At 45.0% G+C, this 130,618-nt stretch overlaps 1 protein-coding gene and 1 pseudogene across 1 annotated transcript; both read right to left on the bottom strand.

Moving 5' to 3' along the window:
* Window positions 1-16,893: 16,893 nt before the first annotated feature.
* On the bottom strand, window positions 16,894-115,449 carry LOC147448087 (DHHA1 domain protein). Its single transcript, XM_086523951.1, has 7 exons — window positions 115,131-115,449; window positions 97,731-97,829; window positions 60,050-60,422; window positions 59,843-59,977; window positions 43,337-43,419; window positions 18,019-18,121; window positions 16,894-17,197 (listed from the first exon to the last, which is right to left on the bottom strand). Exons 1-7 carry the CDS (start codon window positions 115,265-115,267, stop codon window positions 17,114-17,116), a joined length of 1,014 nt encoding a protein of 337 aa, XP_086380077.1. The 5' UTR covers window positions 115,268-115,449; the 3' UTR covers window positions 16,894-17,113.
* On the bottom strand, window positions 41,117-41,752 carry LOC147448088 (uncharacterized; annotated as a pseudogene).
* Window positions 115,450-130,618: the final 15,169 nt, after the last annotated feature.

Here is a 130,618-nt window from a genome sequence, read left to right as displayed (position 1 = left end):
ATTGATTATGGTTTTCTTCAACACTTGAATGGGATGTGAAGACTAAGCTTCAATGATCAACAATATTGGAGTCTCTCTAGCAAACGACAACCACAATCAAGAAATGGCTAAGTGAGGACATTGTTGCAATACCACATTCAAAGGTAAGCACCTCTCTCTCTCTCTCTCTCTCTCTCTCTCTCTCTCTCTCTCTCGTCGGATAGATATTTGAGGTCTCTTGGGATAGTTTCCCACGACGTTAAAAATTCTTCTTCTTCTTCTTCTTCTTCTTCTTTCTCTCTCTCTCTCTCTCTCTCTCTCTCTCTCTCTCTCTCTCTCTCTCTCCCCCCCCCCACCCCCAAAACACACACACACACATAAAGCCTTCTTGAATAATTATCTAATAGTTTTTTTGAGTGCATAAAGTTTTGAGGGAAAAAAGAAGAATAAGGAATCAATCACTCGATAAATGTTTTAAATGAAAGAGATTCTCTGTTGTTGATTGTGACTTTGTATATATTGCTAAGTATATACATTGCACTAGATTAGAGTAGATTATCTTTCTATATAGCTTTGAGATCAAGGATTTTGAGAAGAGGAGAATGTCAGTGGTCATTTATTGCCCATTATAAAAGCTTTATCATTTTTCCTTGGGCTTCAAAAATAGGGGCTTCATTAAGGTTATGGGTAGGACTCTTGATTCTATTATTAAGTTTGACCCGCTTAAAAACATTAAAATGCTTTGAGAGATTTGTTGCAAATACTTTGTGCCATGCTTATGTTACTTTTTAAATGGTTTACAAAAGATTTCAAGGCTTTTAGTTTAAGTGAACCGAAAATTTATTGTTTACAACTATTCTTTGATCATACGATCTTTAAAAGTTCAAATTTGTCAAAACTCGCAAAATAGTGACACTTTGATTGCAACAAAAACGGTTTGCATTAAGATACTCATTGTGCTCAAATTATTTGAGATTTAGAGTTGCGAGCACTTTTGAGTCTTAATTTTGCTAATGCTACTTTCCAAAATTCTTTAGAAAGACGGGCAAAAAGAATGTGTGGTTAAGAATCCAAAAAGAGAGCTCCTAAAGTTATGATTATGATTGTGATTGAGATTGAGATTGAAATTCTGGTTAAGAGTATGTTTGAGATTATTAACGAGTTTATAATTGTTATTGCAACCATAATTGAAACTTGCTACATGAGTGGGGTCGTTTGGTTTGAGCTCGTTAAGATAGATTGTGCCCTCATGCTACTGTTGTGACTACAAATCATAAAATACAAGGAGCTTTATATCTTTTATCAACAAAACCTCCATCACACCACTTCAATTGTATGTGAGGACAATGATTAGAAGTACATCATCCACAAGCTTGACATACAAAGTGCTCTCACTTTGGACTGTTCTAAAACTCATGTTTACTAAAATGAGCATGTATCTTCTCATACCAAGTATAAGGAGCTTGATTTCAACCATACAAAGCCTTTTACAACCTACACTTTTTTTTTCCACACAAAACCATGAGACTTCAGTACATAGACTTTGTCAATTACAATAGAAATAATTATGTCCAATTGACATAATTCTAGCCATTATGGTCTACCAATGTGTGATTGGTTTGAATGGTAGTCATGGAACAAGTGGAAGTAAAAGTCTCATTAGCATAATTGCCCTTCTTTTGAGCATAGGCTTTTGCCGCAAGCCTCACCCTATACTGATCCAAACTACCATTGTCTTATGTTGCAGCTAAAATTTCACTTAGTACTAATGGACCTTTTGTTAAAGGAAAATCCACAAAAAGTTTCTCCTTGATAGCATCATACTTTATGCAACCAACCAATTTTTTGAATTTTGTGCTTTATCAAATGATATAAATTCCTCCTCATACACATATAAACCTATCCAAAGCATAACAACCTTGTACATAAGAAGATTAAAAACTATATCATGCTTGAAATTCAATTTGAATGACTCTGATGCAAAGGTTAGGCTATTTCAACATACATGTAGACAAAACTCAGATAGTCGCCATAATGACCCATGAGGACATAAACATTTTGCAGGCTATTGGGCATGGGAAAATTTATAATCACGAATAATTTTGTGAGATTTGGGGTGAAGAAATCATCTAGTGACATACATGTTCATATGCAATCCGCAAATGTTGTGAAAACTACCCTAATCTAATTGCAAATGTAAAAGTATTCACAACGGGTTCTTTCATATAAGCCAAGAAATACAAGCATCATCAAATAAAGAAAATTTTCCTTGTAAAAGTGTCTTGTAGCATAATCAAATACCCAATCCAAATCTCTAAAAGTAGTCAAATGAAGAGGTCCTACTCCCGTGGAGATCGCACATGACCATCTTGTGTGTTATTTTTTCAATGTCATTCTTTTGAGGTCTTAAGACATGGGGAGAACTTAGATGTATGGGTGTGCACCAAAGGAAGTACACTATGCTTTGACATGCACAGGCTTTTCATAACAACGATGCCATTATTTGATCGTGCTTGGAAGCTTCACTTTGACTGCAACATTTCTAGACCGACATAGAAGCTAATCTTAATGAGTAACACTCATGTTGTTGTCGGGTACAAGTGGAGGTTGAAATCAATGATAAAAAAATATCATCATGAAAATTGCAAGGATTTGTTAATGGGGAAACAAAGCATCCACAAGGCTGAAAAATCTACGTAGTTAGAAAATGAATGTCAATTGTCCTAATAAGAACATTTTTCCAAATTTTTATCATGTTGGGAACCCAAATGGGTACAAGTAGACAAAAATGCACCCAATTTACTATTACATAAATCCTTCATCAACCATTTTGGCATATCTCTAGCATGCTCATTGTCAATCCTATCCTCCTCAAGTACATCTTGTACATTAGAAATGAGTTGATCCTTAGCATCATTTGAACTGGCATGGGTTGTACATGTGTCTCATTAGTTTTCAAATGCACTTCCACCATCGATTAGAGGCAACTTTCTATACACTTTATGAGCTCTTATTCTATTTCTGTGATACATGTTAACAAAGGTTGAACTACATCTTCCGAAGAAATCATATCTTGATTAATCAAGGTATACTTGGCTTGCAGATGATATAAACTGTGACATTCTCTTTTTTGAACATAATCAACAAAATTATATAATGTAGTGACTAACAGATGTCTCCTTCTAGCTTTTGATCATACATTGTGTCATCTCCATAAGTGACCCCTTTTTCTTCTTACACCAACACCATTTTGCTAAGGCGTATGAGAGAGAGAGAGAGAGAGAGAGAGAGAGAGAGAGAGAGAATCCACATGATAGACACAAAGTGGCAGACTTCCACTCCCACATGCGGCACTTGTCCCAAAACCCTAGAGGCCCTTTCTCAATTTCTTTTATACAGTTCTTAAACAAGGTACAATTTTTGAGGAGCACCTTCTTTACAATCATCACATGCTGCATGCGAGAAAGGCCTCCCAACGCTCGCATTTGAAGGCCCCAAAAAGAAAAGCATTCAAAAATAGTTTTTTTTTAATTTTTAGGGATTTCCTAGAGTTTGGTGATTGCGACAAGATTTTTAAATTGTTTGTACAACATGCCACATCATCAAATTTTGGTTAAAAATTGGTCCCCACTCAATTTGGTCACTTTCGAGCACTTGAAACATGTCCAAAGTCTTTAGTTGGTTAGCCCATGTCATCACTTTGTGACATAATCCTCTTGCTAAGGAAGAGTAACCGCCCGAGATTACACTTAAAAAATTCTATCCATATTCTTTAGCAGACACTACCTTTATGCATGCATAACAATGACCATCACTACAAGACAACACATTCTCTAGAATGCATTACACCATACAATTCCAAAATCGTATTTTCATCCAATCATCTCCGCACCAGAACTCTTGATATTTTGGCGTAGCAATATTAGCTAGCACACCCATATTGCATCGATGTTTCAAGGGGTTTCTTGATGCTCTAAGATTACATACCCAAGACATCTCATCTAAACTAGAACGATTGATGCACCAAATTCATATGCTTCACAAAATGCTCTACAGACGGCACAACTTCACATGTGCAGACACAGAACATAAAGAATTCAAAACAACCAAACGTCCCTAGACTCAATTCTATGGTGTTAAGAGGGTTCCATATACAACCAAACATTCCCCACGTCACAACCTACATCGTTTAGAGGTTTCCATCTTCAACTGAACACTTCGCAAACCACATCTTGTGTCATTTAAAGGTTCCAAGTATAACTAAACGCTCCCCAGATCATAGTCTGTCTCATTTAGAGCTTATCAACAATAGTAAGACCAACATTGCAACTAGAATCAAATAGTTTCAATTGGCACTAAGACACGTTCAAAATAGATATAGTCTATTGCAAACATTTTGCAAATAGTGTTCTCAAAGAGTATTCAAAACATCAATGAGCATTCAAGCAAGTGATTCTTCTAGTTTCTTTTCCATTGTCCTTGCTTATAACTTCGTTTCTCTCCATCTTGTTTGCAGAAAGCACCCAAAATATAATTTACAAAAACCCTAATTTGCTACTAAAAACCCTAATTTTGAAATTTTCGGAATCAAAATTCATTAGCGTAAATCTGTAGGGCTCCTTAAGAGGATCAAATTTGACTTTTGTTGCATATTCAAATTCTCATCTATTGAAGATATTTTTATAGGTCTTTGAAACATAAAAAAGTGTTAAAAACATGTTTTTAGAGCTTTTCAGGCAAAAAAAAAATCTCATGTTTCTTCATCACCTCTTTTTTTTTTTGTCGTTTCTTCTTCCTTCAACACCATAGTTTCCCATTCGAGGTTTCTGTAGGACCGGTTTTCTTGTCAGAAACAACGAAGGACTAACGCTCTAGTACCATTGTCATTCATGGGCACCACGTATTAGCTAGAAAAATAGAATTGAAATAGACTTTAGTACTTTCTACATAACTAAAGCAAAGCGGGGGGGGGGGGGGGGGGGGGGGAGAGAGAGAGAGAGAGAGAGAGAGAGAGAGAGAGAGAGAGAGAGAGAGAGAGAGAATTCACACGAGTCACGAAGTGGGGGACTTCCACTACGAGATCCACTGGCCCCAAAACACTGGCGTCCCTTTTGGTATTTCTTGTATATTGCTCTTGAACAAGGTATAACTATCAGGGAGCACCATCTCTCCAATTAGCAAACATTGCAATGCTAGAGAAGCCTCCCAAAGCTCACATTCAAAGGTCCCCAGAAAAAAATCATCAAATATGAAAAGTTAGCATCCAAAATAGATTTTTGGATGTTTAGGATTTTATATAGTTTCGTAATATGAAGCACAATTTTGGGATGTCCATACAACATGCCATGTCATCACTTTTTGGTTAAAAATCGGTCTCCTTTTGATTTCGCCAATTTTGGGCTCTTGAAATAGGTCCTCTTTAGTTGGTTAGGCCATATCATCACTTTGTGTCACATTGCAGAAACCCTTGAATTTACTACTAAAAACTCTAATTTTTAGAAATTATCAGAATCAAAGTCCGTTCACGTCAATGCATTGAGAGGGTCAAGTTTCTTGTTTAAGATATTGTCACTGCAAGGTATGTCCAACATGAGCATGGATTTTTGACAATGCTATCTGAACTCAGTTTTATGTGATTCAAGGATCTATCTCATGGTTTTGGAACGTTCCGGACACGTCGATGCAATCAAATCTTTCACGCTCATATATTTTTGTCAACATATTGATTTTTTGTTTTTAGTTCTGAAACATAGTTTTTGGCATATCTCTCTCATATGGACTTGGATTGAAATGATTCAAGAGTTTGTTTGGGTTTTGACATGAATCAATCGCTCCATTGGTATCATAATTTTGAAATTCTTCACACAATTTTTTTTGTATCAAACCACATCAAATATGGCACCTGAGAGTTGTATCGGATTGATGCCAACACTATAGAGCAGTGCATATTGTAAGTGTTTGGACATGTATGCCACTGGGAAATGCTCATTGAGAGTTATTTGAATTTGTATTTGTGGATATAAGTACACATTTTGATACAAATTTTTCATCGATACAAATCAGAGTTGCATTGGAGAGACATGTCTATGCTTATAGTTGTTATTCATAATTAATGTGTATACTTTGCACATGCTTTGGCTGGATGATTTAGTGAATTAAGCATTGTGGGTTTATGCATTTCGTATACTTTGTTATTGCTCTAGATATTGAGCACGCTCTTATGCGCTTATGGATACACATATTGGTTAATGCAATTCCTTATAGTATATAGAGTTTATGATATTCTTGATGTGGACATGTCATTGGATGCCAGATAGTTTGATGCCTCTCATATGTGATTTAGGTCATTATCATCATTCACGTTTTTTTATAGGTTATGATATACTATGCTTGCATATATTTTGGCACTTATTTATGCACATATCTTGATCAGGCTAGCACTGAGTACTTTACGATGTATGTATGGTCTGAAGGATACTATTTAGTATGTGCATTGTGGTGCTTATTTGGTATTTATATGGCAATTTGAATTTTAAGACGTATTCAACCCATGGTGAGGTTTTATAAAGTTGAGTACTATGAGGTGGGATTACCTCGTGTGTGGTGGATTAGGTATGCTCGAGATTCCCTTCGTGAAATCGCCATAGGATATATAGAGAGAGGACTAGGTCCATCGTAGACCGTGTTAGCGAATCATTTTTTATCAATGACTTGGTTAGATAGGCACTCTCTATGCGCATGTTCATTGTATGATAGTTTTTTTCCTCTCTATTGGTTGAGATTTTATAGCACTTATAGAAAATACTATGCAATTTTTTTTTACTCTTCTTGTCATGAAATTTGCTCTTGGTTAAAGCTATAGCATTGTCTTCATAGAAGGATATTTATAATATCCAAAAGTTAGATGGTAAAAAATTTTCTATATGAAAGGACCAAATCCAGGATGTTTTGGTTTAAAAGAACTAGTCAGCACCATTTTTTGAACGCCAAGAGGGTAATGGCATGTCTGAGATAAAGTTAAGATCACTTGATGCAAAGGCAAGGTCTACCATACACTTGCATCTTGTTGAGTCACTATTCTCTGAAAAGAGGCAACAAAGTGTCATAAATGTCATGTGAGCTTACATTACTGTCTCTAGTACATGACAGCAAAGGCTGAACAGAATCTTCCACAAACACAACATCCCGTGAAACCAGAATACACTTTTTTTGTGGATGTTACAACCTGTAACCTTTTCTTTCAGCACTATAACCAACAAAAATACATTTGACAACCTTTTCATCCAACTTTTTGGGTTGTGTTTGTGGCACAAAAGCATATGTCAAACAAACAAAAACATGCATGTGCTCAATAGTAGGCTTTCTATCATGCCATGCTTCATATGGAGTCATAGACTACAAAGCTTTTGTAGAACACCTGTTTAAGTACATAAGTGGCACACATGATGGCCTCAAGCCAAAACGAATGCGGCAAAGTTTGACTTTTGATCGTACATCGTGCCATTTTCGTAAGTGTCCTGTTTTTCCTCTTAGTAACACCATCTTGCTGAGGCATATAAGGCACTGTACATTGGTGTTTTATCCCATGACTAGCCAGAAATGCATTAAATTCATGAGACATATACTCCCCCCCTTGATCGGAACGGAGGGTGCCCATAGTACAATTCGAGACATTTTCAACCATAGCCAGAAATTGTTTAAAGTACATAAAAACTTCGGTCTTCGCTTTAAGTGGATACACCCATGCATGCCTGGAGTAATCATCAATGAAAATCATGAAGTAAAGGTAATTGCCCAAGGATGGAGTTTGCATGGGCCCACAAACATCACTATGCACAAGCTACAACCTGCATGTGGCCCTAACTAAACCATCCTTTGGAAACTTCGAATGCTGCATCTTACCCAAAGTACAACCTTCACAAACATGTTTGGCTGGTGCTTCAAGAGGCGGCAAAGAAGCAACTACATCAGATTTTTGCAAACGCAGCAAACTGGAAAAATTCAAATGTCCAAAATGTGCATTCCAACGTTTTTCATCTGAAATAGCCTTTGAGTCCGCAACTGCATTTGCAAAATTATACCCATACTTGTCATACAAAGTGAGCTTATACAGCCCACGGCATAAAATGCCAGATGCAACAATTTCATCATCGAAACTGAGATCATGTATTGTATATATGTCATCCACAAATTTGACTACAAGTCCAAGTCTAGCAAGTGCAGATACAAACAAAAGATTCTTCTTGATCCCAGGTACATAAAGTGCATCAACAAGTGTGAAAGAACTGCAATTTCCAGTAGTAAGCACATTCTTCTTGATCCTAGGTACATAAAGTGCATCAACAGGTGTGAAAGAACTGCAATTTCCAGTAGTAAGCACAATCTTTCCAACTCCCTAAACCGGATAAGAGGCATTGTTGGCACAAGTAACTGAATTCCCATGAGGACAGACACAAGAGAGGTGAACAAATCATGATGTGAGGTAATGTGCTATGTAACACCATTGTCATATACCACACATGTGAATCTGTAACAACTGACATGCATGCATCATGGACAACAGGATTATTGGTAGGTTTTGTACTAAAAGCCCATCCTGCATCAACATCAGAATCATAGTCTCCTTTCACAGAAGACTCGACAATAGCTGCATTTGTAGTGGAACCAACGATTGCAGTGAAAGCACCCTCTTTCTTCTTAGCCTCTTTGGCCTTCAACTTTGGACACTACGTGATCACCAGCTTTACAATAATGGTGGCAATGCATCTTCTTTTTACCCCTATCACCAAAATTTCCATACGAATTGCTTCCAGCAGAAGCATTAGGAACATGTGATTTTCCACTCACATAAGAACTATAAGAAGTGGTTGCATTGATGTTACCACCTTTTCTTTCAGCAGCAATAAAGGCTTGTTCACCTGCACGCTGTCTAGTCCTGTTTTTTCTTAAAAGTGACTCTTGCAATAGCAATGTGTATAATGCATCAAGCTTGACAACTTCAAGATTTCCTTGCGTCATAAGTCTCCGAGTACTAGCAAATGTCTGGTAAGAATCTGGCAAGGATCTAGAACAGTCTGTACAAGGGAATCGTCTAAAATGACTTCACTTGCACAAATAAGTTACTCGTTGATATCCTTGACAGCAGTAAGGAAAGTGTCCATATCATCTTCCTCATGCATAATCTTCGACTCCAGCTCTTTACACAGCAATGCAATTTTTGCCTCATTGCAACTTGCATAAAGACGAGCCATAATATCCTAAGCCTGTTTTGCAGATTTCATTAATAAACGAATGTGAGGAGTAATAGTGCGCTTCACAGACTACGCAATCAATGCATAAGCCTGCGTATATTTTACATCCCAATGAGGTTGTTCTATCGTAGGCAAAACAACTCTAACAGCAGCAATCCTTGCAGCAAGACCTAATACATCCTCAACATTGCCTACATCCTCAAAACTAGGACGTACATCAATGCCCTGCACAATATTCAAGATACCCTTTGACACAAGAACATGTTGCATCATGTAAGCCCACATAGGGTAATTGTCCCCATCCAATCTGTCCTTAGCGGCAAACATCTTGAACACATCTGTGTTGTTGTCGGCAATGACGAATGTCTGCACCTAATGTAAAAACTGCCCGAAAAGAGGAGAAACGAAGCGGGAACAACACGTGCTATGTAGCACAAAGCGTAGAATACTATAAGAGACCTGTTATGCAAAAAACAACATTGATAAAAATTCTGCACAGAATGAAGAAATAGCATGTGCAGCACTGCCTGTAGTGGAAACGGAGGCCGAAATGAGCCCGAATCAGAAATTTGAGTAGACTGAGCTCTTTGACCTCTCCCAAAATTTTTGGCGACCTGCGAGCGCTCGCTAAAGCTCACAAAAATTGGAGAAAGTGAGCAGGCGTATGCTAGAGCTATTGGAGACTAAGCCCGAGAAGACACAACCTACTCTGATACCAATTTTTGGAGTTAGGGTTGCAAGAAAACACACACCTTGGAGAAAATGAAGGAAGCTCAATGGAAACAACAGAGAGTGTGTTACTTAGTAATAAGCAAAGGAAAGTTAAGTTAGCCCTAGAGTGATGGACGTATATACAATGCACGAGGGGGAAAACCTCCTAGTGAGGGAAAAATGCCCCGGGGGTCCTAAGTGTGTTCACACACATCACTACCACATGTATATCATAATAACAACCACTTCTCATGGTTCTTCTTGAGTGGTAAATCACATGTTCCTAATGCTTTTGCTGACAGGATTTTGTATGGGAATTTGGGTGAAAAGGGCAAAAAGAAGATGTGTTGCCATTATTGCAAAGCTAATGATCACTTGATCAAGCAGTGTCCAAAACTGAAGGCAAAAGAGGCTTAGGAGAAAGAGGTTGGTTCCACTACAAATACTGGTTCCACTACAAATGCAGCTATTATTGAATCTTCTATGAAAGGAGATTTTGATGCTGATGTTGATGCAGAATGGGCTTTTAGTGTAGAGTGCACTTATGATCCTGATGTCCATGATGCATGTTTATCAGTTGTTGCACATGCTCAAGTGTGGTACTTTGACAGTGGTGCTACAAAAGCACATTACCTCTCACCGTGACTTGTTTACCCTTCTCGAGGATGTCCCTCATGGGAATTTAGTCACTTGTGCCAATAATGCCTCTTATCCGGTCAAGGGAGTTGGAAAGATTGTGCTTACTGCTACAGATGGCAGTTCTTTCACACTTGTAGATGCATTCTATGTACCTGGGATCAAGAAGAATCTTTTGTCTGTATCTACACTTGTTAGACTTAGACTTGTAGTCAAATTTGTGGATGACAGACATACAATACATGATCTCAGTTTCGATGATAAAATTGTTGCATCTGGCATTTTATGCCGTGGACTCTATAAGCTCACTTTGTATGACAAGTGTGGGCAAAATTTTGCAAATGCTGTTGTGGATTCAAAGGCTGTTACAGATGCAAAGCTTTGGCATACACGTTCTGGATATCTGAATTTTGCGACTTTGTTGCATTTGCAAAAATATGATATGGTTGCTTCTTTGCCACCTCTTGAAGCACCTGTCAAACATGTTTGTGAAGGCTATATTTTGGGTAAGATGCAGCGTTCAAAGTTTCCAATGGATGGTTCAGTTATAGGGTCAAATGCACGTTACAACTTGTGCATAATGATGTTTGTGGGCCCATGCAAACTCCGTCCTTGGAAAATTATCTTTACTTTGTGACTTTCATTGATGATTACTCCAAGCATACATGGGTGTATCTGCTTAAAGCAAAGTCCGAAGTATTTATGTGCTTCAAACACTTTCTGGCTATGGCTGAAATGTCTCAAAATGTACTATGGACACCCTCCGTTCCAATCGAGGGGGGGGGGGGGGGGGGGGAAGTATATGTCTCATCATTTTGTCTAGTCCTGGGATAAAACACCAATGTACAGCGTCTTATACGCCTCTGTAAAATGGTATTGCTGAGAGGAAAAACATGTCACTTATAGAAATGGCACGATGTATGGTCAAAAGTCAAGCTTTGCTGCATTCGTTTTGGCTTGAGGCCATCATGCGTGACACTTATGTGCTTAACAGGTGTCCTACAAAAGCTTTGCAATCTATGACTCCTTATGATGCATAGTATGATGGAAATCCTTCTATTGAGCACATGCGTGTTTTTTGATGTTTGGCATATGCTTTGATGCCACAAACACAACGTAAAAAATTGGATGATAAGGCTGTCAAATTCAATTTTGTTGGCTATAGTGTTGAAAGCAAAGGTTATAGGTTGTATCATCCGCAAAAGTGTATTGTATCTTGGTCTCACGGGATGTTGTGTTTGTGGAAGATTCTGTTCAGCCCTTGCTGTCATGTACTAGAGACAATAATGTAAGCTCACAAGACATTTATGACACTTTGTTGCCTCTTTTCAGTGGTGGAAGGTCAAATGTAAATTCCAATGAGGCAAATGTACAACCTATGGGGGTTTTTGAAAATGTTACAGATCAACCTATTATTGATGCAGATGTACATGATGTACTTGATGACTGAGAATGAGCAGGCTAGAGGTATGTCTAAATTGCTGGTGCATACTTTGCGTGACAATAAATTGGATGCACCTTTGTCTGTTCGTACTCGTTCAGGTTCTTGCCATGCATCTTATGCTTATGCTTTGGCTGTGTCTAGCTTACATGATGTTGAGGTTCTTGCTGAAGCACAGAATTCTAAAAATTGGATGGCTACCATGTAATAAAAAATATGATGCGCTTATAGAAACTGACACATGGACTTTATGTGATTTGCCTCCTGGCAAAAATCCCATTAGTATGAAGTGGATTTACAAGTTGAAATGCAAGCGGGATGGTGAGATTGATCTCTATAAGGCTCGACTTTCTGTAAAGGGTTATGCACAGCAAAAAGGCATAGATTATGAAGAGATTTTTTCTCCCACTTGTTGTATGACTATTGTGCATTTTCTATGTGCATTGGCACCTCATTTTGGTTGGGATCTACATCAGTCAGACATTGTTACCTCTTTCTTGAATGGTTACATATTTAAAGAAGTTTATGTAACGCAGCCTTGCGATTTTGTAATTGAAGGGTAGGAAGATAAAGTGTGCAAGTGTAAGAAAGCTTTGTATGGGTTGAAGAAATCTCCTTGTGCTTGATATGAGAAGGCTGACACTCATTTGGTCAAAGGAGGCTTTTGTAATAGTCCAACAGAAAGCACATTGTATGTAAAGCATGAGAGTGATGTACTTCTCATTGTCGTTCTCTATGTGGATGATTTGTTGATCACTAGACCAAATGAGAGACATATTGTTGAATACAAAGGTTAATTTGAATGCTACTTTCAAGATGAAATATTTGGGGTTGTTGCATCATTACTTGGGTATGCAATTTAAGCAGTGTGATGGTGGTATTGCCTTGTGTCAGACAAGTTACATAGAGACATTGCTATGTAAGTTTGGACTTGAGGATTGCAAACCTATTTTCACTCCCATGAAACAAGTTTGAAATTGAGTCTTTATGATGTTGGTGATCCTGTCGATGTCACTCTTTACCAAACTGTTGTTGCCTGCCTCATTTATGTATGCAACACGAGGCCTAATATTCAGTTTGCAGTCTCACAGGTTAGCAGATTCATGCATAGCCAAGGGCTTAAGCATTGGCAGGCTGTTAAGAGGTTTTTTCGCTACTTGAGTGGCACTTTATATCTTGGCTTGTTTTATCCCAAGGAGGAATCATTGCCACCCAATTTACATGCTTTTTCGGACTCAAAATGGGCTGGTTGTTTTGACACACGAGTGTCCACAGTTGGATTTTGTTTCATGCTTGGCAGCTCATGCATATCATGGTTGAGCAAGAAGAAATCTATGGTGGCCACTTCCAGTTGTGAGGTTGAGTATACAGGGCATTGTGTATGGCTCAGACGCCTTATGGGGCTGATTTGGGTGTTGGACAGGACACTGCCAACACTATCTACATTGACAGTCAGAGCGCATTGACAGTTATGAGAAACCCAGTTTTTCATGCTCGCACAAAGCACATTGAGGTGCATTACCACTATGTTAGGGAGAGGTTATCAACAGAAGAGATCGTCTTGGCTTATGTGCCAACACAGGACAACCTTGCAGATCTTTTCACAAAGGCACTGTCTCGTGACAAGTTCAAAGCTTTCCGTAAAGCTTTGGGCTTACTCCCCTTTGTGGACTGATCATGTCCTCAAGGCATGGCACTTCCCTATACTCTATGTGCCATCTCGTGTTCATCGCATCACTACCAAGGAGGATTTGTTACCATATACTTGTGGTAATGCTGTGTGTGAACACACTTAGGACCACCGGCGCATTTTTTCTCTCACTAGGAGATGTTTTCCCGTGCATTGTACATACGCCCATCACTCTAGGGCTAACTTATCTTTCCATTGCGTACTAAGTAATACACTCTCTGTTCAGTTTGTAGTCTCACAGGTTAGCAGATTCATGCATAGCCAAGGGCCTAAGCATTGGCAGGCTGTTAAGAGGTTTTTTCGCTACTTGAGTGGCACTTTACATCTTGGCTTGTTTTATCCCAAGGGGGAATCATTGCCGCCCAATTAACATGCTTTTTCGGACTCAAAATGGGCTGGTTGTTTTGACACACGAGTGTCCACAGTTGGCTTTTGTTTCATGCTTGGCAGCTCATGCATATCATGGTTGAGCGAGAAGAAATCTATTGTGGCCACTTCTAGTTGTGAGGCTGAGTATACAGGGCACTGTGTATGGCTCAAACACCTTATGGGGCTGATTTGGGTGTTGGACAGGACACTGCCAACACTATCTACATTGACAGTCAGAGCGCATTGACAGTTATGAGAAACCCAGTTTTCATGCTCGCACAAAGCGCATTGATGTGCATTACCACTATGTGAGGGAGAGGTTATCAACAGAAGAGATCATCTTGGCTTATGTGCCAACATAAGACAACCTTGCAGATCTTTTCACAAAGGCATTGTCTCATGAGAAGTTCGAAGCTTTCCGCAAAGCCATTTGTGGACTGATCATGTCCTCAAGGCCTGGCACTTCCCTATACTCTATGTGCCATCTCTCGTTCATCGCATCACTACCAAGGAGGATTTGTTACCATATACTTGTGGTAATGATGTGTGTGAACACACTTAGGACCACTGGCGCATTTTTTCTCTCACTAGGAGATGTTTTCCCGTGCATTGTACATACGCCCATCACTCTAGGGCTAACTTATCTTTCCATTGCACACTAAGTAATACACTCTCTGTTCAGTTTTCAGTCTCACAGGTTAGCAGGTTCATGCATAGCCAAGGGCCTAAGCATTGGCAAGCTATTAAGAGGTTTTTTCCCTACTTGAGTGGCACTTTACATCTTAGCTTGTTTTATCCCAAGGGAGAATCATTGCCGCCCAATTTACATGCTTTTTCGAACTCAAAATGGGCTGGTTGTTTTGACACATGAGTGCCCACAGTTGGCTTTTGTTTCATGCTTGGCAGCTCATGCATATCATGGTTGAGCAAGAAGAAATCTATGGTGGCCACTTCCAGTTGTGAGGTTGAGTATACAGAGCATTGTGTATGGCTCAGACGTCTTATGGGGCTGAGTTGGGTGTTGGACAGGACACTGCCAACACTATCTACATTGACAGTCACAGCGCATTGACAGTTATGAGAAACCCAGTTTTTCATGCTCGCACAAAGCACATTGAGGTGCATTACCACTATGTTAGGGAGAGGTTATCAACAGAAGAGATCGTCTTGGCTTATGTGCCAACACAGGACAACCTTGCAGATCTTTTCACAAAGGCACTGTCTCGTGACAAGTTGAAAGCTTTCCGTCAAGCTTTGGGCTTACTCCCCTTTGTGGACTGATCATGTCCTCAAGGCATGGCACTTCCCTATACTCTATGTGCCATCTCGCGTTCATCGCATCACTACCAAGGAGGATTTGTTACCATATACGTGTGGTAATGATGTGTGTGAACACACTTAGGACCACCGGCGCATTTTTTCTCTCACTAGGAGATGTTTTCCCGTGCATTGTACATACGCCCATCACTCTAGGGCTAACTTATCTTTCCATTGCGTACTAAATAATACACTCTCTGTTGTATGCCTTGAGCTTCCTTCGTCTTCTCCAAGCTGTGTGTATTTTCTTGCAACCCTAATTCCAACATATGGCACTTGCTTAATTTCAAGGTCCTAGTTTGATTGAAGCCTTTGATTCCATCTCCCATTCTTATGTGCGATATAATTGTGAATGTGTGTGACCTTTTTTTTTTGGTACAACTTGTGTTGTGTGGTGGATTGACTTTGTACATGCATATGTGTGTTTGCTTATCTATGTGCATCTTTTGTATGCAAGTGTTTTTTTCCTTGTCTATGTGCACGATGGTCTGGATTGAGTGTATGTCTTTGACTATTGGTTTTTGCTTATTTTTGTGAGAAAAAATATGGATGTTTAATACGGATCTTATTAGAGAATGAGTCACTTTAGTGACTTTTGGAGACTTTCGTAAAAAAAAATCAACAAAATTAAAAATGAAGAACCTCTTCAAGGAAACACATCTCACACATGGTACGAGATGAATAAAAATTGGAGAACTTGCTAAGGTAGAAGTTTCCAATTTGTAACCACTTTCAAGGACTAATCGATCCAAACACAGAATTATGCTATTCCATCCCAAAAAGAAATAGATCAACTATTGTGATAAGTCTACAAACCTTCCATATTTTTGGGAAAAAACCTAACAACACTTGACAACCATCCAAACTAGGAGAAATGCAGTTTCACATGAAAAAGGTAAATTTTATATGTTAAGACTTTTAATTGAATTTTATATCACAAAGAAGTTGCCTATGCATCTAAAATGCATGCTCAAGAAGCTCTGTGAAGTTTTACGATCATTTGCAAAAGTTAACCTCAAATTACTAAAAATTGACATTAGCCACGATAGTGACACAAGCCACTTTTGTGGCTCACTGACAAGATTAGTGTTAAGTGAACTAAAAATAGTACAATGTGTTGAACTTTCAAAACTACACACCATAAAAATGTCATTATTTAATTCATTAAAAACCTGCTACTATGAGCTTATCCATAAAAACTTTCAAACACCAATAAATCACATGTATAAATTTAATTTCATAATAGCAAAGGATAATGTTTTATTTTCAAAAAAAAATGTAGAGATTTCACGATGGGCAGATGTTCTTGATGGTTATGGAAGATTAGAGCCCCGAAATTTATGTACTTTGTTGATTTTTACTTCTAAAATGACTAAATATAATAAATTTTTATTAGTACATGATAAATTTCTTCAGAAGAGTTTTAGAAGCCCTAGCATTGGAACTAAGACATTTTGTTTTCTTTGGCTAATATATATCAAATAGACTTTGAAACAAGAAAAATGCAACCGCTTCAAGAATTTTCAAGCAATTAACGTAATTTCTCGACAATCTCTTAATATAACATGTATTTTGACATATAGAATTTTTGTCTTCACCTCATAGCTTAACTAGACTATCAGCAAGACCTGCAAAATGTGTTTCTAGCCTAAGAAAATTAATGCAACAACGTGGTGATAAGAGAAAGGGGTGGTTGCATCTTGTAATTTAGCTATTCTATCAACTATTTAGCTTCCAGCTATCAAAAGTCTTCTGGCTTATCATAAAAGAGCTTGCACTAGCATGTCCTCCACCACCGTAAGCCTGCAATGCAAATTTGGAAAACAAATTACTGCAGCACAGTAGAATGAAATGCCCTCTTATTCTCAAAGAATGTAGAAAGTCAACAAATGACAAGCTTGTTTGAACAATCAACAGCTGAGGTCAAAAAAACCCAAGGGAAAAGTTCACACCACACCACACTGTCTTCAGACAATTCCTGCTATGTGATGTGCAAATCACCACCTTAAGTGTAGCATGGAAGCACTAAGGGGAATAATGCAAGGGCAGCTTCATTCTACTGAATTTTCGTCTCTTATCAAGCCACTCACATGGTTAGACAAGCAATAGCTTCTTCTCCTTCATAAATTTGCTCACCTCCTGTCTTCACTAAATAATTGATTCTTAACTATTATGTTTTTACCAATAAAATTTGGTTGTTATCCTTGTCTATTTCACAAACACAACTGTTTTCTTTATTTCAGATCCATAACATTGAAAGCAAAACTACTGAAAATGGTGAAGTGCAATTGTCATGATTGCCATGCACCGCTTCCTTTTTTTTTTAACTCCTCTTTAACTGTTTCACTTGGAGCAGTGTCACGATCTTATGTGACAGAACTACTGTCCCCCCACAGTATGCGCTGTATCTAGAGCATATCAAGAAGACCTCTTAAATAGAACATGGTCGACTATGGAGAAAAGACACAAATACAGGCACACTGAAACTGAGGTGACTTGAAATATCAAGCTGTTGGTGAAAATTGGCAAAACTATACAAGATCAGGTCATGAAGGAAAAAGCCTTGAGGAAATTTACACTCCAGACACACACCAAACCAGAAACTTAGAAGATACAAAAAACACCTGAGAAACTTTTGTGGTGTCTTCTCCTTCTATGCTCCTTAGGCTAACTTTCACCAGCTCTGGATCCACATCCTCAACTTTATAAGCAACAGCTCCTATAGGCCTGCATCATTTAGCACCAAATAGTCAAAAACCACGAATTTCATAGTTTCAATTAAGCCCCTGTTAGTTTCATTATCAGATAACCTTATTTTTCAAGTGAAAAAATGATCAGTTTGACCTTTTGAACATTGTCTTATTTTGTAGCACCTACATAGGCCAGTTGACATGATCCTTGACCCTAGAATGATGAAAGCTACTGGGCTATAACTTTCATCCTGCTCCTAGTCCTGTAGCCAGTACAAGGCAGCTTCCACACAGACAGTGGTCACTAGTATGCTCGACATCTGTTGGTGAATCCTGGCATCGAACTATTATATTTCATAAAAATGAAGCAACAACAAGTACCTTTCGAGCACCCAATACCAGCAGCAAAAAGGCAATAGATCCTATTAAAATTTGACACCAAATTTGAAAACTCTCAAAATAAAGGAATCCAGTAACATCCTAGATTAACTTTTAAAGGAAGGTGCAGTAGTCAATCATCCACAAGACAGTATAGATAACCATCATGTCCATCATGCGTCACAATCTTGCCTAAATACTACGGCATCCCCACTTGAATTTTATCTCAACCTGTTACTTCATGTCGGATTGTCTAATCATGGATTTCATAAAATGTCATTTGACCTTAATGCTTTGAAAGCAGAACAGATTGCTTAATTCGACTTTGCCAAAGGAATGCTTTAGAAAGAAAACAATAACAAACATACAATCTGCTTACTAACAACAGTCAAATGCACTTGTCATGCTCTCCTGAGCTTGACAATCATTCTCAAGTTCTGCACAAAAAGCAACCTATGACTCTAGATTTAAGAGCAACACGGCCTTTGTCTATTCTACTTGCAGCCATGTTTATTGTTATGTACTTAAGTTTTGTGTTAATTCTCACGTAAAGACGACCTTGAGTTACATTTTGTTGTGTTGCCATCGAAGATTTGAAATATGCTATTCACAATACAGCAGTTTCCAAAAAGAATATCATTATGTTTGGAGAGTCAATGTTGTTGCTAGTAGTTAGCATCATTAGTTGACAAAAAGCATGCCACTCTGTTTTGTTCCACAATCATGTGCACAAATACGACCTATGTCATAGATCTATGTGGAAGATATAATGTTGCCAGCTACAGTGATCACACAGAAACAATGATATCTCACACACACTGAAGAAAGAGTGCACTTTGAAGACAAGCGTAAAGTAAGGTAAGGTAAACAAAGGCAATGGAAACTGGTTCCGGGTGGGCACGCAGTATCCAGTTGAAAAGGTGTTCCAGCAGCTAGTCGCGGGCAAGGATATCTAGGAGGATCTGAGTGTACTAGAGTGCTGTATGGGCTAGAGTGTACCAATGAGACCGTGTGGATCAGAGTGCACCAGGACTACATATGGAACCAAGGTACTGGCTGTGGCGTGGTAGTGCTGGGATGGTTCAGCTGGCTAGACCACTTATCAGCAAAGATATTTTTCTAAAGGATATATGTAGAACTACCTAGTGATAGGGGCTATTCGTGTCACCCCATCATCAGCTACAGAAAGTCTTGAGAGTCCATGAGTCCCTCATGACTCTGGTGCCTACAACCTACAGCTCACTGCATAATCTCCTGACGCATTTGAGGCTCTGAACCCCCATGTATCTGCACCTTAGAGTGTTTTGCCAGCCAGTCACCTAGGCATGCTGTGTCCAGTTCTAGCTGGCCATGAGTATATTACCAGGTGGATCTGAGTGTACCACAGTGTCGTGTAGACTAGACCACTGAAAGTGTGGACCAGAGTACACCAGAGTACCTATGGGACCAAGGTACATATAGTTCAGCTGGCTAGAAGACAAGATTTTTTTGCTTTTAAGAGACATTTCTCCACGTTTCCCACTACTATGGAATTTCCAGCTGGTCATGAGTAAGGGTACCACGGATGTCAATGGACCAAAGTGCCTTGTGCCGGGGGACCTGGGCTACAGGGTACCAAAAACAGTGTGCACCTACTACCACAGTACACAAAACCACCTATGGGACCAAGATACCAACTATGGTGTGGTAGGGGAAGGTTCAGCTTGCTAGACCACCATCAACCAAGATATTATTGTATGTCTCTAGGCTACCCAGGGGCCAAGATGGGGACTGTCAGCATCACCTTATCAGCAACCCATCATTGTCTATATAGCGCTCTCAAGACTCTATATACTAGCAGTGTTCGGGAAAAGTGTGCTTCAACTTAGCCTTGAGCCAATTGCAAAATCAAACTAGCCGGTTGAGGGGAGGGCAAGAAGGAGAAAAGTCCGCTTAAAATACATGGAAAATAGAGTAATTTTGCAAAAATACCGGCTAGTATTGTAAAATTTCCGGTTCAGATTTGTCTTGGAGGGATTTTTGAATCTTTGTGAAAATAATTTTTCCCGAACACTCCTGTTGTTGTTCATGGGGATCTATGTTGATGCAACCTGTACTCTTGTGTGAGTGAGACTTTGCATATTGTTATGAGGCAACCCATTTAACCAAATAGTACCCTGTTTCACCCCTATAGTGGAGTGAACTGGTATAGATAAACCCTCAGAAATCATCACTCTACCAATCCTCAAAAGTCGGAGGCCAAGGCTCTGGCGGGTTGGAATGGAAGACTCTATTGGAACTGTGTAAAGATGAGCTGCATACTGACTCCATGTGTCAAAAGAGGTAATCGAGGATGGGGTAACGTGCTCTGGGGTTAGTCTCCAAGCCTCTCCAGAATCCTTGCTCATAAACAACTGGCAGAGGTCTTACCGCTACTGGCATTCTCATAGACCGAGCATTGGAGCTAGGGAGATCTAGACGCCCGCGATTGAGGAGAGGGGCTACACAACATCGACGGAGACTACAGCAGAGGATTCGAGCCATACTCTCTCGACGTCCAGAGTGCAGATGAGGATGGATCTCCACCATATCTTCCCCCCTTCTTTCATTGTACTACACATTGTATTTTGTTTCAGTTCTTTTTGATTCCGGACATGGTATCAGATTCACTATGTTGTAAAGGCTTGGTCTCCTAGATCATTTTAGCCTTTTGAAGACGTTAATATATCATTTCATTTCATTTCTCAAGCTGAGCTAAAAGAGGGTCGTTTCTTTTTCCTAGTAAGGCGCCAAAAATGAATCTGTGAGTGGCTATGAATAACGAGCCCAAATTCAATCTTCCTCTTTAGACTAGCTTTCATCTCTTTGCACTCATTATCATATCAATTGTTTTGAGGAAAAGTGTGGATCAATCTCCTATAATAGCTCCTCCGACGTATCATAAAAGGGCACCTGATGACAGTCCTTGCATTGAAGTCACCTAGGAGTATCACATCTCCATCTCTCAAGAACTTGCAAATATCCTCCTCCATAGCTGTATATGGTGAGAGCCGCATTTGAGACCACATATATCGTATGTGCTTATCTTTTTGTGCACCACTTGTACAATATGGTACAACTACTTCTTGTGTAAAAACTGCTACTCCTCCGGAGCCCCTACCTTCTCCAAGGCTGACTGTACCTCCTTCCTACAAAATGACTCCCATCTATAACCTGACACTCTAGGCAAGATTCCATTCGGTGGCTGATGTGTCTCAATATAGAAAATGATGTCTCTCTCTCTCTCTCTCTCTCTCTCTCTCTCTCTCTCTCTCTCTCTCTCTCTCTCTCTCTCTCTCTCTCTCTAAATGTGTCCTTGAAGATACCTGCATCTAGTCCAAGTGCTCCATTACAATTCCTACAGCTAGCTTTGTCGTGGTCTCATAGGTCTCATGGCATCAGTTGGACCTCGGCTCAACGATAATGACTTTCCCTCCCCTATAAAAAGCGACCTTCCCTTCCTTTCGGGCAGCCATAATCCTTGGCATACGTCCCCCCATCTGAGCCAATTGCTTAGGGGTGAGATCATCTCCCAAAAACATGCCCATACCCTTGAGTGTTCTTCTCAAGTTCACGAAATCCTTCCTAGCTTCCATTATTGAGAAACTAAGTATAAGGGCTCTATCTTTGGAAGTTTCTCTCACTTCATCGGGGTTGTTAGTTCTCTTCCTTACTCTCCAAGCGACTGTATGGGTTGAACTTTGGATCCCTGTTAGCTTGTATATCTCTTTAATCTCCTCCTCCACATTTTTCCTCATCATTAGACCAATTACCCTCATGTGAAAAGCCCTTGTTTTTCTCCTTTGTTCCTCTTCTAAAGTCTCATTGATGATAGAAGATGTTGGTTTGGGAGATGTAGATACTTGGACAGCCTTCCCATTTTTTGCCAGTTCATTAGATGTTCTCTTCATGTTTTATTACACCATCAGTCCATGCCTTTAATCCCTCTTCTACATGTGATTTTAGTGTCAAAATTTCTGTTCTGATTTGCCGCATCTTAATCACTTCTCACACTTCTTTGTTGACCCGTTCAATCTCTGATCTGCATACCAAAATAGTTGAGTTTTGAGTTGCTTGATCACACCTTCTGTCTCGGTCATCTTCTTTCCCCACTCCTCGTGCATCACTTTGTTCCGAAATATAATCTCATCATCCTTCTTCTGAAACATCATCTCCCATGTGTTCTGCATCTCTTTCTTGCAAGCTTCAAATTTCTCATCCATAATCCCCTGCATCTTGACTACAAACTTGGTAGAATTCTCACATGTACATACGTTTCTGGCATTTCCTGCATGTCGAGAATTCATTTCCATACCTCGATAAGCATGCAATTCTCCTTGCTGGGCTTATGAGGAGCCCCTCGTTATCCACACCACTCCTTGTTTCTTTTGAAGCTAGCCCTCTACTTTGAAGCACCCCCCTACTTGGCAATGAGCAACCCCCCTACTTGTAAGGGTAAGAGAGTTACAATTATACGGACAAACTGAAACTTGAAATGGATGTTGCAAGAGAGAGAAAAGTAAAGAGGAAGTAGGTGAGTCATGACTCGTGAGCCACCTTCCTTGTTCTAAGCAAGCAGCCCCCTTAATTAAGCGATACCTTACTTGGAGACCTTAGGACAGCCTATCACCTTTGGATAATGTGAGTGTGTGTGTGTGTGTGTGTGTGTGTGTGTGTGTGTGTGAGAGAGAGAGAGAGAGAGAGAGAGAGAGAGAGAGATGAAATGTTATATTAACGTCTCAAAAGGCCGAAGTGACCTATGAGACCAGAAAGTTACAATGTGGTGAATCTGATACAAGGTCTGAGTAACAAAAATAAAAAGGGTGCTGAAAAAGAGAGAGAGGGTACTACTATAGCATCCTGTCAAGACAACACCGTGTGGGTGTATCCTCAGAAAGGGCTAAATCACAAGAGATCCATCATCGATCGTTAGCAGATCTCATCAATCTCCTCCATGGTCAGTAGTCTGACCGGGCGTTGTGCATGTTGGGCCAAAGTGGTCCCCGGGCATGGCCCTCACAGAAATACATCTGTATACGAAACTAAAGTTTGTTTTTTCTTTCATCACATTCTTTTTACACATAGTGCATTGTTTCTCGACACTTATGGTTCATTAGGCATTTGGAGCAGCCAAGGAATGGAGCACTCACACTATCAAACAAAAGCAGTGTATTTTAAAAATACATCACATGGAGGTGGAAGAAAAAAGAGCAATGCCCTTCACGAGATGTTCAATTGGTTCTACAGAGTTTTAGCAGGGAGAGAGAGAAAGAAGACAAGAGAACAAAGAAGTTTAAAATGTAAAATAGAAAAAGTGGTTAGCTTTAGGCGATCACAATCATATCATGCTACGAGTGCATAAGATCAATTCTGACGCTGGTTGGAGACAAGGCGGCATGATGGCAGTGTTGGGTGGAAATTTAATTTCCTTTTGACATCAACCATTTCTATTGTAAACATGCATTGTCATGCAAAGTGATTTGTAAAGGCGACAATTATTAATCCCATGGCTCAAGTTTCGTTTATTTTGGAGTCTTTTTTAATTTTGAGTGATTTTATTGAGTTTTTAATTTTTTTTAAAAAAGTTTAAGTACTAAACAAGTCAAAACTCACAATTTAAAGTTCATTTTTTGTTTACACATTTTAGAAGATCCTCTCAAGCCCAAACGTACACGGACTCATATCTTGCACAACATGGACGATACACAAGAGCACACCACCACGCACAACGATGACAACACTGCCACTGACAACACTGAAAATCCACAACCAACACCTCATACAAAATCCACCGCTTCAAATCCACAGCCTCAACCACAAGACCAGCTCCAAACACCCAACTGCTCCTCCAACCTTCGACTACAGAGGATCAAAACTCCATGCGAAAGATTTTTGGTGATCTCCAGCCACTACAGCATGCGAATTGCACACCTCTGCTAGAGCTCGGACCATTTGCAACTCTTATCAGACCAATACAAGAAACAAGACCTGGATCTCAAGCAACAGCAGCAACTAGAGACGCAACCTCCGTCAATGCTGTGTAGTCCTCCGCAGTCGCAAGTGTCTCAATCTCCCTAGCTTGGTCGCTCGGTCGATCAACGTGCCTTTGGTGTGAGGAGAATGTGGACTCTGTTGTGATAGTAGCTCCTCCGGCTGTCTAGTGTTTGCTCTAAAGAAGTCTGTGATCTATCTCTGGGACTGGCCTCTCCTCTCATGAGGCTCTCTCTGTGTCTGAACTCGAGCAAAAACAATCCCAAGCATCTCTGGTCCTCATACCCCATGACTATAGAGAGTGGTCCAAAGCCCTCTCTCAACAAGCACTGGAAGCGGCCTCGTATCTCATAGTAGACTGGGCAGTGACATGTGTAGTGCAACTCTGTCTCAGGCTCCATGTGGCATAGGGGGCATGTCCTGGCCTTTGTTGGCACTCCGTTGTATCTCCCAGTCTCAACCTGAAGATGGTGTTAAGATGTGCATATTTGGCCGATAGCACGTTGCATCCATGAGACAAGTGGGTGTCCATGTATTTGGGTCTTGTCACAAAGCCGTCCTCCATAAGCTGGAGAAGATGCTCTCTGTAGAAAGCCATCTTCGTGCCCAGCTCCTGTGCCGGCTGTATCCAAGTCCTCCTTGTGTTTAGCTGAGTCAGGTCCTGGCGGATGAACCTAGTGATCTCGGACTGTGTAAGAGTCAGAGAGGGTGCATCCAATGAGTACTGGAAGGGGGGCAATCTGTCCATGCTGAACCCATGTGCCTGAAACCATGATGTCATCTCCCCGTACCAGTATGCTGTATCTCCCTACATAGCTAACTGTCGAGACGGCTCAAGTGCTAGGCAGGCATATCTGTCTCTGGGAAGGTCCCACATGCGGTGTATAAAGGAGACTCATATGGTGAGCGCCTCAACCACTAGTGCATGGGCAGCTAGCTCTGCTCGGATTATGTCACATAGTACTGAAGCCTTGGCTATAATAAGCCACGAGATCATAGAGACCAGAGGCTTCTCCATGTCCCCCCATCCATCAGTGTGACCCGACCTCCCATGATGGTCCAATGAAGGCCCCAATATCTGAGCTCCATAGAGCAATGTAGAAGCCACCAAAGTGTCAGAGAGCCAGAGCTTCGATTGAGGCTCCTGAAACTGAACCGGTGAGCACGTCCTCTCCAATCCACCCAATGCTGCATAGGCTTTGGTCAGTCTAGTCTCTGCTGCTCTCCTCAGTGAAAATGTTGGTCCGCTAAACATTACCCCAAGGTAAGTGTAAGCATTTGTATACTCCACTCCTGATCCACTGTGGGGTGGTATTAAACACCATAACCTTGGTTTTACCATGGTTGACAAACAAACCACTTTCATGGGCAAACCTATGCAAAGCATCCAAGTGATGTTGCATCCCCTCCGGAGAGTCGGAGATAAACACAATATCATCAGCATATAAAAATAGTGGAATCCATGTCCCTGCCAACTGTGCACCTCTATCACCATCTCTCTCAATATAGTCAGCAACCTCATCCACATACATACCAAATAGAGTAGGAGAGAGCGGGCAGCCCTGTTTCACCCCAATAGTGGAGTGAACTGATGTAGATAGCCCCTCTAGAGTGCCTACATGTCCCACCACTGACCTGTATAATGCCATGATCCTTCAAATCAGCTCTGTGGGTACTCCCATCTCCTGTAGTCTGCACATCAATCTAGCTCTGGGTATTGTGTCAAATGCTTTGCGGAAGTCCGCAAAGCTACAATAGATCCGTCTCCCATGTGATCCGCCCTCCTCAATATAATGGCTCTGAGTGTCAGGATGTGGTCAAGAGTAGAAAAACCTCTCTTGAACCCTACCTGCCCAGCTACACGTATACCCTCCTTTTCTCCCCATCTAGTCAGCTGCTGCTCAAGAATGGATGTGTACAACCTTGCCAATGTGTGTCTAATCCTGATAGTGCCATAATTCCCAAGCTCCATAGGGTATCCTGACTTGAAGATAGGTACAATAGTAGACAAGCTCCAAGCATTAGGCAGGCCCTCACATATGGCATGATTGAACATCACTGCTAGAAGCTCTGCGAGCAGATCCTTGGCATGTATAAAGTGCTCAGCCACTAGGCCATCATGATCATATGCTCTCTCTCAGTCCTCATCCTATCAATGGCCTTCTTCACCATCTCAGCGGTGAAAAAAGCACATGTATGTGGGCACAGTTCGGGGGGTCGGGAAGGGGCGGCTATCCAGGAATTGTGTACAAAGATGATGCATAGTGGCCTCATGCCTCTCTAGAAGTAATGGCAGGGGGGGTGAGTGCTCACGAAAAAGTCGCCATGCCTCACCTCAGTCCTGACTCAAGAATAGCTGGTATAGATCCTGCTCTAGTCGAGCCAAAAATGCCCTCTTCTTCTGCCGCATGAGGCATCTGAAGTCAATGCATGACTGTCTGTGAGTGATGCCCCCCAAAAGCACTTCCCTCTGAAGTCTGGCTCTGGTCTCGCGGCATTCCTCATCATACCAACTGTTCTGTGGCATGCTCCCAGAGCATCGTCTCTACCCAGGTTAGGTGTGTGGGTATGCCTCTACTACTGCATCATGCAATGTCTGTGTAGTAGTAAGCTCCTCCAAAGGTCGCCCTGGCTCCTCAGTGCAGAGCCGTCTGTAGATCTTGTCTGTGTATATTGAGTCCGTCTCCTGCGTGAAGGTGTAGCGAGTAGGAACTGCTACCCATGGCATATGTGCTACACTAAACTCGAAAGAGATGGTCATCGACACGAGGGCATGATCTACTGCCACACCAACAAGTCTGGGTCCAACTGTGAGATCCTAGATACTAGAGATGAAGCTCGGTTGTGCCATGGCATAATCCAATGTGCTAGCTCCATGTCTGTGTGGAAAGCATGTAAAACCTCCCGCGGCGGGGAATCTCTGTAATCCATTCAAGATGACCAGCCCATGTGCAGTCCCCACATCTATCAAGTGTCGCCCATACTCAGTATGATCCACATCCTATGATAATCTAGACAAGCCCGTCTCTGCAACATCCAGCTCCCTCAATATCTCCTCTGAAGTATCATAAAATATTGTCTGGTGATGGGCAGTCCTAGCATTGAAGTCCCCTAGGATGATAATGTCACCATCTCTAGAGAACTCCCATGTCATCATCCAAGATACAAAAGGGGGACTGTCCTCTTGATGTTTCATATACTGACGTATTCGGGGGAAAGTAGCAAACAGCAATGTAGAGATATTTGCCTATCTCTGCTCTTAATCTCACCCACATGTACCGAGCATGCTCATCCCTGCGGGCTATATGTATCAATGGCTGCAACTCCTCCTTGAATAACACTGCCACTCCTCCCGAGCCCGTCCTCTGTGCTCTGATCGCGTCTCCTGTCTGCAGGTTGTCTCCCATCTGTATCCACTGACGTGAAGCATAGCCCGCCTAAGGTCCTGATGTGTCTCAGAGTAGAAAATGATGTCTCTCCCAGTAAACTATCCTCAAAAGCTCCCACATCAAGGCGCAAAGATCCATTGCAATTCCAAGTAGAAACTTTGAGTGTGGTCCCATAGTCTCGCACCGTCATGTGGAGCGTCGCTCCAAAATCACCACACTTCATCTCGGTAAAAGGCAATCTTACCTTTTTCTCTTGCCGCTCTAATCTCTAGCATTACCTCCTGCATATGAGCGATTTGCGAGAGGGTAAGGTCATCTCCGAAAAAAATACCCATCTTCTTAAGAGTTGGTCTCTTCTTCAAAAAGTCCTCCTTCGATTCCATGGAGGGAAAACGAAGGATGAGCACCTTTTCTTTCGAGGTTTCCCCATTGCTTCTGTTTTTCTTATTGCCCACTCTCCAAGCTCTCGTGAGCATCAGCTCATTGACCCCCATCATAGTCATCAGTTCTTTTACCTCTTTGTCCACATTATCCTTGTCTTTAAGGCCACAAAACCCGCACTTGCTCTTTAATCGTATTGAGTCTTCTATACCGAGGGTTGCAGTTCTCCCTCTTCAAGTGTGTTTTGTGATCGCACCTCGGCAAGCTCCTTCTTGAGTACCGCAATCTCTTCATCTTGGGGTGTCACACAATCCTCCAGTGTGGTTATCTTGGCTTCTTGGACCAATACACGTTCTTCGAGTATCTTTATTTTTCCCAAGAGGTTGCAGTTGATCATGTTAATGGTCTCGGTCATTTCTTCTTTGCATTTTTGAATGGCATCCTCCATAGGGTCAGCTTTATCATTCTGCTTCTTCATGCCTGATAGTCGCCAAAAGCAAAGGAGGGGTTAGGAGTTCTTGCTGTGAAGAAAGAACCACACTATGTCCACATTATGCATACATATCTTCCTCGCATCATGCATACATGTGTATCTATATTCTCCACATCAAGCCTACATTCCTCTAATTTCTTGAATTTTCTAGATTTTCAAATTTCCAAATTCCCAAATTTTTGTTTACTGTCTGGTTGGGTTTTCAAATTTTCTGAATTCTGCTTACTGTTTGGTATGTCCGAGTAGTGGCTGGGAACCTGTGCGAGCAGTGGCGGGTAGAGGAGGGACCTGCAGAACCAAGGCGACTAGGGACGGGAGGTGGGCCGGTGTGAGCAGGACGTCAGCCTACGAAGCCTATTGCCCAGCCTGTACGTCGCAAACCCTAAAACAGGTCGTCGCGAACCCTGATTCTGTACCTGCGTCTCGCAAACCCTATCAGACAGCAACACGAACCCTTAATACCCCAGAACTGCCTATGCATGGTGTTGCAGCCTGCGCGTGAGAACCTAATGGCGTTGCATCCCTTGCTTGCGCGTGAGAACCCCTGTTGGCGCTGCGTCCCTTGCACCCTTGGCTTGTCCACGCTGAGAGAGAGAGAGAGAGAGAGAGAGAGAGAGAGAGAGAGAGAGAGAGAGAGAGATGAAATGTTATATTAACGTCTTCGAAAGGCCAAAATGACCTATGAGAACAGACAGTTACAATTGGTGAATCTGATACAATGTCTGAGTACGGAAAGTACAAAGAACTAAAACTAAAACACTAAAGCACTAAGGAAATGAATCTGAAGCTGATCCGGAATTGAAACGAGATAGAGGGAGGGGGGTGGTGGGTTCAAATGAAATCTCTCATCAGTCACTATCGAATCTCATCAATATCCTCCATAGTCAGTACTCTGACTGGGCGTATTGCATGTCGAGCTAGAGTGATCTGGATCTTCTGCTGCAGCCTTCGTCGATTGAGGGAGACCCCTCGAGGTCGTGGGTGTCTGGATCTGCCTAGCTCAATGGCTCGATCAATCAATGTACCTCTAGTGTGGGTGGGCTCTGAGATCTGATGTGATGACTGCTCCTTTGGCTCTCCCTTGGACTGGTGTAAAGAAATCTGTGATCTGTCTCTGAGACTCTCTCCCCTGATGTCCTCAGCAAGCTCTCCCTAAGTCTGCGTAGCTCTAGTAGAAACAATCCGAGACATCTTTGATCCTCGTATCTCATGACTCTAGAAAATGGTCCAAAACCCTCTCTGAACAAACAGTGGAAGCGGCCTCGTATCTCATAGTACGTCGGGCAATGACATGTGTAGTGCAGCTTCGTCTCTCGCTCTAAGCGACATAAGTGACATATCCTACCCCTGTTGGTACTCCTCGAAATCAACTAGTCTCAATTTGGAGCTGATGTGAGGATGTGCGTATTTGCCCAATAGCACATCATATCCCATGAGATAAGTGTGTATCCATGTAAGCAGACCTAGTCACAAAACCGTCCGTGAGTTGGAGAAGATGCTCTCTGTAGAAGCCAATCTTCATGCCCAACTCCTGTGTCGGCTGTATCCATGTGCTCCTAGTATCTAGCTCAATCAGATCCTGACATATAAGTCAGGTCATCTCTATCCGTGTAAGAGATAGGGAGGGTTGTAGCGCAGATAGTGTGTCGTGCTCTCTACAGTGGGTGCTCCTCAGTGCAATGTTCGTGACAATCTCACTCAAAACAGATTGAAAAACAGGAACAATAGACAACAACTGAGCTCACAGACACAACAACAACAGTAGACCACAACAAATGACTCGACTATCTCAAAGAACTGATACAGACTCTGGCGTGGCAGCACACTCAGCTCCAACCCAAGACTCTCAAGTACAATGGGGTGTCGAGGCTCAAATGTGCAAGGATTGTGAAGACGTGCTGTGTGTCTAGACTCTATGCCCTAGACCATGACGCTGGACCAGATGTGAAGAAGATGATGATCCTGACCCAACCGCTACTACTCACATGTACCACCATAAAGAGCCACCCACGGCTCATAAATGTTAGCCATGTGGTGACCTGGCCACGATGTCCACTAGACCAGCCCGTATCTCTGTTGTCACGTGTCCACTGCCCAGTCCAGAGAGTTTGTCCAGTGAACCAGCCTAGACCAATTGTACTAACTCTGTGTCCTGTGAAAGTGACACTGTAGCCTGCTACAGGTTGCCCGCCACAAGACCGCTCACCGTCCCGGTGAGAGAAATACTGAAAAAATTGTGGAAAAAAACCACTAGGTACTGCATCCATATATCTTTCATGAAGTAGGTGCTAGGCCCAACCATGACCTTACATGCCTCAAAAAGTGGAGTTAAAAACATTGCACTGCTTGCAAACGCCTTAAGCCTTTGAATAGGCAGGAACCCAGTATGATTGCATAGTCGAAGAATCCCAATTAGCAAAACAGAATGAGGCTCCACTGCAAAGAGATATGCTCAGTTTGGATCCATCACATCTTTATCGTCCCTAACCATAGTGAGAGGAAAATGACCTGGTCCATACTTGCAGATGAACCTTGCACTCGTCTCGAAAAGAAGGATGATCATAAGCTCGAGTAACTCCGCAAATAAGGTCAAGCTCCATCGTGATGACAGAACGAAAAGCATTAATAGCAACGGGATGGCAACCAAGTGAATGCTTGAAAGCCACAAGGAAACAGCCAAAAGGCTCTGCTGTGATCGGATTACAAAAAAATTGATCTCCCCCTTTGTTTGTTGACCATCTCCAACTTGACCCAATTTAAATAGTTCCTGCAGACAAGTCGGGGATGAGGGTGAGTTGGGGGGGGGGGCGGGGGGGGGGGGGGGGGGGGGGGGGGGGGGTGGGGGTGGTGTAGGGGCGAGAGAGTGTGAGGGGGTGGGTAGGGGCGAGAGAGTGTGAGGGAGTGGGTAGGGGCGAGTTGGGAGAGAGGGGGGACGAGTTGGGAGGGGTGGGGCGAGAGGGTGTGAGGGGGTAGGGACGAGTTGGGTGGGGAGGGGGGGGACGAATTTGGGAGGGGTAGGGGGACGAATTGGGTGGGTGGGTGCGGCGGGGGGGGGGGGGGGGGGGGGGTTTGGGGAGAGAGGGGGGGAGACGAATTTGGGAGGGGGAAAGGGGGTGAATTGGAGAGAGAGGGTATGGGGCGAGTTGGGGAGAGAGGGTAGATGGGGGTGAGAGGGTGTAGCATTGTATATGAATTCCATGGTCCACTAGCTGAAAGAGGAGATGCTACAGAGCGCAGCAGTTAATGGAGAGCATGAGGAGGTACCATGAGCAAGACAACAATCATGAGCAAGGAATCCATCAAGCAAGAAGAGCTCTATGAAGGGAGATCGCTAGACACAAAGGAGAGCTTTGTTCTGTTTGGAGAAGTAGGCACTAATGGAGCTGATGTTTGAGGGGGTGTGAACTCCTGTAGATCTTCTACATTGGCTGCTGGCTTCGGCGGCTCGTTGGGCTCTTCCTTATCTGAAAATAAAAATGTGGAGGAGTTTGTATTCTCGAGCAATGGCAAAGGTTGAATAGAGACTCCATAACAAGGCGTAGACTTTGTAGCTCCCAACCACTCTAGCAGATCTTCGTCTGACCCTTCAGGTGTAGTAGGCTGTTCTTGTTCAGGGTTGGTTTCCATTGACAAAGAAACTTACTGCACCACGGGATCTATACCTCCTTCTAAGAGAATGGGTTGCATCGGGGAGCCAGAAGTATGTATCCACATCGCATCATTTCCCCAATCATGAAGTGCTTTAGTGTGTCGAAGCCATGGTCTTCCAATGAGCAAGGGAAATCCGCCCTCAACCTGGGGAAGACGAACCACAACAAAATCCAAGTTAAAAGTAAAGTCTTGTACCTGCAGAGGCACATTGTCCACTATGCCCACTGGGTAGACTGTCCTCTGGTCGGCCAATGTAACTGTGAAGGGAGCAGCTAACATAGTGAACTCGGGCATCAGGTTGATGCCAGATCCACCATCCACTATCACTCCTGACAATTGCCGACCCAAAACGGACACTGTCAGGCGAGGGCTTCTATAATCAATGAGTGGTGCAGCGGGATTGGATATCATATAGGATTCTGATGGTCGCATTGGGAGGTGCCCGCCAGTAGGACCTGCTCCAGGGTGAAGTGACTGAATAACAACAAGGGTGTCACTTCTAAAACTCGCATCTAGTCGCAGCATGTCATAGAGGGACACTTGTTGGAAGGTGTTCTTCAAGATTGTCTTTGTTGTAAGCTTCTCTTTTTCTACCTGTTGTTCCTCTAGTACCTTGATCTTTTGTAGATCGGAAACTGCTTCCAAGAAAGCTTCATCAAGATCGGAGAGCAAAGATTTGGATTCTTGCTTGCCACTGGGTGATGGCTTGTCAGTGGCTGAAGGCAGGGTACCCACTGTTGAGAGAATGTGTGGGGGGGTTGAACATGTTGGAATACTAAGACCGAGGACAGCTCTCTGGGACCGAGTGAGGACACCCGATGGCTCCTCTACCAACTGCAGCTTATTTTGAGGGGTAACCACGTGGGTAGAAGGGGGCGGCTGAGGAACGATGCTAACTACTATTAGATCGAGCTTGGGAAAGGTAAACTCATTCTGGCTTTGACTTGGGTTCGAAGCCGTGGATGCACGAAGGTTAGGGCAATCCTTACTGTAGTGATCCTTCGTTTCAGGGCAATGACAGCAAGGAGGGGACCCTTCTGGCAGGGGGCATTTGCTTTGGTAAATGCCCATATTCCCCGTATCTGTAGCACAAAATGGGCCGATTCAAAGGGCGAGTCGAAGGGCGAGGTGGTCCTTGCTCCTGGTGCATTCAGTTAGAGGTGGAGGCATAGAAGCTTTGAGGTGATGAGGGAGCATGGGTATGATAAAAGCTTTGAGAGGGAAAAGTGCTCTGCATACCTTGCATAGGAGGGGCTGTCAGCAAAGGTGGAATATGGTGTGGATGGCCATAGGGAGAAACCATGTTGGATGCAGTTGTTGGCCCTTGTTGAAGAGAAGGACCAAGACTTTGTTGTATTTGTCGCAATCCCTTGAGGTAGTAGCAGTCCTTGTCCTCATGCCCAAACTTTTCGCAACAGTGGCAATAAGCCCGAAGGAGACAGTCCTGTGGAGGGTGTCTTGGAGAGCGACACGAGCTGCACCATACCATAGCCTTAGTCTCTTGCGGAGACCGAAGCTCTTCTAGCTCCCTCTTGATTTGATCCAAAGCCTCAAGATGTGGTGGTTTCTCCTAGCGAAGAGAGATTGATTTCTCCTCTTGCAGAGCACGTTGTAGTTTTAGGGCTTCAAGTTCTCTACGTGAAGAAGTCAATGGATCAGCAGGACTTTCCGAAAACACAGAGGGGGTCTCTATGTGAGGGGAGTTATTGAACAGCTTCCTAGTCCCCTCTATCCTAGTAGCAGCTGCGATGAACTCCTCCAAAGTGGCGTCGGGTCGGAGACTCTCTCGGAGTTTTTGCTGAGAAGTTTTGGGAAGCGCCTTCTCCACCCACTTCTAAACCATGAATTCACCGGGTTACTAGGGAAGCTTGGCAACCAAAGACTTGGTTTTAGTCATAAGCTCTGCAAAAGTCTCCTCTGGCTGGAGCACCATGTTGGCCAACTCATCCAACACCTTCTCCTGGTAGTCACCTGGCCTGAATGCTGCACAGAACTGTTGTCTTAAGGCTGCCCAAGTTGCAAAATGGTTCTCTGCAAACTGGCTGTACCATTTGTCTGCTAAGCCATCCAAGGTAGATGGAAAAAGTACCAAATAAGCATCTTCCCTGTTAAGACCTCGACCCCTACAGAGAGATACAAACCTCCTTGCATGGTCATCAGCATCTTCTAAAGAGAGTCCTTTGAAGGTAGGGAACTTGATGTTTACCTTGGCCAAAACACTAGCCAACACCTCCATGGCCCCTTGCTGAGCCTGTTGCTCAATAGCCTGCTGTAGCAGAATAGGAGAGAGCTTTACTGGAGAAGGTGATCTGGAAGATGTGGAACCGGATGGAGGAATGGGTGAAGTCATATGTGAAGGTATGGGTGATGAGGTTGATGGACTTCTACTAGGTCCCAAGGGTCATCTTCTGTTGTAGTACTTCAGAGGGCTCAGTAGTGCGCTTTGACGCTCGATTGACCGCCTGGTTGAAGACAAGTCTAGACTCTACTAGACCCAGGCTGGACCGGGGAGAGGAGGGACTAGACCAGGGACGAGGACTGATTGGACCAGGCTAGAGAGACCATACTTGTCACGTGACACATCCAACCCTATGTGTCCATGGACAAGCTACAGCATGATCAGGGTTCAGTCAATCCAGTCAGTCTAGATTTAGAAGTGATCTGGCACTTTTGTGAGTCTATTCGTAGACCGTGCATGCTCAATCACTTAGTGTAGATGCATATCCTCTGGTTGCACAAAGCATGATCATCAGTATTCCCATCAGAATCCATTAGAATCAGTTAGGGGATTTTTCCAGTGCATTTAGCCTATTTTACCTATTTTTGACATTTTTCACTTATTAATTTAAGTGACTTCCCAACAAAAGTAGATAGGGAAATTTGGGTAAGAAAATATATAAGCAAACCAAAGTTAGCACTAAAGAGCAGATGAGCAAGGAGCACAACAGGCCTTTGGCAACACGTCCTCCCCTCTCTCAGCAAGAACCCCTCAAGCACCCATTACCTAGCGTTTCCAATCTTTAGCAACCTGGCGTTTTGGTCTCAAGCTTCATCGCCAGCCATTTCAGCCCTAGCGTTTTGTAGCATCGCCAGCCATCCTTTTACCTTGGTGTTTTCAGCCCGATCCGGACCGCATTGCCTCTCTTGCAACTAGAGTTTTCATCACCATCAGAAGTCTGCAATTTCAGTAGCGTTTTCAGCCATAGATCACAACAGCCATCAGCGTTTTTGGCAAGCAGATTCAGCCTCGAAAAATGCAGCCAAACCTGCGTTTTTCAGCAGTCCAAAACAGCCCCGAAAATTCAGCAGTTAGCGTTTTTGGACAGCAGTAGAAAGATTGCAGATTTCAGCCCTCAGGTGAGTGTCGCCATCCCCGTTGTCGTCACCGACGTAGCCCGAGTTGCATCAGTCCATGCATCATCATTGTACCCGTTTGTGCAATCAATAGTAGACCACTCTCGCCAACGAGAGTGGGGCCTTCGGAGGAGGGTTTTACGTCGTCTTTGGTGTCGTATCTCTCTTCTCTCTCTATCTCTCAGTCTCATACACTTTCACGCACAGTGTCCACTCACTTTGTTTGTAATCATAGCATTCTCTCATTAAGAACGGAAAGCTCTACCTTCCATAAGAAAAAAAGGAACCTTGAGCACAGTTCAGAGCACTCATCTTGAGCAAAGCACAAACATTCATTCCGCTGCACCTTACAATAGAAATTGGACCAGGGCGAGAGAGGACCAGACCAACAAGCTACACAGTGCAAGGCAAAGTAGGCGAAGCTAGATAAACCCAACTAGCTTCAAGATTTGTACCTCACAGAGAGTGAGACTTCAATTGAGGTCCCACCGTGATCGCCAAAATGAGAGCACCTCTAGCGCAGATAGTGTGTCGTGCTCTCTACAATGGGTGCTCCTCGGTGCAATGTGCGTGACAATCTCATTCAAAACAGACTGAAAAACAGGAACAATAGACAACAACTGAGCTCACAGAGACACAACAGCAACAGTAGACCACAACAAATGACTCAGCTATCTCAAAGAACTGATACAGACTCTGGCGTGGCAGCACACTCAGCTCCAGCCCGAGACTCTCAGGTACAATGGGATGTCGAGGCTCAAATGTGCAAGGATAGTGAAGACGTGCTGTGTGTCTAGACTCTATGCCCTAGACCACGACGCTCGACCAGATGTGAAGAAGATGATGATCCTGACCTAACCACTACTACTCACATGTACCACCATAAAGAGCCACCCACGGCTCATAAATGTCAGCCATGTGGTGACCTGGCCACGATGTCCACTAGACCAGCCCGTATCTCTGCTGCCACGTGTCACTGCCCAGCCCAGAGAGTCCGTCCAGTGTGAACCAGCCTAGACCAAATGTACTAAATGTGTGTCCTGTGAAAGTGACACTGTAGCCTGCTACAAGGGTGCATCCAGGGAGTACTAAAACGGATCCATGTTGAAACCATGTGACTAAAACCACGCTGCCATTTGTCCATACCAAAATGCTATATCGCCTTGTAGCGCTAGTTGTCGAGATAACTCCGAGAATTTGTCTCTAGATACTGATCTAGTCAAAGCCTCGACCACGAGGGGGGTCCCATAAACTGTGTATAAAGGATACTGATCTAGTCAAAGCCTCAACCACGAGAGAGAGAGAGAGGGGGGGGGGGGGGGGGGGGGGGGGGGCGGCTAGCTCGGCTCCGATAATCTCATGCGGCATTGAGGCCTTAGCCCGAACCATCCGAGCGATCATAGAGACCAAAGGCCTCTCCATATATCTCCATCCATTTGTGCTATCACATCTCCCCTGATGATGGTCTATTGAGGGTCCCCATACCTGAACTCCGTAGAGCATAGCTAAAGTCACTAGAGTGTCCAAAAGCCAAAGATTTGTTTGCGGTTCCTGAAACAGAACTTGCGAACACGTCCTCTCCAATCTTCCCAAGGTTGCATGGGCTTTCGTCAGTCTAGTCTCTAATGCTCTCCTTAGTGAAAACACCGGTCCACTGAAGACTACCCCAAGATAGGTGTATGCATCCGTGTACTCCACAGTCTCTTGGCCATACGTAAATGTGGGTGTTGACCTCCTGACCCACTGTGATGTGGTGTTGAACACCATATCCTTGGTTTTCCCAAGGTTGACAGACAATCCACTGTCACAAGCAAATTTGTGCAAAGTATCTAAATGACGCTGCATCCCCTCAAGGTTGACAGACAATCCATTGTCACGAGCAAATGTGTGCAGACAATCCATTGTCACGAGCAAATGTGTGCAAAGCATCTATCTAAATGAAACTGCATCCCCTCTGGAGAGTTAGAAATCAACACAATATCATCAGCGTATAGTAACAACGGAATCGATGTCCCTGCTAGCTGAGCCCCTCTGTCTCCCTGTTGCTCTACATAGTCTGAAAGCTCATCCACGTACATCCCAAAAAGAGTCGGAGATAGGGGGCATCCCTGCTTCACTCCAATAGTGAAGTGGACCATGTCAGACCTTCCCTCAGTAGTGAATACCCGCCCCATCACTGTCCTCTGTATAAAGCCAAAACACCCCATATCAGTTCTATAGGCACACCCATGTCCTGCAGTCTGCGTGCAAGTCTGGCTCTCGACACTGTGTCAAAAGCTTTGCGGAAATCCACAAAGCTACAATAGATCCTCTTGCCATGGTGTCTACCCTCCTCAATAATAGCTCTGAGTGTCAGAATCTGGTCAAGAGTGGAGAAACCTCTCCTGAATCCTGTCTACCTTGGTGCTCATATGCCCTCTCGCTCTACCCATCTGCTCAGCTCCTGCTCAAGAACGGATGCATACAGCCTAGCTAATGTGTGACCAACCATGATGGTGTGATAATTCCCGCGAATCATGGGATCTCCTGACTTGAAAAGAGGCACAATCGTAGACATAATCCAAGTCTCAGGAAAGCCTTCATACATGGCTCGATTACACATCATAGCAAGAAGCTCTGCAAGCATATCTCTGGCATGGATGAAGTGCTCTGCTACCAGACCATCATGATCATGTGCTCTCCCTATCTTCATCCTGTCAATGGCTTTCCTTACCCTCTCGGCAATAAAGAAAGTATATGTCCCAGGGCATGTCTCTCGTGGGTCCGACAAAGGTGGCTGCCTTGATACTATGTAGAGAGATCTGGTATATTCCCCCCATGTCTCTGTGGAGGTGACGGCTGGTGGTGGTGAATGCTCATGGAATAGCCTCCATGCTTCACCTGAGTCTTGACTCATAAATAGTTGATACAGATCCCGTTCTATCTGAGATAGATAAGCCCTTTTCTTTCGTCGCACTAGGCGGCGAAAGATAATCCGTGACTGTCTATGTGTGGTAATACCCATGAGCACTTCCCTCTGTAATTTGATCCTAGTCTCTCTACACTCCTCATCATACCAACTGTTCTGGGGCATGCTCCCAGATCGTCTCCGTGTAGGCTGGCTGTGGGCATATGCCTCTAATGCTGCATCATGGAGCGTCTGTCAATATCTGAGTGAGTTCATCTAGTGGCCGTCCCGGCTCCTAAGTGCATAGCTGTCTGTATATCTCATCCATATACACAGAATCGGTCCCCCTCACAAAGGTATACCGAGTGTGTGTGGGGACCTCTCCTAATGGAGTTGTGCTGAACTAAAACGTAAGAGTGAAAGACAAGATAGCATGATCAACTGCTACTCCAACTGGCCCAGTGCCCACCATGAAATCCTGAAAGAATGGAATGAGGCCATAACATAATCCACTGTACTAGCACCATGTTGATGTGGAAAGCATGTAAAACCTCCAGCTGTAGAAAATCTATGTAGGCCATTCAAAATGGCCAATCCATGTGCACTTCCCATATCTATCAAGTATCTGCCATACTCAGTGTACTCCTCATCTTGTGAGAGTCTGGATAGGCCCATCTCAATAACGTCCAGCTCCCTAAGCATCTCCTCGGAAGTATCATAGAATACTATCTGGTGATGGGCACTCCTAGCATCGAAGTCCCCTAGTATGATAATGTCACCATCCTTGGAAAACTCCCATATGTCATTATCCAAAATAGCAAAGGTGGATTGTCCTCTAGGTGATGCATATACTGACGTACTAGGAGGAAAATAACAAATAGCAGGGTAGAGGTATTTGCCTGTCTCTGCCCTTAGACTCACCCACATGTACCTAGCTTGCTCATCCTTGCACGCTATATATACCAATGGTTGCAACTCCTCCCTAAATAAAACTGCCACTCCCCCTGAGCCCCGTCCTTGATGCTCTGATCTAGTCTCTTGTCTGCAAGTTGTCTCCCATCTATATCCGCTCACTTGTGGCATGGACTGCTCGGGGGCTTGATGTGTCTCAGAATAGAAAATGATGTCTCTCCCAGTGAAACTATCCTCAAAGGCACCTACATCAAAACGGAGTGACCTATTATAATTCTAGGCTGCCATCTTTAGTATGGTCCCATAGGTCTCGCACCGTCATGCGGAGCGTCACTCCAGTATCACCACCCTTCCATCACGATAAAAAGCAATCTTCCCTTTTTCCCTTGCCGCTCTAATTTCCGGCATTACCTCTTGCATATGAGCAATCTGCAAGAGGGTGATGTCATCTCCAAGAAAGATGCATGTCTTCTTTAGAGTCGGTCTCTTCTTCAAGAAGTCCTTCGCTTCCATGGAGGGGAAACGGAGGATGAGTGCCCTTTCCTTCGAGGTTTCCCCCTTGCTCCTACTTTTCTTATTGCCACTCTCCAAGCCCTCGTATGCGTCTGCTCATTAACCCCCACCATAGTCATGAGTTCTTTCACCTCTTCATCCACATTATCTTGGTCTCTGAGGCCAAACATCCTTACGTGTAAGGCCCGCACACGTCTCCTTTGCTCCTCTTCTAGTGTCAAGTTGATGTTGGGTCTTTGTGATGACATCTACCCACGAGGTCATCATTTTTTGTTGTTGCTCCTCACCTTCTTTGATGGCCCGCACTTGTTCTTTAATCATGTTGAGCTCTTCAACTACTAAGGGTTGAAGCTCTCCCTCTTTGAGGACATTTGGCGATCCCACCTCTGCAAGTTCTTTCTTGAGTAGTGCGATCTCTTCATCTTGGGCCTTCACACGATCCTAAAGTGTATGTATCGTGCTTTCCTAGGCCAACACACGCTCGTCAAGTGCCTTTATAGTGCCTAGAAGGTGGCGATTAATCTTGTTGATGGACTCACTCATTTCTTCCTTGCATTTTTGAATGGCATCCTCCATAGGATCATCCTTGCCATTTTGTTTCCTCATGTTTGAAGGCCGCAAAAGGAGAGGGAGAGGAAGAGAATTTTGAAGAGAGAAAAAGAGAAAATTGGCTATCAAGCCATGACAACGAGCAGCAAGGGATCATTGTGTGTGCACTTCATCCTTCATTCTATGCAGCGCTGCTCACCATACTCTTAGCTGCAAATATATATATAACTTTTTTGTTACTTTTTTTCTCTCTCTACCCGTGCAAGCTTTCTCTGTCTACGTTTTCACTCTCTACGCGCACAGAGAGAGAGAAATGAAATGAAATGAAATGTTATATTAACGTCTTCAAAAGGCCAAAGTGACCTATGAGACCAGAAAGTTACAATGCGGTGTATATGATACAAAGTCAGATTAACAAAATAAATTAAACTAGGATAACAAAATATAAATACTACGGGACCCTAAACTAAGCAGTACAATGTGAAGACAATATGGGAGGGGAGTAGAGATCCATCTTTATCTGTACTCTGGACGACGAAAGAGTATGGCTTGAATCCTTTGCTGTAGCCTCCTTCAAAACTGTGTAGCTCCTCTTCTCCATCGGGGTCGTCTAGATCTCCCTAGCTCCAATGCTCGGTCTATGAGAATGCCAGTAGTGCGGGTAGACCTCTCCACTGTTAGCTGCTCCTCTGTCTGTTCTTCTGGGTGTACAATATCTAGTGTAAAGAAATCTGTGATCTGTCTCTGGGGATGTCTCTCTTCAGCTCTCCTCAGTAAAGTTTCTCTATGCATGTGTAGCTCAAGTAGATATAGCCCAAGACATCTTTGATCCTCATAACTCATGACCCTAGATAGAGGCCCAAAACCTTCTCTGACTAGACAATGAAAACGGCCTCGTATCTCATAGTACATTGTGCAATGACATATGTAATGTACTTCTGTCTCTCGTTCTAGATGGCATAAGCAACATATCCGGCTATCTGCTGGTGTCCCTCTGAATCTGCCAGTCTCAATCTCGAGTTGATGTGAAGACGTGCGTATATGGCCAATGGCACAACGCAAACCATGCGAAAGATGCGTGTCCATATAGCTAGGTCGAATCACAAACCCATCCCCCGTGAGGTGGAGAAGATGCTCTCTATAGAAAGCCATCTTCGTGCCCAACTCCTGTAGCGGCTCTATTCATGTCCTCCTCGTGTCCAGCTGGATCAGATCCTGACGAATGAGTCTATTAATCTCTACCCGTATCAGAGACCTCAAGGGTGCCTCTAGAGAGTATTGAAAAGGAGGCAACATGTCCATGGTGAAACCATGTGTCTGAAACCATGATGCCATCTGTGCATACCAGCATGATGTATCCCCATTAAGAGCTAATTGTCTGGAGGACTCTAGAGCCACCCTGGCATATCTGTCTTTGGTAGTATCCCACAGACTGTGTACAAAGGAGACTGATCTGGTAAGCGCCTCAATCTCCATAGGGGGGGTAGCTAATTCCACTCAAATGATATCATGCGGTACGAAAACCTTGGCTCTAATCAGCCGAGAGATCATAGATACCAGGGGCTTCTCCATACACCTCCAACCATCCTGGCCTATAGAAGGTCCCCAAACCTGCACCCCATATAACAAAGTAGAGGCAACCAAAGTATCAAAGAGCCATAACTTTGTCCCAGGTTCCTGGAACTGAACCTGCGAACACATCCTCTCCATTCCTCCCAGAGCCACACCAGCTCTAGTTAGTCTAGTCTCTCCTGCTCTTCTCAAAGAAAATCTCGGCCCAGTAAAGACTACCCCCAGGTAGGTGTATGCATCTGTATACTCCACAATCTCCTGACCATATTTGAAAGTAGGTACTGATCTCCTGACCCATTGCGGTGTGGTGTTAAACACCATACCCTTGGTTTTACCTAGGTTTACACACAGTCCACTATCCTCTGCAAAACTGCGTAGTGCATCCAAATGTCGTTGCATAACTTCTGGTGAGTCAGATATCAGCACAATAGCATCAGCATATAGCAACAATGGGATCCACGTCCCTGCCAGCTGGGCACCCCTGTCACCCTCTTTGTCAATGTAATTGGACACCTCATCAACATACATACCAAATAGAGTAGGAGACAATGGGCAGCCCTCTTTCACTCCAATAGTAGAGTGAACTAAATCAGATACCCCTTCCCGAGTGCGTACATGTCCCACCACTGATCTGTACAAAGCCATAATCCCCCAAATCACCTCTATGGGCACCCCCATCTCCTGCAGTCTGCGCATCAATCGAGCTCTTGGTACCATGTCAAATGCTTTGCGAAAATCCACAAAGCTACAATAGATCCGTCTCCCATGTGCTCTGCCCTCCTCAATGATGGCCCTGAGTGTCAGAATATGATCAAGGGTGGAGAAACCCCTCCTGAAGCCGGCCTGACCCTTTGCTCGTACACCCTCACCCTCTGCCCAATTACTCAAGTGTTGCTCCAGAATAGATGCATACAACTGTGCCAATGTGTGTCCAACCATAATAGTGCGGTAGTTCCCAGGCTCTGTAGGGTCACCAGCCTTGAAGATGAGAGAGAGAGAGAGAGAGAGAGAGAGAGAGAGTGTTTCTGTACATAATTCACCTTTGGCTATCAGGTTGTGAGGTGATGTTTTAGCACGCATCTAGACAAAACACATAAAAACTAAATTTTGAAAACAAAACAATCCATAGTGTGTGATCAAATCACATGGTATATAAAATCAGACCTTAATCCAAGAGTAAGACTTCTGGCAGCAAGTTGATGGCCAAGCTCGCTCCTTAAATCTGTCAATTCATTGCTCTTAACAGCCTGTTGTTATTTAGGATGAAAACATAGTTTGTAAGCATTGTCCTCAAAATACTTGCCATGAATGTAAAATCTACACCATAAATTAAAAAGAAATTTCTTTCAAGCCTTGGCAGGGATTCAAATTCTATACCATGTATGGAAAAGCAACGTGTTTAAAACCTTGGCAATCAGCAAAAAAATGCAGTAACACTCACGGAAGGAACATCTGAATTGAATGTGGTCAAATTTCACAAAGATCGTCTGAACGAACAGAAGAGAATTATATGCTCAAGCTAGAAAAAGAACCGTTGCAATTCCTTATTTTCAACCTTATCAGCCACTAATAAATTGGTTGAGAAACAAAGCAGAGTCTGAACAAGTGCCACGAAAAAATTTACTACTGTGAAATACAAAAAGCTATGCTTAGCTTTTACTGACTCTGATTGCACAGGCAAGCTATACACGGCTTTTACCGACTCTGATTACACAGGAAGAGCAAAACTCCCTTTCCTTCAGGACTCAAATTGTCTGTTGGCCACCACATTGCTACCTTTGGGATGGACTCGGCTCTGAATTTAATCATGCAAAATTGTCAGTTTCAACCTCTAGATTTCTGACTTTATGCTCTCTTTCCAGAGCATATAAGGTTGCTAGTTGGCCACCATACTTGTGAGCAGTGGTTCTGTCATGTGTACACATGTGATGATGCTTTGACCAGCTTCTTAGGCCTCTCACTATACACATTGTCACCTTCTTCTTTCATAATTTTAGGTTTTATGTTGTTGGGGGTTTTTATGAGGTCGTTTTTGTCTGCCCAAACTGACCCATATCCCATATATAGAGAACCACGTTGAGCACATTTGGAACCCCCCACTTTCTCTAATAACTGTACATACGGGCATGATTGTCTATGCATACCAGGTATACAACGGCATACACAACCTAGACCCAGACACCTCACTATCCACTTCCCACCAGCCAGATATCCTCAATCTTGCACACTGTAGCCATCGGCAGTTTTCCACACACCACATAGTTTTGTTCAAGGAGAGAAACTCTTCGAGGAGATTGATTACCCTCCAAGATAATATGGACCATTCATGCTGCGTAGCGTGCCTTCCAAGAAATCCCAGTCAATTCTCTCGTAAGACTTCTCAAAATCGAGGAGTATCACAAGATCCTCTCCTAGAAGGCGCGCGAGGGTATACGCCTCCCAAAATGTGAAAATGTTGTCAAGGATACTACGCTCCTTGACAAAACGTGTCTGGGTCCCATGTATAATGCTCTCAAGTAGCGACTGAATCCTCAAACTCAGAGCCTTGGCTAAGATTTTGTAGGCTGAGTTGAGAATGATGATGGGTCGCCATTGCCGAATCTCATCCAAGGAGCCTCCCTCCTTGGGAATAAAGTATATGAAGCCCTCACTCATGTTGTCAGGCATCTCTCTCGTGTGCAAAATGTACTGGTAGATGCTACAAAGATCCGAACCAAGCAAGGAGTCATCACCATCCTCCCCTCGACAAAGCTACCTTGGGGGAGTGCCGTGAGGGCCTCATGGAGCTCCTCTAGCGGGAGAGGCAGCTCTAGTCCCTGATGCACCTCCTTAGTAACTAGGCAAGGCATTTGTGCCCACCGTCCAAACCTGCTCTTTGCATGCATCCTGACGCTCCTGACTGTGGCTCAACTGACAGCAAATCACGGTAAAAGTCAGTAGCAACTACACGCATATCCTCAGGCTTTGAAGCAATCGACCCGTCGAGTCTCCTCAGCTCGCTGACACTGGTGTGCGCATGGCGGGGCCCACAGTCTCAAAGAACTCCCCAGTCACTCTGTCGCCGGCCTGGGTCCACTGAGATGCATGTCAATGAAAGGCAAACTCATGACGCCGCTCCTCAATGCTAGTCAGCTCGGCTGTATCTGCTCCTCCAACCAAGGACATTCTGGGTGGTGCTCCTCCATCCGCTATAAGGAAGCAATGCCCCGTCGCAGACGCTTCTCCTCCTCCCTGACTGAAGCCAAGTGAGTTGCAAACTCCAGGAGAAAGAAGCGACCAAGCTCAGCAAGTCCAGAGGCCACTCTACCAAAAGGGGTGCCCTGGGTGACCAAACTCTCTCTCCAAAGTGCAACCATCCGCTCTCTGAGCTCTAGATCTAGCAAGATCCTCTCAAGGATGCGCACCATCGTGCTCCCACTCCTCTATCTGTCTGTCACAGAAAGAATCACTGGCACATGATCTGAAAATGTAGTCCCTACAAAAATGCAAACAGATCTTCTGTCATGTGCACATGGCTCTTTGTGTCATGTGGACATGCTTCATCGACTTCCAGAGCCAGTTTTCCCCTTCTTCCTAGATAGGAGTGTCTAGAATCCTAGGAGAATTAGTACCGGCAATTTTGTAAGCCTGTTCGTAGGACCTGCATGTCCGGAAAAGTCCATTAGATTAGGTTTTCCATTTTTGAAACCCTATTGCATAAATGGTTTGTACACGCATTTTGACAGATGTTATTACACTAGGTGGGCATCTCGCAAGACATGCATGTAGTTCTAGGTTAGAGAAATCCAATGAGCCATTCCGACATCGATCGGATTTCTGGGTGGGGCAACAATTTCACCCAAACGGACTCCCCTTGGCTAAATTTTTAATAAATCTTTTTTATGATTTATTTGTTGGGTGACCTGGTGGACAGTTGCCCTACCTAGGCCTTAATAAGTTTATAACCTGCCAATATCACCTATAAAGGGGCGTTTCTGCAGATTCGCACCAAATCAGCCTATTGCTAGCAAATTGCTGCAAATCAGGCCAGCGTTCTTAGTTTTCAGCCCATCGCCATCGCGGTTGGTGCGAGATCGGCAAGCGTACACCTTGCATGTAACAGACTTGGACACTCCAAGTCGAGAATCTACTGCGACAGCACAAATAATCACTTCAAAAACAGTTCACAGTTCACAATTGATTCGACACGAGGCAAAGGCAGTTCCGTGCCTAGAGATATTGGCCCCAAAGACTGGCGCCCCTTTCGGTATTTCTTTTTGTATTAATCTGTGTTCAAAGTACAAGAGTACGGGCAGGCGCTCACACTAAGACTTTGCGTCCAGATGCTCTGAGTTGTGAGAGGCCCTACCTGCGTATTTAAAGAGTACAAGGGATGCTAAAGCAGAGCCCCAAAAGCTTCTTTTAAAGGCTGCCCATAAAAACTGCCTCTAAAATAGGCTTTTAAAAATAAATCAAGTTAAAAGCATTAAGGCTTCTCTCTCTTCCTACCTTGTGTTCAATAAAGCAACTTTTAAAGTTTGCGTAGTCTTTTCTCCAGCGCTAACAAAGCAAACTGCCGTGGTCTTTTTTTCCAGCGTTGACAAAGCAAACTGCCGTGGGCTGCTTTCCATACACTGCTGCTGCTTCAGCCCTCCGCATTTTGCGCCAGATTTTACGGGCAGCCACGTCAGCAATACGACAAGCTCTCAGCAGGGCTGTTTTCAGCAGGCAGCCACATAATCATCTCTGCAACCTTAGCCAGATGGTGTGTGTGTGTGTGTGTACTGGGCAAACACATCACTAGTTTGTGACATTGCAAATGCGGTCCGGTACTTCGGCAGCCCATTGAGCCCTCCCGTCGGCCATTTCCTCGCCGGAATTGAGTGCTTCATTGCTATTCATCATCGACCTCGTCAAGACCTGCGTTTTCAGCCCTTCATTCCTCTCACATCGAAGTGCAAATCAGCCCCGTGGTGGCCATCCGTAATCCCACATTGAGAAGGATCCAAAGGTGCATCAAATCAGCCCCGGAGGTGCCTCATCTTGAGGAGTTACCGCGGCGATTGTCATCATTCGAGTCAGTAGAGTCTGCATTGTGTACATTCCATTTACGCAACCTAAAGCAAATACCACATCAGCAACGGTGTGGGGGGCCCTTGAGAGGGTTGGTTGGGACCACATCAGGTGTCGCTCTCTTCTTTCTCTATCTCTCTCTCTCTCCCTCTACACCTCTCTATTGCATTCTCTCAACCCCTCTCTTCAAAGGAAAGTAAAAGGAACCTTCATTCAAGCAAAAAGCAATCACTAACGCAAGGTAGATAAAAAAGATTTTGGAAAATATTGAAAGAAAATGACGTAACACGCTCGCTGTTGTTGTTCGCGCTCACCATCGTTGTCCCTATGCTGCCCATTTCCTACCTCGCCCGCACCCTTTATCCCCCCCCCCCCCCCCCCCCCCCCCCTGGCCTGTGCAGCCCACCAGGCGCCCGCACTGCCCGCCCTCCTCCCAGTTCGCACCATTCACAGCCAGCCTGGCTGCCTGCCCTCCCACATTGTGCCACTCACAGCCTGCTCACCCTCCCCCCCAACGCTTCCTGGGCTGCTCCCCTAAGCTCGTCTTCGGTAGTATCTCCCAGTGGCTTTGTCTCGACCCTATCGCCTCACCTCGCATTCATTGGCGCCCTCGACTCACCTTCGCTCGCCTTCTCAGCAGAGAAGACAGAGATGGAGGATTCTACGCCGCCACAGAGGGACTCGACGGAAGCCTCCTCGGCCGACCCCGTGAAACCCACCATCCGACTTTCTCTCTTGCCGACAAAGCAAGCGAGCCTAGAGACAGAGGTGGCGTGCCTTCAAGCCACCTCTATTCTATGCAAAATCATCGGCACCCGATCTAGCCGAGGGGAGGTGAGTAATCTCCCCCAGGCCCCACTTTTTGCAGAGGTGGGCAAGATCATCGACAACTTCTCGGACATGGCTACTACCAGATAGAAATTGAGACCCCCGAGATGGCGTCCAAGGTCATTGCGATGAGCCCCCTGGCCATCCGAGCAATTCAAGCTCATTTTCGACACTGCTGTCATGGATTCGACCCAGCTACCGATGTTCTAGTCGAGGAGGCGGACCTCCCCATCTCAGTCTGCTTCCCCGGCCTGAGGAGAGGGTACCTCTCGCTCCTATCCAAGATTGGGAGATTGGGACTGTCCTGGAGACACCTCGGTAGCCTCTGTAGCTGCCAAGGCAGCTGACATACCTTCAGTACATGTTCTGGTTTGAGATACACACACTGTCTCGAAGGTCATTCTTCTACCTCGGGTGGGTGGTGGTTGGCTCCGCCAAAGTGAGGAGCATTTGGGCCTCCCGAATCAATGTTTCATTTGTAGAAAAATGGGCTATCTTGCGAAGGCCTGTCCACGAAGGAGGCCCTGACCTTCGACACAAACATAGGCCCAACCTCAGCAGACAGAGACACAAGGAGCTTAGGCAAGTTCCTCCTTCGAGCTTGGAGCCTAGATAGAGGAGGGCCGGCAATAGGCCAGTGGTCAGCGTCGCCAAGTACCACCACGCCAGTCCGGCTCCCCTGGTGGTCGTCCTACCCTAGGCCACCAACAGTGGGTACCCACAGGGAACCGTTTCGACCCTCTCTAGCAGGACGAGACCCCAACTCCACCTCAGCTTCACCACCAACAACCCCTCCTCCCCCTGAGTCTTCTACCACCCCACCCCCCCCCCCCCCACCCCACCCCACCCCCCCCCCCCCCCCCCCCCCCCCCCGGCCGCCGCCTCCATCATCCCCTCCATCACCCCCATGCTGCCCCCTTCACCTCCCCTCCCACTCCAGCCCACTGCTTCCTCACCCTCTCCTGCTTCTGCCCCACAGCCAACCCAAGGTGCAGGACCTTCCTCGGCTGCTAGGAGATCTCTTGGCAGCGCCTTTGCCACGAGCCACTTGGAGAGAGAGGAGCAGCCTTTCTTGTGGACCCCCCCCCCCTTCTGTTGCAGACTTCTCCATTTGCAACAATTCCCCGAGGACTCACGATTTCGACATCCGTCATCGGTGGGACTTCTTTGCTTACGACTTCACACATTTTCTCGACGACCCTTCACCAGACTTTGAGGCGGCTTGCTTCCAAATCCACATATTGTTTCTTGTAGCGAGAGGGATAGAGACCCTGGACACAGCGGTTGGCTTCTCTTTTCCCTTGTGTGGCAAAGACCAAGCCGAGTGGACTCTGGACTCGGTTATGGACTTGCTGCAGGCCCAAGCTCTCGAGTTTTCTCACCACACGGGAGACTTGGGGGTTACAGATTTGGTACAGAATGTGGCCATTGGCCAAGTTCTCAGTGACACCTCCGGACACAACAAGATGTAGACACATTGTGGTACATCTCTTTGCCGACACGCAGAACCCACCATGCTATTTATATATACATGAGGACTCCTGAGCAAAGGAGGTGGCCGTACGGACGGCACGCTCTTCTTGGTCCTCAGTTGGACAGTCACGCCTATCTCGGGGTCGCTTGGATGCGGATTACTCCCTATCCAAGGCGGCCTCGAAGATAGCGGGTTAGTTGCTCCTGCAGCATCGGTTCCATCTCAAACCCCATGAGGATTGTCTCATGGAATGTACAGGGATTAGGAGGACCCCACTTTCAGTGCCAGCGGAGTCGGTTGCGTCGGGAGCTTCAGTGTTGCCTTGTGAGTGGTGAGATTGATATTCTTATGCTGCGGGAGCATCATCTTTGCGAGAGCCGCATTAGGCGATGTGGCCAGATTTTGCGTGGTCGTTATGAGACGTTTTAGTCAGTTGCATTTGGACCTAGTGGTATCTAGGGAGGGGTATATATGACTATTGCGGACTCAACAGCAGTACGCCATTGTGGGCAGAGGTATTATTGTGCCTGGCAAGGCCCAATGGATTACCATGCAGGTTCATGGTTGCCTCATGGGCTTCTTGAACATTTATGCGCCCAATGGGGCAAGTGCACGTGCAGAGTTTTGGTCACATATTGTTGAGTCTCTACTACATGCAGAGCAATGGTGTATTGGGGGAGACTTCAACATGTTGGAGGGACCCCTCTGACAGGATTGGAGGTAGCCATGCTACTGGACACGGGGCTGAGTTGGCAACTTGGAAGCGTCTATGTATGACCTTGAGAATTTCAGATGTTTGGCAGCATTCAAGCTTTGTGAGGCCCCAAGACCACCTGTCCTTCTCTCACTTGGACCGCAGAGTAGGAGGAGTGAATCTATCTCAGATAGATCGCTTCTACGCCAGTGACCACGTCTGTGACATAGGTGGATTTGTTTGCATATTGGTAGGGACTTCTTTTTCCAACCACATACCAATGATACTCACTATGACTGACAGACACAAGAGGGGGAGCACGATGCTACGCATCCCTGAGAAGATTTTGTTGGATTCAGAGCTTAGAGAGTGATGGGACTCTGGACAGAGGGCTCAGACACACAGGACTCTCCTGCTGGTAGAGTGGCCTCTGGACTTGCTGAGCTTAGTCGTTTCTACCTCCTGGAGTCTACAGCTCGCTTGGCTGCAGCTAGGGAGGGGATCGGCGTCATGAGTTTGCCTTCCATCGATAGGCACCTCAATGGACCCAGGTGGGTGACAAAGTGATTATGGAGTTCTTTGAGACAGTGGGGCCCCGCCATGTGCACACCAGTGTCAGCCAGTTGAGGAGACCGAACGGGTCAGTTGCTTCAGAGCCTGAGGACATGCGAGCAGTTGCTACTGACTTTTACTGAAATCTTGTCTGCAGAGCCTTAATCAAAGCGTCAGGATGCATGGAGAGAGCAGGTTTGGTCACAGATGCCATGTCTTGTGACTGAGGAGATGCGCCAGAGACTAGAGCTCCCCCTCCAGCTAGAGGAGCTGAAGGGGATCGGGGAGCACCACAGACGGAGAGTGAGCGAGAGAAGGAGACACACGACACACAGATATGGGTGGGGAGACTCAAAAGAGTGAGCAGCCCCCTATACACTTATGCTATGTATAAGGTATACAAGTCAGTGGGCGCCCAGACTCTCGGCGGCTGGGCAAGGCACAGGCGCCTATACCCCAACAACCTCCCACTTAAAGGCGAATGTGCCTTTAAGCAAGAGAACCTAGTCTGAAGACTACAAAAGGCGAGAGAAAACCGCTCTCAACCGATGCCCACTGGCTGGCTGTGATCGTGTGTATCTGGCTGTCCTGCTCCCGTGTAAGTCCATACACCACCAGACATACCGCACACGTACTGCAAGTATGTACGCAATACCTGCATATCTCCCTCGTGCACTATGCCATCATCAATCAACAAACGACTGACAACCCCAACTGCAAATGCTCCCACTGCAGCTGCGATATCTGGTCTCAAGATCAACATCTCTAGTCTGCTGGAAGACATATCCTGCACAACTATATCCCCATGCTCACTGTCGAGCATAGAAAGGAATGACTGCATAATCACTGACATCTCAGCCTCCTCTGCAATCATCCACTGCAAACATGACCACTCAATCTGCTGTGATTCACTAGAGCTCTCATGCTCTAACTCCGTATGCATAGACTCTTGCACAACGTCCTCCTGTCGTGACTCACTAGAGCAAGACCGCTTTACCTGTCTATCCTACATAGAAGTATCTCGCACAACTGACTCTCTGCTTTGCTCAGTCACTAGCAAAGCATGCATGTCTGACTGTCACCTCTCTGTGTGATTGCTCAAGTCGTGCCCCAACTGTGTGCACAACGAGCTCACTACTCTGCACTCCATGCAAAGTACCCTGCAACCCATGAGCAAAAGAGACTCGCCTGCTCTCTCGCTCTCTACCTGGCTACATGATCACAGAGACAGCACCGTCTCTCGCGTGATCCACATGCAATGGGTAACCTGTACCACTCTTGACACCTCTCGCAATCACTAGCGAACCCAAATGCATCACAAAATCTCGCACTCGTAGCGAAATCTGACATCCACTATCCCGTAACTGTCTGACTGAGATCAAATCCCGTCTCAGATCTGGCACATAATGCACATGACGCAAGGTAAATCTCATACCACTGGGCAAGGACAAGCATACGTCTCCTGCACCCTCAATGTCATACACAACATCATCAGCCATGTGCACACAACCAAGTCTCCCACTAGAAAACGTGCTAAACCACTCACGATGCGACGTGACATGGAAAGTAGCATCTGAATCTAGTAACCAATATGAAGACAATGTGCAATTCGATATGCAATCCGTAGACATAAGATCGTCTGAAGACAAGCTAGATGTAAATGTGACATCGCCGTCACAAGCATACTCAGTAACCACCGTACTGATCTCACTAGCATCTGTCATGCCCAAATCTGCATCACGCATCTGTCGCCTCCGTTGTCTCAAACGCCTGAAACATCGACGCCTAATGTGCCCTCTATGTCCACAATGCCAACATGTCAAGTCTCTATGCCGTCGAGACTTGCATGTGGGATCAATCTCTCCCATGAACATAGAAGTGGGACTAGACTCCCCTGTAGACATGGATGTCGCATACATAGCATGTAAACTCTGCCATAAAGCATGAGTTGTAGTCTCCCTCGAGACCTGCCAGTAAACAGACTCAACCAGATGCAAACAAATCGTAGACATGGCTAACTCATCAAGATCCTGCCAATCATCATCACGCATAGAATTGGGCTTTGCTGATAAACCATACAAGGGTTTATCATGCCCCAAATCCGCCAATGCAACAAGCATATGTTCCTTCCAAGCAACAAAATCTACACCATCAAACTGTGTCAGACCATAACATTGGAAGTCAAATGAAAAATCAATCATAATGCTCGCAAAAGAGCAACCAACAATGAGTAGCAAATGTCAACCAAATCAGCCCTAAACTGGCTCGAATCACATCAACAAAAGTCTGCAAATATGGCTGTAAAATATGGCTACAAATCAGCCCCAAAACAGCCCCAAAATTCAGCTCTTAAACAACTGCATAAACAAGTCACAAACGTGTCCCAGATCAGCCTACAACTGAGCCATACATGGACACCTGCAAAGAGGAAACAATGGCTGAAAATTCAGCGCCCAAATAAGCCCTCAAACCTGCCTATAAACTTGAAAACCTGTAGCTGAAACTTGCTGAAAAACCTCAAGCCATTAGTGCTCGAATCCGGCTACCTAGCTTGTAGCCACACAAGCATACATCACAATACTCACTCCTGTGAGTGTGCCAAGATAACTGTACGCCTGTCAAACCGTGAGCTAATCACCAAGCCCACACTGTGCGGTATCGATGCATACACACGCACAAATCTCCCACCTGCAGAGAACACCGCACACAAATGCTGAGTGCAACCCGCAATCTCTACCTAGATCACATAAATGATACGCATAAAACTCCTGGGAAAATTTCGCCAGAGTTTTGACGCACAATGGCTATCAACACAAAATAACCATTGTCCTGCAAGCTCAATACAATGAGCAATCAATGCGCATCAAACTACACTCAATATACATGCATAAGCTCTGCAAAACTATGGCAAACAATGCTCAAGATCACAAGACTCTCCCACCTGAGAGCAAACCATTGTCTCAAGCAAAGAAAGATACACAACTCCTCACTCTTGCGAGAGTGGATACAAAAAACACAAAACTGTGTCCAAACTGACAAAACATGTCAAAGTGAGAGTAAACACTCGATCACAAACTATGGCGAGAATCTGGGAAAAATCGGACAGAATTTCCCCTGAAAACTGAGCAAAAACTCAAGTAAAATCTCTACCATAAACCATAACACTACTCAATGCCAATGAGTAGAAATGCCAAAATGGCTCCACATTTTCACATACAATGGCAATCCGCACTCAACGTACATCAACGGAGTGACTGCGCATAAGCAAACGCCAAAAGATTTGCAATCGGGAAACTTGATCAATGCGAAAACAATGCTCTCAAGAGAGCTTACCGGCACTTGAAAGTGCTCGCCAAAATGCATGTATAATGGGCATCAACCATGCGCCATAACCATATGCAAACCATCCACAAGGATCACGAATCCAAGCACAAAATCACTGCCAAAGTATCCTGTGAAAACCAGTGAAAGAAGCTCAACCTGTGTGCTCCAAAAACCTGCGTCTCTCAAGAGACCGCTTCGGTGGTGTGTAAACGCCTCCGTACTTCGTTGCCCAAGTCTACCAAAAAACCCTCAAACCACAAGCTTAACACAAGCTGCAATTGCATCTTCAGCTCAGAATTTATGCACTCAACTTCAAGCATCTCCCGTGCTTCCAAAAGTGCATCAAACTCAAACACAATGCGACAACAGAAAATCTGGAATTTCTGTATACAGTCAGTCTGAGCTGAATATCAGCAAAACGGTGAGGAATTTGCAAAAAGTTTCTTCTGCAAAGTTGTAGACCACGTCGAAACGGATGGGCATGGCGGACAGAATTCTCATATCTGCATTCTACAAGGAGAAAATCGAATCTGAAAACTGTGCTGCTGCGCACACAGTTTTAGGGCACCACCTTCACTTACACACAATCTTCCACACTCCTTTCTGAGCTTCCACAAGAGCATACATCACTCTCAACTGAGCTCACAAGCTCCCATTGCATTCTCACAGCAAGTCTTCTGCTTTCTTAATCTCTCTACCGTCGAGAGAGAGCGAGCTATCGCCTCGAAGCTCTCAAAGCCGTCGTGCTCTCCGCGGTCACCATAGCTCTGATACCAATTGAAGGGGATCGGGGAGCACCACAGACGGAGAGTGAGCGAGAGAAGGAGACACACGACACAGATATGGATGGGGAGACTCAAAAGAGTGAGCAGCCCCCTAAACACTTCTGCTATGTATAAGGTATACAAGTCAGTGGGCGCCCAGACTCTGGGCGGCCGGGCAAGGCACAGGCGCCTATACCCCAACAAGAGCTCCATGAGGCCCTTAGAGCACTCCCCCGAGGCAACTGTCCAGGGGAGGACGGTTTGACTCCCAGTTTTTTCAAGTACTCAAACTTGCTTGGTTCAGATTTCTATAGCGCATTTCAGTACATCTTGCACACAGGAGAGATGTCTGACATCATGAGTGGGGGCTTGATCTACCTTATTCCCACGGAAGGGGGCTCCTTGGATGGGATTCGACAGTGGCGACCCATCGCCATCCTCAACTCAGCCTACAAAATTCTAGCAAAGGCTTTGAGTTTGAGGATTCAACCACTACTAGAGAGCATTATACATGGGACCCAGACAGGGTTTGTGAAGGAGCGTAGTATCCTTGACAACATCTTCACCTTTTGGGAGGCGTCTGTCCTCGTGCATCTCCGAGGCGAGGATTTGGTGATACTGCTTCTCGGTTTTGAGAAGGCTTACGACCGAGTTGATTGGGATTTCTTGGAGGGCACTCTTTGCAACATAGTCACAAGGGACACATCCCGAGGAGTGGGGATGGGTGACAGGGCTCAAATGGATTTGTAGTGTAAAAAAGAGGGCGGGACGGCAAGTGGGGACAGAAAAGTGGGGACGGGAAGCCCAAAAATGAGAGTCCCCTGTGACTATGCTTCGCAGGATGGGTTTCTCAGATGCTTGGATCAGAGGTGTGTCAGCTCTCTACAGAGGTACACACAGTCAGGTGCTTTTGGCAAGGGGTAGAGGGGAACGGTTCATGCTCACAAGCTCGATCAGACAGGGTTGTCCTCTAGCCCCCTTCCCCTTTTTTTTCTATGATGAGGCGATGAGCAGATTTGTGGTCTCACAACAGAGGTCGGCTTGCGTGGTTTCAAGCTCCCGATTCGAGGAGACGAGCTACTGGATGCTGAGTTTGCCGACGACTCAGCTTTGTACTTGGCAGGCCAGGAGGTCAACCTACATAGGTGTCAGCAGGCTCGGGGTGTTTTGTTGTGCATCACGCACACTGATCAACTGGAGAAAGACAGTGGCTTTTTGGGTTGGCAGTGCTCCTAGCCTGATTGGTCGCCAGGTGAGGGTTTTAGATGGATTCCCCCAGGGACTGCAGTTCGATACTTGGGTTGTCAGGTCGGCCTGGACTTGTCCCCTGAGCAACAGAGTGCTCCACTCCTCTTGTCCATTAGGAGGAAGTTGTTGCATTGGAGCTCGACACGGCTCTCTTTGGCAAGCAGAGTTTGTAGTGGCCAAACAGGTGTTGTTGGCCACTATGTGGTTCATTACGTCTTGCTGCATCTTCTCGAGCTCTTGTATTAGCCATCTGGAGAGGCTGATTAGGAACTTTCTTTGGTCAGGGCGTGACACCCAATTCGCTTGGCCAAAGTAGCCTGGCAGGTCATCACCTTACCATGTTCTCAGGGGGGTTGGAGCTCATTGACCCAACACAGTAGAGCATCGACTTCGAGCTCGGGTGCCTCATACAGGAGGCCCCTAGAGCCCCTCCATCAGGTGGATTTTCAGAGAGATGCGCAGAGCTGGTTTGAGCAAGAGGTTAGAGGACCATTTTCCTACGAGCCTGCTTAGATCCTCGAGCAGTTGAGGAGTGTCCTAGAGCAACATCAGCCCACATGCACGGAGGAGCGCTTGAGGCAGCCCCTTGTTTGGAACCCCATGGTCAGCACACAGAGAGGCCACCTGGTAAATAGTAGGCCTTATGTTTCTTGGGGTCCCACGGCAGAGGGTCCAACCCGCACTCTTGGGCGATTGGCTACAGTTTTTAGGTTTGTCCGAGGAGTCTCAGAGCATCCAACTACGGGGCATGAGAGGTGTGCAGAGCATGTGCCAGGACATTACAGAGGCCTTACCAGTTGAGTGGCTCACCCCTCTAAGACAGCAGCTCCCAGATGGATGGGGGCCTTCATGCAACTAGAGGTCCTCATCGCAGTTCGGGCCAACTCGGAGTCCGTACCTCACATGTTCTTTGAGATCCAGGGAGAGGTCGCCTTCACAGAGTCTCAATAGAGGCTCCTCGAGTTGCAAAGTGTTGCTTCTAGAGGATTCGAGTTTTGGGCATCAGAGGGAGGACCTGTGTTGACCCTGCAAATTTTGAGACGGGCCACAGGCGGCTTTGGGCTTGGGAGAACTGCCCTCTGGCACGAGTGCAGTGGGACCCTAGAGAGTGGTTTTGAAGAGACCCTTTCTCTTCAGCCGATCACCCTAGGATCCCATTCTTTCAGTACATAGTTCGACTAGGGGGTCACATACTGGCAGCACGGAGGAAGGCTCGTCATGCTGCAGCACTTCATTGGCAAGAGGGTCTCACCGCTCAATTCCTACCAAGTTTTTGGGAGTGGTTGTGGGACTCCATACAGCCGAGGAGAGTCACTTTGTTCCAGTGGCTTGTTGCACACAGAGCTACAGCAGTTGGGAGCTGACTAGTACACAGTAGCTTTTCGGCAACCTGTGTAGCTTCTGGTCACCCTTTGGAGAGGCACCGACATTGTCTGCGGGACTGTCCCATGGCACAACAGGTTTGGCTTCGGGTTCTTCGGTTGATGCCGGCTCTTTCCACAGCTTGACAGTACACTTGGGGAGCTGCTGCCTGGTCCACCCTCACAGGCCCGACGCTACAATTGAGCTATCATCCACCAATGGGATGATAGTGATACATGGGGGTCGACCTACACTTTAGCCTGCTACAAAGCTTACCCCACACGAGTGCAGCAGTGAGAGAGAGGTGTGCTGGGAGCTCGTCTGTGGACTGACACTCTAGTTCATTTAGCGGGCCCGTTGCTTCTGCATCTTCGAGGCTCGTCGAGTCCCACAGACGGAGATCGTTGGCGACTTTTGGCTGGAGTTGGTCCATGCTCTCAAGAACCAGTTTGAGAGACTTCAGGGCAGCTCCGACATCATGCAGGAGCACAGAGAGGCCTTTCTACGACTCTGGCGCCCTAGGCCCTTCTTCACCATGGTCCAAGGTGCACCCAGATGGCACTACCGTCCACCTTTGTGGCTTTTTCCTCCTCCCATCTCGTGATTTAGGCCCCATTGTACATATTTGTTTTTCTCATTGGGAGAGTCTCCCCTTGTCTTTGATGTAGCCCTCTCTAGTAGAGGTTGGTTGTAGCCCTATGGGCAGTTTGAGTAACTAATGGAAGGATCTTTTTCTCGGGGGAAAAAAAAAGATGAAAAGGATTTTGTGAAAGTGTAAAACTAGATCTTCATCATTTCAATTCCGCTGCACACAGATCCTCCCATGTCACAGATGTGTGTTCATTCGTGTGGAAGCGATCTATTCGAGATAGATTCGTTTCTCCTACTCTGCGGTCAGAGCGAAAGAAAGACAAGCTGTTAAGGGGCCGCACAAAGCTTGCATGCTACCAAACATCTCAAATCATCAAGGTCGTACATAAAACTCTCGTGCTGCCAACTCAGCCCCGTGCACAGTAGCATGGCTACCTCCAATTCTATCTAAGGGGTCCTCCAACATATTGAAGTCTCCCCAGACACAACATTGCTCTGCATGTGGCAAGGACTCTACAATATGTGACCAAAACTCACCTCGTGCACTTGCCACATTCAGCGCATACATGTTCATGAGGCAACCATGAACCTGCATAGTAATCCATTGGGCCCTGCCTCGCACAATAATACCTATGCCCACAATGGCATGCTGCCATGAGTCTGCAATAGTCATACATACCCCTCCCTGGATGCCTCCAAGCGGCCCAAAAGCAACTGACCAAAATGTCTCATAACGACCATGCAAAATCTCACCACGTCGCCGAATGCGGCACTCACAAAGATGGTGATCATTGCTTTTTATTCTCTATGTCTCCTCCAAACACTCAGAGCATCTATAAAGCTTTCCACTTCCTGAGGCTTCTACTCCAAGGTGGATAGGTACAATAAATATGGTACGAAAAAACCCATAAAAGACATAGTACAATACGGGTAATCATACCAGTACGAAAAATATATTAAGTATTGATTACAGATAGACGTACATGTCTACTCACGCATGGTTGCATACGTGCAAATATGAATGCATACACACCGTCATACATGCACACGTATGCATATACATACATATGTCTACAACCTAATATGCATGCATGCATACACCATGTATGTGTGCTGATGAATACGTATAAGTAACAACCAGTATGTTAAGTACTAATTCCAGTACGCGTATTTATCGTATGGTATGGGAAGAATAATAAGTATGAGTTTGGACTGCAACCTTGTTCTACTTAATCTATTATGTCCAGCATCACAACCAAGGCCTTGGCGGTCTCAGCAGCACTATCTTTTGGGTCCTAACGTCTCTTCAATTTTTCTCTTCGCTCCATTGTCTCTCTTTCCTCAACTACCATTGTGATATTATCTCTTTCCTTCACTTCCAATGTGACACTTGACAAAAACATCTCTTGAGATAGAAGAACTCCAAGGTAATGCTCAGTGCAATCATTAGTTAAAGATCCTTAAGGCATGAGAATCTCAAGCAGCTTTAACTTCACTTGTTTTCTTAAAATTAAGTGTACAAACCAACAAGCATATCATGCATAGCCTAAATGTGTTTGCAGACTCATGAGGCTAATGCTTTTCTTATATCATTTTTGCCTTACAAATACTCTCCATGGGACATTCTCTTCAAAATTCTGTAGACAATGCCCAACGCTGATGTTTTGACCCTGAGACACCTGTGAGGAACTTTTTCACATTCATGCATAAATCAAATGGAATAGAGACAGTTAAAACAAACACAAGCTACCAAACATGGATCTCAAGAAAAGGTTCAATACCAGGCATTTACCAAACAATCCTTGGCCTAAATCAACAACGAAGGACCTCTGAACTTTCGCCTCAAGGCGGATCTGATTTGACAACAGCTCCTTTTCACCAACAGCAATAACTTCGGAAGCTTCAAGGGAAAGAAGCTGCAAGGTCAATCGTTGTTTTCAGTCTGTAAGTACAGGCTCATGCTCAGTTGAGTTGCAAGGTGCCTATACCTGTTGAAACAAGTTTGCATTTGTATTCGCATTGTACTCAATGTTTAGGCTCTTCAAACCACTGTGAAAAGCCTTGCTTTGGGGAAGCTTCCAATTCCATAGATCAGCATCTTCAATGTAGTCAAAAAGGCGTCTTATGCGTGTCAGGCTTGACGTATCTACCAAACTCAATACTCTACATAAATCTTTTCCAGCAAGACTCGGTGGGTTGCGAGATGTTCTCGTTCTCAAGTCCCTTTGAAGCTCATTTGTGAAATAATCAAAAGCTATTGTGGCACCACTTCTTCTCATGTCAAAATTTGTGACCAGGTTGCTGAAAGACTTGGCTGCCAAGGCCTCATACGCTGTTTTATGGTGATCAAGAACTATAACTCTGCACCAAAGCAACACAGGTCACCCATTTTCATATTTTGGTTAATATTTTAGTGAAAAGTAAGAGACCAATCTTCTCCTCTATCTCTCTTTCTAAAACAGTCACCCCGTTGTCTGAGTGTGTTCTAGTTTTCGGAGCCTCATGGTGCTTCGTCTTTTGTACCTCTTATTTATTGTCGGTTTTCCCGAGTTTGAGGTTTCCCACTTGTAAATTCAATCACAGTTTTTTTTTTTTAAAGGTAAGTGTGTGCACAGTTGCGTGTGTGTGTGTGTGTGTGTGTGTGTGTGTTTTGAAGCTGCCTCTGCTCAAATGATAGATATATGGCGTTCTTTGCATCCTGATGCCTCTGGTTTTACCTTTCAGCATGCTGCTCATTCCTCTTACAGAGCACGATTAGATCGTTGGTATTTGCTTAATGGACACCAATATGATGAATTTGTATGTGACATGAGGATAGATTATGGTCTGCACTTATCGGATCATTATCCTCTTTTGTTGTCGTTGTCTTTTGGACAGTCTCTTTGTGATCGGCCTCTTCACAAGAAACGTTTGTTGCATGTTAATAATGCCTATTTTACTCATGAAGCTTTTCGTCACATGGTTGCCGATATTATTCCCCCGCTGTTGGCTCAAATGCATATTGATTTGGATGCTGCTTGGTATCGTTTTGTCATGAGAATACAAACTGTGATTTCTGACTATGATAGGCAGCATATGCAGCGTATTCGGGAGACTGTCGGTGATGCGAAACAGGTTAGTCAACGATTACATCAGCTGGCTGATTTTCGGCCATTGTTTGGCTCTGAGATGACGGAGTTATGCGAAGCTCAAGTGTGTATTCAGCAAAATGATAAGAGGAAGCTTGCTAAGTGACAGACGCGTGCCCGACAACAGGCCTTTATGGATAAAGGTTGTGCTTCGAAGAAATTTTTTAAGCAGTTGCATCATTTGAGAGTCTCGCAGTCGATTAAACGTATTATGCTTCCTTCGGGTGCCTGGACTTCTTCGAAGCGAGAATTGGCTGATGTTATGGTTTCACATTATCGTACGATGTTTACTGCCCCATCTCAGCCTTCTTCGGCAACTTGTAGAGCGCGTGAATTGTTGCTTTCTTATGTTAGTCCGATTTTGTCTTCGCAGGACGCACAATGCCTTGAAGATCCTTTCTCTGTCGCCGAATTGCATGGTGCCTTGCTTGCATTGGGCCGGTGGAGATCTCCTGGTTGGGATGGACTTACTGTGGAATTTTTCCTCTCGTTTTGGGATAACCTTAAACAACCCCTGATCTTCATGATAAATGTGGCATGGGAAAAACAGGATCTGCCAATTTCATGGAAAGAGGGCTTACTTAAGTTGTTACCCAAGCAAGCGCTTTGCGAGCAGTTCTCTCATTGGCGGCCTATAACTTTGATGCCGGTGATATACAAGATTTTGGCTAAAATGTTAGTCCATTGCATCAAGGACCATTTGTTTACAGGGCTTCATCAGGCTCAGTATGGTTTCATTCCTCGTCGTCAAATCATGGACAATTTGTCAAATCTTATGATTGGCATGGAATATGCTAAGTATACGCAGCAAGATGTGCTCGTCATGCAAGTTGATATTGAAAAGGCCTTTGACACTGTGCATTGGGACTTCATTGCTGCCACAATGAGATGTCTAGGATTTGGTCCTAAGTTGGCAAATGTGGTTTATTTTTTGTATGATTGTAGTACGTCTTCGGGCATCCTGGACGGGGAATTGACAGAATCGTGGCCGCTTGGTTGTTCGGTTAGGCAAGGTTGCCCTATTAGTGCTTTGCTGTATGCAATTGCTTCTCATCCTTTGTTGATGTATCTTGATCACTTAACCTCTGCGCACCATCTTCATGGTTTGCAGCTTCCTTCGAGTCATACTTTTATTGGACAGGCTTATGCAAATGACTCGCTATTTATGCCCCACAATCAGCAAAATGATGTTCAAGAGATTATGAACGCTTTGGAATTGTTTGCGCTTGCGGCTGGTCTAAAAGTCAATTTCTGTAAATCAAAGCTTTTGCCGCTTCGTTCCTATGATTGGCATGCTCTGTTGTGGCCAGGAGAGATTGTTCTTCCAAATGTAATCACTAGGCATTTGGGTTATCCAATTGGATGGAATGTTACGCACACGCAGAAAGTGGATTGGGTTATGAATCGCCTGAATGTTAAACTGCATTACTGGAAGCTTTCTACCTGGCCGTTACATGTTCGCCTTCGTATTGTTCAGAGTATCCTCGTGGCATATGTTCAGTTCTTTTTGCCATTGTTGCATTGGCCCCGTCATTGTCTTCACTCTCTAATGTTGACCATTTTGTCTCATTTGTGGCGAACGCGTGCTCACAAAACAGGGTTGCCCTTGATATCGATAGCGAAACTATGTACACCAAAGCGCTTTGGTGGTTTGAATATATTGGATCTGCGTAGGCATGTCATTGCCAGGAAGGCTATGCTTTTGCCTACACTTGTGCAACAATCTCAGCCTTGGACTCTTATGTTTGCACACTTGACTCAGCATGTGGTTACATCTTCATTTGGTCACTGGCAATCATCCATGTGGGAGGCAGTATTTGGTAAGATGGATGCTCGTATTCCTGGATGCCCTCTTTCTTCCACCTTGCTTTCTGCATGGAAACAGGTTACGATTTATCTTTCCTGGAATGCTCGGAGGGAAGGAAACTCGCTTCGTGCGGAGAGTCTTCATTGGAGTCGGGCATTTTCTCTTGCTTTGGTTGACCGCTCGCCTCGCCAGGCGTATTTCCTCTCCCGTCGTGGCATTCGAGTGGTTGAGGATGTGGTGGATGCGGATGGTTTCACTTTTGAGTTTCCATTTGCCGATCACCGCTTTGGATTGGGCATGCAGTATTGCCAGTTTTGGAGAGAATTGCAGCAAATGTTGTCAGGTTTCTTGCCGGTTTCACCTTTGGCAGATGGTGATCGCATGTCTGACTGGAAGCTTGGGGAAATGCCATTTCGTGATATTTCTGCTGGCTGGGCATATGCTCTTCTGCTGCCTCGTCCATGGATTGCTGATCATTGCAACGTTATTTGGCACATGCATAAATCCGATATTTGGTGGCGCAGGATTATATCTGCAATATGGGAAAGTCGTTTGCTGTTGAAAGAGCGTTTGTTTCTTTGGCGGTGTTTACTTGGTGTGCTCCCAGTGGGTACCTTTCTTCGGATGCGCCGTATCCGCTCTTCATCATGTGTCCGTTGCTTATCTGCCGATGAGGATGTCTGTCACCTCTTGTGGGATTGCCGTGTCACTCGAGAATTCCTTCGTCGGGTTTCTGCGTGTATGCGGCACGTTTTCCCACGACGGTCTTCCATAAGCGGTTTTGGATTTTCGGTATCTTCTCGCCGGCGTTGCAGTGCTTTGCAGCCTTCTTCATGTGGGTCAGGTTTTGGGCATACTGGAGCCTGTGGCGGCAGCGTAATGGCTATATGTTCCATCGCATTCATACGGATCCACTACCTTTCTTCAAGATTTCCCTTCGGCAGTCTTTGAGGTTTGCCTTGGAAGTTGGTGATATCACAGCAGAGATACATCAGCTTTCTTATGAATGTTTTTAGCTATTCTATACCGCCGAACACTGCTGTGTTCCTTTCCTTGTACATCTTTTTGGTGGGTTTTCCTCTCTTTGAGGTTTCCCACAGATAGCTAAATCAAATTGATTTACAAAAAAAAAAAAGTGTGTGTGTGTGTTGTGAGAGTGTGCGTGTGCGGAAGTGAGAGAGAGAGAGAGAGAGAGAGAGAGAGAGAGAGACACAGAACACAAACGCTAGAGATGGTGAAGAGGGGGCGGACCATGACTACCATGAGCAGAAGACCCAATACACAATAACCAAATAGTGTGGAAGTGGGTACCCCCTTGCCCCCATAAATAGGTGCCCAAGGGGAGGTAGGGCAAGGCCTAATAAAAATCCTCCACGACCCGATAGAAAAATGATATATGTAGATATATATATGCGCCCGGACAAAAGTGGGCCGACAACCCCAAACTCGGGCGGCCGGACCAAGTACAACCTAGACTATGGGTGGCCAGCCCAGAGACATACTAGCCGTACAAGTATTCCCTAGACCTGTGAAGCAACAGAGAGGTGTAAGTCTAACACCCCCTATCAGCACCTAATGTTGAACAAACTGTGTGAAGCCGAAGATGTGAAGCAAATGATGAAGATGTTTGCTACGATGTCCACTGAAGGACAATACTCCGGTGAACTCCGCGAGTGTAGCAACAGTCTGGGGTGTCCCGACCGCCAAGAAATCTCCATGGTAAAGTGTCATCACGAGCAGTGTAGTAAACTGGTGGTGTCTGTAGTCAAACTGTCTCGAGAAATTGAGAATGACCGGAAGCTTGTCAATGCATGAACCTGCAACCCAATGTGGCCAGGTGGCTAAGCTGTGTAAACTCCAGAAAGCCAGATGTAGCAATCTGCGCCATAAACGTCCTCCGAATCAAGGAAAACCAGACCAAACAGTCTGCACTGTAGTAGCTATGTCACAAATGGTGACGTGGCAGCAGACCCCGGGGACACGTGGCAAGCCACAGTACGACAGTTCCGGAATTTGCACCGCAAAACGCGTTGACATGCTGACGTGGCATCTGTACGGAATTCCTACTACGGAATCCTTGATTTTCCGCTGGCTGACTTTAGCAAAGCTTTATTTTTAAAGCTTTTGGGGCTCTGTTTTTGGGCATCCCTTGAAACAATAAATAAGTGGGCAGGGCCTCACTTCTCAGAGCATCTGGACGCAGAGTCTGAGAGCGAGCACCTACCCACTCTCTTGTACTTTAAACACAAATTAATACAAAAAGAAATACCGAAAGGGGCGCCAATCTTTGGGGCCAATATCTCTAGGCACGGAACTCCGCCGGACGGTGTCGATTAAAGTGTGAATTGTGAACTTTTTTGAAGTGAATCTCTTGTGTTGCGGTAGAATCTTGACTTGGGGTGTCCAAGTTTGTTATAGTGGTATCAGAGCATCAGGCGTGTGTTTTTCTCAAAGCATACCGGTCCTATCAAAGAGCAGACAGGATACTTGGGCACAACTTTGGAAATTGTTATTGAAGAATCTTCGTGTCCCGACCTAGGAGAAAAGTTGAAAACTGGTGCGGGAATTGAAGAAAAGAATGAAGATTTGGGCAAGCTTTTTTTGGTGGAGAAGTTTGCCAGAGCACAATCCGAGCGTCCATTGCAAGTTGACATGGGTGTGAAAAGATTGATTAAGTACTCCAGAGACCCAAGATTTGCGAAACACCTGAAGATTACTCGATTGATGAGATTCACTGAAGATGGCGTGAGGCCATTGATTCTCCTCTCAGGACGAGACAAAAGCTGAAAGGACAAACGAGTGCATAAAAGAGGAAGCTTTACTCGCACGAAGAGCTGGAACAAAGTTGTTGACCACAAGATGAACCAAATACTAGAAAGGACATTGAAAGAGGTATTGATGTACTGACAATCTGTTGTTTGTGATTGATAACCGGAAATAGGAGCGAGGAACTCGCTTCTGTATGGATTGGGAAGCATGGAGCTGGATATCCAAGCCATCCCCTTGTCTGCTTTGCAGATGAAATCAAGGATGAGATGGTGAGATCGAGAGCGACGACAGCTCACGAATGAATCGGATATCCTTTGAATTCGAGATAAGAATGATGAATTTGAATGAATGAATGATGATGCATGCTGAAAGATTCTAGTGCATCAAGATTCCCATATAAATGAGATGACTGGATATTGTAGTGAGCGCATCAAGGGATGAGATGGCTACACAGGGATCTAGGTGCATCAAGACTTCTGGACGGATGAGATGGCTAGATGATTGAAACACTATGTTCAATATGAACTAAGTGTGTGAATGAAGAACTTTGAAACAGGAATTTCCCAAGGTAAATCTCATTTATATATGAAATTAATGTTTTCTGGAAGAACTTGCTAGTTGTGTGTAGATAACAAGTGAAATCGATGATGATGAATGCAATTGGGAGCAATGACCGCTCCAGAATGAATCCAATAAGTATCATGAATTTTGAATGAAACTAATGTTTTATGAAAGAACCTACTATTTGTGAACAGATAACAGGATTAATAATGTTGATTTTGGTCCTTGGGAGCAGTGACAGCTCCCGAATGAACCTGATAACGAATCATGGATCACGACTAGCTCAATTGAATGAATGATTAAACCACTTTGTTCAGTATGAACTTGGTGATGGATTTGGGATCCCCGAAAAAGATTTCTCGCACACGACAGTGCTTGAGGCGAATGACTACTTGCACACAACAGTGCTTGAGTCAAAAAATCTCTATAGACATGATCGCAATATGGGATTAGTTAATCTGACATCAGTGAGGTCCAAGATGGATCTAGATGCGATTACTAAATACGTTGCTGACAATCATGGTCTGAGATTTGGAATGAATTTTCTATGTGATGTGATATGAATGTTATCTGACTGTGATGTGAATGAGATGTGATGTGACTGTTGTCTTTATACAAGTGTTGGATTTGTGTTGTCCTAGTGCGTCGGTACTAACAGTCAGTGTCTGCTAAACAGCTTATGGCCTCTGTCTGTTTTGCATGCGTAATCGAGGGCGATTACAATGCTTTCAAGAGGGGGGTATGTCACAAATGGTGACACGGCAGCAGACCCCGGGGACACGTAGCAGACCACAGTACGACTGTTCTAGAATTTGCGCAGCAAAACGTGCTGACAAGCTGACGTGGCATCTGTACGAAATTCTTGCTTTTGCGTGGCTGCTGATGACGTGGCATAGCGTACGGAATCCCTGATTTTCCGCTGGCTGATTTTAGCAAAGCTTTTGGGCCAATTGCTTTATTTTTAAAGATTTTAAAGTTGACAGCTTTTGGGGCTCTGTTTTTTGGGCATCCCTTGTAACAATAAATAAGTGGGCAGGGCCTCACTTCTCAGAGCATCTGGACGCAGAGTCTGAGAGTGAGCACCTATCCACTCTCTTGTACTTTGAACACACATCAATACATAAAGAAATACCGAAAGGGGCACCAGTCTTTGGGGCCAATCTCTAGGCACAGAACTCCGCCAGGCCGTGTCGATTAAAGTGTAAATTGTGAACTGTTTTGAAGTGAATCTCTGTTGTGTCGCGGTAGAATCTTGACTTGGGGTGTCCAAGTTTGTTACAAGCTACCGTAAGCTGCAGCAGTCACCGGGAGACCGCACAGACCACCATCAGATGGTATCTTGTCAATAGGTAGGGTAATCCAAGATGAGGGGAAAGCAAGACTCAACAACCTACGTTGCGAAGGGCCTCTCTCTGCGCCGTCTTGCATGTATCTCCTACCTCCAACCCTCCGGTGTCAACCAAAACAAAATCCACGCCAACAACGCCACCAAACCGCATCTTGGTGTGGCTCTCAATGTAAATGAGCTAGGAGTGGCCTACTGCCCAGGCCGGGGGATAAGTCTATTGTAAGGTTACCTAGGGTGAGTGTAAGAAACTCTGAAGGTAGCAATCCAAACGATCAGGGAGTGTAGAAGAGCAATTGCACTACCATCCAAGCCAAGCTCATGGTGACTCCGGATGTAGTAGCGTAGTGATGCCTGATCTCTCGCACCTCGCAGGTAAACTCTCCAAGAGAGTCAGCCGGGTAGGTGTTGGCAAGATCCGGGGTCCAGAAGCTGAGCGTTGCCCTTCTGCTGCAAAAACGCAAGTCAATTTGCAGCCCACTTTTGCTGCACTTTTTTGGCACCAAAAACCTTCTATTTGCTGAAAAAGCAAAGGCTTGATGGGTACTCTAGGTGCCAAGCAACTTGTGGAAGGTGTCAACGACACAAAGTGACCAATAAAACCGTCGAAAATGGGCTGAAAACCCAAAAACACAAATGAAGGTCAAAAACGCAAATGGATCTGGAGGAGTTTTCCGCAACAAAGATGTCCAGAAATGGTAGCGCTAGTAAGAAAACCAGCAGATCTGATGTTTCTTGCAAAAAACGCAGGTTGAGGTGAGGTCCTCCACGACAGAAATGGCTCCCATTTCTGCGTTTGCCTGGCTGATGTAAAAACCCTGGTAGATCTGGGCTCCTTTTACAAAAACGCTTGCTGTTGCCGATCCTTTGGGTAGAGTACCTGTTCCTGAAGGTGTGTCTCAATGCTGGCGACTGATACCATGTGAGTGCGCGTGTACACGAGAGAGAGAGAGAGAGAGAGAGAGAGAGAGAGAGAGAGAGAGAGAGAGAGAGAGAGAGAGAACACAAATGCTAGAGATGGTGAAGAGGGGGCGATTAGCCCCCCATGACTACCATGAGCAGAAGACCCAATACACAATACCAGATAGTGTGGAAGTAGGTACCCCCCTGGCCCCATAAATAAGTGCCCAAGGGGAGGTAGGGCAAGGCATGATAAAAATCCCCACAACCCAACAGAAAAATGATATATGGAAATATATGTGGGCACTCGGACAAAAGTGGGCGGCCGGTCCCAAACTCGGGCCGGACCAGGTACAACCTAGACTATGGGTGGCCAACCCGGAGACATACTAGCCGTACAAGTATCCCTAGACCTGTGAAGTAACAGAGTGGTGTAAGTCTAACATGTGTGTGTGTGTGTGTGTGTGTGTGTGTGTGTGTGTGTGTGTGTGTGTGTGTGTGAGAGAGAGAGAGAGAGAGAGAGAGTGTCTTTTTTTTCTTGGCAAAAAAAGGCGTCGTATTTTGTGTTCATAAGAGACCTCTAGAGACGTTCAATGGCCTATCACCCAGTGGAAATACAGAAGCGAGGTAACAATGTGTAGGCTATGTAACCATCAAGGTGGTCTGTAGGATGAGGTTAAATGATCCACTAGGGAGGTGCATAATGCCATGTGATGTGGGCATGATCCCGACTTAAAAGGACTGATGATCTCGCCCATGTGACATGTGTAAAGAAAGACACATTGTCACCAGTGTGTGACTACTATCTATCCTTTTTGTTGATTTCTTTCTTATTATCTATTTACTTTCACTTTTTGGAAACACCCCTCGGGAAATCTAACTGCCCTGCATTGCATAGCTAGTGTGGAACTGTCCAGAGGGAGTCCGGGCCTGAGGGCAAGAGAGCACTAAGGTTGGACAAGGACTATGGTTAGCCAAGTGGGGTCATTGACTAGCCAAAGTGGAATCCTTTGCTACAGAGGCTACATTTCAGTTTTGGATGTGGCCGCAGTGTACAAAGAGGGTCGGATGACCTAGAAAGATACAATGGCAGCATCTCCTAAAATTTAGGGAACTGCTATTTTGGGACCTGAAAATGTCTTCGCGTCATTACGTGCAGTTTGACATGGGGATCATTTTGTTACTTTGTGGCCAAGTCAACAGAGGCTGCAGGTGAGATATTTTTAGACCCGAGGGTCTAAAGCGGGAAAATGCACAAATGAGTGACACTTGGCACTTTGAGGCCAGTTTACTACTTATAGAGAAGGCAAAAACGTGATTTATAGTTGGGAGGCTCATTTTGCAAGTCTCTGTCACAGGTTAAGAGCTATGGAGTGCTTGCTTTCCCTCTTATGCACAGTGCGGTGCCAGGAGTGATGCCCTGCACGCTACGCACTGCCCTCTCTCTCCCCTTTGGCAATATGTTATGCCCCTCTAGTGGGCTCTTCATTTGACCAATGTACAGTTGTGTGGGTTCATGCGCGATTGCCGAGGCAAGAGCCTCTTGCACAGGTACTGGATTAGCTAGCGGCTAATCCCCCCGCAGGTACAGGTGAATTCGGAGAGGTTTCACGCCAGAAATCTCGTCCGATTCAAAGGGCAAGTAGCCCTACAGGTGCGGGAGCTCGAGGACTTGCTAGGGATGCGACCGGCACGCGAAACGGAGCCCGAAACAGTGAATTACAGCCTGCTGTGTATTTTTGCAGGTTTAGGGTTTTGGCCCTAAACGGACCCTAATACCCCCAGGAGGTTCGGGGACGCAAGGGAACCGCTGTACAGGCGATCTGGCGCATTTTCAGGGCTGAAAACAGAGAATTCAGCGTGCTGCAGATTCTCGCCAGGTTTTGCAAAGTGCCCGTATGCTTCGGGAAAGTCGGTCAATGCGTGGGAATACTGACCGTGAAGGGTTCTAGTACAGTTATGCTGCCGAAATCGGGCTGGAACAGTGGAAATTCAGCCGAGTTTGTGCGGGGCAGCTTGTAGGAACCACAGCGTTTATTCCCTCTTTTGAACAATAAAGAAATACCGAAAGGGGCGCCTAAGTTAGGGGCCAATCTGGTGTCTGTCTACTCATACAGGTGCAATCTAGCAGCCTGTATCCCTCTCCCCTTTGTTGTGTCTTGAAAGTACAGGTAAAATAGACGACTAATAATGGATGAAAGCTAAATCAAGGTTTAAAGTAAAGTCTACCGCCCTTTTTGGATTGAACAGGCCGGTTTCACACATCAACGTTGCTCCACTACCCTAGAGGGGTATGTTGGGGTGTGTGACACATCCGCACGACCACAAGTGAGAGTACCCTCTACTTTGGGAGCCTACACACTTGACAACATTGATAGCATTTGCTCTTGATTTAATTATGATTTGCTATTATCATTAGTGTTAATCTCTCTTTAATCTCAATTGTAATTAACACTTTATTTACACAATGAATGGCTCATTAATGTTTCCGCCATAAACGCCATTCCTTTCATGTGGTATTAAAGCCGACAGTTCCACACCTAGGCCAATTAATTACTATTGCATTAACATTATCTTAAGCTCAATTCCAAGCTCTTTTGACACTTTTTGGGCCCTCGGCTCACTACTACACAGCGATCAAGTACTACAGAAGACACTCTTGACAAGCAACCAAAATTGGTGGCCTAGTCTAGGGCGAATATCCTATTCTTAATGTGTCAGGAGGTCATGGGTTCAACCCACCCTAATTTTAGATTGGGGGATATGGACAAACAGCAACGAGCATCTCAAATCCGACTCAATAGTGAGATCAGGTCCATAGGACCTTGTTCCCATGCACGCAAGCAAGCGGATGTGAACCAGCGCTCAAATAAAACAAAAACTTTTTTCGGGTCCGCCCCAAAGGGGCTCCCCTTCCCACGGCCCTGCTCATCTGAAAAAGATTTTTGTTCTTTTTGTTAGGGGCTCCATCACACGACTATTTGAACCCATCTTCCTGGTTACACCCCAAGGGAAGAGGAGTTTCCCAGAGTCAGCATTCCAAAGCCTATCTTGGCATCAAGGCCTTAAAGACCTCAATCTTTGGAGTTTTTCAAGGATGCCACCATTTGCAATACCATATGGAAAATTGCACAAAACATGCTATGTATGCAAAACCCAATCACTAAAGATTGTAAAACCCCACACGATGGATTTGCACACACATATCTTCGCATTTTGCACCAAACTCTCTGCATTCACACTTTTTGCATTAGAACAAAGCATATCACGTTTGTCTTCATAAAAAGCAACTTTGTACAAGGATCAGACACTGCCCGACATCGGGTAAGACCATCTTTACACACGTTTGCACAACAATCTGTTTTGTATGCCATGCCGACATCGGCATCCACTTTGATTCTGACAACACATTTGAAGGGAAGGAGCATCAACAACGACGACGACAATTTGTAGCCGACATCAGCAACAACGATATACATTGACAATTTGCAGTAGGACTACACCTTTGATAGAGCCCCATTTGTATTTTGATTTGACCTACCACCAGTTGACAAATTTCTAGGGAGGATGTTGTGATTTTGTTCTTACACCGAATTGACAATTCTTTGGGGAGGACAGCTTTGTACTTTTGGGTGCTACTATATCACACACGAGGAGGCTTGTTGGGGTGTGTGACACATCCACAACACCACAAGTGAGAACACCCTCTACTTTGGAAGCCTACACACTTGACATCATGGATTAGGTCACTAGATGCCCTCTCCCAACTCTATCAAAGAAGCCCAAAGCTACACACTTTTTATCCTCTCATTAGCCATCAATTGCACCTACTTTGTACCCACCATTTGCATGTACCATATGCTCTTAATCTAATTATGATTTGCTATTATCATTAGTGTTAATCTCTCTTGTAATTAACACTTTATTTACACAATGAATGGCTCGTTAATGTTTCCACCATAAACGCCATTCCTTTCAGAGCTTGCTCAAGAACCCACCGACTACAAAGAGTATGCAGAAGCTCAGTCCAAATGGCTGTCAAAACGGTTGATCTAGGGGAGGACTATGACCTTGTAGAATGTGGACATTCCACGTAGTCCAAAGCGTGATACTGCATATCATGGTGAAAATTGTGTCCCGCTGGTAGAAATCCAACTAGTGATTAGCATCTAGGATCATCTGTAGAGAGCCCGATCTATATCCCAAGGAAGTAAGCATGCAAACCAGACTTGTCGACAAACCCTCAAAAAAGGTGCGTGACCCCGGGAATTGCAAAAGCCATGCAACTACCCCCCCCTTGCGCGTCACCATCATGGATGCCCACTCTAATCAAGAAACAAAAAACTGCCATCCACATTGGCTGCGCATATGGACAAACCCAAAAACAATGCCTCAGGGACTCAAGCTAAAGTATATCTCTGATAATCGGATCATGATCAATAACTACAGCCCAACTGCCAACATGCAATCCTATGTGTGCTATCATCCACGTGAAAAACATATCTTGCAACAGATCCCGAGGGTCCAAGTGCATGACAAAAACTCGCGTTGGAAAGCTGCGAGGATGTGCCATCTCTCCGACTAGCATGGACGGTGGGGTGGGTGCCAGTTCCGCAAAAGAAGCGTCCTCCCAAGGCATACATTGTACTCAAAAAAGGATAGAGGGGCTCCATCCTTGCACAACGAAGGCCACTACCACTCACCAAGATCCCAATCCAACTGAACGAGGGGCTTTCCCTGCCAAATCCCCAATCTCCAAAGTGGTGCCTCCTTGATGGTGAAAACAGGGTCAACACACAATCTCCTCTGGAAAGAGCCTACCACTCCAATAGGCTGCCAATGGACACTAAAATGTTGGTCAGGTGGAGCCTCACCTTGAACTTCAGCCTGATGTGACGACCATGATGGCCAGTCTCAGCAATGCTAGAGACTAGAGTCCCCTGTTGAGCGACAATCGAGGGCGGATTGAAGTACACCCACCAACCTTGATGAGAAGGTAAAAGAGTATGTCCCCTAATGTAGCCATGCCAATCAGGCTGAATAGCGTCATTAGTCTCTTATATGGGCAGCAACTCACCCTACAGATCCTATAGGTAGCACCAATAACATATGCACCATCTGACCAACACCATAAAGAGCATGCTGGCCCGTCATCCCATACAACCCAATCAATGTGCGTCCTCTCACCTAGATGGCGCCCTATTGGATCAGTCACATATGCATTCCATGCAAGTGGCTACCTTTGTAACGGGACGGCACCACATGCCAGCAGAAAAGAACAAACGAAACAAACTTTTAAGCACTTCAATAACAACTGAACTGAAATAGATGCACGACACATGAGACGCGGAGTGGTCGAGTTCCACCCCAAGAGAGCATTAGCTCCAAACCTTGGTGCCCCTTTCGGTATTTCTTTAATTGCTTCCAATCCTTTACAAGGCCGGTAGCTCTGCTCTACTTTCGCTCCCCCAAGAATGATAGAGAGAGAGAGAGAGCCCACCTGTCATATTTAAAGACCCTAGGCCCATCCGAAAGCAATACATGAAAACCATTAAGTCTGAAAGCATCTGGTCCAAAGGCTACCAGCACAAAATCAGTACAGCTGCCACGTCGGTAGCCTGCAACACAAAAGGCGGACGTCCATACAATTACCATGTCATCAACCTATTAGCACAAATTACGGAGCGTCCATACAACTGCCACGTCAATATTATTTACGCAAGGGATTTTTCTTTAGTGGCTTGACACGTTAGCAGTTTGTGACAGCCTCGATGCCTCCTCGATACAAGAAGACGAGCCTCGAATCAAAGCAAGATGTAATTCCTTTCAAATCCGCAATAAGCAGCCCATAAATGGTGACACATGAGACGCATTCAAAGGAGCATCTGTGAAGATGAATCTGATGGTCGGGCATCAAACACCGGCAGTATCCATAGATTAGAGAGGTATGTGACAAAGCATCGTGCAGAAATAGTTTCCAAGGCTCAGCCACTAGAAACAATCCGTGTACTATGAGCTTGGCAAACAATGCCTTGCTCTGCAGCTCTGGAAAAATAATCCCCATTAGCGTCCGTAGATGGCTGAGTTGCTATCTGCTCGCAGAGAGGAAACTCGCTAAATGGCAGACTCGAGCTCTCCAACAAGCTCTTACAGACAAAGGTTACAATTCTAAGCAATTCTTCTAGCATCTGCATCATTCTAGGCAATCCCAAGCTATTAAGAGAATCAAACTTCCATCGGGGGAGTGGACTTCCTCTTTATCGGATTCTACAGTCTCATTATGTGAGGCTCCTTTACCTCCCACACAGGAAGTTTGCCAAGCACGCCGCTTGTTTCTTTCGCATGTTACTCCCATTCTTTCGACACAGCACGCTCAAGACCTAGAGGTTGCTTTTACTGAGTCAGAATTGTATGCCAGCCTGCTTGATTTGGGCCGTTGGAAAGCTCCTGGTTGGGATGGTCTTACTGTGGAGTTCTTCTTCTCTTTCTGGGATGACTTAAAGTTGCCACTGTTGATGATGATGAATACGGCCTGGGAGCAGTAGCAGTTACCCTCCTCTTGGAAAGAAGACATCCTCAAGTTGATACCTAAGCAAGCACTATGTGAAGAGCTCTCATTGGAGACCAATTACGCTTATGCTTGTGGTATAAAAATTGATGGCTAAAATGATTGTTAATCATCTCAAGGGATTTCTACAGGAAGGACTACATCAATCTCAATATGGCTTCATTCCGCGTCGATAAATTACTGATAATCTGGCCAATATTATCATAGGCATGGAACATGCGAAATATACTCAATAGGATGTATTGGCCATGCGGGTTGACATTGAAAAATATTTTGATAGCGTTCTTTGGGACTACATTGCAGAGGTTATGAAACAATTGGGGTTTGGGCCCAAGCTTTCCTACGTGGTCTTTCTCTTGTATGCACATAGTTCTTCTGCGGGTTTGTTGGAGGGTTTTCTGACAGACCCTTGGCCCCAAGGACAATCAGTAAGACAAGGGTGCCCTCTCAATGTGAAACCGGCCCGTGGGGCGGTAGGCTTTGGCTTTCACCCAAAAATTATTTACTTTAGACACACACAGAGAACGTGCAAAGGAAACCTACGACGGGAATTAACACTTAAGCACACACACGGCTCGGAAGCTAGAATACTCCGAGCAGACACGGACAACCTGTAGGCCCCAAAATTGCCGCCCCTTTCGGTGTTTCTTTATACTTTGAGAGGGTAAATTACAAAGTCGAGTCCTGGGAATTCTTTACCTGTATCCAGCTAGATACCACCTATTTTGGCCAAATTTCGCCAACATAACAACCCCAAAACTTACGCAAAACCAATCCCCTGCTGAAACTCACTTCCACTGGCATAAACCCTCTGATTCCTGTCCAAAAACAGTAAATTCAGCACGCTGTATTTACTGGTTTTTGCCCTGTTTTCAGCCCTAAACAGTCCCCGAACTGTCCTCTATCATTGGGGCACTATTCCCAATGGTTCTGGCATCCGTATGGCTGAAAAACAGTCAAATTACAGCGCATACACAACGCTGGAAACGCACCTGTTTGGTGAGGTTATGACCCTCACCAGTGCTTGCTTTTGGAGTAGCAGTTAACTGCTCATGTTCCTGCTCATGGAGGCTCTTGCCTTAGCACAAAAGCATAAAACCACACAGCTATACATCAGTCAAATGAACAGCCCTCTTGTGGGGCATCACATAACTGCACGTAGGGGAGAGAGAGCAATGTGTAGTGTGCAAGTCATCACTCCGAGCACCACACTGTACATAGAGAGGAAAGAAAGCACTCCATAGCTCTTAACCTGTGACAAAAGCTGAAAAATGAGGCCTCCCAGCTACAAATTCAGCGCCATTTCTTCATGCAACAGAAAAATACACAGAAATGTACCACTTGGCGCGATTACAAGCATTTTTCCGTTTCGGGGTTGCCAGCTAAAAATCTCCCGACCGGTTGACTAGTCGACTATGCGACAGAGTTCTAAAATGTTCTCCTTGTCGTTCCCAACAACTAAGGTTCGCAGTTGCCACGTCCTCGTTACATAACCCCCTCTTGAAATTGCAAACGTCCTCGATTGCATACCATGAATAGATGCCACTGATGATTTTGTATTATCAGCACTCTTTTATCATCGCATGTATCCGCAAGAAAGGTCGTAACACATAGATACAAATGACTTAATGAGACCTTCGTATTTTTGTCATTTCCATCTATTACACTGAATTCATATGTACATTTGATGTGCTAGCTTTATCATTACCCCTCCTTTGCACACGTTAGGTTGGGGCATAAGTAGGTTGTAACCCAAAGGCTTCAAGGTAAAGTTGCAATACATTTGGTGACTCTGACAGTTCATGCTCTTCCATCCACTTTGCATCCATAGGCGGATAGTTCTTGAACTTAACCAAATAGCGTCTTGCAGCCTGTCCTTTAACTTTTCTGTCCTTATGTGCCAAAACTTGCTCAGATACCAGGATCTCATCAAGTTCCTCAACTTCTGGTTGATCCTCATCTGGCATATCTTCTGGCACATCACCCACGAAGGGTCTTAGAAGACTCACGTGAAACGCATTATGAATCTTCCACACATCAGGCAATTTCAGTCTGTAAGCACATCGCTGATCTTGTCAAGCACTTGAAAAGGCCCATAGTAACACATACTGATCTTAGGAAACAGCCGTTCGTTGCCCTTCATCTTCGTTAACCTTGCCTTTTCGAACCTTAACAAAACCCAATCACCAGGTGATAACAACAATTCACGATGGTGACAATCAACAGCCTTTTTCTGCTTTGCCTGAGTCTTCTCCAAGGCAACTTTAATTTTCTTATACATTTCATCCATGTTCTCAACATATGGATCTGCCTCATGGATCTTGTTCTTTGAGTGCAAAATGGGAGAAACTTTTTTGCCACCTTCAACAATCTACAAAGGTGCCTTGCCAGTCGACGAATGCACCGTATTATTGTACGCATACTCAAACATAGGCAAATACTATTCCCATTTGCCCTTATTATCTGACACATAGGATTCCAGCAGATCTAAGACAATAGAATTAGCCTCTTCTGACTGCCCATCAGTTTGTGGATGAAACAAAGACGAGAACTTGAGCGTGGTACCCACGTTCTCAAACAATCCTCTGCATAACAAACTGGTCATGCGAGGATCACGATCACTGACAATCGATTGTGGCATACCATGGTACTTAAACACATTGTACATAAACAAGCGTGCCATCTGATCAGATTTTATCTTCTTCCTGACAGGGATAAAATGGGCCTGCTTGCGGAACCTACAGATAATGGTCCATATATTATCATTCCCTGTTCGCGTTCTTGGAAGTAAACATAAAGTCCATAGCAATGCTTTCCCATGGCTTATCCGGAATCAACAGTGGTTGTAGCAGTCCTGGTGCCTTTTGCCTGTCAAACTTGACCTTTTGGCAAACTATGCATGCTCGCACAAAGGCATCTACATCTCTCCTCACGGTAGGCCAATTGAAGAATGTCTCTACCCTGTTAATTGTCGCATCAATACCACGACGCCCTGCATACGGTGGGACATGACTCTTCCATGACCTTACATCGTCGCAATGGCCTAGTGACACAAAGTCTGCCATGCATCATCATAAAACCATCTCTGAGGAGGTAGTGCTCATGATGTTGCCCCTCTTGCAACTATTCAAAGATCCTTGCAAAATCTTCATCAGTATCATATTGTTCCTTCATGTCATCCAACTCATGATGATAAGGAAGTGACAGTTGAAATTTGTGGCTTCCTTGATAACTTTGACTATGTCAAGAAGTATCGCAAGGTCTGATGGTCTGTCTGGACAACAAAATCAGCACCTAAGAGGTAGTGCTTCCAACTAGAAAGCGCATGAATCATGGCCAAGAGCTCTTTCTCATAGACTTGCATAGTGCTCTCTGGCCCTTTCAGAATTCGGCTTTCATAAGCTACTACCCGCCCATCTTGCATTAGCACTGCTCCGATGCTACTGCCACACGCGTCACACTGGACCACAAATGACTTCCCGAGATCTGGCAAAACAATTATTGGATCTGAAGTAAGCTTTTTCTTTAAGAGACTAAAACCTGAAATCTCTTTTTGCGTCCATCTCAAAGTGACCTCTTTCTTTTGCAAAGCGTGAAGAGGTGATGCTATCTCTGCAAAGTTCCTGATAAACCTTCTATAGTAGGAACACAATCCCAAGAAGCTTCTCACATCGTGCACAGTCTTCAAGTCTGGCCATGTCTTAATAGCTTTGACCTTTGCGGGATCCATTCTGACACCATCCTTTGAGACTATGTGGCCAAGAAAGTGGATCTCTTCCAGAAAGAATTCACTTTTCTTAGGGTTGACAAGTAGCCTGTGACTGCGCAACTCTTCGAACACAATGGTCAAGTGATGCCTACGCTCCTCTTCATTCTTCGAATAGACTATCATGTCATCGAAGAACGTCCCAACGACCTGTTGATGCGAGCGGAAAATCCGGTCCATCATTTTGTTGAACGTGCATCACTAGAAACTCATAAAGACCAAATGTCGTTTTAAACACAGTCTTGTGCACATCCTCTGTACTTATACGAATCTGATGGTACCCACTCTTAGGGTCTATCCCGCTGAAAATTGCAGCACCCTCTAAATGATCAAGAATATCATTAATTCTAGGAATAGGAAACCTATTCTTGATGGTATTCTTATTCAACGCATGGTAATCAATACACATGCGCCATGAGCCATCCTTTTTCTACATTAGGAGCACTGCGGAGCAAAAGGGTGAAGAACGAGGCTGAATTACCCCTGCTCTAATAACTCCTCAACCTGGCCCATAATCTCTTTCTGCTGCGCCGTACTAACCCTGTAGGGAGATCTATTTGGTGGGCTAGAACCTGGCACCAAATCTATCCGATGGTCCTCAGCTCTCTTGCGACAATTGCGACGGTAATGAATCAAAAAAACAGTCACAAAACTTTTGCAAAAATGCTGACCTTTCTTTATCTAACACAAACAAATTTGACTGACCATTATCTGAGACATCACGTGCAAAAATCAAGTACACAGAGACATGATTCTTTATTACAAAAGTGATAGCACAAGCAGATACAATAGGGACAGACTTCCCTTTGAGCTTTACATCCAAAACATGAGTTTTGCCCCTATGCTGAAGGGTGATCGTCTTGCCGAAGGCATCCAGCCACGCCATGCACTCTGAACATCCACGGAATTCCAAGTAGCGCATCGCACCCTTCCAATGGCATGATATAAAATTCTTATGTGTCCACATACGACTGAATATGCAGACGCAGCTTTCCAATAATGGGAGTAACACACTCTGAGTGGCCAGGACATGCCAACCCTGCCTCTGCTGTGTACCCAATATCTTCAGCTCTGATGCCAAGCTTCATAGCTAACTCTGGTGAGATAAAGTTTGCTTTGGCACCTGGATCGAAGAAGATGAGTGTCCTCTGATCCCTAACTTTACCTCATGTCCTGCATAACTCACTGGCATCTGTACTGGGCCTAACACCCACCATATCTTGCACCAAACCTACCGTGGGTTTAGGCTTCTTGCCTTTCTGGTACTCTTGATCATCTGAGTCAGCTGGTCTTTTCCTTTGTGGACAATTGGTAGCAAAGTGACCAGGCTACTCGCATATAAAGCATTTATTTTCAGCCATTAGGACCTTCTTTTCCTCGATCGACTTGCGCAGAAAAGGCTTCCTTTTTTGTTTCTTTGCCTGCGCTCCAGAAGTCCCGGCTGAATCCTTGTCTTTGGTTGCCTTTGCTGACCCTTGGGACGCTTCAGGAACCGTTTTCACAAAGGGCTTTTTAGCTGAATTTTTCTTTTGCTGCCCTCCTTTCTCGTTGCTCGGAAACCCACTATCCTCTCCTTTCAACAAGGCAAGACTAGTGTTAGCAACTTCCATGAGTTGGGTGGGGTAGCCACTCTGTTCTTGGTACAGTAATCGCGAGGCCCTCTAGGCAGCCCACAACAATACTTCTCTATCTGCTCTGTCAATGGCACAAATCTGTAGGAGGTGATTGAGGTAACGCTTTACAAAACCTCCGATTGTACTCCAGCAAGCTCTTGCATGTAGCCGAAGTAAGCTGGTGCCAATCTGTCATGACGTCGGCTTCAAATTCATTTGACAGCCAAGCAGATGCAAACATTTGCTTGAAGTAGACCCAAGTGGCGGGTGCCTGTCCTTGCATTAACAATGTCGTCCATGTTCGGAAATAGGACGTAGCTAAGTAGATAATTAAGTAGATTACTTAATTGAGAGAGATAATTTTCACACGAGAGATTATAGAGTAGAGAGAGAGAGAGAGAGAGAGAGATCACACACGATATACGTGGTTCACCCAATGTGGGCTACGTACACGGGAGAGCAGCCACTCAATGGCTTTAGTACTTCAAACAAGAACTAAGTTACAAAGGGATTATACCCTTTTGGAGCTCCCGCCTTGCTTCACTCTCACCACCTCACATCAACATCACAAAACTTCACAATCCATTTTTTGTGTGTTTCGAGGCCTCCTTTTATAGGCCAAAAGGGCTGCCCTCTCTTATGAAAGGCAACCATGTGTAGCCGTTGTGTAGACAAGTCCAAATTGGACCCTCCAATCCGCCCATGTGTGACCGTCCTTGAGAAGACAAGTCCTCCTTTGAATTCGGCCACCGGCCACCGACCATTGACTTCCGACCACCGACCACCGGCCACCGGCCAACTGGCAAACCGGTCGATCGTTTTCAAACCGCCATCCGGCCATAATATTCGGGCGAAAATTTTGGCCGTGAAATTTTGGTTTCCGGCGAGTGAATTTTCTTCGCGCACGATGGCTTCTCCTCACAATGTGGGTCTTACAAATGTGCGTTTTTAATACAAAAAATTACAAGGGGTAAATCGGGCTCCATACTTAACAATCTCCCACTTGGAGACTGACTCCACACCAAACCTGTGAGACTGCTTTCCATCCTGCCTTCTTATTCTTCAATGCCGATTGAAGGTGAGCAAAAGCTAAACTTCTCCTTGTTGAACACCTTTGTTAAAAGTCCGCAGGATTCTCACTTGTATGCATCTTTCCTAGCTTTAGTTGTCCTTCTTCCAAAAGAGTGCATATGAAGTGATATCTCACCTCAATGTGCTTTGTCCCTTGAATAAAAGGTTGAATTCTTCACAAGGTGGATAGCGCTTTGGCTCGAGACCTGGCCGTGGTTTCCGGCGAGTGGTTTTTCTTCACGCACGATGGCTTCTCCTCATAATGGGGGCTTTACAAATGTGCGTTTTAAATACAAAAAATTACAAGGGGTAAATCAGGCTCCATACTTAACAATCAACCATGTAAGCGCATTGTCCTTTAAGAAAGTGGCAGCTTTCTTGACCTTAGAGGCCTCTGTGAAATTCCCTCTTGCATAAGCTGTATCAAATTGCTCGAGGAAAGTGAGAGCCTTTCTCTTATCCTCGAAGCCATTGAAAGTGTTGAACTTTACAGCTGCACCACCTTCTTTGTAAGATTTCTGCTTTTCCAATGTCCCCAAGTTGTTATAAGGAATGGTCTGCAACATGGGCACTGTAGTGGGCATCAACGGCACATCTTGGCCATTAACATTTTGCATCAGAGGTGCCATGTCTGGCTACTGTCCAGAAAATCTAGCCATGCCAAAATGACCCTGTGGCATCCCAAACTCGTCTTGGTTGCACTGAAAACCTTGCTGCATGCCGATGCTACCATACATGGGGTTTGGCATCATGCCTTGCATACCCCCAAACACTGTTCCTGGCATGTATGGCTGACTTTCAGGCGCATAACCAACCATACTTTGGAACACAGATCCACCTCCAAAATACCCAGGATGTACCGTGGGTGGTGGAAAAACTGGGTGCATAGCCTGGTATCCTGAAACAGGCCCGAGGGGCGGTAGGCATTGGCTTTCACCCGAAATTCTTTACTTCACACACACACACACACAGAGAACGAGCGAAGGAAACCTACGACAAGAATTAACACTTAAGCGCACACACGGCTCGGACGCTAGAATGCTCCGGCATACGCCGACAACCTATAGGCCCCAAAATTGGCACCCCTTTCAGTATTTCTTTATATATTAACAGGGGGAATAAAACCTGTGATTGCCTACAAGCTGTCCCGCATAATCCAAGCTGAAATCCACCTGTTCTGGCCCGATATCGGCAACATAATTGTACTAGGACACTTCACAGACACTATCCCCACACAATAGATGACTTTCCCGACACATACGGACACTTTGCAAAACCTAGCGAAAATCTGCAGCACGCTGAATTCTCTGTTTTCTACCCAAGAAAATGCGCCAAATCACCTCTACAGCGGTCCCCTCGCGTCCCCGGACCTCCTGGGGGTATTAGGGACCGTTTAGGCCCAAAACCCTAAACCTGCAAAAATACACAGCAGGCTGTAATTCCCTGTTTTGGGCTCCGTTTCGCATGCCGGTCGCATCCGTAGCAAGTCCTCGAGCTCCCGCATCCGTAGGGCTACTTGCCCTTTGAATCGGACGAGATTTTCCACATGAAACCTCTCCAAATTCACCTGTACCTGTGGGGGATTAACAACTAGCTAATCCAGTACCTGTGCAAGAGGCTCTTGCCTCGGCAATCGCGCATAAACCCACACAACTCTACATCAGTCAAACGAAGAGCCCTCTTGTGGGGCATCACATAACTGCACGTAGGGGAGAGAGAGAGCAGTGTGTAGTGTGCAGGTTATCACTCCTAGCACCGCACTGTACATTGAGTGGAAAGCAAGCATTCCATAGCTCTTAACCTGTGTGACAGTATGAAAAATGCGGCCTCCCAGCTTTAATATTCAGCGCTACCTCTTCATTGCATAAGGAAGTACACTGAAATGCACCACTTGGCACAATTACAAGCAATTTCCCGTTTCCGAGTTGTCACCTAAAAATCTCCCGACTGGTTGCCCACTTGACTTTGCAACAGAGTTCTAAAATGTTCCCCTTGTCATTCCCAAGGTAATGACACGAACACATTTCATGGCCCAAAATAGCAGTTCCCCAATTTTTAGGAAATGCTTCCGTTGAGCTCCCACTGGTCGTCTGACCATCTATCCTCATTGAGACCGCATCCAAAAGTGCAATTTGACCCAATTGTCAGATACTTTCTGTTGGTAATCCCACCTTGACTTTATGCCTTTATTGAGTTCACTTTCTAGTATCCACTAACTAGCTAAGTGCGACGAGCGGACCTACATAATCTTGATTGAGCCTAGACACCCTCTTACTATACGAACTCGAGTGCCGACCAACTTCCTGTCTGCGGGTGAAATTACCGTTCACAATGGCCATACAATGTCCGACCATTTGCAACTTCAAAAAGAGGGTCTCAAAAATAAAACAAAAATCATTGGAAAGAAACCAACAACTAACATTAGCAATTGCCACGTCCTCGTGACATACCCCCTCTTGAAATCACAAACGTCCTCGATTGCATACCATTAATACACGCCACTGATGATCTTGTGTTGTTAGCATTCTTTTATCATCCATGTATCCGCAAGAAAGGTCGTAACACAGATACAAATAACTTAATGAAACCTTCATACTTTTGTCATTTCCATATATTGCACTGAATTCATATGTACATTTGATGTGCTAGCCCTATCATTAGCCCTCCTTTGTACACGTTTGGTTGGGGCATAAGTAGGTTGTAACCCAAAGGCTTCAAGGTAAAGCTGCGATACATTTGGTGACTCTAAAAGTTCATGCTCTTCCATCCACTTTGCATCCATAGACGGATAGTTCTTCAACTTCACCAAATAGCATCTTGCAACCTGTCCTTTAACTTTTCTGTCCTTATGTGCCAAAACTTGCTTAGGTACCAGGATCTCATCAAGTTCCTCAACTTCTGGCTGATCCTCATCTGGCATATCTTCTGGCACATCACCCACGAAGCGTCCTAGAAGTGGCTCCTTGGATGAGATTCGACAGTGGCGCCCCATCACCATCCTCAACTCAGCCTACAAAATTCTTGCCAAGGCTCTGAGTTTGAGGATTCAGCCACTTTTGGAGAGCCTTATACATGGGACTCAGACAGGTCTTGTCAAGGAACGCAGCATCCTTGACAACATCTTCACTTTCTGGGAGGCTTCTGCCCTGGCACGTCTCCGTGGGGAGGACCTTGTGATTCTTCTTCTCGATTTTGAGAAGGCATACGACAGAGTTGACTGGGACTTTCTAGAGGGCACGCTTCGCAGGATGGGCTTTTCAGATGCTTGGATTAGAGGGGTGTCAGCTTTGTACAGACAGGCTCACACTCAGGTGCTTTTGGCAGGAGGTAGAGGTGAGCGCTTCATGCTCACACGATCGGTCAGACAGGGTTGTCCTCTTGCCCCCTTTCTCTTTCTGTTCTATGCGGAGGCGATGAGCAGATTTTTGGTGTCACAGCAGGTTGGTTTGAGGGGCTTAGCACTCCCGATACGGGGAGATGAGCTTCTGGACGGTGAGTTTGCCGACGACTCAGCCTTGTACTTAGAGGGCCAGGAGGCCAATTTACACAGGTGTGGGCAGGCTCTTGAGACCTTCTGCTGTGCATTGGGCGCATTGATCAACTGGAGCAAGACAGTGGCTTTCTCGGTTGGCAGTGCTCCTGTGCCAGAGTGGATGCCAGGAGAGGGTTTCAGGTGGATTCCCCCAGGGACTGCAGTTCGATACTTGGGTTGTCAGGTTGGTTTGGATTTGTCCCCCGAGCAGCAGATTGCTCCTCTTCTCCTGTCCATCAGGAGAAAGCTGTTACACTAGAGTTCAGCACGACTTTCGCTGGCTGGTAGAGTAGTAGTTGCCAACCAGGTGTTGTTGGCAACTATGTGGTACATCACTTCTTGCTGGATCTTCTCGAGTTCTTGTATCAGCCAGGTAGAGAGGCTGATCAGGAACTTCCTTTGGTCAGGTCGCGACACTCAGGTTGCCCGAGCCAAGGTGGCTTGGTCGGTCATCACACTTCCTTGTTCTCAGGGAGGGCTTGGGATCATTGATCCAGCACAGCAGAGCAAAGCCCTTCTTGGGAAGTTCGTCGTCAGAGGACTTCTTCCAGGCGAGGAGCCCTGGAAAGAGTTCTTGCTGCAGAGGCTTCGTGCCAGGGTGCCTCAGTCGGGAGGCCCTTGGCAACCTTCGACCAGATGGATCTTTACAGAGTTACGCCGAGTTGGTTTGAGCAAGAGACTGGAGGACCGATTCGCTGTGAGTTTGCTTCGCTCTTGGGAGCTCTTACGGCGTGGCCTAGAGCAGAGACAATCGACATGCACGGAGGAGCGCCTACGACAGCCCCTCGTCTGGAACCCCATGGTTAGCACTCAGAGAGGCCACTTGGTTGGGAGTAGGCCTCATGTTTCATGGGGTCCCATGGCAGCAGGTCCAGCGCGCTCTCTAGGTGACTGGCTAGAGTTCACAGGTTTGTCAGAGGAGGTGCAGGGTGTCCAGCTACAAGGCATGAGAGGGGTTCAGAGCATGTGTCAGGACATCTCAGAGTCAGTTCCAGCTGAGTGGCTCACGCCTCTCGAGCCAGTAGCACCCCGATGGATGGGAGCCTTCACACGACTGGAGGTTCTCATCTCAGTCAGGGCTTGTTCAGAGACTATCCCAGCCCTGTTCTTTGAGCTTCAAGGTGGGGGACGTTTACAGCAAGTTACACTAGAGGCCCCGCAGGTAGCAGAGTGTTGTTTCCAGAGGATCCGAGTTGTGGGCATCTGTGGGAGGACTTGCGTCATAGACCCTGACCCAACAGCTCTCGAGACAGGACACTGGAGGCTATGGGCTTGGGAGTGTTGTCCACTGGCACGAGTACAGTGGGATCCTGGTGAGTGGCTATGGAGGGACCCCTTCTCTTCTGCAGACCGCCCAGGAGTCCCTTTCTTCCAGTACACTGTTCGGCTTGGACGTCATATACTTGCAACGCAGAGAGAGGCCCGCCCCGCTGCAGCACGTCATTGGCAGGAGGAGGGTCTCACAGTTGAGTTCTTGGCAGCTTTTTGGCAGAGACTGTGGGACTCCAGACAGCCGAGGCGCGTCACTTTGTTCCAGTGGTTGGTTGCACACAGAGCCACAGCAGTAGGGAGCTGGCTTGTGCATAGTGGTCTCTCGGCCGCATGTACAGCCTGTGACCAGTTGGTGAAGAGTCAGCGACACTGTCTTTGGGACTGTCCTTCGGCCCAGCAGGTGTGGCTAGGAGTTCTTCGGTTGATGCCTGCCCTCTCCGCGGCTCGACAGTACACTTGGGGGGCAACGGCTTGGTCCACCCTCACGGGCCCGGCACTACAGTTTGAGCTATCTTCCACCAGCAGGATGATAGTGATATAGGGGGCGTGACCTGCACTCCAGCCTGCTACAGACCTTACTCCACAGGAGTGGTGCAATGAGCGAGAGGAGTGTTGGGAGCTCATCAGCGGCCTAGCTCTTTGGTTCATCTGGCGGGCCCGTTGTTTCCGCATCTTTGAGGCTCGCCCTGTGCCACTAGCAGAGACTGTTCGTGACTTTTGGCTAGAGCTGATCCATACTCTCAGAGGACAGCTTGAGGGACTACACGGCAGCTCCGACCGCATGCGGGAGCGCCGCGAGGCTTTCCTTCGACTCTGGCGCCCTGGGCCTTTCTACACCTTGGTCCAGGGGGTGCTCAGATGGCACTACTGTCCACCTGTGTGGCTCTTCCCTCCTCCCATTTCTTGATTTAGCCCCATTGTATATATGCTGTTTTTTCATTGGGAGAGTCTCCCCATCATGCGTGTTGTAGCCCTCTCTTGCAGAGGTGGATGTAGCCCTATGGGCAGTTTTCATTAACTAATAGAAGGATCTTTTTCTTGGGGGGGGGGGGGGGGGGGGGGGGGGGGGGGGGGGAAAGTTCCTGATAAACCTTCTATAGTAGGAACACAATCCCAAGAAGCTTCTGACATCGTGCACAGTCTTCAAGTCTGGCCATGTCTTAATAGCTTTGACCTTTGCGGGATCCATTCTGACACCATCCTTTGAGACTATGTGGCCAAGAAAGTGGATCTCTTCCAAAAAGAATTCACTTTTCTTAGGGTTGACAAGTAGCCTGTGACTGCGCAACTCTTCGAACACAATGGTTAGGTGACGCCTATGCTCCTCTTCATTCTTCGAATAGACTATCATGTCATCGAAGAACTCCCAACGACCTGTTGATGCGAGCGGAAAATCCAGTCCATCATTCTGTTGAACGTGGAAGGAGCATTTGTTAGACCAAACGGCATCACTAGAAACTCATAAAGACCAAATGTCGTTCTAAACGCAGTCTTGTGCTGGCCTTATACGAATCTGATGGTATCCACTCTTAAGGTCTATCCTACTAAAAATTGTAGCACCCTCTAAACGATCGAGAATATCATCAATTCTAAGAATAGGAAACCTATTCTTGATGGTATTCTTATTCAACGCACAGTAATCAATACACATGCGCCATGAGCCATCCTTTTTTTGCACTAGGAGCAGTGGGGAGCAAAAGGGTGAAGAACTAGGCTGAATTAGCCCCTTCTCTAATAACTCCTCAACCTGGCCCATAATCGCTTTCTGCTGCGCCGCACTAACCTTGTAGGGAGGTCTATTTGGTGGGCTACACCTTGGCACCAAATCTCTCTAGCGGCAATGAATCAAAAAAACAATCACTAAACTTTTGCAAAAATGCTGACCTTTCTTTATCTAGCACAGATAAATTTGACTGACCATTATCTGAGACATCACGTGCAAAAATCAAGTACACAGAAAGACGATTCTTTATTACAGAAGTGATAACACAAGCAGATACAATAGGGACAGACTCCCCTTTGAGCTTTACATCCAAAACATGAGGTTTACCCCTATGCTGAAGGGTGATCGTCTTGCCGAAGGCATCTAGCCACGCCATGCACTCTGAACATCCACGGAATTCCAAGTAGCGCATCGCACCCTTCCAATGGCATGATATAAAATTCTTATGTGTCCACATACGACTGAATATGCAAACAACTTTCCAATAATGGGAGTAACACACTCTGAGTGGCCAAGACATGCCAACCCTGCCTCTGTTGTGTACCCCATATCTTCAGCTCTGATGCCCAGCTTCATAGCTACCTCTGGTGAGATAAAGTTTGCTTTGGCACCTGGATCGAAGAAGATGAGTGTTGTCTCATCCCTAGCTTTGCCCCATGCCCTACATAACTCACTGGCATCTGTACTGGGCCTAACACCCACCATATCTGGCACCAAACCTACCGTGGGTTTAGGCTTGTTGCCTTTCTAGTCCTCTTTATCATCCAAGTCAGCTGGTCTTTTCCTTTGTGAACAATTGGTAGCAAAGTGACCAGGCTGCTCGCATATAAAGCATTTGTTTTCAGCCATTAAGACCTTCTTTTCCTCGAGCGATTTACGCAGAAAAGGCTTCCTTTTTTGTTTCTTTGCCTGCGCTCTAGAAGTCCCGGCTGAATCCTTGTCTTTGGTGGCCTTCTCTGATCCCTGTGACTCTTCAAGAGCCGATTTCACAAAGGGCTTCTTAGCTGAATTTTTCTTTTACTGCCCTCCTTTCTCGTTGCTCAGAAACCCACTGTCCTCTCCTTTCAACAGGGGAAGACCAGTGTTAGCAACCTCCATAACCTGAGTGAGGGTAGCCACTCTGTTCTTGGTACAGTAATCGCGAAGCTGTTTATGCAGCCCACAACAGTACTTCTCTATCTTCTCTGTTAATGGCACAAATCTGTAGGAGGTCACTGAGAGTAACGCTTTACAAAACCTCCGATTGTACACTAGCAAGCTCTTGCATGTAGCCGAAGTAAGCTGGTGCCAATCTGTCATGACGTTGGCTTCAAATTCATTTGACAGCCAAGCAGATGCAAACATTTGCTTGAAGTAAACCCAAGTGGCGGGTGCCTGTCCTTGCATTAGCAGTGTCATCCACCATGTAAGCGCATTGTCCTTTAAGAAAGTGGCAGCTTTTAGAGGCCTCTGTAAAATTTCCTCTTGCATAAGCTATATCAAACTGCTGAAAGAAAGTGAGAGCCTTTGCCTTATCCTTGAAGCCACTGAAAGTGCTGAACTTTACAGCTGCACCACCTTCTTTGTAAGCTTTGGGCTTTTCCAGTGCCCCCAAATTGTCATAAGGAATGGTCTGCAACATGGGCACTGTAGTAGGCATCATTGACACATTTTGGCCATTAACATTTTGTGTCAGAGGTGCCATATCTGGCTGCTGTCCAGAAAAACCAGCCATGCCAAAATGAGCTTGTGGCACCCCAAACTGGCCCTGGTTGCACTGAAAACCTTGCTGCACGCCGATACTACCATACATGGGGTTTGGCATCAAGCCTTGCATACCCCCAAACACTGTTCCTCGCATGTACAACTCACTTCCACGTGCATAACCAGCCATACTTTGGAACACTGAAGTCTGATCCACCCCCAAAATACCCAAGATGTACCGTGGGTGGTTGAAAAATTGGGTCCCATTGCCTGGTAATCAGTTCCCTGTCCACTCAAGACAGCATGCGGGCTTTGAGAGGTGGCGGGCTGAACTGGGATAACCTGTGCAATAGGCGTCCCAACCACCTGTTCAAGGACGGGAGGAACCTATTTTGGAGCCCGAGACTCCGCAACATGCGAGTGTTCCCTATCCTGCTGAGTCGCATGAAGTACTTGGGCTTGAACTTCAACAAGCTCCGTTCGCGGTGTAAGTTGCCTATTTTGTTGTGGCACTGCTGGCGATTGCAAGAACTCCATAAACCTTGGGTTCTGCACCAGCTACGAAAACGCATTCACCGCGGCAACTAACTGAGTCCTGAACGCATCATCCTCAAGTTTCCCAATCATAAAGCCCTGTACTACTGGAGGGACATTCACATCAACAGGAGGTACAATCTGACGTGGCCGTGAGCTCTCGCCAATCTCGAAGACCATAGGAGTTTCCTGCATGTCCTTCGAAGAGGAACCCTCTTCCATAATGCCCTTCCCTTTGTCGACCATAGTGTAATCCCGCGTTCCTGTACTTTGTATCTCTACCCAAAACAACCGAGGCTCGCTCTTTCAGGAAAAAGTGATTGATGTCCCGACAACGAAACCTTGAAACCGGCCCGAGGGACGGTAGGCTTTGGCTTTCACCCAAAATTCTTTACTTCACACAGACACAGACAGAACAAGCGAAGGAAACCTGCGAGGGTTAACACTTAAGCACACACACGGCTCGGAAGCTAGAATGCTCCGAGCAGACACCGACAACCTGTAGGCCCCAAAATTGGCGCCCCTTTCGGTATTTCTTTATATATTAACAGAGGGAATAAAACCTATGATTTCCTACAAGCTGTCCCGCATAATCCAGGCTGAAATCCACCTGTTCTGGCCCGATTTCGGCAACATAATTGCACTAGGACGCTTCACAGACAGTATCCCCACGCAATAGATGACTTTCCCGCCGCATACGGACACTTTGCAAAACCTAGCGAGAATCTGCAGCACGCTGAATTCTCTGTTTTCAGCCCCGAAACTGCGCCAGATCACCTCTACAACGGTCCCCTCGCGTCCCCGGACATCCCGGGGGTATAAGGAACCGTTTAGGGCCGAAACCCTAAACCTGCAAAAATACACAGTAGACTGTAATTCCTTTTTGGGCTCCGTTTCGCGTGCTGGTCGCATCCGTAGCAAGTTCTCGAGCTCCCGCACCTGTAGAGCTACTTGCTCTTTGAATCGGACGAGATTTCTCACCTGAAACCTCTTCGAATTCACCTATAACTGTGGGGAATTAGGGAATTAGCAACTAGCTAATCCAATACATGTGCAAGAGGCTCTTGACTCGGCAATCGCGCATGAACCCACACAACTGTATATCAATCAAATGAAGAGCCCTCTTGTGGGGCATCACATAACTGCACGTAGGGGAGAGAGAGAGCAATGTGTAGTGTGCAGGTCATCACTCCTAGCACCACATTGTACATTGAGTGGAAAGCAAGCACTCATTAGCTCTTAACCTGTGACAGTATGAAAAATGAGGCCTCCCAGCTTAATATTCAACGCTACCTCTTCATTGCATAAGGAAAGTACACTGAAATGCGCCACTTGGCACAATTACAAGCAATTTCCCGTTTCGGGGTTGCCGCCTAAAAATTTCCCAACTGGTTGCCCAGTTGACTTCGCAGCAGAGTTCTAAAATGTTCCCCTTGTCATTCCGGAGGTAATGACGCGAACACGTTTCATGGCCCAAAAATGGCAGTTCCCTAATCTTTAGGAGATGCTTCCGTTGGGCTCCCGCTGGTCGTCTAACCATCTATCCTCATTGGGACTGCATCCAAAAGTGCAATGTGGCCCAACTGTCCGATACTTTCTATTGGTGATCCCACCTTGACTTTATGCCTTTATTGAGTTCACTTCCTAGTATCCACCAACTTGCTAAGTGCGACGGGGAACCTACATGATCTTGACTGAACCTAGACATCCTCTTACTATACGAATTCCAGTGCCTACCAACTTCCCGTCTACGGGTGAAACTACCGTTCACATTGGCCATACAATGTTCGACCATTTGCAACTTCAAAAAGAGGGTCTCAAAATTAAAACAAAAATCATTGGAAAGAAACCAACAACTAAGGTTAGCAATTGCCACGTCCTCGTGACATAGTTAACAGTTGCCACATCCTCGTGACATATCCAGTTCCCCGTCCATTCAAGACAGCATGTGGGCTCTGAAAGGTGGCGGGTTGAACTAGAATAACGTGTGGAATAGACGTTCTAGCCACCGATTCAAGGACGGGAAGAACCTGTTTTGGAGTCCCTGACTCCGCAACATGCGAGTGTTCCCTATCCTGCTAAGTCGCATGAAGTACTTGGGCTTGATCCTCAACAAGCTCTATTCACGGTGTGGGTTGCTTATTTTGCTGTTGCACTAGTGACGCTTGCAAGAACTCCATAAACCTTGGGTTTCGCACCAGTTGTGAAAACACATTCACCGCGGCAACTAGCTGAGTCCTGAACGCATCATCCTCAAGTTGCCCAGTCATAAAGCCATGTACTGGAGGGACATTCACATCAACAAGAGGTACAGACGGGCGTGGCCGTGAGCTCTCGCCAATCTCGAACACCATAGCAATTTCTTGTCTATCCTTCGAAGAGGAACCCTCTTCCATAATGCCCTTCCCTTTATCAGCCATAGTGTAATCCCACTGTACTGTGTGTCTTTACCCAAAACAACCGAGGCTCACTTCTTGAGGAAAAGGTGATTGATGTCCCATGGAACCTTGAAACCGGCCCGTGAGGCGGTAGACTTTGGCTTTCACCCAAAAATTCTTTACTTTAGACACACACACAGAGAACGTGCAAAGGAAACCTACGATGGGAATTAACACTTAAGCACACACAGCTCGGAAGCTAGAATGCTCCACGCAAAATACTTTGAGAGGGTAAATTACAAAGTAGAGTCTTGGGAATTCTTTACCTGTATCCAGCTAGATACCTCCTATTTTGGCCAAATTTCGACAACATAACAACCCCAAAACTTGCTCGAAACCAATTCCCCTGCTGGAACTCACTTCCACTGGCATAAACCCTTTGATTCCTGCCCAAAAACTGTAAATTCAGCACGTTGTATTTACGCCTTGTTTTCAATCCTAAACAATCCTTGAACTGTCCTCTGTCAGTGGGGCACTGTTCCCAATGGTTCTGGCATCCGTATGGCTGAAAAACAGTCAAATTACAGCGCATACACAACGCTGGAAACGCACCTGTTTGGTGAGGTTATGACCCTCACCGGTGCCTGCTTTTGGAGTAGCAGTTAGCTACTCCTGTTCCTGCTCAAGGAGGCTCTTGCCTCAGCACAAAAGCATGAAACCACACAGGTGTACATTAGTCAAATAAAGAGCCCTCTTGTGGGGCATCACATAACTGCACGTAGGGGAGAGAGAGAGCAGTGTGTAGTGTGCGGGTCATCACTCCTAGCACCACGCTGTACATAGAGTGGAAAGAAAGCACTCCATAGCTCTTAACCTGTGACAAAAGCTGAAAAATAGGCCCTCCCAGCTACAAATTCAGCGCCACTTCTTCATGCAAGAGGAAAGTGCGTAGAAATGTGGCACTTGGCGCAATTACAAGCATTTTTCCGTTTCGGGATTGTCGCCTAAAAATCTCCCGACTGGTTGCCCAGTTGACTTTGCGGCAGAGTTGTAAAATGTTCCCCTTGTCATTCCGAAGGTAATGATGCGAACACATTTCACGGCCCAAAATAGCAATTCCCTAATTTTTAGGAGATGCTTCCGTTGGGCTCCCACTGGTCTTCTGACCATCTATCCTCATTGGGACCGTATCCAAAAGTGCAATGTGGCCCGACTGTCGGATACTTTCTGTTGGTGATCCCACCTTGGCTTTATGCCGACGGGGGACCTACATAATCTTGAACTGAGCCTAGACATCCTCTTACTATACGAATTCCACTGCCGACCCACTTCCCGTCTGCGGTGAAACTACTGTTCACATTGGCCATACAATGTCCGACCATTTGCAACTTCAAAAAGAGGGTCTTAAAAATAAAACAAAAATCATTGGAAAGAAACCAACAACTAACGTTAGCAGTTGCCACGTCCTCGTGACGTAGTTAACAGTTGCCACGTCCTCGTGACACAGTGCTTTGCTCTATGCAAATGCTTCTCACTCCTTACTTGTGTATCTTGATTTCCCGACTTCTTCTGGTCGATCACATGGTCTCGCGCTTCCATCTGGCAAGCATTTTGTTGGTCGGGCCTATGCGGATGAGTCTTTGTTTATGCCTCGCAATCACTATGATGATGTGAAACTCATTATGCAGACCCTTCACTTGTTTGAATTGGCGGCAAGCCTCAAAGTCAATTTTCGCAAATCCAAGTTATTGTCTTTGAAGAAGTGTGATTGGCATAAGCTATTATGGCCGAGGGAGACTGTTCCTCCGCATGTCATAGTTCGCCACATGGGTTATCCGCTGGCTTGGGATGTATCAACTGCTCATAAATTGGATTAGGTGCTTCAACGTCTGCATTCTAAGTTGCACTATTGGAAATTGTCCACTTGGCCACTACATGTGCGCCTCAGGATTGTCCAATGCATTCTCATGGCCTATGTGCAATTTTTCTTACCTTTGTTATCTTGCTTTCGATTGCGCTTGCAGTCCCTCATGTCTACTTTTTTGGAGCACTTCTAGCATACTTCAGTTCACAAAAAAGGTCTCCGACTTTTGTCTTTGGACAAGTTGTGTTCTCCCAAGCGCCTTGGCGGATTGAATATTTTGGATTTGCGCACTCATGTTCTAGCTCGGAAAGCTATGTTGTTACCAATCTTGGTGCAACAACAGCAACCCTAGACACTTATGGTGTCGCATATGTGTGAGCATATTGTTACGCCATCCTTTGGTCATTGGCAGCCAAAATATTGGGAGGTTATTTTTGGGCGGGTTGGACACATTCCAGGATGCCCCTTTACTTCTTCTCTCATTGTGGACTGGAAGGTTGTCACCTCGCATATACAATGGCATGGTCACCAACACCTTCTTGGCAATTCCCTTCGATCGGAGAGCTTGCATTGGAGCAAGGCTTTCTCCTCGACTTTAGCTCAGCGGTCTCCTCGTCAGGCCTATTTTATGTCGCGGAAAGGAATATACCAAGTGCTACAGGTGGTAGATGATATTGGACATGTTCTTTCATTTCCTGATGTGGCGTCTCGCTTTAGCTCGGGGCATTACTCTTCTCTCTCGCAGGACATTCAGAGGATGCTTGCTGATTTTTCCCCCGTTCCTCCTTTGAATGTGAATTCACGTTTTTCTGATTGGAAGCTTGCTGACTTGAGGCTGGATTGCATTTCTGCTGCCAATGTTTATGCTCAATTGCAATATAATGTATGGATTGTGCGGCATGGTAGTCAGTTGTGGTCCCTCTTCAAAGCAGCCTTATGATGGAAGCAAACCTTGGCTGGTATCTGGCAAAATCATCTACCTCTGAAGGAACATATTTTCTTGTGGCGCTGCTTGGTTGGAGTTTTACCTGTTGGCAACTTGTTGCGTGCTCAGTATATTGCGTCTTCTCATTGTCTCAGATGTCATGATGCTAAGGAGACTGTGCCGCACTTACTGTGGGGCTGTCGCTGCTCCCGATCCTTCATTTAGTTGCGTTTTCCCTCCGCCACACAAGTGTCGGGTGCTCTTTGGTTGCGTCTTCCCTCCGCCACTTTCCATAGGTGGTTTTTGGCTTTTTGAGGAGCTTCGGTCTCTGCAGTCTCAATTTACAGTCTTTTTTGGCTGGGTCAGATTTTGGGTTCTGTGGACCATCTGGCATCACCGCAACTCCTTGATGTTTCAAGGCATTGCTGTTGACCGGTTCCCCTACTTCAAATTTTTGTTGGGTCAGGTGTTGCATTTTGCTTATGATGTTGGGGACATCACTCTTGATGCCTATAGAATTTACTTTGACTATTTCTAGCCCTTGGAACCTTATGTTGCTCCACTTTTTGTAACTTTCCTGCTTGGTGGGGTTTTCCTTGCTTTGAGGTTTCCCACTTGTAATTTAAATCAACAAGATTTACTAATAAAAATAAAAATAAAATGTGTGTGTGTGTGTGTGTGTACAAGCTATGGTTGATGCTCTATGTCGACATGTTGCCACTCTTGCCTTTGGTCATTGGCAGACTTCCCTTTGGGAGACTGTGTTTGGCAAGATGGTCGGTAATATTCCTGGTTGCTTAATCACCTCTGGCTTGCTCTCCGCTTGGAAAGTTGTTACGGATCATCTCTCTTGGCATGGCAAGCAGCAAACAGATGGGAATTCGTTGCGTTTGGAAAGCATTTATTGGAGCAAGGCGTTTTCTTTTACCCTGGTTGATCAGTCGCCTCGTCAAGCCTACTTTGCCTACTTTGTCTCTGGTCGTGGCATACGCACGGTTGATGATGTGGTGGATTCATCTGGGAATTTTCTTACCTTTTCTCAAGCAACAGCACGCTTTGGGTTAGGCCTACATTACCGTCAAATTTGGAGCTTGCTTCGGCATATGCTGGATGTTTTTCTCCCTATTCCGCCGCTAGCCGGTGGATGCCGTATGCAGGATTAAAATTTATGGGACTCTTCTTTGGATGCGATTTTTGCTCGCCATATCTATGCTTCTTTCATGCAAGACTCTTGGCTGGCTAATCATTGTAATGCGCTCTAGGATTTACACCAATCCGATCAATGGTGGGGGCAAGCTCTTACTGCAATCTGGAAGTCTCGCTTGCCACTTAAGGAGCGTTTGTTTCTTTGGCAGTGTTTGTTGGGAGTTCTTCCAGTTGGAGCACTCCTTGCGGCGTGCCGCATTAGCTCCTCTTGTTGCGTCGGTTGCTCCGCTGCTGATGAGACTGTCAGACATCTGCTTTGGGAGTGTCGTTGCACAAGGGCTTTCCTTCGTCGCGTTTCTACTTGTATGCACCTTCAATTTCCCTCAGCAGCCTTCCACAAACAATTCTGGCTTTTTGGCATTCTTCCGCATTCCCACAAGCAATTTGCCATTTTCTTCGCATGGGTCAAATTTTGGTCGCTATGGTCCCTATGGCACCTTCGCAATCTCCGCATGTTTCACCAGCATGATGCAGATCCTTTTCCATCGTTCAAGTTTTCGTTGAGGCAATCGTTACATTTTGCCTTTGACATTGGGGACTTATCCCTAGAAACCTTGTAGCTCTTCTATGTTTGTTTTTAGTGCTTTTGTATCGCAAAGCACTTCAATGTTCTTCCCTTTGTATATGATCTTTTTGGTGGGTTTTCCTCGCCTTGAGGTTTCCCACAGGTAAATTAATCAAAAATAGATTTACAAAAAAAAAAAAGTGTGTATACAAGCATATATTGTATGTATGTGAACAAACACACTAAAAAACCTATGTATATTGCATATACATGCATCACTAAGATATATATATGTTTTCATACGTGAAATTCATTTATTTTATTTTTTACAAACAAATAATCACTAATTTCATTATCTACTTGCTTATCTAGAAATTTAAAAAATAGCACTACCATTCATTTCTTTTGTGAACCAATTTTTCATGACATACAAACGTTTTTCATCTGTTTATACATACCTCAATAATTAGGCATTCACCTCTTGATGCGATGCAAGGCAACTGGGACAAAAGAACTTACTTTTTTGCTTTTGAGCAAAGCTCAAGTGCGAACCCTTCAGGCCCTACAAAGTCCAGAAGGTAGAATACATCGAAAGATTCCTGATCAAGATCCTTAATCCTGTATTAAAACCGGAAAAAAAAACTCACGTCAATGCACCTTACCTGTTTTCTACATTGAAGAGATTGGAAGCAGTTAAGTGTCGATGCACAATTTAAAAATTAGTCTTTCACCATTGCGATGACTTAGCATGCCCAAACAAAGAATTTCCAGCAAAACGCAAGTATAGAATAAGCAAATATGAGTTGATCTTGTGAAGACACGGTTATTTGGCCTTAGATCCTTTCATTAGTCGAAAACATAAGGTAGAAATCGCCCCATGAAAGCTCCATCTGCTGTGTTAAAGGAAGAGAATAATTGTCTTAAATTCCATGACATGTCCATACGTAGTGGAAAAGGCCACCATCAATAGCATCAAGTCCCTGGCAAAATGCATTATGGCAATGCACTAAGAATCATAAGTCAACTCATCGATGCCCTTTATGAGAAAGTCAAATTTCTGGTGCCGTCTATCAGTGCAAAGAAGCCAAAAGAAATTCAATCATTAACAATGGTCCCTCATTGCCCCTGTTTGGAAGAGCCTCAAAACTTGAAAGAGAGTCCCTACCAGTTAAAAAGTTAAGAGGTGGCTTAATTGGCTTGTACTTGGCACTTGAACCAAATTGCTAGGAGCAATGCTTAGGTTCTTTGGAGTTTCAACCTACCAAAAATACTCCCATTTTCGTGTCAGATGCATGGATAATAAACGTGGCCAAGGTTAGTTTCCACATTGCGTACAAGCAGCTCTTAATTTACTGGTTACATGGTTTCAGCATAGATGGATTGTCATTGGATAAGCGAATCACTCTCTTTCAGCCCCACACAGATCAGCCAGTTCATCCCTGTTTTGTCACTGCCAGATGCCCAAAGCCCTGTATAAGCATCCTAAGACCTTCCCGAGGCTCCCCTGGTGAATCAGTGATTCCTTGCAGTTTAGGTGTGAAACCCTAAACCTGCAGAAAAATACAACAGGTTGTTATTCTCTGTTTTGGATCGTTTTGAGCGGAACGAACACGTCTACGCGTGTCCTAGGAGCTCCCGCACGCAATGGGACAATTCCCCTGTAATTTGGATGAGTTTTCACGCGAGAAAACTCTCCAAATTCACAATCTTTCGCGATGGAATTGTGCGTACCTATGGGGAATTAGCAATTAGTTAATCCAGTACCTGTTCAGAAGGCTCTTACCTTGGCAAACGTGCATAAAACCCCTAGAGTTGTACATGGTCAACTGAGAAGCTCAACTAATGGGGCATTACCATATGTGCAAAGGGGAGAGAGAGATGCGCGAGAGCAAATTGTCGGGTTACATGAGACAAGGGAGAAGGCAAGCTTTCCATTAAAGCTGTGATCACCTACACCCACTACTCACACACACACTATAGTTCACTATGACTCAAAAATCAACGTCCACTCTCATTTGGGGGGACCCTCTTGTTGAGGTGTTTTGCAGGTTGCTCTCCTACTGCCATGTGTCCAGCTTGCCCCTTTGGTTTGATTTCCTAGTACCCACTAACTTATAAAGTTGTCAGTGACTTGACGAGTGGGCCAAATTCCGTTTTGGTGCACATGAGCTTCCGTGTTCATCAGAATTCAGTGCTAACTGGCGACCAGTTGTCAGTGACTTGACGAGTGGCCCAAATTCCATTTTGGTGCACATGAGCTTCCATGTTCATCAGAATTCAGTGCTAAATGGCGACCATATCCTGACCGACCGACCTAAATTCCCGATAGAAACCCGCTCGGCCGCACACGTTTCACACTAGCCATGCAATGTCCACTTGCACCTTTTCAAGGGTTTCGAGGAAAACAAGTAAAAATAAAATAAATAAGAATAAAAATATGTACTACATATTTAAAGAAGGCAACAAGAAAAATGCACCTCCTGGTGACATACCCCACCATGCTTGCAGGTCAATAATACATGCTGATATCTCCTCATATCACATATATTCTACAATGGGAATCAAAGATATACATGCTTCCGAAAATGTAGCGTTGGATGATTAAACAATCCCACCAACTTGGCCACCACACATATATCAAGCATAGAAGTTTTCTCGTGTACTTCAAGTACAAGCTTGTCTAACCGAATTCTGTATGAAAAGAGTAGATACAATTGCATAGCTACTCCTTTGAGCATCATGAACCATATTCTCACCTCGCTCCATAGAGCTACATCAAGTCATTGTGGATTCCATCTGAAAGGCTTCAAGATACAGTTACAGTACCTGAGGTGAATCAACCATTCAGACTCTTCCATCCATTTAACATCCAACGATGGATAGAACATCACCAAATAGCATCTTGCAGCCTTTCCTCTAACCTTCCTGTCCTCATAAGTCAATATGTGTTCAAGAACAAGAATCTCATCCAATTCTTCCACTTTGGGCTTTTCCTCATCAAGCATAATCTCTAGCACATCACCAACAAAGGGCCTTAGAAGGATGATAGTCCAAATCCCATCATTGCCTGTTTGCGTTCTTGGAAGATCAAAGATAAATTCCATCGCTATGCTATCCCATGGCCTATCAGGGATCACCAATGGCTGCAACAATCCCGATTGCTTTTGCCTGTCAAAGTTGACTTTTGGCATACTAAGCATGATCTTACAAATGTGTCAACATCTTGACGTAAAGCTAGCCAATAGAAGAATCCATCAACCCCAATTCCACGATGCCTAGTATATGGTGGAGCGTGACTTTCCATCAATAGCTTTGGTCGTAACTGTTTAGTAACGCATAGCTTTCCATGCATCATGAGAAAGTCATTCTTAAGCATATAGTGTTCATGATGTTGCCCATCAATAAGCTGATCATAAATCCTTGCAAAATCTGAATCTTCAGCATATTGTGTCTTCATTTGGTCTAGTTCACAATGGTACGGAATTGACACTGCCAAAATTTGGGGCTTTCGTGACAATGCATCAGCCACACGTTCTTTTTCGCTTCCACATGCACAATCTGAAAATGGAACATTGACAAGATGTTTGCCCATCGCATGTGTTTTTCAGTACAGGCACTTAGAGTAGCTGCATACCCTCTGATTGCACAACCTGCAATAACTAGCATTTCATTCTGTACCCAGCATGAGCATTTGCCAGTGCTTGAATTAGTTCCGACCGCGCGTGGGAACCACCTCTTACTTGGCACTTATTTTATTAATAAGTGACATTTATTTACCAAATCCTAGAATCCTAAACTTGCACTGCTCGACCCAGTTTGAGTTGACTATATAAGGAGGCCTAGCGCTTCGGTAGGAGTCAGAAGAAGCAGAGACACAAGGAGGGCAAGCACCCAGCAGACCGGCAACACCCTCAGGCTCTCCAACGTTTTTCTCCAAAAGCAGAAGCCTAGCGTTTTTGCTAGCAGACATTACGTTCACAGCTTTGGGAAAAAACGCCAGCAAGATCAGCGTTTTTCAGCCCCGAAGATCATCCCTTAGCCTCGCCGTACCACCATTTTCCCGTACAAAATCCCTCACCGGAATCCACTAAGGTTATCAGTTTCAGGCAGTGTTTTCAGATTTCAACCACATCAGCGGTTTTGCATAGCCTCGTCGTTACCGTTGTCGTCGCCGGCACAATTGCAGATTTCAGCCCTAGGACAGCACTCAGTTTTCAGCCAGCCTCAACCCTAGCATTTTCATTTTCAGCCCTCAATCTTCGTTGTCGTCGTTGTCGTCAACATCGTCGTCGTCAAGTACCACAACATCTAGAAGCATTGTACCCAATGTAACAGGGAACGGGGGGAACACAACCCAAACGTTCCGAAACAGCATTCCGGACGAGTCCCATTCCCCAAACGGAGATGGGAACGGAACGCCGTTCCGGAACGGGCTGTAACCGGAACGATGTTCCGGAATGGAGGGAACGAGGCGGAACATGAGACGAAACGGTGAAACGCGGGGCGGAACGGGCAAAAGTAGACATTTGGGGGAAAAAAAGTCGGCTTTTGGGGGCAGATTTGGGGCTGTTCGGGGAACATATTTGGTGCGGTTTGAGAGCAGGCAATTTTGGGGTTGTTTAGGAGTTTATTTGGGACTAAGCTGAATGGAGATAATTCAAGCCTTACTTTAGGTGGACCGTTCCGGCCCCGTTCCCGTTCCCCCCCCCCCTTCTCCTCCCCATTCCTGTCCCGTTCCGGACCCTCCCGTTCCCGTTCCCCGTAACTATGATTGTACCAGACCTTTGTGCAATCTAAAGCAAATACCTCTCTAGCAATAGAGAGGAGGGCCCTTGGAGGGGGGTTTGGGTCCCCATCTGGTGTCGTCTCTTTTCTCTCTCTATTGGTCTAGTTCACAATGGTACGGAATTGACACTGCCAAAATTTGGGGCTTTCGTGACAATGCATCAGCCACACGTTCTTTTTCGCTTCCACATGCACAATCTGAAAATGGAACATTGACAAGATGTTTGCCCATCGCATGTGTTTTTCAGTACAGGCACTTAGAGTAGCTGCATACCCTTTGATTGCACAACCCGCAATAACTAGCATTTCATTCTGTACCCAGCATGAGCATTTGCCAGTGCTTGAATTAGTTCCGACTGCGCGTGGGAACCACCTCTTACTTGGCACTTATTTTATTAATAAGTGACATTTATTTCCCAAATCCTGGAATCCTAATCTTGCACTGCTCGACCCAGTTTGAGTTGACTATATAAGGAGGCCTAGCGCTTCGGTAGGAGTCAGAAGAAGCAGAGACACAAGGAGGGCAAGCACCCAGCAGACCAGCAACACCCTCAAGCTCTCCAACGTTTTTCTCCAAAAGCAGAAGCCTGGCGTTTTTGCTAGCAGACATTACGTTCACAGCTTTGGGAAAAAACGCCAGCAAGATCAGCGTTTTTCAGCCCCGAAGATCATCCCTTAGCCTCGCCGTACCACCATTTTCCCGTACAAAATCCCTCACCGGAATCCACTAAGGTTATCAGTTTCAGGCAACGTTTTCAGATTTCAACCACATCAGCGGTTTTGCATAGCCTCGTCGTTACCGTTGTCGTCGCCGGCACAATTGCAGATTTCAGCCCTAGGACAGCACTCAGTTTTCAGCCAGCCTCAACCCTAGCATTTTCATTTTCAGCCCTCAATCTTCGTTGTCGTCGTTCTCGTGAACATCGACGTCGTCAAGTACCACAACATCTAGAAGCATTGTACCCAATGTAACAGGGAACGGGGGGAACACAACCCAAACGTTCCGAAACAGCATTCCGGACGAGTCCCATTCCCCAAACGGAGATGGGAACGGAACGCCGTTCCGGAACGGGCTGTAAGCGGAACGGTGTTCCGGAATGGAGGGAACGAGGCGGAACATGAGACGAAACGGCGAAACGCGGGGCAGAACGGGCAAAAGTAGACATTTGGGCGAAAAAAAGTCGGCTTTTGGGGGCAGATTTGGGGCTGTTCGGGGAACATATTTGGTGCGGTTTGAGAGCAGGCAATTTTGGGGTTGTTTAGGAGTTTATTTGGGACTAAGCTGAATGGAGATAATTCAAGCCTTACTTTAGGTGGACTGTTCCGGCCCCGTTCCCCTTCCCCCCCCCCCCCCCCCCCCCCCCCCCCCCTTCTCCTCCCCATTCCCGTCCCGGTCCGGACCCTCCCGTTCCCGTTCCCCGTTCCCGTTCCAGGTAACTATGATTGTACCAGACCTTTGTGCAATCTAAAGCAAATACCTCTCTAGCAATAGAGAGGAGGGCCCTTGGAGGGGGGTTTGGGTCCCCATCTGGTGTCGTCTCTTTACTCTCTCTCTAGCATTCTCTTGCACTCTCACTCACAGTTTGCATTCCACTCTCTTGTTTTGGTCATTACACATTCTCTCTCTAAGCAAGGAAGGCTCTTCCTTCCTCTAAAGTAAAAGGAACCTTGAACACCCACTGATCACTCATCCTGATCCATACACCATCATTCACTTCCGCTGCACATTACATTGGTATCAAAGCTCTTTGGCAGTGTTCGGTATCATCACTCAAGGAAAGAAGAACGAAGAACCACAAGAATTTTTTTTTGCTTGTTGTGGTTGCACGTAACCCAAGACCACTTGGGCGTGTCGATCCCTAATCTGTGTTTTTGAAGAGTGGCAGGTAACCCAAGAAAGAAGGGCTTGTCCAGACTCCCCTCGTTCCTCTTTTCCACTCATTGAGAGCGGACCTTGCACTTAGCGGCAAGCCAATCGAAGTGAGGTGGGAAAAAGCAACCTTGGTGTGAGCGAATGAGTGCACCTGTAGGAAGGAGTTGAGCTTGGGTAAGAGAAAAGCCTTCTTAAACGTAGATTGCAAGCCAAGAACCCCGAGTACTCAAGAACCCCAAGAACCCTGAGTACCCAAGTACTCAAGAATCCCAAGTACCCAAGAACTCAGTGCATGGTCATCACCCGAAGTGGAATGGATACTTTGCGTGAAGGTGATGAGAGTAGAGTTGGAGAAGACGAAGTTTCTACACCATGCGGATTGTTCCCGGATCATCCCCATCCCCATCTACGCCACAGATTGCACCAAACCCTGTGGAGGATTTGGTCAAGACGATGATGGAGATGATGCTACAACAAGAGGCTCAGTGTGCCGCCATGGATCAAGATCGCGAAGAAAAAAGGGCAATTATGGAGGTCGAGCGTGAGCAAGCACACGAGGCTCAACGCATAGCGGCCGAAGAAAAGCGCGTGGCTATGGAGTTAGAGCAACATGCGTAGAGAGACCAATGCATGCAAGAGCTGGTCCTACAAGTACTCTCCTCGAAGACCGAGCCACTCAAGGAGGTTGGCGAATCATCACGTAGCATAGGTAGAGACGAGGATTCAAACAACCCACTCATTGAGAAGTTGACGTTTAGTAAGTACGATGGTAAGATGAATGCTTTTGTGATTCATTCGTGGTTGCATCAATTTAATGCTTACTTTGCGACTAACAAGAAAACAAGTAACAATAAATTTGACTGTTGCCATGTATCTAGTAGGTGACACCATGTTAGGTGCAGCGGAATGATTGTTTGCGCTTTGCTCAAGATGAGTGCTCCGAACTATGCTCAAGGTTCCTTTTAGTTCTTATGGAAGGGAGAGCCTTCCGTTCTTAATGGAAAGTGCTATCATCACAAACAAAGTGAATGGACACTGTGCGTGCAAGTATATGAGACTGAGAGATAGAGAGAGAAGAGAGATACGACACCAGAGACGTTGTAAAACCCTCCTCCGAAGGCCCCACTCTCGTCGGCGAGAGTGGTCTACCTATGATTGCACAAAGTGGTACAATGACGATGCAATGGACTGATACAATCTGGGACTATGCCGATGACGATGACGACATTGGGGCTGAAATCTGTGGTCTTCTATCTGCTGAATTCCGGGACTGTTTCGGTGGCTGAAAATGACTGTTTTGGCTGCATTTTTATGGGCTAAAAATGGGGGAACTTCTGCAACCACTTAGCCTGAATCTGCTGCGTTTCTATATGCTGGAATCTGCGTTTTTGCTACTACTGAAGCTGCGTTTTTTTATGGCTGAAAACGCTGAGAATTTGCAGAGGTTGCTGGCGTTTTTGTGGCTGAAAACGCTGCTCCTTTGCAGAGGTTGCTAGCGTTAGTAAAACACTAGGGGAAGGCTGCCTTTGGGTAGGGAAAAACGCCAAGCAGGGGAATTGATGGCGATGGCTTGCTGGGAGAGGAAACGCCAAGGGAGGGGGAGAGGATGGCGATGCTAAAACGCTGAGGCTGATGGGTGTTGGCGGTGACGACAATGGAAAACGCCAAGGTTCTTGCTGCGTCCTGCAGAGAAGGTGCCTGTTGAGCATTTGCTCCTGCTGCCTCTTCTGCCATTTAGTGCTAACTTGGGTTTGCTTATATATTAACTTAGCAAAATTGCCCTACCTACTTTTGTTGGAAAGTCACTTAAAAATAATAAGTGAAAAATGTCAAAAATAGGGAAAATAGGCTAAAATCATTGGAAAATTCCCCTAACTGATTCTAATGGATTCTAATGGGAATACTGATGATCATGCTGTGTGCAACCAGAGGATATATATCTATGCTAAGTGACTGGGCATACGGTCTACGAATAGACTCACAAAAAGTGCCAGATCACTTCTAATCTAGACTGACTGGACTGACTGAACCCTGATCATGCTGTAGCTTGTCCACGGACACATAGGGTTGGATGTGTCATGTGACATCCCCTCCTCTTCAAAGTGAGATACTGGTACCGAACTGTATGGCGTCGAGGGAGATCGCCAATAGCATCCGGAATCCTGGAAGGGACTCGTCGCCGGCCCACTCGGATGTGTGGGTCGTGCGGTACTTGAACTTCATAAAGGTCTGCAACGCTTGCTTCTTTGGGCCGCACCGAAAGCGACACAAAGTCTTCTGAGTTTCCTTGGATGCTTCAACTGCGTCTAGAGTCATGCTTCTTTCTTCTTCAAAAATCTCCATGGCTGAAAATTCCTGAGACCATTTCCAACACAAAACCATGAACATACCCATTCCATGTAAAGTGAGTGGAAAAAATCTTGTCTTCCTCAAAGACTGTGCATGCAATGTAGATGAACAAAGAGACTGAGTGCCAAACCGTTCATCAAACACATGCAAACAATGAGATCGAATCTTTCTCTTTTGATCTAGAGCAATCAATTGTGGCAAAACACAATGGAAATGCCCATGCTTTGTGCTCACACTTTCATGTGCTCGTTCAGAAACTGTGTCATGCCAAGAAAGAGACATGGAATGTGACTTCCTTATGTACATACTTCATGAAAAATCTGCATACATTCGTGCTCATCCATGAGAGAAACGTGCTCAACAAACAATATGTCATGCCTAGGAAAAGGGATCACATAAAGATGCTGACTCAAATACAGGAAACGATCACAAATGAAACACTCGAACAATGCGTGCATATCAATCATGCGAACACATAGTAAGGGTTCTTTGGACCTAAGCTCGAGAGCCAAGATCGATCCTTCGTGATTGATCAAATCTATGACGAGGTTAGCTTCGCTAGAAAAAGCATCCACTAACACATCATCCTTGTGAACAATCACATCATCTTCATGCAACTCATCATGCTTGTGAGAAATCACATTTTGATCATGCAAATCATCATGCTTGTGAGAAATCACATCTTGATCATGCAAATCATCATGCTTCACACAATAATGCAAATCCTGTGTGTCATGCTTTGGAGAAGAAGAGACTGAGAGAGTCTCCTTGTCCCGAATCCCTTGCATCGGTGCCTGAACTTGAGAAGAGAGTCGCAACATCTCTTGCATTTGTGCTTTGTTCTCGCGATAAAATCTTGCTTCTCTTTCTTTGGTCTCGCGATCAAATTTTGCTTCTCTTGCTTTGTTCTCTCGATCAAATTCCGCTTCTCTTGCTTTGGCTTCCAAGCGTGCTTGCTTGCTCTCACGTGCTATGGCTGCCATTCTTTCTTGGTACTTACGCTCGATGGCTACGATTCTTTCTTCGCTCTCTAACTTCCTGTCCATCATCCTCTTATCGAAAGCCTCCATAGGAGTTAGTGCAATCCTTGTCGTAGATGGTGAAGGGGGAGGATCGGAAAAACCTCCTGGTGGGGAAAATTCTTCTTCGCCTCTCTCATGCTCATCACCTCCAAGCGAAGTATCCATTCCGCTTCGAGTGATAACCATTCTGAAGTCGTTGGTTCTTGTGGGTTCTTAAGTTCTTGGGTTCTTGGGGTTTTCTTTCGCTTGCACATCGTGTTTGAGAAGGATCTTCTCTTCACCCGAGTTCTACTCTTTTCCGCGGGTGCACCCCTTGGCGGCCTTGCGCTCACACCAAGGTTTCTTTTTCCCACCGCACGTCGATTGGCCGGCCGCTAAGTGCACGGTCCGCTCTCAATGAGTGAAAAGAGACACAAGGGGAGGCTGGACAAGCCCTTCTTTCTTGGGATTCCTGTCACTCTTCAAAAAACACGATTAGGAATCGACATGCCCAAGCGAACTTGGGTTTGTGCGACCTCAACAAGCAAAAAAAAATTATGTGGTTCTTGTGGTTCTTTCCTTGAGTGATACAAAACACTGCCAAAGCTATGATACCAATGTTAGGTGCTGCGGAATGATTGTTTGCGCTTTGCTCAAGATGAGTGCTCCGAACTATGCTCAAGGTTCCTTTTAGTTCTTATGGAAGGGAGAGCCTTCCGTTCTTAATGGAAAGTGCTATGATCACAAACAAAGTGAATGGACACTGTGCGTGTAAGTGTATGAGACTGAGAGATAGAGAGAGAAGAGAGATACGACACCAGAGACGTTGTAAAACCCTCCTCCGAAGGCTCCACTCTCGTCGGCGAGAGTGGTCTACTTATGATTGCACAAAGTGGTACAATGATGATGCAATGGACTGATGCAATCTGGGACTATACCGATGACGACGACGGTGATGACGACGACGACACTAGGGCTGAAATCTGTGGTCTTCTATCTACAGAATTTCGGGACTGTTTCGGTGGCTGAAAATGACTGTTTTGGCTGCGTTTTTATGGGCTGAAAATGGGGGAACTTCTGCAACCACTTAGGCTGAATCTGCTGCGTTTCTATCTGCTGGAATCTTCGTTTTTGCTACTACTGAAGCTGCGTTTTTTTATGGCTGAAAACGCTGAGAATTTGCAGAGGTTGCTAGCGTTTTTGTGGCTGAAAACGCTGCTCCTTTGCAGAGGTTGCTAGCGTTAGTAAAACGCTAGGGCAAGGCTGCCTTTGGGTAGGGAAAAACGCCAAGGATGGGAATGGATGGCAATGGCTTGCTGGGAGAGGAAACGCCAAGGGAGGGGGAGAGGATGGCGATGCTAAAACGCTGAGGCTGATGGGTGTTGGCGGTGACGACAATGGAAAACGCCAAGGTTCTTGCTGGGTCCTACAGAGAAGGCGCCTGTTGAGCATTTGCTCCGGCTGCCTCTTCTGCCATTTAGTGCTAACTTGGGTTTGCTTATATATTAACTTAGCAAAATTGCCCTACCTACTTTTGTTGGAAAGTCACTTAAAAATAATAAGTGAAAAATGTCAAAAATAGGGAAAATAGGCTAAAATCATTGGAAAATTCCCCTAACTGATTCTAATGGATTCTAATGGGAATACTGATGATCATGCTATGTGCAACCAGAGGATATGCATCTATGCTAAGTGACTGGGCATACGGTCTACGAATAGACTCACAAAAAGTGCCAGATCACTTCTAATCTAGACTGACTGGACTGACTGAACCCTGATCATGCTTTAGCTTGTCCACGGACACATAGGGTTGGATGTGTCATGTGACATCCCCTCCTTTTCAAAGTGAGATACTGGTACCGAACTGTATGGCGTCGAGGGAGATCGTCAATAGCATCCGAAATCCTGGAAGGAACTCGTCGCCGGCCCACTCGGATGTGTGGGTCGTGCGGTACTTGAACTTCATAAAGGTCTGCAACGCTTGCTTCCTTGGGCCGCACCGAAAGCGACACAAACTCTTCTGAGTTTCCTTGGATGCTTCAACTGCGTCTAGAGTCATGCTTCTTTCTTCTTCAAAAATCTCCATGGCTGAAAATTCCTGAGACCATTTCCAACACAAAACCATGAACATACCCATTCCATGTAAAGTGAGTGGAAAAAATCTTGTCTTCCTCAAAGACTGTGCATGCAATGTAGATGAACAAAGAGACGGAGTGCCAAACCGTTCATCAAACACATGCAAACAATGAGATCGAATCTTTCTCTTTTGATCTAGAGCAATCAATTGTGGCAAAACACAATGGAAATGCCCATGCTTTGTGCTCACACTTTCATGTGCTCGTTCAGAAACTGTGCCATGCCAAGAAAGAGACATGGAATGTGACTTCCTTATGTACATACTTCATGAAAAATCTGCATACATTCGTGCTCATCCATGAGAGAAACGTGCTCAACAAACAATATGTCATGCCTAGGAAAAGGGATCACATAAAGATGCTGACTCAAATACAGGAAACGATCACAAATGAAACACTTGAACAATGCGTGCATATCAATCATGCGAACACATAGTAAGGGTTCTTTGGACCTAAGCTCGAGAGCCAAGATCGATCCTTCGTGATTGATCAAATCTATGACGAGGTTAGCTTCGCTAGAAAAAGCATCCACTAACACATCATCCTTGTGAACAATCACATCATCTTCATGCAACTCATCATGCTTGTGAGAAATCACATTTTGATCATGCAAATCATCATGCTTGTGAGAAATCACATCTTGATCATGCAAATCATCATGCTTCACACAATAATGCAAATCCTGTGTGTCATGCTTTGGAGAAGAAGAGACTGAGAGAGTCTCCTTTTCCCGAATCTCTTGTATCGGTGCCTGAACTTGAGAAGAGAGTCGCAACATCTCTTGCATTCGTGCTTTGTTCTCGCAATAAAATCTTGCTTCTCTTTCTTTGGTCTCGCGATCAAATTTTGCTTCTCTTGCTTTGTTCTCTCGATCAAATTCCGCTTCTCTTGCTTTGGCTTCCAAGCGTGCTTGCTTGCTCTCACGCGCTATGGCTGCCATTCTTTCTTGGTACTTAAGCTCGATGGCTACGATTCTTTCTTCGCTTTCTAACTTCCTGTCCATCATCCTCTTATCGAAAGCCTCCATAGGAGTTAGTGCAATCCTTGTCGTAGATGGTGAAGGGGGAGGATCGGAAAAACCTCCTGATGGGGAAAATCCTTCTTCGCCTCTCTCATGCTCATCACCTCCAAGCGAAGTATCCATTCCGCTTCGAGTGATAACCATTCTGAAGTCGTTGGTTCTTGTGGGTTCTTAAGTTCTTGGGTTCTTGGGGTTTTCTTTCGCTTGCACATCGTGTTTGAGAAGGATCTTCTCTTCAACCGAGTTCTACTCTTTTCCGCGGGTGCACCCCTTGGCGGCCTTGCGCTCACACCAAGGTTTCTTTTTCCCACCGCACGTCGATTGGCCGGCCGCTAAGTGCACAGTCCGCTCTCAATGAGTGAAAAGAGACACAAGGGGAGGCTGGACAAGCCCTTCTTTCTTGGGATTCCTGTCACTCTTCAAAAAACACGATTAGGAATCGACATGCCCAAGCGAACTTGGGTTTGTGCGACCTCAACAAGCAAAAAAAAATTATGTGGTTCTTGTGGTTCTTTCCTTGAGTGATATAGAACACTGCCAAAGCTCTGATACCAATGTTAGGTGCTGCGGAATGATTGTTTGCGCTTTGCTCAAGATGAGTGCTCCGAACTATGCTGAAGGTTCTTTTTAGTTCTTATGGAAGGGAGAGCCTTCCGTTCTTAATGGAAAGTGCTATGATCACAAACAAAGTGAATGGACACTGTGCGTGTAAGTGTATGAGACTGAGAGATAGAGAGAGAAGAGAGATACGACACCAGAGACGTAAAACCCTCCTCCAAAGGCTCCACTCTCGTCGGCGAGAGTGGTCTACTTATGATTGCACAAAGTGGTGCAATGACGATGCAATGGACTGATGTAATCTGGGACTATGCCGATGATGACGACGGTGATGACGACGACGACACTAGGGCTGAAATCTGTGGTCTTCTATCTACGGAATTTCGGGACTGTTTCGGTGGCTGAAAATGACTGTTTTGGCTGCATTTTTATGGGCTGAAAATGGGGGAACTTTTGCAACCACTTAGGCTGAATCTGCTGCGTTTCTATCTGCTGGAATCTTCGTTTTTGCTACTGCTGAAGCTGCATTTTTTTATGGCTGAAAACGCTGAGAATTTGCAGAGGTTGCTAGCGTTTTTGTGGCTGAAAACGCTGCTCCTTTGCAGAGGTTGCTAGCGTTAGTAAAACGCTAGGGCAAGGCTGCCTTTGGGTAGGGAAAAACGCCAAGCATGGGAATGGATGGCGATGGCTTGCTGAGAGAGGAAACGCCAAGGGAGGGGGAGAGGATGGCGATGCTAAAACGCTGAGGCTGATGGGTGTTGGCGGTGACGACAATGGAAAACGCAAAGGTTCTTGTTGGGTCTTGCTGAGAAGGTGCCTGTTGAGCATGTGCTTCTGCCGCCTCTTCTTCCATTTAGTGCTAACTTGGATTTGCTTATATATTAACTTAGCAAAAGTGCCCTACCTACTTTTGTTGGAAAGTCACTTAAAAATAATAAGTGAAAAATGTCAAAAATAGGGAAAATAGGCTAAAATCACTGGAAAATTCTCCTAACTAATTCTAATGGATTCTGATGGGAATATTGATGATCATGTTGTGTACAACCAGAGGATATGCATCTATGCTAAGTGACTGGGCATGCACGGTCTACGAATAGACTCACAAAAAGTGCCAGATCACTTCTAATCTAGACTGATTGGACTGACTGAACCCTGATCATGCTTTAGCTTGTCCACGGACACATAGGGTTGGATGTGTCATGTGACACACCATTAATTGGTATCAAACTTAACAGGGGTCACAGTTTGTTGAGCATCTTGAGCATGCCGAGGAAGGTGTACCCCACTTTTTCAATTGGTGTGATTTCCAAGACAAGCTCAAGGCTCGCTTCATGCCACCGCAGTACCTAGATCGGTGAAAAGAAGATTGGCGTGGTCTAAAACAAAATGGCACTCCTGTTATGTCTCTTTCTAACCGTATTTTGTAGATTGGCGTCCAATTGCGCAAATCGGATGCCGGACAAAAGGAGGCTTTCCTTTTCGGGTTAGACAAGTACATCAAATTTGATGTGCAAGTTTTCAACCCTACGGACTACAATGACGCCTTCAGAATTGCTCTAGCACAAGAAATGAAGCACAACAAAGGTAAGCCAAAGGAGAACAAGTCGAGTACTCAGAATCAACCGACCGGTAAGACCAATGATAAGCAAAGCAATAAGACCAATGATAAGCAGAACGGTAATTCTTCTTCTCAATCTTCTTCTACACCTCGAGCACAGAACTCTCACAAGGATGATAAAGAAAAGGTTAAAACTCAGGAAACCCCTAAGTTGACGCACTAGAAGGAAGATGTTTTAAATGTCACACTAAAGGTCACATAAAACGAGTTTGTCCTAAGAAAGCACCTAAAAAACCCACCAAAGAATCCACAAAAACCACATCATCTGTTAATGCACTCAGTGAGAACACTAATGTGTCCAAAGTTTCTCAGGATCATGTAGATGAGTCTCTCATGCAATGTTATGGTCATGTGTAGAGTCAACGCATTGTGGTCTTGTTTGATTCGGGTAGTATACATGATGTGATTAGTGATTCTCTCATGAAGAGCACACGTTTATCAACTCTTCCAATAGATCCCATTGTGATCTTTGGATTTGCTCCTAGCATGTACTCTTATTTCACGCATAAATGCCCTGATGTGACAGTGTTAGTTCAAAATGTTGGTTTTTGTCGTAGATTTGTAGTTTCTCCTCACAGGATGTGATTTAATTTTTGACATCAAGTGGTTTAAAGATTATATCCCGCAAATTGATTGGAAAAAAAACACTCTCTCTCTCTCTCAGTTAAAGGAGCACCTCCCATGGTTCAGAACATTCCGTCTTTGTCAATAATCTCACTCTCATGTTTTAAAAAAAAGGGTAAAACACGCAGTATCATAATTTCTCTCAGTACACAGTCCCACAGTCTGGAAAAGCATGGTCATTGCATAAAAAGAACTCTCTTGCTATCATGTCTTCTCCAAAGCACGACATGCATTTTTTGCATGATAGAGATATGATTCTTCGTCGGGATCACCAAGCCTTCATGTTGCTTCGGTCTGTACCACGTACAGCTTGGGGTGACCGTCAAGCTAGATGGTTCTAGTCTCGTGAGCAATTTGGTGGTTTGGATGATTATGTTTCTAGTAAAGTTAGCCCACTTTCAAATACGATCAGTCACGCAGGACCGATCTTGGCTCTCGAGTCGAGGTCCAAAGAACCCATTCAAGAAGTATTTTTTTGCATGATTAGTTAGTATGCATTGTTCCAGTCTCTCATTCGTGACGGTTTCTTGTATTTTCATCACCGTCTGTATGTGTTGCCTTTTCATAGGCATGCCGTATTGCACGATGCACATGATTCACTCACGAATGAGCACGAATGTATGCAAACCACTCTAGAAAAGACAAAGAGTTCGCATTCAAGGAATTCCCAATGTATCACGATTGTCCGTTTTGTCAGTCGCTTTTACATGTTTATTTCCTTGGCATGATACAGTCATAGAAAAAGCACGAGCACGATTGTCCATCACGCATTGGTAAATCCGTTGTGATTTGCCACAGTGGATAGCTTTAGGTCGAAAAGTCAAGTTTAGATCTTAGTTTTGGCATGTGTTTGGTGAACGGTTTGGCACGCCATCACATTGTTCATCTGCATTTCATGCACAGTCATTTAGGAGACAAAAGCCATTGAGCTCGAGAGAGCTAGACATCCACGTCTACAAGAGCAACCACGACATCGACGGAGGCTCCATCAGAGGATCAAGACAATTCTAGCACGACATGGGAGGTGTCCAATGGCCAGAGACAGAGCTACATTACATTTGTCATTGCGCAGTGTACTATGAGATTCGAGGCCGTTTCCACTGCTTATTCAGAGAGGGTTTCGGTCCTTTCTCTAGGGTCATGAGTTATGAGGATCAAAGATGTCTTGGGCTATATCTACTTGAGTTACACGGATATAGAGACACTTTACTAGGGAGAGCTAGAGAGAGACAGTCCCAGAGATGGATTACATATTTCTTTTCACTAGATATGGGACAACCAAAGGAGCAGCCATCACTGCAAAGCTCGGCCCACACTCATTCGGCCACTATTGGCACTCTCATCAACCGAGAACTGGAGCTACAGAAATCCAGACGGCCACGATAGAGGAGAGAGGCTACACTGCATCGACGGAGACTACAGGAGAGGATTCGAGCCATACTCTCTCGACATCCAGAGTGCAGATGAGGATGGATTCTAGTAGTAGTAGTATTTTTGTTCTAGTCTTTTTGTACCCACACATGGTATCAGATTCACAATTTGTAACAGTTTGGTCTCATAGGTCATTTTGGCCTTTTGAAGACGTTTAATATAACATTTCATTTCATTTCATTTCATCTCTCTCTCTCTCTCTCTCTCTCTCTCTCTCTCTCTCTCTCTCTCTCTCTCTCTCTCTCTCAACCCTGAAGATGCGGGCATACATATGCAGGCACACACACATCCCCCCATCCCCGCCGAAATGTCCAGAGCTCGCACTCTTGGAAAACCATGAAAATCTCCCTAAAGTCCATAGCCAGGCGGTCAAAGTTCGGGCACTAGCGAAAGGCATTGATTTGAATTGGTCTTGAAATTTTTAAAGGCAAGCGAAGAAGCGTTCGAAATTTATCATCGCCTGGTCCAGAGCTCGCGCTCTCGACAAACCACAAAAATTAGAAAGACTGAGAGAGCTCGCTTACTTGATGGGGTTGTAGACAGTATTAGGGAAGAAGACGGCGGGGACCTCAAGGCGAGAGTGGTAGAGGTAGGCAGCAAGCGCTGCGAAAGCTCCATCGGGGCAAGGATAGTGGTACAGAACTGCGGCACGCCCCGCCATTTTTCAAAATTTGTGTTTATGTTCACACAGTCGCCATTTGGAAAGAGAGAGCAGAAGAAGAGAAAGACGACAGAATTCTTACTGATAAGAAAATTCGTTAAAACGGCACACGCCAAGTAAAAATATGGGGTAGGGAATTCCTCATAATACTGCTACCCCTTGGCGACCCGCGAGTGTCGGGAGCCATTGGGGAGCAAGTAATATGAGAGAATGAACATTGAGTGTCCATTCCCGATCGTCAATGGTCGTTGGGAGGCGGGCCAAGTTGATCACATGGTGATGAGGATTGCAGAGTTGTACGATGGTTATGAACTGTTGTTGGCCTACGTATGTGCCTCGATGTGTGCTGGGTACAGCCTGTGTAGGGTACGATTTCAGAGGACACCTACCAACGTAGCAAAGATTACGCATGTTGACGGGGCTTATAATCATTCGCGATGATTGTAATTACGGTTGACATGATGATTAGTTATGGCTATTGACATGGCTTACATGATTGAATGCATGGGAACGACGTTCTATGTGCTGACCTTGCAGCAATCGTGCGGCTGCATGCAAGCATAATGCGTCAGTGGACAAGGGGCCATGATGCACTGCCCGTCGACCAGCGACCTTGACGGTAGAGTAAGAAGTGATAAAGCAACACACCATGTTGAATTTTAATTGTGCTCAAAGTGAGGATGTCAATGGATAGAGGGCCACGATGGATTGCCCGTCGACCAGTGACCTTGACGGTAGAGTAAGAAGTGATAAAGCAACACACCATGTTGAGTTTTAGTTGTGCTCAAAGTGAGGATGTTCATAGTATTAAACTCTATTATTTCTACTGCTTAAGCGTTGGCAATTGTGGTGGCCTTGAAATTTCAACCAACTTACACAAGGTGCGACACATCCTATCGTGCGATAGTATGTTCTCTTTTTAAGTGAAGGGAAGCCTCAATAGTGGGTTTTGTGGATATGGTTACCACTTCTTCAATCAGAAGACTAGCTATGGAAAGGTCTTTGTGTGGTCTACTCAACTAGACCCAAGTCCACATAATTGGACCAAATTTGGCTCAATTCATATCCATGTAGACCACAATATGCTCAATTAGGCATCGATTATAATTGCACTCTACTACTAAATGCAACTTCAAGGAGCCAATTGCACTCAATTTGATTCAATTGAGGTCACCCAATTTCAATCGTACCTAATTTTATTGAACTAGTCTTGATTGTGTTTGATTAATGTACACACTTTCACTCATTGAACTAGTCTTGATTGTGCTTGATTGTACACACTTTCTCTCAATTAGACCTCAACTACATTCAACTATCGTCTATTAGATTTGAATTACATTCAATTGCAATCACTTAGACCTCAATTACATCCAGTTATAGCATAATAAAATTATCATAGCAGTGCCTTAAGAGACGACTGAGCACAGGATGGTATATCTAACTCGAAAACTTTTAGTAGATTTATATGATTTCAAAGCAACATATTTTTTCACAATGTAGTTATCTCAACACATCTTCTATTTTTGCATGTATGTGACACCCATGAAACTCTCAAAAAAGGTGTGAACGAGTCAGGGAGGGAAGGAAGGGAAGCACATTAGGGAATTTCGGAGGTCATTTGGAGGGCCTTCTAAGAAAATGTATTTTTTGCACTCTCTCTCTCTAGAAAAAATGGCAAATAATAGAGCTAGTTCTTTCATAGTAAAAGTTCAAAAAGTGTACTTTAAGTAGATTCCTTACTCTTCTGAACATTCGTTCGTAGTGATTGAGGGATAATCCTCTTTTCAATTGCATTGAATGAACCTCGTCAATATGGAGGGAATGAAGCTAACATGGAGGAACGAAGGCGCAGCCGCTATTCACTTTCCATTAAACCTGCACATTTGGCTAATGGCGCACTCCTCGAATGGCACAAATGTTACCCAGAAACGAGCCAAATATCACCTTCACATTGATTTGGACAATGAGTACCAACCATTGATTAAGCGTAGTAAAACAAACACACATATACCTCCCGCTTCCATAGACACGCTCAGAGCTCAGGGAGCTAAACACATAGATATCTGGACGAGAGGCTCTCTCTACCCTAAGAATCCAATGACTAATGCGTCTCCACCGTTTGTCAATCCTACAAGCTTATTGACCTTTGCTGGTGATGGAGAAAAGGGCCTTCTGGGTTATTGTAAATCTCTTACAAGAGAAGCTGAAACTTACAAGGGCATTCTCCAAGCTCAACAATGTGAGATTGTTCGCCTTTCACATTTACATTCTACAAATCAGGTTACCATTTTGCAACATAAAACAGAGGTACAAGAACTGAAAGGAAAGATGCGAAGTTGTCAAATGAAGGACACCATCTTGGGTGCTCGTATCCGAAAGAAGAAATTGCGCAATCTTGAAACATTGTAGGTTGCATCAGGAGGTCTCAAGAAAAGAATTCAAGCATTAAGGTGATACTTCTTGGTTGGCTACATTGTCTTAGTTAAGTAATCTTTTTGTTTTTTCTTGTTATGCATTGTTTTCATGTGCCTAAATAGTGTTAGTGAAGCAAATTTTCTGTTATTTACTTATGCATTGTCTTCATGTAGAGATTCAATCTATCCTGACAAGGAAAACATTAACCCCAAAGCCAATATAGGAAAGAGATTGAAGCCACTTATAAGTAGAAGCCTGGCAGCAGATATAGTACATGACAAGAAGTTTAAGGTCCTACAACGAAATGTAGTGGACCGCTTTATTTCAGAGAACTCAGTGCCTGCAAAAGAGATACAAGGCACACTTGATTCCCTTGGTGTAAGAAAAAGAGGATATTCGGCTATCCAAAAGTCTGTCTCATCCATCTTTGTTAAGAAGGGTATAAAATCCAAACTTCTATCATTAGCCTCAAGTGTTTGGAAAGAGAGGCTTCACCTTAACGAGGCACAGGGAGACTATCTTGGATAGCCCTTTCATATTAAAGCAACTTACAGTGGCCATGGAGCAAACATGGCATATGATGAGTTCAATAATATTTTTATGGACCTGCGGATATTACAGAAGAGAATGGTGGAGTTTTACAACATCACATTTGAAGAGTCACGAGGGGTATTACATTTTGTGTTAAAACTGGATGAGTGTGAGCTTGTTAAAGAGAAAAAGCTAGAGCGTGTTACTATTACTTTAATGAATAGAGCACTCTCAAAGTGTCCCAGTGATGATCCTTTATATTTTAGTGTTCAATCAAAATCTAACATATGGTGGCTTGGTGCGTTTGAGGTAAGCGATATTCTCAGGTAAGCTCAAATGTTCACATCTACTTAAGTCTCATTTATTTTGTGTTGCAGGTAAAGAAAGAAGATCATGAGATTCTATATTGGGTGTTCCATCGAACTAATATTCCGGAGGTGATTAATCGACAGACTAACCAGGGAGAGGTACTAAGTCTAGATGGAAGGGGAGACTTTCAAGTTCAGTGGCATCTTGTAGGTGACCTCAAAACATTAAAGTGCATGTATAATTGTGGAATGGGTGCAATGGCAAAGTCGCCCGTGTTTGTTCTGCATGGAGCCTGCAAAGGTCATGGACCCAAAGTGGTGGAGAAAAGCTCCAACACGTCACATTGAGGATCCTGCTTTTTGACCGGTTTTGAAAATACCACTTGTGAATGTCCACATTTGTACAATGCATGCCCTTTGTAGAATTGTGGAGAAATTGGTCTACTTATATATCGAGTTTGCTTGGAAGATTAAGAACTCGGCAAAACGACAACTAGCCCTGCAGTGCTTAGAAATGGTACTGTCGGATATGGGGCTTCATGGTGGCAATGTGAAAATCCAGCTGGATGAAAAGAGATCAACTGCTGAGAAGGATGTCCCATGCAAACCATCCATCGGTGGGGTGAAGGCACGGAGGTTTTTATCTAAACCCCAAGGTACAAGAGATCCGAAGCTAACAAAACATGGAAAAAATATATAACACATCTTATGTTAGCAAGGTAGAGTATCAGAGCTGGAAAAAGCTACATATTGCAGTCAAAGACCAAGAACCAACTACTCGTAACGCGAAGGCTGAGGTTTGGCGATCAATAGACATCCTATTTTTGATGTGCGACAAAGATGAATGGTCACAAGGTGATATGAACAAGTTCAAGGAGAATCTCAACCTTCTGAAAAAATCATTCAAGACAGCATGGACAGACACCCAGATTACTCACTACATGGTATTATCGTATATTTCATTCTCTCTTACGTGCAAATATGTGAGTGTAAAACATTCTAACTAATCTGTTTTCATATCCAGCACATCATCTTCAATCATTTACCATATTTTATACAAAAGTATGGGAACCCGGCAATATGGAATACCCAAGGGATGGAAAAGTCTCATTACATGGCGAGAAATGCTCAATTCAGGCACACACGACATGGTGGCTCTCGAATCAAGGCTAACAGTTTGAGAGAACTATTTGAATGGTTCTATCATAGAATCATTCATCGAATGCAGGCAAAAGAAGTCTTGGCAAATTCAGCAACAGCACAAGCCATCAGACATTTACAACAACAAAAAGTTAAAAGATCAATGGCATACAACAACTCCGGAGCTCGTGAAAGTCAACGAAGGTGGAGAGAGACAATGGTGTATGTGAATCACAAGTGGAGAAAGATACTCTGAGTGGATGACATTGTAAAAAATTTATGTAATACATGATCTTATACAATTGCTACTTGAAGTGTATCAAGATTTTGAAGGTTCAATTTTGTTTTTTGGCACGTCACCCTTGTAACGAATCATGAGATGTTTGCCATACTCTAAAAGTTCATCTGGGTTTTGTCTACCAAGAGCTAGTGCCATTGCTGTGTAGGTGTAGTAATACGCTGCCCGACCACCTGTATAGCCCGGGCAGTAACCAAAACAATCTCTAGCAAACACTTTGTCCACAAGAATGACTTTATCTGCACTTTTGGGCAGCACGGGTCCACCCAAGAAGCGTGATAGTGTTTTGAATGTGTAAGTTGCTATTGAACCCTCTTGTGACATGGAATTGTGAAAAACTACTATCGGCGACTCGCAAAGCTTTGAAAGGTACTGCGCTAGGGCCGCATCCCTTCCACGATACTCTCGAGTCCGCCGCCGAAGGAAGTCATCCTTGTCAGCAATCCAAGACTGCACATATCATGTCAGAAGTGACACAAAGAGAGAGAGAGAGAGAGAGAGAGAGAGAGAGAGAGAGAGAGAGAGAGAGAGAGAGAGAGAGAGAGAGAGAGAGAGTTACCATGAAGCTCTCATCCTGCAGAAAGAGGTTTTCCTGCCACAGGTCTACAGATGTTGTTGACCTCTGACCTGAATGGTTAAACCAATCCTCCACTTCTTTGTTACTTGTTGATGGTCTTAGGCTTTGTCTTATTGCTTGGAAGGTGGCTTCATCAGGTAGTGTCTCCTTGTATTTTTCAGCTTTCTCAAAGCATCTTCGGAGGCATTCCATTGGATTGCTAGATGTTTCCATTGCCTCATCATCACTACTATCCTCTGAAACAAATCCACTCCTCTCCTCTTGGACTCTGGAAATAATAGCCAGGGAGAAATCCTCCCTTAAATAAAAGATGCTTTGCACATCATGTAAGAAGATATAGGTCCTGTCTCCAATCCTGAAGTCAGGCACAGCAGGCAACATCATCTGAGCATGCTTCTCAGTGAAGTTACTGACATCCAATGGAAGTTTGATTTCTGTGGTTTTCACAGAGAGCGTCTTACTTCTTTGTACTTCAATTGCCTCAACCTCAAGGTCGACTGTATCTTCAACCTCCTCGACTTCTTGTATATGAGTTGTCTCCTCGCATTCTTCATCTGGTGCTGCATCCTACTCCTCTAACACCTCATCAAGATTCTGCATGAGGAATCCAAAAAGGCTGTTCAGGTAAATCATAAAGCCAAAAGCTTCCTGAATGAGTTTGCATTCTTTTTGGTTCAAAGGGCAGGCTGAATGTCGACAAGAAGGTGGTAATTCCCTATACTTCTTCAGTCCCTGTCCCTTTCCACCACAGTCATTTAAATGCACAAGAGTCATAGTGGGCAGAACAACCCTCCCTACCTGCACCATCACTTCAAACTTATCTCTGTAGGACTGCAAGAAATTACTGTGCTGAGCTAACAGGTCTTCAATGTCAAACTTTGGATTAAACATAGAATGAACTAGATCAAACTTGTCCCCAGCACCACAAGATGCTGCAAAATCAAACAGCCTCTCATCAGTTGCAGCTGGGTCTTCCAGAGAAGACACATCCTCTTTGGCTTTACATTTAGTTGCACAGGGACTACTTTCTGGCACATCTGCATCATATGAGAAGTCTATATTCCTCTTTCTTGTATTTTTCTTGACAAGTACTGTACAGGGTGAGGGAGCCTTGTAGGGTGAGGGATCCTCTTGGCCTGGTGACCTCTCTGATTGATCTTCACCAATTGACTCTTCTTCAGATATGTCCTGACAAAAGTCAACATTTCTTTTGGCAGAAACATTAAGCAACTGAGCCTGCAAAGGTTGAAATCCTGGCACAAGCTCTGGGTCTGGTTTCAGCCTCTTCTGCCTACTGGACCTTAATCCTATTCATCAGGAAACATGACAAGTCTCTCTCTCTCTCTCTCTCTCTCTCTCCATATATATATATATATATATATATATATATATATATATATTTGTCTCTCTCCAAAGCACAAACAAAAACACACATAGTCTCTCTCTCTCTCTCTCTCTCTCTCTCTCTCTCTCTCTCTCTCTCTCTCTCTCTCTCTCTGTATGTGTCTCTTTGTACTAAAGGTGCGCAAGGACGACAACATACTTTTTGCAACTCTCTACGCGCGCCTTAAGTACAATTGAGAGAGAGAGAGAGAGAGAGAGAGAGAGAGAGAGAGAGAGAGAGAGAGAGAGAGAGAGAGAGAGAGAGAGTCATAACTATACTATAGGCGCGCGGAGAGAGCTGCAACCAGTGTTTGGTTGGCTCTGCGCGCCGTTAGTAACGGGGACAGAGAGGGGAGGGAGAGAGAGAGTGTGTATGTCTCTATGTGTGTGTATGTGTGTATGTGTGTGTGTGTGTCTGTCTATGGAAGTATGTGTTGAGGTGTGTGTGTGTTGAGCAACAGTATGGGTTTTTCTTTGTTTACACACACACACAATTTGTACCAACTATTGGAAATACAGAGAGAAAGAGTGAGATCACCTTTTGTTGGTGGGGTTTGCAGAAACTCCAAGGGAGGTGTCTCCTCCATTGCTTTTTGTCTGTCAAACTGAATATGTCTCTCTCCCTCTCTCTCTCTCTGAGAGTAAGGAGTCCCTCTCTCTATCTCTCTCTCTCTCTCTCTCCTTCTCTCTTTCTATGGTTCTCTCTCTCTCTCTCTCTCTCTCTCTCTCTCTCTCTCTCTCTCTCTCTCTCTCTCTCTCACTCTCTCTCTCGATCACTCTCTGGCAATAATGAGGCTCTCTCTCTCTCTCTCTCTCTCGCTCTCTCACTCTCTCTCTCTCTCTCTCTCTCTCTTTCTATTGTTCTCTCTCTTCCTCTCTCTCAAAATCACACTTATAACAGATACACACCGTGGCGCCCCACGTGTTACTATAAAATAGAGTATAATTGCATGTTGTCGCACGTGCCGTCATTATTGAGACCGTATACTTTTGTACGTCATATATAGAGGTCATGAGAGAGAAAAACCACACCTCGTGAAAGAGAGAGAGAGAGAGAGAGAGAGAGAGAGAGAGAGAGAGAGAGAGAGAGAGAGAGAGAGAGAGAGAGAGAGAAAGAGCCGTCGTTTGCGTCTTCGACAGCAAGCCGACCCATCTTAGACATAACGAAGGTCTGCGTCCTCAGGAGGTTTGGCCCTCTCTCTCTCTCTCCCTCTGCTTCTGAAATTTCCCTCTGCCTTTGCCTCTATCTCTCTCTCTCTCTCTCTCTCTGTTTCTATCACAGTATATTGCATATCTAGCTCTGTCTTAACAAACAACACACACATACAGTCAGAAACACAACACACACACACACCCACACACACACACACACACACACACACACTCACAAACACACAGACACACAAATAAAACATACACACATACAGACACACACACACACATACACACACACACACACACAGAAACAGACAAATATAACATACACACAAACACAAATATAACATACACACCAAAGACACACACACTCACAAACCCAAAGACACACAAATCTAACATACACACACAAAAACACACAGATACAGACAAATATAACATACACACAAACACACAGAGACACAAATATAACATACACACACACAGACACACACACACACTCACAAACACACACACACACACACAAATATAACTTACACACACACACACACACACAAATACAGACACACACACACACAGAGCCTCTCTCTCTCTCTCTCTCTCTCTCTCTCTCTCTCTCTCTCTCTCTCTCTCTCTCTCTCTCTCTCTCTATACTAAAGGCGCGCATAGAGAGGCATAACCGGTGTGCATGTCTCTATGCACGCCGTTAGTACTGTGCATCGACCAGTGTATGTGTGTGTTATACAGAGAGGATGTAAGGGGGGGGAAAGAGAGAGAGAGAGAGAGAGAGAGAGAGAGTCTTTCTTTTACCTTATACTAATGGCGTGTGGAGGTGTTTTTTGAGGTCAAAACATGCTCCACGCGCGCCTTTAGTAATGGGAGTCTCTCACTCACTCTCTATTTAAATATGCTAAGCTATAGAAAGGAGAGAGAGAGAGAGAGAGAGAGAGAGAGAGAGTCCTCTTTTTGTATACAGTGAAATGGCTAGAACAAAAGCTACTGCAAGGAAGGCAGGCAAGGGACCAGGATTAGCAGCTAAGGCAAGTAATAGATCTGCAACCCCAAAGAAAAGACCTGGAAAACCCAATAAAATTCTGAAAGGTCCAAGGGTGAAGAAGTTACAAACCTGCATGGGACTTTTCAGAGAAATCAGAAAGGCACAGAAATGTGTAGATTTATGCATACCAAAGCTGCCCTTTCAGAGGATGGTGAGGTCCATATGTGAAGAAGCTACCTGGGGCACCAAAAGGTGGAAGGTGGTGGCATTAATGGCTCTACAAGAAGCAGCAGAGGACTTCCTACTGGAGTACTTCAGTGACATCACCATTGTTGCAGCCCATGCCCACAAGGTTACTATAATGGACAAAGATAGTGAGACACTGAAAAGAATAAGGTGGAGGTATGACAAACTACTGGTCCCCAATGTCTGCAGGGATAAGAAAATGAGGGAAATTTTGTTATACCCCCCTGAGCTAGTGCCACAACTCACAGTTGTAGATGTCACACATGATGTGAATACAAGGGCAAGGGCAGAGACTATTGCTCGCCAAACAGAGGACATGAGGGAAGCAGAGCTTAAGGAGAAAGCAAAAGTAGCAGTGGAGTCCCAGAGGCAAACAGAATGCAATGTGACCCTGTCCATAGAGGCAAGCAATCAAGAAACTCTACTTTCAATGAAGGATGGTTTGCTTGCAGAGATACCATTTGTAGATGGAGCCAGAAAGCTAGCTATGGAAAAAGTGGACATTAATTTATTGCAGAATCCAGATGCTCAGATTTCAGACACAATTATCTATGCTTGTCTTAAGTAAGTGTTACTATCTTGCTAGCTTTGAAAACTCAGATAATAGGTTTGCTAACTCAGGTAAACTCTTTGCAGCCTGATCAAAAGTCAACTCCCACTGCACACCCACACAGAGGTGTTTCTTCTTGATCCACAAATGTCAGTGATTATTAGACAAAAGAATAGTCCATCTGGGACCTTTGAGAGTTGGTTTCTCCACTGTGCTATGCTGGAAGTTACTGTCATCATCTTTCCATATGAGAACAACCATCACTGGAGTCTCATATGCCTTGATGTTGACCAACCAGCAGTGTGGGTGTTCAATTCAATAAAAGGAACCCACCTTGAAATTAGGCTGTAAGTGTTTTGTATTAGAAAGTGTTTCTTATAGATATCCATGTAAATTTGAAGCCTCATGCTAACATCTTGACGCTGCTTTGTGAAGTTGTATAAAGAGGTTATTGCTTGCCTATGGCAAGCTATGTGGAAGGTATGAACTATACAAGGCCCCAATCAAAGATGTACCTGTCCCAAATCAAACCGATGGAAATTCTTGCGGCTGGAGATGTCTTCTCCATGCAGAATATGTCCTGCAAAGCTACTTTGCATTAAAACCTTTCATGACTAAGGTAACCATTTGGCAATGCATTCAGTAGTTTTGGTTTAGTTTATAAAAGAATTCTCACCATGTGGTCTTTCAATTTTGCAGAGTGATTTAAAAAACTACACATATGATTATTTGCAAAGATACCGGGTAAGTTTAATACAACACCTGCTTACTATGTCTAGCCCCAGAGAGCTTGAAGATAGCGGCTTGGATGACCGCACTATTGATCTAACAATACATGACGTGCCACCACGACAAACCCCTGCATCCGATACAGTGGAATCACAACGGGCCGAGGGGGTCGTATCAGCAGAAGATGAAAGAGCCGAGGGTGAGGAAAGGTCAAATGAGCATATGGAAGGTGCTAGTGTACAACCAGAGGAGACAATGAAAGAGCCAAGTCAGCCAGTGGAGGAGCCAAAAGAGCCTATGGATGAAACCCAAGATGAGGAAAGCAGGCCTATAGATGAGCAAAAGGATATGGATAAGGAAAGCAGGCCTAGGGATGAGCAAACTGATATGGATCAGGCAAGGATGTATGAGGCAAGCCGGTCAACCGAGGGAGAGGAAAAGACCTTGGAGGAAACCTTGAATGAGGCAGAAAGAGCCATGGGGGAGACCCCTGATGAAGATGTGAATGATGAAGCTAAAGCAGAGGAGAGCAACAACGACATCAACACTACAGAGACCCAGTATGGACCCTTGCTACCTGTAGATACGGTTGTTCCGGTAATGTCTATTCAAGTATGGCAAAATATGTTCAGCTTCTAACTACTTATATGTACTTGTCAACTTTGACAGAGGTTGATTATCTTGGAGGTCAATGGATTGCTATTGATGCGCGTGCCTCTCGGTGACACAGAACCCTTTGAGGATTTGCAAACGTTTCGGATGGGAACTTGTCGAGTCGTGGTTCGTCCAGGAACCAAGGAATTTATTCAGTTTCTTCTTCCGCGCTTTAGAGTTGCCATATGGTCTTCAATGCAAAGGCAAAACTTGTTGCCACTAGTTACAATAGTTTGCAGTGTATGCGGTGCTCACACGTCAGATTTTGCCTTTTTGTATGATCAAAGAAAATGCGTTATCGTTGAGGGCCACTACCACCCTAAAAAACCACACTTACCTCTTTTGTACAAACCGTTTAGCCAAATCGGTGTATCCTTTGATGCAACTAATACACTACTGATTGATGATACTCCTGAAAAGGGAGAACTAAATCCACCGGGAACAACTATCTCACCACCTTCTTTCGAGGGGCATTCCTTCGATTTTTACCTTGAAGACATTCTGATTCCATACTTATAGAAATTGTATCTCAGTCCATTGTTCACGGATGAGTTTGTACTTTCTAATGAATTAAGATGACTCTTCTATCATGTCTTTGTCTTATCTAACATTGAGAGAGAGAGAGAGAGAGAGAGAGAGAGAGAGAGAGAGAGATTCGACATGGTAAAAAAATGTATTTCAAGCACACTTTTTCACAGGGCACAATTGACAAATGAGCTCAATAAACTTCATGTATTGAAAGTCATTTGTATACACTTTGGTTCACAAGAATATCTGTTACATTGACACTACTTCAACCCGACCATCCAACTCTTTGTACAAAATATCTTTTTCCCTTCGCCGCATCACCTTACGGCCAGCTAGGAAAAAGGAAAAATCTGATAGGTCCCTTTTCATTGACTCTTCAATTATGTCATGCCGCAAATGCTGAAGACTGCATAGCTCCCTTATTGTAACCACCAACAGTAGACCATGCTCTTTATCAATCACTTCCACATCCACAGCAGGATTATCTTCCAAACCTGCAGAAACTTGGTCCATAGGAATGTACTTACCATTGAGCATTTGTGATCGCATATACCAAAACGAGAGTAACAGTGATTGGCTTGCAATCATGTACTTGACAACTAGAGTATCAAGCGCGACCTCGCACAGTAAACCAATCTCTTCCTTTACATACCATCCTCTGTCAAGAAGTTTGTCACAGGATGACTGCTAAAATGACTTGCACATGAACATAGTTTTCGTAACACGGATGTTTTAGCTATGAAACAACTCTATGAAGAGTGCAACAGGACAAAAGTTTGCAATTCTAACCAGTTTGGTGGGAATAGAGCTACGTAGAGACCTCTGTATATCCTTGTAGAGCTTACTTCGCATTGCCTCTACCATTGTTTCCTCGAGAACTGGCCAGTCCACAGTGTTCCAATCGGTTGGTAGAGGCACTTTCACCAACATGCCATTCTTATTCCCTGAGCTGAGTTGGTAGAAGTGGTCATAAAAAAATATTCCCTCATCAGCCAGGCTTTTGCTGCTCCTCCCTGAATACTGTAGAGAACCAATGTGGGCATGAACAACATGGAAGAGGCCTATTATGCACTCCACAGGCTCCCATTGCTCATAAGAAGAGGGATAAACATCTGCAATATATATAAGAAGAGTTAAACTAAGAGTATCAATAAGTAAAAATGACAAATCTAATGTAATTGAGCTATGAAGAATGGAGACATTGCTCATAAGAAGCGGGAGAAACATTGCAAAATATATAAGAAAAGTTATAATGAGAGTATCAGTAAGTTCACATGTCAAGAGTACTTACAATTGCAACGTGGTTGATGTATATCTGATACATTTCCACCGTTTGCTATCACCTCTGGATGGGTAAACACATGCTGAACAAGAACTTCCTTTACAGATCTTTTGCCGATTTCAACTTTGAAATCCAACACTCTGGCCTTCCATGCTGAGCGGTAAACGTTGATACCACTAGACCTCTTGGGTCTTCTTGGTTGCATGAGGACCCATGAACCTTTGTTTATCATTTGTCCAACCCATTGGTTCTCTGCACTTATTGAAGTTGATATTGTAATTGAGGATATGCTACTACTTGGCCTTCTAGGCAAAGTGCAGCTATTGGTTGTTGGTGTGAGAGACAATAAACACCTGGAGCTTCTTGGGCGAGAAGACGAGGAAGCCATAGCTCTCAGAGAAAAGCTTTAGTGGAGGGAGATTCACTTTGAAAGCATTCTAATGGAGGGAAAGTGTTTTAGAATTCCAATATCTTGTGCGGGCTTAATGGTCACCCTCCAGTACGTTAATGACCATAAGAGAATATCAGAAGTGGGACCACATGCAAGCACCTAAAAGCTCGGTAAAAGGAAGGAAATTACGATGCTACAATCCTAGATTCGTGAAAGTTTTATGCTATTTTCCTATTTTTTGAGTCTTTCCACGTACTTTCCTACGTAACGTAGCCTTCGTGCTCATTGGACGCGCTCTATTTTTCTCTCTCTTCATATGGCCCTCCAAATGACCTCTGAAATTTCCTAATGACGATCGATCTCCAAACTATAGTTTGTTGCTATTCTTGCTACAAAGAGACAAGCATTAATGTGGGGTAAGGGTTGAGAAGTTGCCACCTCAGCTATCCAAAAGAGCTCTTCCTGTCTCTGTTGCAACAAAGCCTATCATCCCAGGAGTCGGAATGGGATCTTCTTATCACGACTGCATCACAAGCTGCCACAAAAGTGACTACCTTCAGCCACAGTGGCAGCTTGTTATTGGGGGCCCCTAATGATGCACCTACATGGCTCCCATGATCCGCTAGTTTCCATACAATAGTATGCATTACATGGAAAGGTAACTTGGAGCCCTTTCCCTATACCTTAATTTCTTGCCTCGATCTTTCGCTTACTATTTTGTTTCTATGAATCCTTTTAATGTTTAGGTAAGCCGTTTAGCTTACACTCAGTGTGTGACCAACCCCTAAAGCCAAGCATACCAACCATGCACCATTATGTGCATGTATGTATCATAGATTTCCCAATCATATGCTTCTTTATAGCCATATGGTATTTGACCCTTTTCTCGCATGTGATGTATTTCACTTTCCAGAATTAAATGCCACCTTCCACTCTGAGCCTATATAAGGCCATAATGCATAGCTTGTGATTTTGCTCTCTTGAATCTTAGTACTCTACTTACCTTTTGGTATTTTGTATGTGTGTTGCTTAATCAATTATTAGATTAGCATATTAACTCAATGCCCTAATTATGAATGCAACTAATTGAGTGTTACAAGTGGTATCAGAATGTGGTTGTGATTAATATCTCTTAATTGAAGAGTGCAGTGCATGAAATGTATGTGCACGGTGCAGTGTGTGCGCGCGCGTGAAGGGGAGAAGGAGATGTTCTGTGGGTGGAGCAAGTCTCAAAGTGAGCTGCCCCTTATTCTCTATATATGTATAAGAAAAATGTCAGTGGGCGGCCGGACACTTGACATCCGGTCCTTGGCAAAGGCACAGCGCCTTTAGCCCCAACAACCTCCCACTTAAAGGCGAATGCGCCAATAAGTGGGTCCTACTAGCTAAAATACTAGTATGTACAAGAAAATGGTCGAGAGACTCTCTCAACATACGCCCATTGGCTCGCTCAATCGATCTACATACAGGCGTATCGGCTCTAGTAATAGGCGAACGTGTGTATCCACGCTAGATCTTGCATGTAAATTCCACAGACAACTCTCTATGGTCTGTAAAACTCCACTATGCATCATGCTAGTGTCAGTCACCGTACAACTGACAATCCCTACTACAAATGCTCCCACTGCAACTGCTAGGTTAGGCCTCAACACTAGAAAAATGTACACGAGATGCCCAAATACTAACAAAATCTGCGCAAACCTGACTGTCCTAGACTCCCCTGTGCTATTTTCACGTACTGCATCATCAAGGCTACCTATCATGTAGTGTTGGATGTGTCATCGCCAACACTAGGATGGCTACGTCCCTCTCACCCATAGGTGGAATTATGCATCTTGACATCAACTCATCAGTCTCTAGCATGAGCATATCAAAGAACTCCATGTCTGTCATCTCTGCATGTGTCTCTAGGGAGCAGACCTACTCTACCTCTACCTGAACAGACTCGAATGACACCTGTTGTGTCTCACTAGAGCGCTACCGTTCTATCTCTATCTCTACAGAGTCTATTGGCATGTCCTATAAAGCTAAATGCTTTGTCTCATGAGCATGGTGGAGGTCACCCGCAAAGGAGACACGTCTCCTGTCTTGCTCAAAGCATGCCAGCAACAAAATCGAGACCATGTCGTCTCGTACCTTAGATACATGCATAGGATATACCAAGCGA

The sequence above is a fragment of the Adiantum capillus-veneris genome, chromosome 11, assembly GCF_014529385.1.
Source record: "Adiantum capillus-veneris isolate H3 chromosome 11, ASM1452938v2, whole genome shotgun sequence".
Lineage (NCBI taxonomy): Eukaryota > Viridiplantae > Streptophyta > Polypodiopsida > Polypodiales > Pteridaceae > Adiantum > Adiantum capillus-veneris.
The sequence above is the reverse complement of the archived record's forward strand: the minus strand, read 5'-3'. Positions and strand labels throughout refer to the sequence as shown.

Coding starts and splice junctions, on each gene's coding strand:
- LOC147448087 (XM_086523951.1), bottom strand. CDS start 115,267: ATGGCGGGGCGTGCCGCAGTTCTGTACCACTATCCTTGCCCCGATGGA. Junction 97,830..115,130: donor ACTGTCTACAACCCCATCAA/GTAAGCGAGCTC, acceptor GTTTTAATACAG/GATTAAGGATCTTGATCAGG. Junction 60,423..97,730: donor CTTTGCTCAAAAGCAAAAAA/GTAAGTTCTTTT, acceptor GCTTTGGTGCAG/AGTTATAGTTCTTGATCACC.